This window comes from Haemaphysalis longicornis, unplaced genomic scaffold (assembly GCF_048455015.1).
Source record: "Haemaphysalis longicornis isolate Haplotype H1 unplaced genomic scaffold, Haemaphysalis longicornis Haplotype H1 scaffold_10, whole genome shotgun sequence".
Classification (NCBI taxonomy): domain Eukaryota; kingdom Metazoa; phylum Arthropoda; class Arachnida; order Ixodida; family Ixodidae; genus Haemaphysalis; species Haemaphysalis longicornis.
Genome location: NW_027526204.1, coordinates 41,081,980 through 41,226,158, shown reverse-complemented (window position 1 = coordinate 41,226,158; position 144,179 = coordinate 41,081,980). Strand labels below are relative to the sequence as shown.

Here is a 144,179-nt window from a genome sequence, read left to right as displayed (position 1 = left end):
GTACGGACGGTGAGAGAGGTAACAGGAGGGCTATCCGGGCTGTTGATGGCCGCTAGGGCATAGCCATCGTGGTGGCGGTATTCTGCCGCGCCAATATACATGGTGTCTGGGCGGATGGGCAATTTCTTCGCTAGTGCTCTGGTAATTAGTGTACATGTTGTCATAGTTATCGATGTACGGCCTATCCTCACGCAATGCCTTCCGACCTTCAGTATTGATTAAATGAAATGAAATGAAATTATTTTGCGCAAAGGTAACCTCTAACGATTTTGAGACAAAACGTAAGTACATAACAGGGAATACCCGTATTCTTTCAGTTAAGAACAGCTTTGGAATGGTTTTTACGACAGGGAGGGGAAAAAAACAACGCGTAAAAAATGGCGCAGAATGGCTCCACCTCAAGCGAGATAATATCTTTTTAAATAGCTTCATTTCATTTCATTTACCAACTCTAAAGCTCCGGAGGCACTGCATATGGTGAAGCGTGCGTCGATGTTAGTAAGCTTCATAACGACGTAACAATAAGAAAGCGAACACTGATTACCAGAAACAAATAAAAGAAAGAAAAAAAGGAGACATGCATTAATTACGTCCACAGTTTTAGTAGTTTGGGACGGTTTTGCCTATCATTAAAAGCGAGCACAAAAGACAGACCTACAGCTTGTCGTGTTCATGCAGAAAAGAAACAAAGGACAGAGAAAAATGGTTGCGGCTTGGCTCACGTAACCTTGGATATGCAAAGAAAAAGCTTGATTTAGTCTGGTTGAGTCTTGGTTTCGCTTGGTTAACCTTTGATTTAGCTTTATTACCGACCACTTCTCGAAGCCGTTCGGTTCCGCGCAACGCTCACAGAAGGAGGCCGGCCGAACGCGGCGTTTGCCGGGCCGAACGCACCGTTCCCTTTCTCCGGGCGCGAGACGAGTCACGTTGCCCGAGACGACCCAGCGCCGCATGCATGGGAGGCTGCGGGGGTGGTCGGTTGCCTCGGCCCCAGCGGCGGCGGCGACCGCTCCCCGTTCTGCTCAGAACGACTGAAAACGTGGCCTTGTGCGCAGCGCCGACAGCGGGCCCAGCGAATCACGCGATGCGCTTCTTTAACACCCTCCTTTACCCTCACCCAATTTTCATAAATAAATGTTTGCTCTCTCTCTCTCCCTCTCTTCGAGGGGTGTGTCGCCCGGGGTTGGGGTGTCTCCGGTCAGAAGCTCACCTTGCGCATCCTCCGCACATCTTTTTAAAGCTTTCCTTTAAAAAGATGTGCGCTGTCCCAACCGATAGCACTACAGCAGTGCGCAGGTGTAGAAATTTAACTGCTTTGAACAAATCTTCATTTATGTTATCACAGGAGAACGAGAGGGTCGGGGAAGAGTGTGAGGAGAGGAAGCGGACAGTGGAGGACTTCAGTGGCACAGGTCAGAAGATTGCCGTCTTTCGACTACATTTGCCGTGAAGCAAGCAGCTATGCGGCGAATTTTGTCCTTGTTGCTACTGTCGCAGTAAATGCAGGCTGCGCATTGTTTGCATTTTTATGATCGAAAATTGACTGTCTACTGTATTGTGTACTAGGGGACTTTCCCGGAATTACCCTGCCAGCCTGTCTGTCCTCCTGCTTACCCATTACGTTAATACTTCTGCGCCTCACAAATGGCGACGTCGCCCCAAAACGCCCGGCAGGAAATCCAACCATGTCGGTGATCGTGGGTAAAACGAAAGGTGGTTCAAACGCGATGCTTTCTCTGGTCGAAAGCCAATAATTTCCAGGTCCAAAATCCAAATCGTCACACCCAAATTGCACTGCAAGAAAGCGAACTTACGCGTTAGGTTTCCACAAAGCCACATCGAGCCCCTAACGAAAAAATTACGCCCCTTCCCTCGCGGGAACTCTGGTGTGATGCGACGCTGAAGGGGGTTCCATTGTGCGTTTCCGTTGGGTCAATTACTCGAATTGCGTGAGCAATCGTTGGGTAATGAGAGAGAGAGAGAGAGAGAGAGAGAGCAAGCGTAGCGCGGACGGCCGTCGACTGAGAGACCGGCCGGAGCGCGGCACTCCGCGTATATGCGCAGCGCACCCGAAGGAGAGGAGATCGCGGGAGAGAGAGTACTGCGCATGCGCACAGCGCGCAGCGCCGCCCACCGGCGGAGTGAGAGTGCGCTGCGCCACGCGCCCGCAGATGTTGAGAGAGAGAGTGTTCGCTATCGGAGAGAGCAGAGGGGGTGAGCGGAGGAGAGACGCAGCTGTGCGGACGCGGACGCCGACGCACGCAGGACAGGGCCGCCGGCAAGAGATGCTCCTCTCAGCGTCGCATCTAAAAGGCGCTTGCCGCGGTCGGAACCGAACCTGGGAGCCTCGCGTTATGAAGCCAACGTCTATCCGATTGAGCCATTCCGACACGCTCGAAGCAGTTCGGACTTTCGACTTTCGGTCAGGTTGCGTGGGAGCAATCTTGGCGTTTTGACCATCGTTCTCTCAAGGAAATGACTTTGATTTTTACAGTGATTGGTTTGCCTGTCTGCGTACGCCTCGAGCGCTGCCTGTAGGGGAGCCACTGAAATCCCCCTAGCGGCCCGTTTCGAAAGCAGTCGCGGGGGTTTCCGGTCCGCTGTCACCGTTGCTTTTGCGGCACATTCGCGACTGATATTTTCTGTTTGTATGCGTTGTAAATATGTATTTATGTGGAGCAGGCACTTTTTCGCAAATTTTATGCATTTGCGAGAGTCTAAATGCTTCCGACGCGATGTCAGTCGGGTACATTCGGTCCGCAGCAGCGCCAGGTGTGTGTCAAAAGGCCGGCCTCGCGAAACCGGTATATGCATGGAGCTGATTGTAATTCCACGGCCCCGAAATCTGCTAACAGTATTTCCGTAAGCAGCATTCGTTCAGATACTCATGCTACGGCTATACATTACGATGTAGATCAGTTTCGTGTGCTTACATGATCTAGCGGAGCACAGCTGGCCAGTTACGCTTCATATCTCAGATATTGATTACTACCCTGAACAAGCCAATGTGCCATAAATTTCACGGAAATTCTACGAAGGAAGTGCAATGGATAATGCAAAATTATATGCGGGAATCAGCATACGACCAAAGAATTTACTGCTGGGTCGTCTTGTCGCGAGGTGAGCACTCGCAAACATTCATCGTCTGCTACATATATCCTCCGCTTATATATCTGCGTCCGCGACTAACCGCTTCCTCGAAACATCTTGATATGACATAGGCAGCCTGCAGAATCTAGCGAGAAAGTCAAATCATGCAGAGGGCCTTAACAGATACCACACTCTTCCAACTACACCTTATATCGCTTGTGACTACGTATACAGAGTGATAAAACTTAAGTCGACAGGTTTTTGTAAAAATAGGCGCTTAGATTTACGCGAAGACGACCTCTACGGTGAGGTAATGCGCCAGGAGTACGCATAAATAGAAGGTAATTATTGATTTCTGGAGCTCAATTAATTAACTTTTTACTGGCTACAGTAACCAGACATGTTTGTATTGGAAAGTTAGACGCTATCATGTTTCTACGCATTTTCAATTCACAGAATTCTTCTAGCGAATCCTTAGTCCGAGATATCAAACGGGGAAATCGACCAGATTTAGGGGAAATCCCCAAGGTGGAGTAAGTTTCTGTATGGCTGCATTTAGGTGGATGTCAAACTTTCCTTTACATCAAACGGGGAAGTTTAATTGCCGTTCGCATCATTGCGCATGCAAGAAAGTCTGCACCGTCGCAAAGCTCCTCCCTTCTGTGACGTGCCTGCTGTGTACGGTGTTTAGTTCGACAAAGGGTGGAGGCACAGGAAAAGTGATAACTAGCAGCCATTCATTCTTGGCTGGCGTTATCGCAGTCTGCAGTATTCGGAACCGCTATCGAAATACAGAACAAAAGGGAGGAGCTATGCGCCGGTCTCGACTTCTAGCATGCGTAATCATGCGAACGGCAATTAAACTTCGCCGTTTGATATCTCGTACTACGGATGCGCTAGAAGAATTTTGCCAATTGAAACTGCGTAAAAACACGATTGCGTCTAACTTTCCAATACAAACATGCCTGGTAACTGCAGCCAATAAAAAGTTAGTTATTCAATTTTAGTTAATTAGGCCTCCTACATCAATAAAAACCTCCTAAGTATGTGTCCACCTGGGCGCATAACCTCACTGTAGAGGTTGCCTTCGCGTAAATCTAAACGCCCATTTTTTTTAAAAAACCTGTCGACTTAATTTTGATCACCCTGTATACTTACTGTATGCATACTTCGAAAAATGCATCCGCCGAGGGAAAAGCTGTTCTTTGCAGTCGAAAAACTAAATAAAAGTAAACGCGCAGCATGTGTGTGTGTGATTACTAAAACGCCCATTCCTTGATTTCACTCCGCATTTGAACACAGCTATCATTAAGCGTCCCCCTCCCGCTACCTCCCCTCCCCCATGTCCTGCGAAATAGTAGTGCATTTCGCATCTAGGAGTCTGGTAAGTTCTACCTGGCTTGCATTTAGACGAACTTCTGTAGCGTTTCCGGAGCTACGCTGTTTTTTTAATTCCCGCATGAGCTATTTCGTTTCTCCTGGAGTTGCAGACCATTTGCTTTTCCGTGGTTTCATTAACGCACCGTGGTTATTGCTATAAGGCGTTAATGGGCACATATTTCACGACGTAGAGATTTGTAATATCCTTAACATTTTCGCATGGACCCTATTCCCATAAAAGGCACAAGTTATTGTCAGGTAATAGGTAATCACATCCCCGACCACATTTTTCTACGACGTATACATTCGAAACAAAGCCGCATTCGTTGTCCGTGCTGCCAAACGAAACCAACCTCTCACTGTGCCAGTACCAGGTCTAAACGAGGCGACAAAAGAATTCACTTCCGCCTGACGTATTAGGAGGTGACAGAGGTGATATGCTGCTGTCGTCGCCGATGCCCGCTAGAGCGGCGAAGAAGCGCGCACTACTGCGTCCCCGGGTAGCTCTTGGTGGCGTTCGTGCGCTCTATCAGGACGCATCTGTTTTTTGAAGTGCCCTAAACGTACTGTTTGCTTACAGACATCACCATAACAAGTTGTTTAGGGCGCCGAAAGGCAAAAGGAAGCGAAAGAGAACCAAAATACTGCATGAGCCGCTACCAGCTGCGCAGCGGCCATCCCGTAAGTGCTGTGGGAAGCGGCGGCAGGTGGCGCAGCGAGCGCGAAGCTCGAGGCGTATACTGTGTTGTTGCTGCATGTAGCCTGAACTGATATGCTAGCTAGCTGCTTTGGCAGGTGCTAACCTGCAGGATATACCGGCATAGATGAATAGCAGCTGCCTCGTCCCTCACTGTGCTAACCAGAAATCATGCCACGTGTTTTTTTTTTATAGTTTTTACGTTTACCGCTACAAGGTCTTTCTTTCTGTGTGACCAGGACGCTACTTAAGCTCGTGGTTGCCTTTAGCAGAACGGCTGCCTTGTTTCATGCTTTTAACAAATGGCCACACACCACTTGCTTCTGTGGTCATGTGCCCCCTTGGCAACGCGCATTGCTGCGAGTTGTCTGGCTGTCTTTATTCATTAGCGTGCACCAAACATTCTGCAATATTACCGTATTTTCGCGCGTGTAACCCGCCCCGAAAATGCGAAAATTTCAGTGGTAAGGTAGGGGACGGGTAATACGCGGGGTTTTTCCTTTAGTGCAGCTTCGCGGCAATGTGCGTTGGGCCGTGAAATTCCTACGGAGTAGCACTGACTAAACCTTTCAAGACGGCGTTTGCGCAGAGCATACTAGGACAAGGAAGAAAAAACAAAGAAGAGCGCACTCTAACAAGTGAATTTTATTAGTGGATTGTGACTTTCGCCTTGCAGTCACAGTATTCTACTTGCTAAATATACGCCTTTTCTGTCTATATAGTATGTGATGTGTTGCTCGAGCAGTGGCTTTGGTGCAACCTTTCCTGTATCAAAAGTGCGGGCAATATGCGCGGATTTTTCTCTTTCCCAGCGGGCTGAAAGTGGAAGTGCGGATTATAAGCAGGGGCGGGTTATACGCAGTGTTGCCATCGCTGGGCGTCAGGCATCCACTAAAAAGCAATGAGAAATCCGCCAGATTCCGCTAGATTCTAAAACATATCCGCTAAATTTCCCGCTAGGGCCTATTTTATTAGAAAAACAGTGCAATTTCGTATGATAAATACCTTTATCATTCTTAGAATCTCCAAAAAAATACGAGACCTGAAATAACACATAAGAGATTCTTCCAAGGAGTCTAACTAGAACACTTGAGGCTTCAGTGCGGCGGTGGTCGTCATTTGTCAACCTCATCACAGATGAGGCTAAAAGTTATAAACGTTCACACTGATGAAAAAAAAGAACTCACAGGTCACCAAAAACACATCGACATCTTCGTCGCCGCTGTCGTCGCCTGATACCATCTCTACAGGAACGCTGATACTTGTTCAGGGACCAGAAAGGTGACTTGGTTGCACATACGTTGCAGATGTCCCGATGGCACTAAGAACTGCGGCGGGAATTTCGTAATCAAAACAACGTTTCTGGTGTCGCTTCAGCCCCGCTCTTACTATGAGGATGGTGTTTGTAGTTTCAGGCTTCAGCTTGTTCCGCAGCTTAGATTTTAGTATGTTAAGCTGACTAAACGTCCTCTCTACTTCAGCATTTGAATACGGCAGCACGAGCATCGACATGGCAAATCTGGCCAGCTCGGCGAACAGGTTTTCGCCGCAGGCGTCCTTATAGGAGTGAACTTCACACCAGAACATAGCGTGGATGATATTTCCTTCCAGTTCAGGAGGGTGAATTTGCTCCACTGGTTTTGATTTTTTTCTATTGTCTCAGGGGGCACTGCCATTGCTTCCAGCAGAGGAATCAATGGCTCCTTCACGACGCACAAAGCGTTTTCGATCAATAAGAGTGATATTTCCTGGAGAACTGTTATGTTGTAGGGAAGTAGCTGTATGATTTGATCTACTAGCGTAGTAATAAACCTTATGCAGCTTTCTCGCATCACAGCTTCATCTGCGAGAAAGAACCCGTCGGTCTTCTGAGCTTTCACGTTGTTAACGTGCGTCTCAAACACGTAGCCCAGATATGGCTTGGGGTTCAAGTGGTCCTCAAGTCTGCACGTCAGAACGTCAATCTGCTCTGTCGGAATTACGATTTTTTTAACCAAGCTTGAAAGCAAAGTCATAAGGTCTTTCTTGCAGGGCGATTTTGAATCGGTGCACTACGTGAGGTATCCGCCGGAAATCCGCTATGCATAAAAATGGCCCGTCAATAAATCCACTAGCCGCTAGACTAATTTTTTCTCCGTCAGAACAAAATGAAATCCGCCAGATTTAGCGGAAAATCCGCTAAAATGGCATCACTGGTTATACGCGCGAAAATACGGTAATGTTTGTCTTGGCATTTTTAACTCGAAATATTCGGAGCTCTATTGTCAAATACTCATCCTACATCACGCAGATAAGGGCGGCTTATGCTAAATGAGGCTTCAAAGCTGCCTGGTTAAGGTTTGCGTATTCGGAACAGAAATCTGCGGCGTGCAAGACTAGTTTACGCCGCATTTACAGCAGCGCGGAAAAGGAAGCTTCTAGGAAGCCTAAAATGGCGGCATCACTAGAAGTGGCGTCACTGTTTTACTGCGTGAGTTGGCCGCAACAATTCATTTTGGAGGTGGCCGTGCGAGTGATATTGATGGTTCCCTAGCACCACCACCGTAAACGCGCGGCGTCATGCAGAATGTTTCCCGTGGTTATGAAACCGAGCGCCGGTGGGCTGCAAGCTTCATGCAGCGCTTTTGTGCTATGTGGTGAAGGCTCCACTACGTGCGCCTTTCGAGTACGCGGCCCCGTGTCTGTGACTGAACCGCCAAAGGATCCCAACATGCCGCAGCGCGCCTGGAAAAGCTGGATCACTGGCGCCTCGCTCTCGGCGTGATTCAAACTTCGGCTTTGGCAGTCGAGGGGTGTAAAGACACGTCTGAAGGACGCGGAGACCGTTGCGGAGACCTCCTCTCGCCTCTCTCGGACTCAGCGTGCGCCGCTATTACCGGCCGCTCACGACCTCTAGAAAGAGTGTTGTTAGTGTCTGTACTGTTCGCACCATGTGCAAACACTAGAGGGAACATTTGTTTTGACCGTTAGCGCTTTGGGTATAAATAAGACACCCCAAGCGCTGAAGTTCATTCCTGTTGGAGCAGTGAACCAATGCTGTCACTCTGCTCGAATCCCGTACTGTAACCTCGCCCGTCGGGGCATTGTTTTTGTCTTGCTGCGGCTCGTCTCTCGCCATGACGAAAACAAGTTTACCTTCAGCTTCTGGTCTTCTTCAAGGCAGCAACCTTTGCTTGCCGCTCGCTTGACCACGCTACCACTCGCACGCTGGAGGCGGCGGAGCTCGTCTCGGGAACGCCTGCCCGAATGCAACACCATGAAACATCTGGCGGCCTTGTCATTTTTTTTTCTTTTTTTCTTGAAATCTAGAAGTAGAATCGTTGGGCTTTCGTGACTCGGCTGGCATTCACAGCATACGCAAAGGGTGTCAAGGTTGCCAAGTGAATTGCACACATCGCACACTTTCCCATGTCTGTCATTCGCACAGCGGCCGGGCCTGGCCACCCAACTGTCCGCATGACCAGGGGACTTCGTAAACAGCCCGCTCACTACAAGTCACAAATTTTGGCGCATGTATAATACACTGCATGACTTCGCGTTTTAATCACCACTTACGGTAAGTGCATGCGAGGGAACTTTGTATACAGTAAAAGTTCGTTAATTCTAACTTCAATAATTCGAATTTATGGATGACTGGAACCCGAGTAGGTTCCGTCACGGGTAATTCGAACCCCACCGCGCCGCCGCAGAGGCGCCTGGCACACGGCTAAAGAAACACACCACAAGCCTGCGTAGAACGGAGACACATTCTTTGCGAACTACGTTGATGAGGATCCATTGGTGTGTGTGTGTGTGTGTGTGTGTGTGTGTGTGTGTGTGTGTGTGTGTGTGTGTGTGTGTGTGTGTGTGTGTGTGTGTGTGTGTGTGTGTGTGTGTGTGTGTGTGTGTGTGTGTGTGTGTGTGTGTGTGTGTGTGTGTGTGTGTGTGTGTGTGTGTGTGTGTGTGTGTGTGCGTGCGTGTGTGTGTGCGTGCGTGCGTGTGCGCGTGCGCGTGTGTGTGTGTGTGTGTGTGTGTGTGTGTGTGTGTGTGTGTGTGTGTGTGTGTGTGTGTGTGTGTGTGTGCGTGTGTGTGTGTGTGTGTGTTGTGCGCTGATAGATGAGGGCATCGTATCTCAGGTCAGAAGCGCAGAAACTGTCACTGCCAACGACGACAAAAAGTACGAGAACGCAGGGAATATGGGCGGCTGTCCGCTCAAAAATCATGGAATCAGAAACAGAAATCAGAATCAGAAACGGGTTGAATGCTGCCCGTCCCTTTTAAACAACGATGCTGTTTAAGCTGGTGGTTGGTCCGACGAACGTGCGCAAGGAAACCTCGCCGAGCGATGACGCGATTGCGTGCGCCGGAACCGCTTCACCGTAGCAGCATTGAAGGACTCTTACCGTACCTTTGTTTCGCCGCGCTCGGGCGGGACTCGTGTCGCCACCTGTCGGAGGCGCGATGCAACTGGTACAAGCACGGCTTTGGAAGCGTGTCGTGGGGTGGCTCGCATTATTGCTTGTTGCGATGAGTGGTGCAGTCTTGACGGCGCAAAGGGAATAATTAATTCCAAAATTAAAGAAGTCAAGAAACCGGGAAGCGATACAGTTATAAACTTCCAAATTAGCGCCCCACACGCAAGATCACACAAGCCGAACGGTGGTCACCGAACGGGTTCCAAAATTTTGAGCAAACGCTCATCCCACTGCGCCCTCCGCTACTCTTGGAACTTCACCGCAAAGCCGGGGGGCATGCGTGCATTGTACTTGTTTTAATGACCTTGTGTTCATTGCACGTAGTGGAGGTACCGACGTGTTCTCGCAGAAAACTTGACCGAGCCTCCAAGTATAACCAGGCATAAACTTAGCCGAACCAAGAGTAAGCTAGGCGGAGTCGCCAGCTCCGCTGTTTGCCCAGTCTTCGCGACATCAGTGCGAAGCTTCCCCCCGTTCCTTTTTTTGTTTTGTTTTAAGGAAAAGTCAAAGCTTCACGCTACATTCATTTGCTTAAGCGCAAGAGTACTGGGTGTCGCCTTTAGGGACGCAAGGTAAGCCGAGATCACGGGTTTTTTTCAATCATCAAAGTGTTTACGAGTCTTACTGCTTTTCCATTGCAGCGTACTGTTGTTATTGTTCACTTTCAGTAGCTCGAGGTTTCATTATTTCGAAGTGAGATGACGTCTCCTGGCGGTTAAAATTAACGAGCTTTTACTGTATTCCGAAAGCACATCATTCTTAGACGTATGACATGGTAAGTTAGGTTATGATGTGCTGGAGTCCGGGACGACGTGTCAGCCCCTCAGTTTGCGACTACTGGCGCTGCCTCGTGAAGGATGTGCACCGGAAGCGACCAGGGAAAGTGGCATCACCGTAACCTAACGCTAAAATTCCCGTGCCGCCAAACCGGGCAGCGGGTTCTGGCCGACACCCCCCTCGCAAGCTCTCACTCCTTGAAAGAAAAATGCCGGCCTCCTTGCACACAGCGATCCGCAGGTGGGGATGCATTTTTCCGACGTTGAAAACGCAGTCCGCCTGGCCGTGCAATCACTTTCTCGTTTTCCGAGATGTTTCAGGATCCCTTCGCGCAGGCAGGCCCCGGGTTCACTTACGGGGGTCTCGACGTTCGGCTAAAAGTGAGAGAGAGAAAGAGAGCGGCTTTTCGTTCGGCGATGCGGGCGGCGCCCCCTGGCGGCGGCAGCGGGGCGCGGGTGCTACTTTTCGCATTTCACGGACACGCGGACCCAGTAATGAGCCACCATCTATCTCCAACGCGCGCACGCACACCGGGTCCCGATCGCGGAGCAAGAACAGCGCCGCGCATTCCGCAGCGCGAACCGTGTCATTTTTTCCCGCGCCGGGGCCGCGCCCTCCGGGTGTATCTCCGAGGCCGGTAGCGGCGGCGGCGGCAGGCAGCTGTCGGCTGGGCGCGCTCCCCGGTTCCCTACGTACCGCATGACGAGGGCGGCTATCGAAAGGCAGCAGAGGACGGGATTATTAATCGCCGCTTCCCGAGGAGCCACCTTGAGTGCCGCTGCAGCATGGATGCCCCGCCGACCTGTTATCTTCGAGCGATACCACGGGGGAAGCGGCTAACTATAAATCCTGCCAGCTGTAATTCCCTTATCCGGGAGGTAAAAGAGAATGGCGAGTGGCCGGTATTGCGGGCATGAGAGCTTTTTTTGTTTTGTTTTTTGAATTCCGCGTGTTGTTTCACATTGGTGCGCGCTAAAGCAACTTCCAGGCTTTTTTTCAAACGGTACTGAAATCGTCAGATTTTTAGTGCCTACATCACAAGAAAGGTGATTCGCAAGTCCGTTCAAAATACACTTTAGTACGCACACCGTGTTTTTCCCATGGGCACTCGAAAAGAAAAATGCAATCACTCAGGTACTGGCTAAATTAGTGGCTGCGGATTACGCATATGCTACCGGCGAATGCATTCCTCCACGCCTTCCAGATTAATTGTAACTGCCCTGTTAGATTTATATCTAGGTGGATATCATGTATATCTGCTTCTGGGCTGGTCGTCACTGTATGTAGATGCAATTTTTCTATTTTGAGGGGAGAAAAATTGTTTCTGTAAGTAGTTTTGCATCGAAGCAAGTAGTTCTCCCTTGATCGGAATCCTTGGGGCTCATCGCCAGAGTAGATTTAAAAAATTGAGGAACCATCCTGCCAGATGGCCAGCGAAGCTGTCGGGAATAGCGCCATTTAGTAATGATGCACTTTGAACCCTTCCAGATTAGCTCGGGTTACAAACGTCCTTCAAAGTAGAACAAGAGAGAGAGAAAGAGAAGAGCGAGAGAGTGAACTTTATGTGGGATTGATTATGGGGGTTTAACGCACCGACGCCACGCAGACGATGAGACGCGCCGTAGTGGAAGGCTCCGAATTAATTTTTACCACCTGGGGATCTTTAACGAGCACCGAAATCCCGCAACACAGGGGTGTTTTTGGTTTTCGCTTCCACCAGAACAGCGGCCGCCGCGGCCGGGAGTCGAACCCGCGTCATTGGGCTCAGCTGCACCACGCCTTAGCCAGTGAGCCACCGCGGCGGGTAAGACAAACTTACTTGATGAGTCTGGTTAAGTGCGTTGGGTGACCGGCAGCCGCAGCTTGCCGGTGACCACGGCAGCTCGATCCGCGAGGCTCTCCTGCGTCTGGCAAGTCCGAGCTGCCCCGCGCCTCCTTCCAGAGCTCGACTGAGGGGATCGAAGGAAAGCGGCCTTCAGCGCATGCCCATATGAGATGCGCGACTGTGTCCTTCGCACCACATGTAGAGCAGTGAGGTGACGGATATAAAGTCAGGTGACGTGGCAGTATGTTCATCCGTACGCCACGGACGTTCTTCGACGTTAATATTGTCGCAGACCTTGGCCAGCATCGCAAGGAGCGGACGCTAATCACATGTGCATATCCAGCTACGTCCAATCTCTCTTTATCTGGGTATACGGTGTTGAAACCGACGGAAGGAAGAGAAGAGAGACGAAGTTGGAGTTTCGGCTGGACTGGGTTTGCGCCATCAACCCGCCTCTGTGCCGGTGACTACGGTGTCTTTTGTAAATACACCTTCTTCCTGACAACCTATCTCTGGGTTGTCACGTGACATCTTTGGTGGAGGTGCGGGGTATGATCCGGACGTGCGGGCGGATACATTCGGTGGGAGAAGCGGTAATGTGCTATGATTTCTGTATAGCGTAATAACGGTCCTGATAGGGCCCATGCAATCAGGCCCGATCGCAGCCTGATCGGGTTCCATGTAAGGGGATGAGGCTTGGTCCTTCTCGGGTCGGAAGTCGCGACAAGATTACTTGCGGCGGGACGAGCTGCTCGTTCCATGCCTTCCGTCTCCCGTTCGGGCTGCACCTGCTACCACGTTGCGGACCGGTCGCGTTCACGTGATAGGCGGCTGGCTGCACACGTGTTCACGGGTAGTCTTGTTGGAGCCCTTGCGTTTCAGACGTTCACGTGGACTTCTTCCGGTAGTCCAATGGCAAGGCATCGTATTGGACCTAGAGCATCGCGTGAGCGGTTGCGTCGTGTTTATTCTCTTTGGGCTTATTTCTTGTTCTTACATTGCTCTCCAGGGCCACGTGAGTGCCTGTGTCACTTTCATTCTCTTCGCTTCCACCTCTTTTCAACTGTATTTCCTTTCTGCACGTGGACACCAAAAATCCCTACCAACTAGAGGCTACCAGCTTCGCTGTAAAAAAACAGACCTTTGAGAAGAGTTTACCTTTCTCAACACTTCTCGAGTACTTAAAAGAACACTGAAGACAATGCCGAAGTTGGTCTAAACAGACAGATTGGCATCCGCAGAAGACAAATACACCAGTCTCTGGGTCAGTACTTTGAAAATAATCGCGTAAGTAATCAAAAAGCAAAGCTACCAGCCGCCCAGCAGAGTACGAGGTCAACGGTGACTGCGCGGATGTGCCAAGCGTCACATGACGAACAACAGAACGAGAACCGCGCCCCCAAGCTCTCAAAGAAACAATTATTTGCACATCCATAAGTCATCATCATCATCGTCGTCATCACTAGCTTATCTACGCCCACTGCAGGGCGAAGGCCTCTTCCATGAATATCCAATTATCCCGGTCCTGTGCTACCTGCGACGAATTTATTCCCGCAAACTTCTTGATCTCATCTGCCCATTTAACTTTCTGCCGCCCCCGGCCACGTTTGCCTTCTCTAGGGATCCACTTTGTAACCCTTAATGACCAACGGTTATCTTGTCTTCGCATTACATGCCCTGCCCACGTCCATTTCTTCTTCTTAATTTCTACTAATATGTCATTAACACCAGTTTGCTCCCTGACCCACTCCGCTCTCTTCTTGTCCCTTAATGTTACACGTATCATCTTCCGTTCCATTGCTCGCTGAGTCGTTCTCAATTTAAGTTGAACCCTCTTAGTGAGCCTCCAAGTTTCTAACCCGTAGATGAGTACCGGTAATATGCAGCTGTCATAGACGTTCTGTCATAAGTCATAAACAACTACAAACGTACCGGTATAATTCAGCTGCCAAATCGCGGCGCCGGGGGCGGTTGCGATGGTTATTGAAGGTTCGGCGTAGTCCCATGCCTTTCATCTTCTTGTTTACATCATGGCGGCAAGTAGCGCGTCGGCCTTTCAGCGTTCCGCACTTCGGCGGACAGTAACTTGCGTCTGATCGAACGAGTGTTTCTCTCCCTCACGTAGCACTGTCTGCCCGAACGAAGTTTTGCACCCAGGCCGGTTGCTGAAGCTGGGTGGGTGCAGTGGTCGCGTTCGCTTTGCGATGAATCCGACGGCGAGCTTCTGCGGGTGGAACTGTCCTTACTATGTTGGAATTATCACTAGCTACGATTCAACCCTGCACCGGGTATGTGGAGTGTGCGTGAGTTTTAAAGCAAAGCTTTCTACCTCTACCAGCCAATGGTTGTTTCGTGGCGTGCGGGACAATAAACTCCCAACGAGGCGGAGGCGGCGGTGGCGGGGGAGGGGGGGGGGGGTTACTCATGAAGCACACTGTAAATGGCGCGGCGAATTTACCCAGCGTCCACCGCGCGCAGGTGGCAGCTCACGCTGCCGGGGGCGTCGTCGGCACGGCTTTGTGGTCTGCTTTAGCGACGGTTGTTTTGGCCCTGTTTTGGCGTAGCTTCGCGTCCATTGCGCGCTTCCTTCGCACGACGGCTTGATTAACTTATTCGACAGCACCTCCTGATTAACCCGTACCCGACGGAATTAAGTGGTCGTACGGCTAAGATACGTTAACGATTGATTTGCAGGGCGGGAAAACAAAATGTAGAGACCACATACAGACATCTGGCCGCTAGAGAAACGCTACCTTTCCGAACTGCTTACCACGAATGGAACCGCGCTTTCTAAATTGATGAATACCAATCCGGTTGTGTTTTAAGATACAAAAGACGTAAGGGCCAACTGGTCCTGATAAATAGAGGCTATAAAAGTTCCCTCAGCTTTCTCAAAATTATCAAATTTACTAAACTAACTAGATTAAATTGGTATAAAGGGCAATAATTAAGCTCACATGCCGCATTGTTTCGGTGTCTACATTTGTGTCGCGCAGTGGTGTAGCCCCGAGCTAGCACATCAGGATGTCTGGGTTCCACTGTCTACTCTCTACTCTTGCTACTCTCCCTTTTCTTTCTGGCGACGCACGTCCGGGCTACGGCGGCGGCGTGCACCGCTCTAGCCCGGCCGTGGCCGACGCTTTTTCGTTCGGGACGCCGCCCCGCGAATTCCAAGTACCGGCTGGCAGAATCTCTCGTTTCCCTTTTTGTGGAGACACTTGTGTGAATTCAAGTGACGTCGCATGGGCAATCGTTTTGGTGTCATTTAAAGCTTTGCTTTCCAACAACCTTCACAGCGTGGATTGGAGCCAATTTTTTTTTCCCCTTTTCGTCTTGCGCCGGAGTGAAGTGACTTGTCCGCCCCCGTTACCCTTACGACGAACAGGAAGCAATCGATCTCCTGTTAAAGGGGCACTGACACAAAATTTTGAAGGCGAGATAACGTCGGAGATAGATTGGTGGGAACAAATATACATCATCTGCAAAATATCAGCGGCGAATACAACCTAGAACATATTTAAAACCAATTTTGAAGTGTGCGAAACGCAACCGAGCAGCCAGCAGAGGACCACGCGCAATTGTAAATAAACAACATCCAAACACGTCACGAGTTTGTGTTTGCCGCTTCCGCACTACCCGCGTTTTACGCGGGCTCGCCCAGCTCGCCGCTCCAATCGGAGGGCCGGAGGGCGGAGCTTCTGCTCTCGAGAACGAACGACCCGATCGTTGGCGGCGGAGGCGCCGTGATTTCGTCAGCTAATCGGGCAGCTGGCCGCGACCAAAGTTCTACAGCGATTCCAGGCACTCTGTTTCTATTACTGTTTATTACCATTGGATGCGAAAACGCGCCGGAGGCACGAAAAGCCCTCTGAGCTAGCCGCACGGTCGCTGTGCAGGCGGCGGCCACGGCCGCGAAGTGGCCCAGGCCGGCGCAGGTAGCTCGAGTGATAGCTTGTTACCGCTGCACGAAATTGTCCCCAAGTCCCGACCATAGTGGCTGAAATGAGAAAGGAGTTAATGATGCGATGGCGGGTTGCATTAAAAATTGTCATCTGCACCGCTTACGAGAGCGGCACTCGAATATCCGCCGCAGTGCTGAGCCGAACACATCTGTAGGCGGACCTGTAGGCAGACCGGCCGGCTGCTCCCAGCGCGCGTCTTGCCACCCACCGTCTCGAGCGTCGCGCGTCGTTCTTTAGCCGCGGTAGCATTTGCACTCGCAGCGCCTGCGTCACATCCACGGTCGCTTTTTAATTAAGCGCCTCACGAGATCAGTACGTGGGGGCATTCGCAGAAACTGCCGTCGATGCGGATTCGACAGTGCTACGGCGGCTCTGCTCTGTGATATCCCTCCGACGGTCACGTGGTCAGCTTTGTTCACACAAAATCCACAAAATCCATCGTTTCGCGGCACTCGCTGAAACCGAAACTGCGACTGGCCGCATTTAAAATCCCTCTAATTAAACAACCGTCGCACGCTGAAGCAAATGAGGTTTCTACAGGTTATAAGTAGGTCACTAGCTACTTATCGCAACGAAAAAAACAAGATGCTAAATTTTTGTGTCAGTGCCCCTTTAAGTTCGCGCTTCGGCCTCGAAGTGCATGCCGTGACGATGTGTTTGTTCGAAACCATGTCTTGATTTTCTCGAAGTTGAATAAAACGGGTGCGTGCTCCTCAGGACCTTCAGAAAGGTTCATTGTCTGTCTGTCTGTCTGTCTGTCTGTCTGTCTGTCTGTCTGTCTGTCTGTCTGTGAAACCTGTCTTTTTATTCCGGCGTTGTGTGCTGCTATGATTACACTACGGTGCGTACTTAGGTAAAATGATGTTTGTATTATGTTAAGCACGTTCTTCATTCCATACTGGCGCCAAGGAGTTTGTTAGTAGTGGTTTGGGCGCTCGTGAAAGCTGTGGCACACTTCTGGCAGATGGGTTACTGGGCAAGTTGCTTCGCAAAACATTCAACAGACTGCGCAATAAGCGTTACCATATCGTGGCGGAAAAAAATTAGCGTTGCACACTGTTACAAGTTAAACTAAAAGATGGCGCCACGTTGTTAAAGGTGCCATGAGGGCAAAATTCAAGTTTGGTTCATTAAAAAGATTGCCTCGCTAGAATCCTGCTTACACCACTTTTAACGTGAACTTCGCTCAAATAAGCTATATAATTAGGAAAAAAGGGAATGGTCATGCGACACACGGCTTCATTTCCCGCCACAGAACCTATGATGTCATAACCGCCAGCTCTGCGATTGGCGGAGGCCGGCAACAGCAAACGCAAATTAGGCCGAGCTTGTAAGCTTGCCGAACGATCCATTTGCGCTTAAATTTAGGGCACATTCTTTTCTATATCAGTAAGAATGGTGGTACAAACAGTGGAAGTTACGAAAGCCCACGTAAACATAGAAGTGCCGATGCGTACTGTTGTTGGTACTGCGCGCATCTGGTTTAAGTGCACATGCAGCACTGCGGGGCTTGGAGGTTGTCTCACACGACACTAGCCCATTGACGCAAGCGACGGTGTCTTGCGGGACCATATTTGTCGAGCGAGGACTATGTTTCACGAAACGAATATTTTCTCAATCTACAAAAACAAGCCAGGTTTTAAATAGGGTCCCAAACAAATCAAAGGCAGAAAACGCTTGCCGTGGTGTGGTGGCGCCATCTAGGTTGACAAACAGTAAACAAGTCTCAGCGCCACACCAAGTTTAGCCGAAAAACCTGTTCTTATGATGTCATTACAAACGTCGTTCAAACACACGTTTTGGCGCGAGAATCAAAAGTTGAGTTCAAATTGATCCATTTCGCAGGGAATAAAGCATTGTTTGCTACCGGACAAGCGCGGGGTGCACTATAGAACGCGAAATCTTTAGAATAAACCAAACTTTCATTTTGTCTTCATGGCCTCTTTAAGCCGAGTGCATCGAAGCGACTAAAACCCGACAATCCGTAACTAGAGTGCAAATGAAGCGAGCGCCCCTGTTGTCGTTCTCGCTGCGGCTGCGCTGTCCGCTAGACGTTTTGTATGCGAAGTAAAAGGCCGCGCGGCACATTCACATTGTTTGGCCACCATGCCACGCCCCGTTTGCACCAAGAGTGACGCACAGAGGGTGGTAGGTAACGGTAGTATGAGAAGGGCAAGTTGTATTGTCGTATGGGCTTAGTGGCTCCTGCGGCCGCGATGCTTCTCTCTGTAGGTTTTACTTTTCCTGTTAGACCATACCGCTGTCTCACTCGCTTCCTGCGGCACGACCATCATCGCCCCTTTGGTGCCTCTCGAAGCCAGAAGTGCACCTAACCATCCCGGGAATAACCAAGAAATCGGACGTTCCACCACAAGGTCTCCAACAGCTCTCTATGCACCTTTTACATGAAGCCTACAGAGACCGGATTCATATATACACCGATGGCTCGGTAACGAACTCCAGTTCTGCGGGAGCTGTAATTGTGCCGGCCAGATCGGTAGACATTCAATTCAAGCTGTCCAATTTAACTACCTCAACTGCATCCGAACTCACAGCTATACGCGGGGCTCTTCTGTACCTAAAGCAAGAATTACCACAAAATTGGGCTCTGCTTTGCGACTCCAGGCCAGCTCTCCAGAGTCTGCACTCTGCTCTTCGCCGCGGCCCGTACGAACAGCTGGTGGCCGAGATTCGTCAGGCGTATGACTTCCTAACAAGGCATGGGCACAATATTATTTTTCAATGGCTCCCTAGCCACTGCGGCATTTATGGGAATGAATGTGCAGATAAAGCGGCTCATCATGCCCATGAAAGTGCCCAATTGACCGACATCCGTTGTCGCGCCATGATGCAGCAAGGTCACTGCGCTCCATCGCCCGCGAAATCACGCTGACCGTTTGGAATACGCCGCAGTTTTCAAACCCCCACCTGTACTTGCTCGACCCTGACCTGCAGCGCCACTTACCCACTAACATGCCACGTTCAGATGCCACCCTACTGTGCCGACTGTGGATTGGAGTTGCTTTCACTAAAGCTTACTCATTCACTATCGGCATGACTGACAGCCCTGCACGTCACGTGTGCGCCACGGACGAGACAATAGAACACCTCTTGTGTCACTGTGTCCGGTTTGCAACGCAGAGACTGCCCCTGTCAACCGCTTTCCGGAAACTCGACAACCAGCCATTAACTGCGCAAACTGTTCTGTGTCACAGACGTAGTCCATCACAGTCCGAAAAGGCCACAAAAGCGCTACTTCGGTTCTTAAAGGACACAGGCTTGTCTGAACGATTATAGAGACACTGTGCACCATTGTTTATTTGTTATTTGGTTAGTTTGCCGTTTCAGTTTAGGCTTTATTAGCTCCTATTGTTTTGTTTTTGTAGTTATCTTTAATTTTTCTTTTCTTGCTTATCAAGCTCTATTTCCTGTCTTTTCAATACTCTTTCTTTCTCTTTAAATCCCTCCTTCCCCACTTCCCATGTGTAGGGTAGCCAACCGGACTGTAACCTGATTAACCTCCCTGCCTTTCACGCACTGTATTATCCTTCCTTCCTTCCGGCAACCATTGACGCAACGCGAAATGTCATTAAATGGCACGACGAATGAAATGCGTTTTTCAATTGCTAATTTCTCGGCAATTAAAGCACCTTTCGCCGCCGAATAAACGCTGAGAGGGCTTCGGGGCAGTTGAACTTTCGCGTGAGCTCAACTTGCTGTTGGCCTTCAGGGCCCCTTTAAGTCTGCTTACGTGATTTGAAGTCGAAAGCCAGTGATTAACGGACTTCTCCAGTGCTGCATACTGTCTGTGCCAATCTCCTCACTTTTGTTTCCCCGTCTCTTGAGGCGAATTGTCCCGACGGGCAGGCTGGCAGATATTGGTGCGGAAGCTGCCCCACAGTCACAGTCTCATCCGTGTGCGCCTGTTGTGCGCTCTGTTACGAATCGTCTGCGTGTGCGCGTGAGTACTCGGTGCGCAAGCTTCGACAACGCACAGAACGACGCGTGCGGAGATGCTTTTCCACAAAACATCGGTGCTGGGAGGAGAGGACCACTTGCGTAGATCATGGGACACTGAAAAGGCGGCTTGGGTAAAACTCGTGGGTAAAACCCTTCCATCGGCCGTAGTCGATCGGCAGGGGCGGCGGCTGACTCATCGCCACTTGGGTGTTTTCTCGAGTGGATGGTACAGGCGTGCCCTGTCAACATCTTTAGTTTTGTCAAATTTTTATGTATATATACTCCTTGTGCACAGGGAAAGGCATATCTAAAGTTAGTTTGTGGGAGAAAATTTTTCCATTCCTCAAAAAGATCCCCGAAGACGACTCGGGTCCCTGCGCATTTAGGGGCTCGGGGAAAACTTGAAGCTTCTACCACTGCAAAACAAAAAACTACTCAAGCTATCACCATAGTTCTCTTCATGTGAAGACTGCATACTCTCAGATGATTTAACGTATTCGTGTTTGACCTGCAGAGCGAATTTCTTAAAATAAAAATTCCCGAATGGGAAAATATTTGAAAATTGCCCAAATGCGGGGCCGTTTTCTTTTGAATCTAAACAAGTTAGGTAGTTCAAAAATTTTAAGGTTATTTCTCTATTCTTGTTCAACCTTCGTGCCTAGTTTAGTTTATGTGGTAAATATGGTTCAATTTCAAAAATGCACTAATCGTGGTGCCCGTCGCAACGATTAGTCGCATGCCAATCGCATGCTGTAGTCCATGTGTCTCGCGCTTTAAGGCTAACCTTAACAGAGGTAAGGACAAAACCCGATGGGGCGCCCTTGCCTCCCTTCACAGCTGTAGTGGGATGTAGCTCTTGCAGTAAGCTTAAAATATCAACAGACGGGTAGGTACTTCTTGCGACTGTGACAAAGTATTTTTTCAAAGAAACCGTTACTAACAACTCAAATCAACACGAGGATTGCAGTTGAAACGCAGAGCCACAAGCACAACCCATGGTAGACAGACCCTCACGTGCTTCTGCAGTGTTTTCGAAACGGCGACGCATCGCCACGCGAGCACTAGAGAGTTTTAGCGTAGTGCGTACCATGCGCTACGCTAGTGGCGGCGGGACCACGACTGCGCATGCGCGCATTTATTCCGGGGACGTTCGCCTGTACCAAAATTAATGCGAATGCGCATGCGCGCATTCGTTCTAGGAATCAGCGGCCCCCCGCGCCATGCTCCCACGCGTGTATGCGCAGTCAGGTACCGGTACCCACTGCCGCTAGCGTATCGTACGCTACACGCTACGCTAAAACTCTCTGATTTACAAGCGGGCCACACGTTGAGCGGGTATTTTAGCAGCTTTGATTGATTGTAGGGTTTAACGCGCCGACGCAACGCAAGCGATGAGGCGCGCTGTAGTGGAGGGCTCAGGGTTAAGTTTGACCACCTGGGGATCTTTAACGTGCGCCAAAATCTTGTACGCACGGGTGTTTTTCGCTTTTCGCCTCCATCAGAAAAGTGGCCGCCGCGGCGGCCGGGAATCGAACACGCGTCCTCGTGCTCAGCTGCGCAACGCCTTAGCCTCTGAGCCACCGCGGCGGGTGGGTATTTCAGCAGCAGGCGCCTCCGTGTTATGTGTATCTCGAAATGTCGCGGGCCTGCTGGTACCGGCAGCCATTCTACCACACACGTCCAAAGATCAGGCGCGCTACATTCGTTCAGCCCGCCTCCTCCAAGACGCACCGGAAGGCAACTGCCACACCTTCCACATCATTTGGACTTTAGGGAGTGAGGGTTTGGCAGGAAATGAGCGGACACGTACACACGCTCGCCCGAGCAACTATTTGCAGCACGCTGATCAGCTCCCTCCAACCTTAAGTGATGCCACTTTTCAGCTCGCGGGCATGCCTCGAGCCTTTTCGCGCGCAGCGCAAGGTACTGCCATGTACTAACGAAATGCGAACACGGAAATATAAAGCAAAACACGCAAAGTTCTAAAATACTGTTCGTAGAGGTCCAATTATGGCGCCCCATTAGTATATTTGTAAAGCCACATTTACCAACTTTGTCATAGTAATTGAGCCACGAGTCAATATGTCGTGCATGGACAGATATCACGCTATTTGTGCGCTATAATTGATATTTTCGTGGTCACGTTTCGTTGGTGCATGACTGCCTCCTTCACCACAACGCACAATGACAAGGCCATAGTCGGTCTCACCAAGGCCAAATACAGGCTGACACATAACCCACCGAACATCTCCCGCATCGCTTCCGAAGTTTACCGGGCACCCCACTTGCTCGTTCGGCAGAGATTACCCCAACACATTCCACGCATTGTGGGTGTGCGATCGGCATCCAACGTTGACCCCCACCCCCAACCCCGCTCTGTCAGCCTGAAAGGTGAGGTTGGCTGTCTGTCCCCAGCGGAGCTACTCAGCTCCAGCTGACGTCCAGATCGGAGGAAGCCTTCGCTCTGCCTTCCAAGGATGGCACCCTTGACCAAGGGGGGCTTGGAAAAATATTGTTTATTTCCTTCCTTCTCGTTAAAACGGCTTGTCTCGGCAGCTGAAGCACCTTGCATCCGCGCTTGCGGCTGTTCTGCTAAACAAAGGTAAAGCGCATGCGTGCACAGCGAAAGAGCACGATTAGAACTTCTTTCCTCTCTGTTCCGGCGAGCGCACGCACGGCAACTGGATCACTACTGCCGTAAAATATCCGAACTCTCTACTTACCAGAGGAGCAGGATGACACATACCTGCCGCTTTGCAGGGGGCGGGATGGCACACAAGGCACAAAGACCTTGTAAAATCTGCGCCACAGAATCACACTGTATGGTCAATCATGATTCTTTCTTCCCTTTCGTGTTTGCAATTCACCCTTGCAGTTCTCCAAGGACCCTTCTTGTGATTGTGCTTCCTCTGGACCTCGGCGGAAAGCGCCCCCATATATACGTGGCTGTGTGCGCGGACACAGACGTTGCGGACAGAGAGATAGAGAGAGGGGGGAGAGAGAGGGGAGAGGGAGGGGAGAGGAGAGAGAGAGAAGAGAGAGGATAGCGAGAGTGCAGAGTGAAGAGTGACAGAGAGAGAGGGAAGAGAGAGATAGAGAGAGAAGAGAGAGCGGGAAGAGTGCAGAGAGAGTGCACAGAGAGATAGAGAGAAAGGGAGAGAGAGGGGGGAGAGAGGAGAGAAAGCGAGAGAGATAGAGAGGGGGGACAGAGAAACGCAGTACGGGGGAGAAGAGACTATGGCAGATTCGGGTTTGCCGCATTTTGAAAAAACTCGGCAGCCGAAATGCGGCTTGGGCTGGCTTCTGGACTCGCTGAGGACAGAGCGGAAACCGCACAACGAGGAAAGACGGTGGACCATTTTGTCTGGCCTGTCAGTCCGCCGCATTTAATGGTGACAGCTACAGAATTGATGGAAACACTTGTCTGCCGGCCTGACACACCGAACGGGACGTTTGGTCGTCGCTTGTTTCGTGGTGTCTCCCGCTATTCCTACCGGTGCTTTCCCGCAGTAAGACACTGCTTGCGGGGGTGCAGCCTTTTCAGGTGGCCAGAGTGCGCTTAGCGGCCCGTCTGTCGTCGTACGTCAGCAAAACATTTTCTTACGTACTCCACCAGCACTTCTCAGCTACATTGGCGGCTGTCGATAACCCCCCCCCCCCTCTCTATATATAAAGCAGTAAATAACGCAGTTTCTTTACAGCCGCCCAATGGCACTACAAGAATTTCAATAAAGTGCCTGTTTTTACTTGCGCAACGTTGAGCTGGTGTTACTTCGACTGCACTTTGCTCACGTTACTCAAAAAACATAAGGCCTTCTGTCGAGCATAATCTGTCTAGCATAATGTCGAGCATAATGCCTTCTGAAAACATAATCGGTGCTGTCAAGCACCTTGAACGCCAAATGTCTACAAAAGTCAGGTGCTGGTTTATTGGAACACGGCATGTAGGAAGAAGCATGTGGGTGGATGTGCGACATTCATAATTGAGATTTATATCTTCGCAGAGTATAATTGCATTCCGACATCGCCTTAGTAGTGGTAGAGTCCAACTGAGAATTCGTTGTGCCAGCTCGTTGATGAGATATCCGTAACCCCCGGAAAACGTGCCATACGCCCGTGTGTTGCAGGGAACGTCCTATGTTGTAGGCTACGTGTCACAAAATGGTTGACTTGTTCAGACTGGAGTTTTCTGCAAAAAAATAAAAAAAATAAAAATGCTCGCCATCCCGCCCTCTGAAAGTGTATGTCCCGCGAATAAGTTGTTAAGCCAGTACAAGGGCTGATGGGGGAGGGTATGAAATGTTCCTGGTTGTATCGGCGGGCCTGTCGCTTGTGCTCGGCTTCTCTGGCGGAAAATCCTGCGTCCTGCCTAGCCTGACCTGGCATGCGCTCGGCGTCTTGGGCAAGAACTGCTCTATTTAGTGACACTAGTTCGGCCTAGCCTTCCAACATTATCTGCAAACATAATCTTTGCCAGAAACACATGGTTTGGGGGATCCAATTAATTGTTCACAGGCGCTTTATCCATTGTGCGGTTTCGATGCTTATTTGGTGGTTCTACGCTGTATGCTGTATGCCTGATTAGCCTGGCTTATGAGCTCGGCGTCTTAGGCGAGGACTCCCAAGTCCTGCTGGGTTTTTCGTTTACGCCTGAAAGTTTCCGCCCAACTAGAGGCTAACAGCTTCGCTGTAAAATGTTATTTCACAAATGGCCTTGTAAGCACAGCCCTAGTTCGGCACTAATTTTTGGCAGTCTTCGGCGTGCGCAGGGTTCAGAAATTTGGAATTGGATTTAGCGCGTAGCGTTATAAGGTCATGAAGACAGAATATAATATGGTTCAATTTGAAAGAACTAGCGTTTGGTAAATAACCCACTGAGCTCCATGTCAACCTCAAATTACGTTTTTTTTTTTTTTTTTACTGACGAAACACAGGAAACATTGGAAAACTCAAATGTCGCCCGGAAGTGATGTTCTATGGGCGGCAGTGATGCAATAGAGGTGAGCGGTAAATGCAGTTTAATAGCGTTGTAAACGCACGTTAGCATTCAAGTGTTACGATCACGCCGAAACAGATGCGTCGCTATAGCAGTCCATTCATGTTTATCGGGAAATTTGGCTGCCAACCACACGAACAAGGTTCTGTGATATCCTAGAGAAAGTGGTTGAAGTGTCATCACCGATTCATAGGTTTTCCTTACTTTTATTAACGTTACGATAAAATTGCGTCATCGTTATCGGGAAAAAGCGGTGTTTCTTATTTTATCTCCATGGCCCCTTTAAGTACACCGTGTCGCAGAAAAGCCTGCGTTCCAGGTGGCGCTGTCCAACAGCGAAAAATCGGCGTGAAAGAAAACTCCCGTAGCGCCACCTTGCGGCGTCCACTGAGGCCCTGGGCGTAGAGTTTCTTACAATATACACTAGAGAGGAATCTGGCGCTGGCGTCTATGGGGCTCATATCAAGGCCGTTTGTGTCGTCATGGGCCACCATTTTATCATGCGCTCGCCTTAGTTGTGTCATTGGTCTGGATTGAAGCGTTTTAGTGGCCGTATATTTGAAGACAGTGCTACAAAAACGCAACAAAATGGTGTGTTATTATATAAGCGAGAAAAAAAACAGGCTGGTTTTACAGCTAAAGAAAAAGTAAGTAAAGATTATTTTAAGGAACGGTTCTTCCTACTATTCTGCAGGACGAACTGGTAGGTAATAACAGTGTTAATATTTTGGCGGAACTCATCAGAGACTCTTACTTTATTAATTTTACCATTATTTCAAATAAGTTTTTTGAAGAGCTTGAAAATGTTTTTGAGCGTGCCTATGCAGACGTCGCCTTCGCGGTGAACCGGTGCCGCGGCCGTCAGCTACACTTTAGCAAAATTTGTTGCTGAGCGAGTTGGTTTATAATTGAAGAAAAAAAACGCGGCGTTAAACAGTCGTGGACGAAGACAAGACAGGACGGATACAAGTGCCCGTGTCAGCCCTACCTTGTCTTCGTCGAAGTACGTTTGGTTTCTATTTTTTGGTTAGCTACTACAACTTTTGCGGCAGTATATTACCCGCTCAGTCATACGATCCTTCAGTTCGTCATGACCAACGTAAGGCGCGATTACGCACATGGTCCGCTCCTGGCACAGTGGCGCAACAGCCGCAGTTATATACTCGCAGCGTAAAACTAGAAAGAGCACTCGGCGGGCTTCAGTTGGTTCTTTCAGTTGGTTCTCAGTTGGTTCAGTTGGAACTCCTAACAGGGGATCAGGCACCCTCGGATTTTTTAGATGCGACGCATCTCTTGCTCTCGGGTATGTCCCTCCAGCGTCGCCGCGGCGTCCGCACACCACCTGCGCATGCGCAAACTCTCCTCCGTTCTTCTCGCCAACAGCTGTGTGCAACGCGCTATCTCTGTCTCATTATCATAACAGCTGCGCGCGCTTCGCTGACGCTTCTCTCGCATTTGCTCTCGCTGCGCATGCGCAACTCTCCTCCGTTCGTCTCCTCTCCTTCAAGTGCTGAATATAAAGCGGTGAGCGCGCTGCGCCGGTTCAGTCAAGTGCGTTCGCTTGACTGCGCTTGACTTTGCTTGTGCTTCGCTTGACGACGACGACTCCGTTGCTTCTTCCGATGTAGTGCGATGGAAGCAACAGTCCCGACAGCGAGTGGTTTGACACAATCGAGTACCAGCGTCAATCCAAACGCTGATGGCAACTCTCTCATGTCGCGTATGCAGGTAGGCATGAAAAGTAAAGCCCCAACCACATGGAGCGATTTTGCAAGTGACTTGGGGAGCGACGCGACTAGCGACGAACTACTTTTTCGCCGCGCACCAAGTCGCTCATCGAATCGCTCGGTTCTGGGTCGCCAGAAACAGTCGCTCGCCTCCCGGAAGTGGCCTCTGCGACTAGCCAATAGGAGAGCCCCTACGTAAGTACGCAACCTCCGGTTTTGGAAGAGAACGGGGGGGAAGATTTTGCAAATCCACGCAGACGGCGTTTGCGGTGCAGCGGCAAAGAAAGCTTTGCGTGGCAAAGCTTGTGTACACGCTGAAGCAGAAGCAAGAAGGCTCCTGCACACACTGGGTGAGACCCGTGTGGGGAAAACGACATCAATAAACGGCGTTCATGTTGGAGCCGAGAGACGAGGCGCAGAAGGAAAAGCGTGCGCTATCGCTAACCCAAACCAGTTTTAGAGATGCAATGAAGTGCAAAAAGCAAGGTAGAAAGGCGTAATACTTTTTAGTCGTGCTTTTTATCACAAATGAACAAAAAAAAATGTTTGCAAACAACCAGCGTACCAAGCGCGTTACTATGCGCAGTGCGGCACCATTGAAATCGCCATCCTCAGTCGCTCGAGCCGTCGCTGTCATGTGGTTGCCTCGGCGAGCGACTTCGGTTCGGCGACTGCGGATCCTAGTCGCGTCGCTCGTCGCGTCGCTGGAAAAATCGCTCCATGTGGTTAGCGCTTAAAATTATGCCCATCTTCCCGCGTATGAGAACACCCGCATGTGATGGAATGCATCATACGCGTTCACAACACGTTTCACGCGATTTAGAGAATCAACCCAAAGGAAGCGCCAACTGAACCCCCCCCCCCCCCCCCCCCCCCCCGATGCGTCGCATCACATCAGGGTTCCCTCGCGGGAAGATGGGCGTAATTTTTTATCTTTCGTCCTTAGGCCTTGAAACAGGCTGAAAAACTCAATCATAAAAGCAGCCACGATAACGTGTTACCAGTCCTTGAGATTGCAGCGTTAGAAGCGAAAGCGCCTTGATTCGGTGCAAATAACTTTGTCAAGGGAGAATGCATTTAAGGTATTTTAGACGTTCGTTTCATTACGCATGCGCAGTGATTCAGGTGACGGGCAGACGGCGACGCCCTAACTGGAACGGACACGTGGGCATGCATGCACAACGACAGACCGGTGTTGAGGAAAAGTGCCCACCGAATAAAAATATTTACAATTGTTGCCATGAGACAAATTCAGCCATATTTGTTTCAGTCAAATTAGTTGACTTCGAAGCGCGATTAAGCACCTGTTCGTCCCTGAGCATACACTTGCAAAGCAGTGAAAGCACCCTTTCAGTCAAAACATAGACACCGAAAGCGCCTTGAGTAATCTTCAAACGTGCAGAGGGTTTGTACGAAAACTTTTCGTTGCATCTACTTACCCAATTTTTCATAGACTGGATCTGAAAACCATGAAGTCAAAGAAATTGTATTGCTTTACTGGGCCCACTTTTATTGGCTGGTTAATTTACCTTCCAAACCAGTCTGGGGTATGTGTGTAGTTCGGAATTGTTATAAAAAACACAGAAATGCCGCCATAGAAATTGGCGTAAAAGGACAAAACAATGAAATGACGTGTCTGCGCGCCTTATTAGAGCATTAAAATTTCATATCTTTGCAGTTTTATACAAAACTTGTTTTTAATGGCTTTGCTGCAACTCTTCGAAACAAACTGAAGTTTAATTGTGCTGCGCAACATTTAAAAAGCGGGGAAATGTGGAAGCGATTTGTTAACACAATTAATTATCATGACATTTTCTATACTCGAACCGTGCACCGACGTTAGAGCTTTTCCGTTAGGCATATATGACAATTCCTGGGTACTTGCAACAAATAGCATTGCAGAATTTTATTTGCTAAAAACGCGCACGCGCACATGTACGCATACGCACACACATACACACGCGCACTCACAGGCATGCTAGTTAATATATAAGGCGTAAAAAGCAACAGCATCAAGTATAATAAAAATAGGCTGCTGCGGGAAGGACACTGCCACAAAAGCTTCTGTGCGTCAGCCACAAAGAACTGTGTGAAGGTTACATAGACACACGATTATCATTTATTAAAACTGTATACTGTAGAACCCCCGCTTATACGTTCCTCAGTGCTGCGTTTTGCCGTCTGCTACGTTGTTTTTTTCTTGTCCCGGCGCAGCTCACATAGAGACCCATGTATTAAAATCCTCACTGCTACATCGTGGCTCAGAGTATGTTCCCGTGTCATTAGTCGCAATTGGTCACTCCGAGCCCGACCGCGCAACATGCGTGGACCGCCATTTTCACGTTTGACGAGGCTTGACGAGGCTTGGCTACGGAACTGACTCCATGAAGCCGCACGCGGGTGCGGTTCGTCACCACTAGGTGGCCCTATGTTACTCTATGCTATCACCACAATCATTAAGCTTAAAACGGAAGTTTTACTTCGGAATGCCGGAAGCGCGTGTTTGCCATGAAGCACCACTGCAAGAATCGCACGCGCGCTCTCGTCGTCATCGTGCGCTTCAAGCATTGAGAACACCGTTGTACTTGCAACAGCGAGCTTTTTCGTGCCTTGATGGCGTCGGGAAGACGGGAGGCGCTTTCCCTTCAGGAATAGCTTGAAGTACTAAGCGCACGAGACGAGCAGCCAGCGCGGAAGACAGTCGCCATTGCTACGGAACCTTGCATTGCCACGCGTGGTGTTTTCCAGCGATCGCAAAAAGCAGCAATCCTACATTCTCCAGTATTTTAAGGCTCAAAAACCAATATACATGGTTGCAATGTCAAAGCTACACTGTTTTAATTCATTTTCGAAGGGTTCCTCACTGCTGCGTTTTCCTGGTTGTTACGTTTTGCTTTCCCGGCGCGGCGAGAAACGTATGAACGGGGTTCCACTGTATGTACTTTTGAACTGTGTTTCAAAGCGGTAACTTCCATAAAGGATACTTTATAAAACTTCCAACTTTCATAAAGTTGGATGATTTACAACCACGTTTCTTTCCTTTTCAGCCCTTTTAACTTCCAGTGTTAGTCAACGCTTTCCAAAAAAAAAAATTACACCATCTTCCCGCAGGGGAACCCTGAGTAGTAAGCAGCCATGGGGTCGACTGAAGTTCCCATTACTTTTCAGTTCGTCGTTTCCGTTGACGTTCTGCTTCGCATGCCTTCGTTGTATCAGTAGCTTCTTGACGTAGTTTCAATGGGTGAAGGACATAAGGCGCGTTCGTAGCGCATGCTCCCGTCTCGGTTTGTAGCGCAGTGGGAAGAGCGCCACGTACCTCCCGTTGCGGCCAGAGAGTCGTGAAATCAAAACCGGGCGCCGCCTAACTATTTCTCTTTATGATGGACTGCGCTGACGTCTGCCCAAACGCTGGCGGGGCTGAGGAGACGCGCATGCGGAGTAGAGTGCGGACGGCGGACAGCGTCAACGAGGGAGGAAGGGACACAGCCCCGAGCATAAGATGCTTCGCATCTAAAAAACACTGAATAAGAAGCGATCTGAACTGCTTTACAGTCGCGAGGTTTGGGTATCGTCTAATGTGTACCCTCTTCATGTTCGTGCACTGTGATCTGGAATTCCCACAAATGTGCTCTCAACCCGAAATTAAGCGCCTCTACAGGAAAAAAACTATTTTAAAAATCAACGAAATAAACCAGCTGGCAGACAGCGAATACTTGGGCAGCGTCAGCGGTTCTGGGCGGGTCAAGAGGGATTCATGTCGACCTGCCCCAAAACAATGCGGTAAGATTCCCAGCACAACGGTGGCTTTTACGGCGGTTTGACAAAACAGCCAAGTTCGGAACCACGTGACAGCCAAATGATAAGGGAGCATGTCCGGTTACCCGATTCCCTACTAACTCCTCCCTCTCGCCTGCTCTTATAACCCTGTCTTCCTCTCTTTACCAGGAGGGTGCTCGGATATATGCGCTCGGTTACGGACGCGTGACGTTTTTCAGCTTCCGCGTTAATTGGCTTGGCCCTCCTACAACCAAATGGGGCGACGGTTGCCTTTTAACACGAAAGTGTTTTATTCCTGGGTACACAAACATTTGCGTGACGTCATATCCTTCACGGAAGTGACGCCAATACACCGAAGTAAGCGGCCTGTGAAGGTTGCACCCCTGCCCATAGGGTCATCTTGAGGAGAAGCAACCTTTAGTGCTAAAGAATACGTTATACTTAGGGCTGTTCGTTTTCTGGTGTTATATTTTAACACGAAAGGGTTTTATGCTGCAATACACCAAGATTTCGCTGACGTCATATCCTTCACGGAAATGACGCCAGTACACCCTTGCCGAAGCGACCCGTTAGCAGGACGTCGCTCGCCAAGTACACCAACAATAAGACAGCCGCCGACCCGCAAATCATGCTCAGCTGCAGATTTCGCTGCACATTTTACTTTCGTGTTTTACCGATTCCTATGATAGAGGCTTGTTCTGTCTGCGCCCACATAGCGAACGAAAGTGATCCTGAGTCGAGACAACCAATCACCGGCTCAGCTGAAGCGGCCAATGCGAATCACATAGCGTGATCACCTCAACATTTTCTACTTTTGTCAAGAAAGAAAAGCTTTCAGGTCCACTGACCGGTGCTTACCGAGCTTGAGCAGCACGGAAAGCGAGTAGACGATGAGGACGAGGGTGCCTACGAGAGGGATGGCCACCAGCAGGCAACCAAGCGACCGCCTTACCAGGCCTGCCTCGTTCAGCTGCAGGGGCGCCCTGGGTAGCGTAGATACGTGCACGCACGCATACATGCACATGCATACACACGCGCATAAATACACGTACACTTACATACATCCATACGTACACGCATACGTACGTACGTGCATACATACATAAGTACAGGTGCCGTTAGCAGTAGGTGGAACATGGTCTCGTAAACTTGCAGGAATTTCATCTTCCGGAAACTGCCAGGCTGCATTGGTGTGCGTTTAAAGCAGTCCTCGCTAATAGAAAAACCTTCCGGTAAACCTGTAATGGCTGTCACAAAGCCAGTAAGACAAATATGTCGTGATATTCACAGATCCTTCCTTCAATTACTTATGACGGCACCTGTACAGACACACATGCATACATACATACATATACGCATGCGTACATACATACATACATACATACATACTTACATACATGCATGCATGCATACATACATGCGTACATACATACATACATATATACATACATACATACATACGTACATACATACATGCATACATACATACATACATACATGCGTACATACATATATACACGCATACATACATACATACATGCATACATACATACATACATACATACATACATACATACATACGTGCATACATACATACATACATACATACATACATACATACATACATACATACATACATACATACATACATACATACATACATACATACATACATACATACATACGTACGTACGTACGTACGTACGTACATACATACATACATACATACATACATACATACATACATACATACATACATACAAACATACATACATACATACATACATACATACATACATACATACATACATACATACATACATACATACATACATACGTGCATACATTTGAATTTGAATTTATTTCATTTTGTGTTACAACAAGAATGTATACAATAGAAGATTTCAGAAGGAGGTCCCAGAGTCAGAGACTGAGGAGGGGACCTCCTGTTGTTCATTAAACAGGCGGAAACACACTTTATAAGCACGAATATATCAATAAACTAAACACAAAATAATATCAGCAAGATCAATTACGGTATATATACAAGAACATAATAAGCAAGAAACGTATTAGAAAGGCATGGAAAAAAGAAAAAAACTATCACCAAGATAAAAAACGGTACATATGAAAGAACGTAATTAGCAAGAAACGTAGTAGCAATGCATGAAAAAAAAGAAACAAAACTAATGTCAGCACCAGTGTATAGGCAAGAACATCATGAGCACAAAGCATATTAGTGATGCCCGGAATAAAGAAACAAAACTAAATTGGTACAAGCAAGTTACATTATTCAGGTTGGGATAAGAACGCCCGCAAATTGTTTTTAAATGTATATACATGGTACGGCATGTTTTAATAGAGAGCGGCAGCGTATTCTAAAAGTGTATAGGTAGCCGAAAAATTAGTTGAAAACTTTCCGTAGTTCGTTGTTACTTTTGGTAATAAATAGTTCATATTTAAAGAAAATCGAGTGGAGTTACCACGAGGAAATTGGTCAGTACTAATTAACTGAAGGGGGAGGTTTCCATTAATGAAATTATAAACTAATAGGCCATGGGAATATTTAACAAGTTCTGAAACCGACAAGATATGAGCACGAAGCAAGGAAACGGCGTTCGATTGGAAGTGGCTAAAGGTTATAATTCGAATAGCTTGATTTTGAATATGTTGCAGTGGAGATAAATGAGTTTTGTATGTATTTCCCCAAGATGATATGCCATATGCTATGTGACTGTGTAAGAATGCGTAGTAAAGTGAGATAAGGATGCGTTCACGAAAAAAGGAACGAACTTTATAGAGCACTCTAATACCGTAAGCTGTTTTTCTCGCTATTGATGCGATATGGTTGTTGAATTTCAAGTTCTTGTCAATTTCTACGCCAAGAAATGTCACACTGTCACATGGAAAGAGTAGACCAGAATCAAGGTTAATGCAAGGACGTCCAGGAACGGTCCTTTGATGTGACGTGAAGATCATGAAGTTTGATTTGGCAGCATTAATGCTCAACAAGTTATTTTTACACCATGTCACTAAATTAGATGCACCTGTATTAAGTTTATCTACTAATGAACCAAGGCACTTATCTGATGTAAAAAAATTCCCCGCATTTCCCCGAGGGGAAGAATGTGAAAGTGCGAATGCACGAGTTGAATTTGCGCGGTTCGGTAATGTTCGCGAAAGAGAGATCACACACACACACACACACACACACACACACACACAACTACAAAGAAAGAAAGATGCATTTATTCACAGACACCTATTTGTGTTGTCGTTGTACTTGATTGCTAGAGCGGATCTCAGCTTTGAAATTTCGTGTCAGTACTCCTTTAAGCGGGTGCATTAGCCCTTCTCACGCCCGATTCCTGGCCAATCCCCCACGTGGGTATGTGCCATGTCAGCGGCCAGGCAGCGCGCGCCCATCTCCCCCCGTTGTCAAGGAAGACGAGGAGATTCCTGGCCAATCCCCCACGTGGGTATGTGATGCGGACATCGCCGGTGGACGCAGGTTCAGGGTCGCTTAAGAAGTGCATTGCACTTAAAATTGTTGTGTCATCACCGTAAAGTATGCTGTTAGAATAATTGAGACAACGAGGAAGATCATTAATGTAAATTAGAAACAATAAAGGGCCAAGAATTGACCCCTGTGGGACACCAATATTTGTTATCTTAGTCCGAGAGTAACAAGTTGACACACATACGACTTGTTCTCTATTAAGCAGGTAACTTTGAATTAAATTGAGGGTAGGGCCGGTTATACCAATCGAGTTCAGTTTGCTAAACAATATCGTATGGTTAATAGAATCAAACGCCTTTGAAAAATCAATAAACAATGCACCAAAAAATTCCCCCGTATCTACTGCCGCTTTGATTTTATCGGTTAAGGAAATTAGGGCGAGGTCCGTTGAGTAACCAGCCCTGAAACCAAACTGATACGGCGACAGGATATCAAATTTTTTAAGTACTTCATTATTCGTTCAACTAAAAGCTTTTCTATTATACGTTCATGTATACATACATACATGCATTCATGCATGGATACATACATACATACATACATACATACATACATACATACATACATACATACATACATACATACATACATACATACATACATACATACATACATACATATGTGCATACATACGTGCATACATACATACATACATACACACACATGTATTCATGCATGTATACATACATACGTACATGCATACATACATGCATGCATACATACATGCATGCATACATACATTTCATTTCATTTCATTTCATTTATTGCATCCTTAAAGGCCCGAGGGCATTACATAAGGGGGGCAACAAATACGCTGTGAGGCTGTACAATTCAATATGAACAAATTATTATAAACAATACAGTTCTAAATACGCATATGGTAGTTTGGTCATGAATGACAACAAAAATGAATCAAACAACAAACAAAAGAAACGCTTTGACTGGGAATTAGAGTACAAACAACTTGAAAAAAAAATTATACATACAGTACGCTGGTAGGATATGTTTACAGCCACGGGTTAATGGGTGGAATCAAAGTGGGATTCCAATTTTGCGCGGAATGATGTGCGGTGAGGTGTGGCAACAATGGTGTCGGGGAGGTGATTCCAAAGTGTAATTGCTTGGGGGAAAAAGGAGTCGTTCATTGCGGATGTACGGCCGTTGATTCGTGCAATAGGGTTAGAATGGTTAATGCGAGAAGTAGTTCTGTTAGGAGGCTGTAAAAGTTCGTGTCTTGATTTCGGGCGGAAAAAGAAACTGTGCAGGAGGCATAGGCGTGAGATGAGGCGGCGTGACGCGAGAGATGGCAGTTCGATTGATTGTTTTAGGGCGGTGACGCTGATTTCTCTGGAGAACTGTGAGGTTATAAAGCGGGCTGCGCGGTTTTGGACTGATTCTAGTTCGTTAGCGAGATATGCCTGGGATGGATTCCAAATGGACGATGCGTATTCGAGCTTTGGGCGTACGTATGTTAAGTATGCTAGTTTTTTAACGTCAGGAGATGCAGATTTTAGATTACGGCGCAGAAAACCAAGCGTGCGCAGAGCGTCTGAGCAGATGGACTGCACGTGCGGCGCAAATGAAAGAGATGGGTACATGTGCACACCGAGATACTTGTATGAGGAAGCCGAATCGAGAGGAAGCGAATTGATAAAGTAGGTATGATGAACAGTGGCGCGCTTACGGGAAAATGACATCGATTTGCATTTGGTTAGGTTTAACGGCATGGATGAGTCTTGGCACCATAGCGCAACTGTGTCGAGGTCTTGTAGTTTAGTACTGTTTTCAATGTTGTGAATGGGGGAGTATATGACACAGTCGTCTGCAAATAGTCGTAGTTTTGTTTGAATATTTGTTGGCAGATCGTTTATAAATATTAAAAATAGAAGAGGTGATAAGCCTGCGCCCTGAGGGACGCCTGATGATACGTTAGTTAAAGAGGAGTTATGATTATTGGCAGAGGTGAATTGTTTACGGTTAGAGAGGAAGTGTTCAACCCAGGAGACAATATTCGGTGCAATGCCAAGTGAATGAATTTTGCTAAGTAATAGATTATGTGGTACGCGATCAAAAGCTTTGGAAAAATCAAGGAATATGGCATCAATCTGAAGGTTATCATCCATGCTTTTTAGTAGGTCGTGGGTAAACTCGGCCAATTGGGTCTCGCATGAGAAGTTCTTTCGGAAACCGTGCTGGTTTCCGAATACATACATACATACATACATACATACATACATACATACATACATACATACATACATACATACATACATACATACATACATACATACATAAATACATACACATACATACATACCTACGTACATCCATACATACATACATATATACATACATACGTATATACATACATACATATATACACATACATATATACATGCATACATACGTGCATACATACATACGTACATACATACATACATACATACATACATACATACATACATACATACATACATACATGCATACATACGTGCATACATGCATACATACATACATACATACATACGTGCATTCATGCATGCATACATACATACATACATACATGCATACATACATACATACATACATACATACATACATACATACATACATACATACATACATACATACATACATACATACATACATACATATATGCATACATACCCGATGCGGTGGCTCAGTGGCTAAGGCGTTGCGCTGCTGAGCACGAGGTCGCGGGTTCGATTCCCGGCCGCGGCGGCCCCTTTTCTGATGGAGGCGAAAAGCAAAAACGCCCGTGTGTACGAGATTTCGGCGCACGTTAAAGATCCCCAGGTGGTCAAAATTAATCCGGAGCCCTCCACTACGGCGCGCCTTATCGCCTGCGTTGCGTCGGCGTGTTAAACCCCACAATCAATCAATCAATCAAGCATACATACGTGCATACATACATACATACATACATACATACATACATACATACATACATACATACATACATACATACATACATACCTACGTACATCCATCCATACATACATACATATATACATACATTTATACATACATATATACATACCTACATACATACATATATACATGCATACATACGTGCATACATACATACATGCATGCATACATACATGCATACATACATACATACGTACGTACATACATACATACATACATACATACATACATACATACATACATACATACATACATACATACATACATACATACATACATACATACATACATACATACATACATACATACATACGAACGTACGTACATGCGTACAAATGTCTGCTTTTAAAACGAAAGTTGCACTGTCAATGCAAACCCCCGGTAAGACGTACGGCTCAGAAACGGCGGGGCTGACTGGGTAGCTTGAAAGACAACTTAGGCCCAGCGAGCCATGACCCACAAAAAATTCACTACCCTTCCACTCTGTGAAAAAGGATGACTAGCAAAACTGTGGTAGCGAGCCTCAACGTGAGCGACAATATGCTTTGACCGGGTCGTAGTTCAAGGGAGTGCTTGAAGTAAAATACGTTTGTTTGCGATTTGCGAATCAGCATAATTCCTGGGTTATTAGCTAAATGAAAGTTTGACAAAGTACTGTTTTATTCCAGTTGTCAGACATGGGGCTGTGCGTTTCTTTTCCCGCTGAAGCCCATGTACGGACAGCAGACGAGAATTCCACAACATTTACAACTTACTGTGAACTACGTAATAATGATAAATTAATGAAACTCAGTGTAATGCTAGAGTCATCTAGCGGCTAATTGTCTTTTAATTTGTTTCGGGATAGTTTTATTAAAACAAAAGTTAGGGCCATTTTCTGTAAGGATACTTCCTCCAACGATGGACGTGCTTCGCAGTGCAACCCTCGATGTGGGAAAGCCATCTTACAAAAACCAAGCTCACAACGATCACAACGATCACAGCCAAGCTCACAACGATCCGTCGGCCTCCGAGCCCAGCTCGGAGGCCGACCCACGCTGCCGCCGCCTCTGGGGCATCTTCAACACCGTCCTGAAGCCCCAGAGAAACCGCAACCCCCTGGCTGCCATGGCCATCCGCAAGCAGGCCAGCTTTGCGGAGTTGGCCAACCTCTTCGCTGCACACTTCCTGCCGCCACACCAGGCGGAACCAGGGCCCGCTGCTGCTCTTGCTGAGACGGGGGAGGTACTTCACCCGCTCAACAACGCCCCTATCACGGAGACTGAGCTCCGCAGTGCCCTCTGCAGCTGCAAGCGTAAGTCGGCGCCAGGGGCGGACGGCCTCACCTACCAGATGATGCGCAATCTGGATGAGGTGGGGTTCGGCCGGCTCCTGGCCGCCTACAACGTCATTTGGGACACGGGCCGGCTGCCACCAGAGTGGCTGCTAGCCATCTTGCGGCCCATCCCAAAGCCAGGCAAGGGCCTTGTGGCAGTCACGGCGTACCGGCCTGTGGCCCTCACATCCTGTGGCTGCAAGCTGCTCGAACGGGTGGCACTGCGGAGGATGGAGGCCATCGCAGCGGAGGAAGAGGCCATCCCCGAGCAGCTAACGGGCTTCCGGAGGCACCGGGCAGCCACCGACTCCATCGCCGACGTCGTGGCGGCCCTTGAACACGCCATGGCCTCCAAGCAGGTGGCGGCCTTGGTGCTGCTGGACGTGAAGGGCGCCTTCGACAACCTGCAGCGTCGTGCTATCTCCCTGGCCATGGAGGAGGCTGGCATTGGGGGCAAGCTGCGGGGCTTTGTCGAGGCGTTCCTGACGGGCCGCACGGCGCAGGTGCAGGTGGGAGACGCCCTGTCGGCCCCCCAGCCGGTGGACGTGGGCACCCCACAGGGCTCCGTCATCAGCCCCTTCCTCTTCAACCTGGTGATGGCCGCCCTGCCAGGCTGCCTGCCTAGAGGAGGGGGCCACCGAGTGTACATTTCGGTGTACGCCGACGACATCGCCCTGTGGGTGCTGGGGCCCAAGGGTCAGGGCCGAGCCATTGTGCGGCAGCTGCAGGCGGCCATGGATGCAGTCCGGGCCAAGCTGGCGGGCGTCGGCCTACAGCTGTCGGCGTCAAAGACAGACGCCATGCTGGTGCATCCAGACGCCGCCGCCCGTGCACGGACCCGGCGCCTGACCATCGATGGTGAGGAGCTCCAGTGGAAGACCAGGGTGCGGTACCTGGGACTCACCCTGGACCACCGGCTGAACTTCCGGCAGGCAGCCAAGGAGCTCCGAGCCAGGGCGCAGCTGGCCACCACGGCGGTGCACAAGATGGTGGCCCGGGACATGGGTTGCTCACAGCGGACGGCTCTCCGGCTGTACAACGCCTCCGCTGTGGGTCTCCTCATGTATGCGCTGCCGCTGGTGAGCCTGCGGAAACCGACCTGGCGGCAGCTGGAAAGGGATCACCGCAAGGGGGTCCGCGCTTGCCTCGGCCTGCCCCAGAGCTCGTCGTGCGAGAAGACGCTGGCTGAGGCGGGGGCGTGGACCCTCGAGATGACGGCTGACCGGCGGGCGCTTGGCCAAATTGATCGGCTGCGGCGCGCCTGCGGAAACCGACCTGGCGGCAGCTGGAAAGGGATCACCGCAAGGGGGTCCGCGCTTGCCTCGGCCTGCCCCAGAGCTCGTCGTGCGAGAAGACGCTGGCCGAGGCGGGGGCGTGGACCCTCGAGATGACGGCTGACCGGCGGGCGCTTGGCCAAATTGATCGGCTGCGGCGCGCCGAGGGGGGTGGCCCGCTGCTGCAGCGACTGAGGGGCCACCACCTCTCGCGCATGGGGCGCATGCTCGCGCTCTACGAAGAGGTGGTGGCCCCCGTGGATGCGCAACCTGGTGGCCCGGCTCCTGCTCTGACAGCTGAAGTGAGGCTGGACATCCCAGGTCTGCGCAGCAAGCGGCGGACGCCCCCATGCGGACAACTGCAGCTGACACGGGGCGTCGTCTGGGGCGACCTCGAAAGCCACACCCTTGTCTACACGGACGGCTCGGTGCGGCAGCAGCAGGGGTCGGCCGCAGCGGCCGCCGTGCTGGGAGAGGCCACCCGGCAGGCGCGGCTGCCCTATGCCTCATCTTCGGCCACAGCCGAGCTGGTGGGTGTCGGACTGGGCCTGGACCTGCTGCTGGAGGTGGAGCCCTTGCCCGAGCGCTGTGCCCTGCTGTGCGACTCCCGGGTGGCCCTGGCGCGTCTACGGGACGGCGACTCGCACTCCCTGTTGGTGCGGGGCATCCGGGAGAAAGCGGCGCAGCTGGCGGACCGGGGCACTCGGCTGTGCCTTCAGTGGGTCCCCGCCCACATCGGCCTGGACGGAAACGAGCGGGCAGACGAGCTGGCCGCCGGGGCTCACGCGCTGCCTCCCTCAGACATGTTGGCCCAGGCGGCAGCGGACGACACCCGCCTGCTCACCCAGCGACACCTCCGCACCGGTCATCCAGACCCGCGGCTGCGTGTCGGAGGGGGTCTGCCGCCTGTGCGGGCATCACGCCTGCCTCGTCGACTGCGCTCGGCCGTCCTGCGCCTCCGCGTGGGGGCCACGTGGACGTCAGAGCGGAAGCACCGACTGGGGCGGGTGGCCAGTCCCGCCTGCACTCACTGCCGAGCGCCCGTGCAGTCCCTGCCGCATGTACTGTACGAGTGCCCCAAGTTTGCGGCAGGGCGGGCGGAGCTTCTGGCCGTGCTCCGAGGGGTGCGGCCGCTCGAGGAACTGCTTTGGCCCCCAGGAAATGCCAGGGAGCGGGACAAAGTGCTCGAGGCCCTGGGAACATGCCTGGGGGCCTCGGGGCTCCACAATGCACTAAGCTACAACTCTACGTAACTGCCCGGGTCGCAGTGGAGTGTAGCTGTTAGGGTAGAATTCCTGTGTGTGTGTGTGTGTGTGGGTGTGTGTGTGTGTGTGTGGGTTTAAGTGTGCAGGTGGCCTACTCCTTCTGTCCTGTATGTTGATATTTATTTAGTTGTCTAGTGTTTCGTTTTTTTTGTGTATAGGTTATTCTTGCCCATGTTTTATATATTTATGTTAGCCCCTATCCCCCTATTCCTATGTACTCTTTCCTCCCTATCCCACCTCCCCTACACCAGCAGGCGTTCCGGTGTCCGCCCCTAGGCGAGACAATTTACGCCTGTTGGTGGACCTTCCTTTCTTGTTTTTGTGCAATAAATACATCCGATTTAGGTCTGCTTCACTTCCAAACACAGATGTATTGCTCAGAAGACATTTTTGTGGGAAATATAAGCCGTTATATTAAATGTGAAAGCCCTCAGAATTTCTTTTAATTCTCTATGCGGTTTTTAATACGCTGAAGGTGTGGCGCAAATTTTTACGGCGCAAGTGATTTGAGTGGGCGCCGCAACGGGGCGCTACGCTCGCGTGTGATTCTTGTCTACATCGCTCTGGTCCACGCTCGCTCTGTTGCTGAAGATGATCTGCTGAATCTTAGCCATAGGCAGCATTGCTGTGAAAAGAGTGGTAAAATCAACGCTTAAACGAGCGCCTCAGATTAGGAAGCATACTGGGAAATGGGGGGGGGGGGCGTAGCCATCGAGAAATTAGAAGAAAAGTGCAGTTGGGCTGGAGATGTAATGGTGAAAAGTTAAAACCGCTGGACCAACAGGGTTACTGAATGGCTGCCGAAAGACGGGACTGGAAGAGCAGTAATCGGATGGAAAAACGAAAGGAAAAAATTGTGCATAGAATGGATTCAGGCAGCGCAGGACAGCAGCAAGTGGAAGGGAGAGAGATTTTCACCCTACGGTGGATAGGCTGATAATATATATCCAGTGCTCAATAAAAGTGTCGAAACGAAAGCGCCCGGCCGCCTCCCTAATAACCAAATCCTCAAACGCGCTCTCTAACATAAGCAGTATCCTGCGGAAATACTACCCAGTTTTAGTTAGTAATGACAAGCTTAAATAGACGTTCCCACAACCACAAAGGGACACTTACCAAGGAAATAAGAACCTAACGGATATTTTATTGCATGCCGAAATTGCTCCTTTCCAGCAACCACTCATAAAGCATGCAAGACTTGCAAGTATCTGCAGACCGACTGCATTCGCAATGTCATAACTGGCGGCGTTGTTTGTTGCAATGTACTTCACTGCGCTAAAGAGATTGAAGTTTAACAGGTTAAGTTTCTAACGCCGAATAAAAGATGGTTTCCGTCGGTACATTTTGGTTCACGTCCATATTTCGCATTTCTTCGCTGTACAGAAGCACGTCACTCAAACGAACACATCGCAACTGCGGCCTGCCAGCGCTTTCACGGCATGCACTGGCTAGAAACAGCGACATCGACATCGTCACTGTCTACACCAATGTCTAGTCCCCACACCTTCTGTTCCGGAGTTTCATAGGTGTGATACGGGAATTTTAAGAGCGAAAGTGCGATTACTCTTGGCACAAATTCCGAAACCGCCTGTTCCCTCAACCTGGCCTTCACGCTCAGACAACGTCAAGCCAGCGCCTCGTGTGGCTGCGGAGTGAAAGCGTCGAATCGCTAGTTCGTTCCAAAAAAAGTGAGAAGGGGGTTGAGAAGAGCAAGGTCACCTGCCATCAGAAAATGATACCGGAAGGCACTGGCTACACCAAAGTTCACTGCGCATGCGCGCCTCGACCAACGACAGCGCCGAACAGTGTCTGTATTTTGTCTTGCCGTGCAACTGTGCCCGCCTTCTCTGCTCGCTCTCGGCGGGAAAGCCAAGCTATAGGTCGACAAACTTACTATGTTCAAACAAGCGCATTTTTCTCAGTGTCTGCCCTCCCTCGGCTGCGGGATCCATTATGTTACACGCGCCCATTGTTGCTTCCCGGCACTTCATGACAGCAATGACGTCAGCGAAAATGATGACGTGACCACAACGACTACGCAAAGAGTGATGACGAAAACACCAATAAAAACTGTTTTGAAACAGAGCCTCTGCGGATATTTGAAGGGGAAGAGTACGACGTGTAGCTTTCTTCTTTACTCCGAGGTAACGATACACACACGCCGACCTCTTACGAGCGTTTGCACTCTGAACAGCTAGGCCACGGTCTGGCTAAACACGGAGCCATGGATCATTGGTGATGACGTCATGAGACGTGACGTCACCCCAAATGAAATTGCTTTAATCGAAATGGCCTTTATCGTTTCACGTCGATCCGATTTCATGGAATTATTTCTTTTTGGTTTTCTGCTTCACGTCGCGCCGTTCGCATTGTTCAAAGAAAAAAGAGAAAAAACCATCTCCTCACAGATTTTTTTGCGAACTCGTCCAGCTTAGATTCTCACCGCGGCCGTTTAAACATTTACGGTATTAACTAAGGCTTTTCCAGTTCAATACTTACCCGTCCACGCCTAAAAAGGAAGGCAAACCGGTCAGCCTTTAGGTACTTAACCATCGAAGCCATGCGAAAATGACTGGTCAATGCGATCAGGAATTATTCGCTTTTTCCTTCTTAAACCACCCGGCATTACATAGTTTATTGCTGCGCAACATTGACTGTTACCAACTGTTGCATTACAAACTGCTTTCAGATGGCCGCTGGCGCAAAGCCATTGTTGTGACAAAGTCATAGTTCTGAACCCTGTGAAAGCAACTGAATTTCTACTAACCCCCTAACCTAACCGATAATTAAAACACCTAATCTCAACTTAAAAGGACGGAAAACGATTTCTCTTTGTTAGTATAGACTACATTCCAAGATTTTCCAGGGGGAATAGCAGACCGTCGCACAAATGTGGAACTGGCATCCTACACACTGGACATTCAGCAAATGTGGTGCTCTCGTTAGTTTTCGCTTTATAATTACCCGTTTTTTTTGTTTCATTTTGTTTCTCCGCCAAACGTTCAGCTTATCTGTATGCCGTTGTTCGAAGCATATTGGCACCTCTGCCCCCGACAAAAATGGAACTGTACTCACTATAATACTGATTTACTTTTGTTGATTGATTGTAGGGTTTAACGCGCCGACGCAACGCAGGCGATGAGGCGCACCGTAGTGGAAGGCTCCGGATTAATTTTGACCACCTGCGGATCTTCATCGTGCGCCGAAATCTCGTACACATGGGCGTTTTTGCTTTTCGCCCCCATCAGAAAAGCGGCCGCCGCGGCCGGGAATCGAACCCGCGACCTCGTGGTTGACGCGTTGTTAGCTGTTTGTCTATGCTTTAGGAGACGAAAGTAACATCTACCACCAGCAAGTATTAGCGAGCTATTCAAGCTCTATGAAACGCCAATGTTTTACGCTCATCATGCTGAGCGTTCTAGATGTCCCCATACAGTTAACAAAGGCTTGTGTACGGGCTAGTTGCAACGGTATAGTCTAGAATTCAATAGAATTTGCGCACCATCGTTTGGGTTTGTCTTTTTCACTGTTCCTGTCCCTCATCCGAAAATGCCGCGCACGTTAATATTGAATTCCCCATACGGGCTACACAAGTGTCGCACGCTTGTGCCGCGCTAGTTGCCGAAGTATAACAGAACATGCTTTGCTACAGTGTTGCGAGGATATGTGAGTGCGAGATTCGGCCCAACTCTGCTTCTCAAGCGGTAGAGCGTCGTCTACCTCTTCAGTCTCAAGGAACTGTACTCAAATTACCGCATCGACAGCGGCAAAAACATTCCGATGAAAGCATGGAAGTGGAAAAAGCATACTACGCATTTCGAGAGAAACGAGGCGTAACACATTTCTCTGGATATGCATTGGCTGTCTGGAACGCCGCGGCTAGACCACGGGCGAGCGGTGACAGCAGTGCAGGGACAGTCGCCAAGAGATAAAAATTATTCGCCTGAATATGGGTTGAGGGGAATAATTTCAACGGCAAAATTACGATATAACCTCTTTTTATTGTCACTTGTGTTCATATCACACGGCTGCTACTACTACGTACCGGAAGGAGACCGTTTTTAACTTACAGGAGACAAACACAGAGAAGATTCAACGTACAGGACGTATGAAGCGCGACTGAACGAGTCTCACGTGTCATTTATTATGTATGCAAAAGTTTACGGACCACAAAAGGGCAACTTTAGGTTATTTCGCTTCCGGTAGCAGCCCACAGACTGTAATAGGCACGTGAGATGTCCTATAATTACTAAGCTATTGCGAAAATACCGCACGTAATACCCCGGGCCGCCTTGCGGCAGAGAAATAGCCAAAACTTGTTTTCGAGGCCCGTAAACTTTTGGTGTTAACGATACGTTGAATCTTCTCTGTGTTTGAACCTCGTAATCAAAAGTGCTGTCCGTCGAGTATGTACCGATAAGCGGGATTCACACGACGGAGAAACCCTCTCACGGAGGCGGACGGATATGTGACGTCAACACCACGTGACCGGATTTTCCGTCTTGGTGGCGCATCCACACGTGCGGAGCTGCGCGGAATGACTAGCAGACGACAGCGCGGAGGAAGCGAGGGCGAGGCTCGCTTCCTCCGCGCGAGCCTCGCCCTATCTGCCAAAAACTGGTTCCATTCACTACGGAGGGCCGCCGCCGCCGAGCGAAAACATGCGGTGGCATTTTCTTTCCCGGAGCATCCGCAGGCAATCCCCACCGAGGGGCGGAGCCTAAAACCGGTCACGTGAGCGGCTCCCGCGGGCCAAAAAGAGAGGGGTTCTCCGTCGTGTGAATCCCGCTATACCAGCCAGCCCAACATCAAGCCTAACTGGAGGTTAGCGCTATCACCGAGACCGCACAACCACTCTAAACCATTGCTTTTTTTTTTTTTTGCAATACACTGTTTGCCTGCTTCTTTTCCAGCCAACCTCGCCGTTACCATTAACTCTAGAGTGTGATTGATTGGTTGTGGGGTTTAACTCGCTGACGCAACGCAGGCGATGAGGCGCGCCGTAGTGGAGGGCTCCGAATTAATTTTGACCACCTGGGGATCTTTAACGTGCGCCGAAATCTCGTACACACGGGCGTTTTTGCTTTTCGCCTCCATCAGAAAAGCGGCCGCCGCGGCCGGGAATCGAACCCGCGACCTCGTGCTCAGCAGCGTAACGCCTTAGCCACTGAGCCACCGCGGCAGGTCTAACGAGGGTCGTTGATGGCTTCATGACCGTGAGTTGAACATTTCGCACCCTTTTGACCAGGAGTAGAAAAAAAAGTAATTGGCAATCTTACCTGAAGTCTGAGCTGCAAAGTAAATTAAAAAAAAAACAGTTCTGTTACAAAAAAACTTAAGCATGTGAGGCGTAGCTTTTAAGAAAGTGCGCTGTACTATACAGGCAGCGGAAGTTATAGCAACAACTGAAGTTGTGCACAAAACCAGTCTTGACACCTGCTTAGAAGGCAACGAAAGTGTACAACAGCACAGTCTGAGAGAGTTGAATAGAGAGACCGTATTCACTCGTATTTAATCGACGTCCCCAACTTTTGGGGTTTGCGGAAAATAAAACAATTCTGCCACAATTATAAATAGTTGGTCTCTTTTTTTTGCCTGCTCAAAGCAGCTCTGAGCAGTTCCGAGCAGCCCAAAACAGCTCCCGCCATAGATGTTCTATGGGCAAATAAAATACGGAGCTGCTTGGAGCTCCTCAGAGCTGCTTTGAGCAGGCAAAAAAAAAGAGACCAAATGTCAACTTACCTACATGGACGTACCAAAGGTGTCGGGCTTGGGGGGGGGGGGGAGGCGTCTTTTATTCCCTCAACCTTTTTCGCACACATTCCTAAAACCTGCCGCATAAATATTGGACTTGATGGCCATTCGGTGGTCAACACTGGACACCGGTCCAGCACCCCTACGACTGCGATCGCTAAACTTCCAAACTCCGTTGAAATCCAATCCAATTGGAGGACAGGTGTTCAGAGAATTGGGTCTGCACATTCGCCGGTCTGCGCATTCCAGAGGAGTGACGTCATAGCTGCGACAGACGCACTGGCGCCGGCGCGTGCCCAGCTGTGCGCCTCCGTTGCGGAGTAGCCAGGTCTGACGCTGCGCCGGAGCCGCTTGATATCCGTTTCGCGTGGCTCCTGGAGAGCCGTGCTGCGCATGCGCGAGGAGCAGTAACCGGACTGAACTGGACCGGGCTGGACTGTATTGGACTGGACTGGACTAGACTGGAGGGAACTGGATTGGATTGGATTAGATTGGAAATCGTTTTAGCAGCAGCAAGCATGATAATGAAGCTAATCCTAGACCACCAGGACAGCTAAGAATAACCAGCTGAACCTTAGCTCACGCTACGTATATCCTGGCATAGCCGAGCTAAGCCGCTGCTAATTTTTTGGCACAGTTTCGTCGGCTTCCTAAGCTCGTCTACGATGCTGTTCGGGGACTTATAGGCGCCCTTAGGTTGCAGATAACTTGTATGGGCACTGCCGCCAGCTTTTGCTCGGAAAAAAAGGTGAGAACCTTGCTTTGCCTCGCATGGATGAAGATGTCTACCGCTAGTGAGTAACAGTAGAGAGTTTTAGCATAGCGGGTACCGTCCGCTAACGGTACGGCGGCGGGTAGCAGGGCCCGACTGGGAAAGTGAAAATTCGTTAAGGCGGGGGGATTAGTTCCGCGCGCCGTCCTTCGCCATGCTCGCGCATTCTCTCCACTGTGGGGCAACCTCCTCTCCCTCCCCGCGCGCGCATGCGCGGTCGGGTACCCGTAACCCGCTACCGTAGTGTGAGCCTCCGCTAGCCGCTATGCTAAAACTCTCTAGTGACTCATAACACGACTGGGTAAACAAGAAAACTGGCGCAGATTGCACTAATGTTCTAAGGCTGGTGATACAGCGTAGCTTTTGTTCGAACTAGCTTTTTTCCGGTATTACTAAGTTTTGTTAGGTTTTGCGATGTTCTAGCTCGCCTATAAGGCCAAGTGTTGAGGGGTGGGGCCACGTTTAGCCGGATTTTGCGAGTCCGTTCCGGTCGGTCCACCCACACTGACAGCGGATCAGAAAGGGGAACAAGCTCCACTGTTTCTCCAGTCATGCGCCACTAATGGAAGCTGCGCTAATTTTTTGCGTTTTAATAGCCAAGAAAGACTATTACCTTTAAAATGGTATAGTAAAGAGTGCGCATGCGCATATGCCCCTTGCGCTCACACGCGAGCAGCCTCGAAAGCCGGCTTCCCTGTTTTACTACCCTATCTGCGGAGGGGCACTCTCTACAGGCGGCGCAGTTTTTGCTTGGTATTTTTTTTTTTGCTAACGCCACCGGACCAAGCTCCAGCTTAAACATTTTCGTGACCGCGGAAAAATCGGTTGTTTTTGGGGCGTTCCAGAAAATTTTTTTTCTTGCCACAGAAAATGACTGATGCTGAAGTGTAAGATACGAAATGATACTGAAAGAATAGAGCTTCTTAACAGTAATAATTTCAAGGTACAGATTTATTACAAACTTTGTAAAAAATTATCAAAAACTAAAAGTAACAAAAAGAAAAAAATGAACAAATTCACGCCACTTTGCACAGGGGGCACATAAAAAAGATTTGAAGTATACAATTTGAACATAAGGCCCTTATAAAGTTTACTGCAAAAATGAACTCTGTGAGTGCAAAATATATTTACATACATACGATTATATAAACCTACAGGTTGTTTTTGGATAGTCCAGGAAGTATTTTTTTCTTGCCACAGAAAATGATGTACGCTCAAGTGTAAGTTATGAAATGATAGATGAAGAATTGTACTCCACAACAGTAATAATTTTAAATTACAGATACATCAAGAATTTTATAAAAATTGTGACAACTAACAAAAGTGACAAAAAGAAACAAAAATCGCGCCAATCCACCCTGTGAATGTGGTTGGAAAGCAAAGCTGTAACCGGCACCCAAAACGATTGCCCATGCGACTTTACTTAAATTCACTCACGTTGCTCTACATTACGGAAACCAGAGAGAAGTGAAATGCACTTAACCACACCCTTTATTCTTCAAAGAGATATTCTTGCTAAGGTTAAATCAATGCATGATGCATGAACGGTGGTTTGTTGAGTTGTATTGCTGAAGGGCATGAGTGGAAATTTTTTTATGAAATAAAAGGAAGCTCAAACCAGGCGTTAGAAGATCTCACTTCTCCGTCGCTGCCGCCGGGGACGGAGGCGATGAGATCGGCTGCAGATACGAAGGAGGTGGAGGAGGAGGACGAGGAGGAGGAGGAGAAAATACTTCTATTCGGATTTCTGAATGGCCTAGAGCGCTGCCCAGGAGAGTGGTTCCTTCTTCACTGGAGCCCATATGCAGTTCGCGCCGCCTGTGCTCTGTCCACCAGCTGATGCTGGGTAGGCAGAGAGGGGCTGGACAGCAGCATCTGCCATTGCTCTTGTTGGGCAGTTCAGGGAAAGAGCGGAGGGTTCTGACGGCTAAAGTGGCACACCCCGATTATGTAGCGGAGTGTTCTACTTCAAAGCACAATTTACATTCAGCGTTGTAGTCATTCGGGTGCATTAGTGAAGACGCGTCTGGTATGGGAAGGAGCTGGATTGTATGAGCCGTAGGGTAGTTTGTTGTTCTCTGCAAAGGTCATGGTAAGGTGAAGGAGGTTAGTTCTGGAGTTCGCCACGACGATGCCGTACCGCTGCCCTCGATGTTATGAGGCGTCTGTGTAGATAACTGCATGATCCCCACCGAGGGTGGTGTTGAGCGCTTGAGCCCGTGTTTGTCGGCGACCCTCGTCGTGTGAGGGGTTCGTATTTCTAAGCATCTATACATCTACATCAAGCGGAGTGACATTCTGTGCTGCCCGGCCAATCTAGTTAAGGATGCGGTGACCAGTTATGCTCAGTCGTAACTTCTGGTTAGAAAGATGGCCCTCTACCAGCTGTTCCACTATATTGTGGAGCCCCCGTGCTAAGCAGCCTCTCTGTGGACGCACTCATGGGAAGACGAAGGACCTGCTCAATCGCCTTTCTAATCATTATATAAATCATCCTTATGTCCTCCTCGCCGAGACGAGAATAATACAGGGGTTGACGTAAGTGATTCTCGAGAGGACAAAAGCTTGAATTTAATCGAAACGTGTCGGATTCCTTGAGGCCCCGCTTCTTGGTGGCAACTCGCTTGATCATGTGCATGATTTGATTGATGCTGTGTTTGAGGCGCTGCAAGGATACGCCACGCTTGGTGTTTGCCTGGAGATGTAGGCCCAGGATCTTGATACTGGGGCTTGGAGTGATGGCATGGCCATCTAAGGGTATTCTAATGTGTTCCTTGGTGTGTCGTTTGGCGCGAGGACGGATGACAAGGAGCTTTGATATTTTACGTGAACAGTGGGGGCCACAGGCTTTAGCACATTGGCGTACTAGAAGAGAGATTCTGTCCACCCGCTGAAGCTGGGTAGGTATAGAGGGCCTGGACAGCAGCATCTCCCATTGCTCTTGTTGGGTAGTTGACGGAAAGAGAGGAGGGTGCTCAGGGCTAAAGTCGCACACCCCAATTACGGGGCGGAGTATTCCTACTTCTGAGAGAAAAATTTACATTCGGCGTCGTAGCGATTCGGATGCATTACGTGAAGACGCGTAGGCAGTGGGAAGGAGCCCGGATTGTATGAGCCGTAGGGTAGTTTGTTGTTCTCTGGAAAGGTCAGGGTAAGGCGAAGGTACGGTCTGTCTCAGAAGGCGATAATGCTGGATTAACTCCATGGACGTGACAAGCGGGTGACTGTCCTCGTGCAGCTCCATAGCACGGGAGGTAAAAGCGCAGGCTTGTTGGTTGGGCGTATTAGTTGCCCCTCCATTGAAGCGTGAGGCGGTGTCCAGATGAGCTGAATGGAACCGTTTGAGGAGTGGTTTTTTAGCACGCACAGTGCAGGTCAGGACACCCAACCCGACTGGTAATTCCAGTAAGCTTGCTGGGAATCGGTGACTACCCTCCGAATCCCTGGTTGAGTGAGAGCCAATGTGATGGCTGCCTCTTCTGCAGCCGTCATTTGGTGGGTCCTAAGCGAGGTACACGCAAGGAGGTTGGTTCTGGAGGTAGCCACGATGATGGCGTGTTGCTGCCCTCGATGTTTGAAGAAGTCTGTGTAGATAACTGCATGAGCCCTACCGAGGGTGGTGTTTAGCGCTTGAGCCCGTGCCTTTAGTTGACCCTCGTCATGTGAGGGGTTCATATTTCTAGGCAAAGGGAGCATCTTTAGTTTTAGTCGCCAAGAGTCTGGGAGTACGTCAACCGGAGTGACATTCTGGGCTGCCCAGCCATACTGGTGAAGCATGCGGTTACCCACCGCAGTTCTGAGTCGGACCTTCTGGTTAGAAAGATAGCCTTCTATCAGCTCTTCCACCGTGTTGTGGAGCCCGTGCTAAGCAGCCTCATTGTGGACGCACTCATGAGAAGACCAATGGCCTGCTCAACCACCTTTCTAATCATTATATAAAGCATGTCTATGTCTTCCTCGTCGAGAAGATAGGGGTTTGTCGTAAGTAACTCTCGAGAGGACAAAATCTTCAATTAATCGAAAGGTACCGGATTCTTTCAGGCCTCGCTTCTTGATGGCAACTCGCCTGATCATGTGTATGATTAGATTAATGCTGTTTTTGAGGCGCTGCAAGGAGACGTCACTGTTGGTGTTGGCCTAGAAATGTAGGCCCACGATCTTGATGCTGGGGTTTTGAGTGATGGCCTGGTCATCAAGGAGTATTTGAATGTATTCCTTGATTTGGCGTGAGGGCGGACGACAAGAAGCTGGGATTTTTTACGTGAACACTGGAGGCCACAGGCTTTAGCACATTGGCGTACTAAAAGTGAAATTCCATGGATTGGTGTGAGCTTCCTTTAATTTTTGTAACTCTTAGCACATGAGCAAGGTGCGCACAGGGCCGCTAGGCGGGCGTGAGTGGTCGTGTGACGCTTTCACGTGGCATTCAGCGAGAAGGCAGGGGGTAAAACCGTAGATGTTCTTTGTGAGTACACCATTTGTCTTCCCGTGTTCGCGTGGGCTCGTAGCTAAATCGGTAAGACAACGGGCTCTCGCTTTGTTAGTCTGTTAGTTCCAGGTTCGATTCCCAGTGGTGCCAGTAAATTCTTTTAAAGCAAAGCTTTCTACCTCTACCCCCCCAAGGGTTCTTTCGCGACCGTTGGTGTCACCAGAAAACTCCAGCGAACAAATAAAAGAATTTACAGGCACCGCCGGTAATCGAACCTGGAAGTAACAGACTAACAAAGCGACAGCCCGTTGTCTTACCGATTTAGCTACGAGGCCACACGAACACGGGAAGACAAATGGTGTACTGACCAAGCACATCTACCGGTTTACCACCTGCCTTCTCGCTGAATGCCACGTGAAAGTGTCACATGACCACTCACGCCCGTCTAGCGGCCCTGTGCGCACCTTGCTCATGTGCTAAGAGTTTAAAAATTAAAGGAAGCTCACACCAATCCATGGAATCTCACTTTTAGTACGCCAATGTGCTAAAGCCTGTGGCCTCCAGTGCTCACGTAAAAAATCACAGCTCCTTGTCGTCCGCCCTCACGCCAAATCAAGGAATACATTCAAATACTCCTTGATGACCAGGCCATCACTCGAAACCCCAGCATCAAGATCCTGGGCCTACATTTCCAGGCCAACACCAAGAGTGACGTCTCCTTGCAGCGCCTAAAAAACAGCATTAATCTAATCATACACATGATCAGGCGAGTTGCCAGCAAGAAGCGAGGCCTAAAAGAATCTGGTACCTTTCGATTAATTGAAGATTTTGTCCTCTCGAGAGTTACTTACGACAAACCCCTATCTTCTCGACGAGGAAGACATAGACATGCTTTATATAATGATTAGAAAGGTGGTTGAGCAGGCCATTGGTCTTCTCATGAGTGCGTCCACAATGAGGCTGCTTAGCACGGGCTCCACAACACGGTGGAAGAGCTGATAGAAGGCTATCTTTCTAACCAGAAGGTCCGACTCAGAACTGCGGTGGGTAACCGCATGCTTCACCAGTATGGCTGGGCAGCCCAGAATGTCACTCCGGTTGACGTACTCCCAGACTCTTGGCGACTAAAACTAAAGATGCTCCCTTTGCCTAGAAATATGAACCCCTCACATGACGAGGGTCAACTAAAGGCACGGGCTCAAGCGCTAAACACCACCCTCGGTAGGGCTCATGCAGTTATCTACACAGACTTCTTCAAACATCGAGGGCAGCAACACGCCATCATCGTGGCTACCTCCAGAACCAACCTCCTTGCGTGTACCTCGCTTAGGACCCACCAAATGACGGCTGCAGAAGAGGCAGCCATCACATTGGCTCTCACTCAACCAGGGATTCGGAGGGTAGTCACCGATTCCCAGCAAGCTTACTGGAATTACCAGTCGGGTTGGGTGTCCTGACCTGCACTGTGCGTGCTAAAAAACCACTCCCCAAACGGTTCCATTCAGCTCATCTGGACACCGCCTCACGCTTCAATGGAGGGGCAACTAATACGCCCAACCAACAAGCCTGCGCTTTTACCTCCCGTGCTATGGAGCTGCACGAGGACAGTCACCCGCTTGTCACGTCCATGGAGTTAATCCAGCATTATCGCCTTCTGAGACAGACCGTACCTTCGCCTTACCCTGACCTTTCCAGAGAACAACAAACTACCCTACGGCTCATACAATCCGGGCTCCTTCCCACTGCCTACGCGTCTTCACGTAATGCATCCGAATCGCTACGACGCCGAATGTAAATTTTTCTCTCAGAAGTAGGAATACTCCGCCCCGTAATTGGGGTGTGCGACTTTAGCCCTGAGCACCCTCCTCTCTTTCCGTCAACTACCCAACAAGAGCAATGGGAGATGCTGCTGTCCAGGCCCTCTATACCTACCCAGCTTCAGCGGGTGGACAGAATCTCTCTTCTAGTACGCCAATGTGCTAAAGCCTGTGGCCCCCACTGTTCACGTAAAATATCAAAGCTCCTTGTCATCCGTCCTCGCGCCAAACGACACACCAAGGAACACATTAGAATACCCTTAGATGGCCATGCCATCACTCCAAGCCCCAGTATCAAGATCCTGGGCCTACATCTCCAGGCAAACACCAAGCGTGGCGTATCCTTGCAGCGCCTCAAACACAGCATCAATCAAATCATGCACATGATCAAGCGAGTTGCCACCAAGAAGCGGGGCCTCAAGGAATCCGACACGTTTCGATTAAATTCAAGCTTTTGTCCTCTCGAGAATCACTTACGTCAACCCCTGTATTATTCTCGTCTCGGCGAGGAGGACATAAGGATGATTTATATAATGATTAGAAAGGCGATTGAGCAGGTCCTTCGTCTTCCCATGAGTGCGTCCACAGAGAGGCTGCTTAGCACTGGGCTCCACAATATAGTGGAACAGCTGGTAGAGGGCCATCTTTCTAACCAGAAGTTACGACTGAGCATAACTGGTCACCGCATCTTTAACTAGATTGGCCGGGCAGCACAGAATGTCACTCCGCTTGATGTAGATCTATAGATGCTTAGAAATACGAACCCCTCACACGACGAGGGTCGCCGACAAACACGGGCTCAAGCGCTCAACACCACCCTCGGTGGGGATCATGCAGTTATCTACACAGACGCCTCATAACATCGAGGGCAGCGGTACGGCATCGTCGTGGCGAACTCCAGAACTAACCTCCTTCACCTTACCATGACCTTTGCAGAGAACAACAAACTACCCTACGGCTCATACAATCCAGCTCCTTCCCACACCAGACGCGTCTTCACTAATGCACCCGAATGACTACAACGCTGAATGTAAATTGTGCTTTGAAGTAGAACACTCCGCTACATAATCGGGGTGTGCCACTTTAGCCGTCAGAACCCTCCGCTCTTTCCCTAAACTGCCCAACAAGAGCAATGGCAGATGCTGCTGTCCAGCCCCTCTCTGCCTACCCAGCATCAGCTGGTGGACAGAGCACAGGCGGCGCGAACTGCATATGGGCTCCAGTGAAGAAGGAACCACTCTCCTGGGCAGCGCTCTAGGCCATTCAGAAATCCGAATAGAAGTATTTTCTCCTCCTCCTCCTCGTCCTCCTCCTCCACCTCCTTCGTATCTGCAGCCGATCTCATCGCCTCCGTCCCCGGCGGCAGCGACGGAGAAGTGAGATCTTCTAACGCCTGGTTTGAGCTTCCTTTTATTTCATAAAAAAATTTCCACTCATGCCCTTCACCAATACAACTCAACAAACCACCGTTCATGCATCATGCATTGATTTAACCTTACCAAGAATATAATATCTCTTTGAAGAATAAAGGGTGTGGTTAAGTGCATTTCACTTCTCTCTGGTTTCCGTAATGTGGAGCGACGTGAGTGAATTTAAGTAAAGTCGCATGGGCAATCGTTTTGGGTGCCGGTTACAGCTTTGCTTTCCAACCACATTCACAGGGTGGATTGGCGCGATTTTTTTATTTGTTCGCTGGAGTTTTCTGGTGACACCAACGGTCGCGAAAGAACCCTTGGTGGGTAGAGGTAGAAAGCTTTGCTTTAAAATATAAACATAAACACGAACAGCCACGCGCTGCTCCGGCGCGCTACACCAAGGTCAACTCCGGGCCGTGTTCGTGGAGAAACCTCCACTCTCTGAGCATCCAGCGGCAAATGATCTCGCCCGAGCGAAGTCCACACCCTGCAGATAAAAGCTGTGGCCATTAGAACAGGGTCGAGTCTGTTTACGACAACGCGCGCCCGCGATAGAGCGACTGGAGAAGAAAGCGCGGCGCACGCCTGGGGATGGTCCAGAACGACTTGACGCACATTCGCTGTCCGTACCAAAGTCTGAAGAATCAGAGTCGTCTTCCCTGCCTGTGCTGCTACCATGATGCACAGATTCAAGCTCAGATACATCGGAATCCACCGAAATTCGCTGTTCGCGCGAAGCATCGACGAGCGGCGGTGACGCCATAACTGAAACCACATGAGCTTGTCTCCTCGCCGGTGAAGAACATTTACAAATCCCCCCTCCCACAGCGGGGGAAAAACGAAACTCGAAAGCAAAACGATAAAATACTTCCTCCTTTACAATTTGGATAGCATTATCGGTCAAGAAGCGCTCGGAAAGCTCCAAAATTTGAATTTGTATTTATCGATAGCATACTATCGATGGAAATAGGCGTGGTCAGGAAACTTTGAACTCGAAAGCAAAACTGACAAAATACTTCCTCCTTTACAATTTGGATGGCGTTAGCGGTCCAGATGCGTTCGGATAAATGCAAAATTTGAATTTGTATTTATCGATAGCATACTATCGATGGAAATAGGCGTGGTCACGAAACTCCGATGTTAAAAATAAGGCAAACTTATATGCGTCGTCCCCGAAGGCTGAACTTACGTGAGATGCGAGGAGTCCTTCCTGGTTGTACCACTGTGACGCAGAGAGAAAGGATTCGTCAAGTGGATCAAACATAATTAACCGCCCTACAAACGCCCTACGCAGTCATGTTTTTGGTGGTGGCTTTGGTCAGCGGCTGGTAATCGCACAAACACGATTCTCTGACGTCATCGAGACTTCGCCAAGAAAGTAGCTGGGAGTGGCCACTTCCTAGTTTGCTTTCATTAACACCTAGATTGTTTGTTGGAAGTTTGCGATAAACTCGGTATCGTTATCGCCGGGACAAAAAGGCAGTCTTTTTAATCAACCAAACTTGCATTTTCTCTTCGTGGTCCTTTCAATAACGCCAATACTAAGCGAACTGAAAAGTGTCGGGTGTTGCCCCCGTCCCCCTTCCGCAATGCAGTGGCACACTTACCATAGCGCCTCGACCCGACGACGCTAGATTGCGCAACAACTGGAAGAGAAGTAGAGAGCGTCAAACTTGAGCGAAACTTGAGCAAAGGTTGAACGAAAATTGAGCGAAACTTGAGCAATGATTCAACGAAACTTGAGCGAAACTTGAGCGCGGTTGCAATTGATCAGCTCTGAGTGACTGAAATGTCGGGTCACTTTGGTAAAAAAAAGCTCACCAACACTCGCAATATTCGGCCACGATTGAAGCAGAATTGTAGTTTGGGAAATGTCATTTGCTGCCCGAGCCAGTGTATGTGAAGATTAAAAAGACAGCCAACCGGTTTTTTCGTATTATATGCTCTCTATCCCAAATGAAAGGCCATAAAAGACCTTCAAGCGAAATTGACTTCGCGATAGCGCCACTGGCGTACGCAGGGTGGGAGGCGAGGGGGCCGCGGCCTCTCCCCAAGTGTTTGGGAAGGGGGTGATTTTCAAGGCTGATTCAGCCACGAGCCATTTTTTTTGTTTTTTTTTTGTTTCTTTGTTTTCGTTGTTTTTGTTATTATTTGTTAGTTTTGTTTGCTTGTTTGTTTGTTTGTTATTAATATTATTTGATAATTTTTGTTGGTAATATTTTCTCCATTTCTTGTGTGCCCCCTCCCCCACCCTTCCCCCCTAAAGCAAATCCCTGCGTACGCAACTGGTCATAGTGCCCTAGAACGTTCGAAAGCGGGATTTTTTCGAGGTGTATCAGGCTTGAAAATGCCGCCAAAAGGAATGCTGACAGTAATAACAGGGAGCCACGCGGTAACATACTTTTAGCAACTGTAGCGAGACAAAAAGAGATAAAAAATTAAAGACAACAACAATGAAATGCAGCCTCTCGTATTCCTTTATGCCGTTTTTGAATCACGCATTGAAACTGACGGAGCTGTTTGTAGCGTCTCATTTAGACACTAGATGGGGCCACCTTTCAGATTTCAGGACGTTTAGTTCCAAACGAATTATTTTCGCCAGTGTATTTCGAAATTTATTGTGGTTACGCCGCTATACGTAAAACTCTAGATATTGTATCAGCTAGAGGACACGGACTCCACAAAAAGAGGTTGGCTAACCCTGACGACCATGAAATAAAATAAGACGACTTGTCTTTCGTCAACGACGGAACGAGAATCAAGACCAAGCTGCTTTACTCAAAGAGTGACAGGTGTTGCCGTACATCTTTCCGTTTCTAATTAAAGCTGCTTTAAGGCGGGCCAAGCGTCAAGAAATCCACGAAGTCCTTCTCGGCATCGGAGAGTTTTTGACCTCCAGCCCACTGGCTACGGCACACTCCGTCGCCTGCATGACTTTCCCGCGTACCGAATCGCAGGCGACTATGATTTGGCCTCTCCACTTAAAGGCTTCCGACAACACAAATATGCGCTTCTCGGCCACATCTCTTTTTGAGTGGTCACCAAGGCTGCTCTGCTATACACAGACTCTCTTTAAAGTCGGCTTCACCGCTACACAGTCGCGCACTGCTGGGAAGACGTTTCTCATGCGCCATATAACCGGCCTCTTGTCAAATTCGGTAGGATCTAGGACTTCTTATGATGTACCTCCATGAGACCCCGTGTTTCCCTGTAAAGCGCTGCGTGCACAGGACCGGCCACGGTGGATCAGTGGCTAAAGCCCGTTCTACATGGGGCGAATTTCGCTTGCGAATTCGCAGCTGCGGCGCCGCTCGTGAACCAAGACGATCTATTCTCGTTGCTGTGGTGAATTTCCAAATGTTTGGAAGAGTCGACCTTCTCTTGTGAACGCCGCTTAGCATTTGACAATATGTCGCAGCAGTGAAAATAAGAAAATAAATTGTTTTGCCGCACGGGCGGCGCCGCAACTGCGAATTCGCAGGCGAAATTCGCCACATGGCGTTGTGCGGCTGAGATCAAGGACGCGGCCCGGTGGCGGTGGCCGCTTTTTAAGATTGAGGCGAAACGTGAAAACGCCCGTGTGTCGATATATCGGCGCACGTTTAAGATCTCCAGGTGGTCTGTATTAATTCGGATCCTTCCACCACGGCGTGCCTCAAAGCCTCGGTGCAGTTTCGGCGCGTTAAACCTCATTTAAAAGCTCATTGCGTTAAACCGCATGGCGTTAAACCCCATGGCGTGTTAAGACCTGTGTTGTATACTTCCTTTCGTTGTTTCCGCTTTTGCTGTTTCTATTATTGTATTATTGATATTGTAACCACCTTATGCCCCTCCTGATTGGGCCTCCATGGCCTGCAGTATGTTGTTAAGTAAATATCATCAACAGTCTACTCAGTTCCACTGCAAAACGAAGGCCTCTCACATTGACTTCCAACCGCTCCTGTCCTGCGCTGTTCGTCCCCTCTTTGCCCCGAGATTTCCTTATTTCATCCCTCCATTGGCCTTCCCCTTCTTTTAGATCCGTCTCTCTCGGTATCCACTCTGTTACCCTGGTGGTCCGCCGATTGTCATTTAGTCTTGCTACATGGCCAGTGCACGTCCATTTTTTTGTTCTTTACTTGAACTAGGATGTCATCTACTCGAGTTTGCTTCCTGATCCAGGAAGCTCGTTTCCTGGCCCTAGGTGTTACTGCGATCATTATTTGTTTCCATTATCTGGCAGAAAATGATGCGTCGACGCAGGCGCAAATGAATGCAACATGTCCCTGATACAGCAGATGGTATGCTTTGAGCATTAAGAGCAAACGGTCAGCCAACCTCCATCCCGTTTGCCAAACTTCAGAAAACGGACAGTTACTGTTGACCTTCAATTACTAAGCATAAAAGGCGCGCTATCAGTAGGAAGCGCTAACCTGAGCCGGTATCCTGCGAGATCTGCGAGGCCGTCGGCATGCTTGCTGTTGTACGAAGAGACATTGCTTTCGCCTTCCTTGTTCTTCCTCGTGTTCTTCTTCTTCTCCTTCGTGTAGGACGCACCACGGGACACACAACATAACACACAGTTACACAATGGGGTCGACAACAAACCCGGTTCCGCAGCCAAAATTACACGCTCACGTTCTGCGCGTTCCCGGTGTTTGGACGAGACGGGTGCAAGACGCAAGTATTTATGGGAGGTTTATACGGCAGGCAAAAATTACCGCACATTTTTAGCGGCTGGTATGCAGACATTCTCAGAACGTGAATCACCGTAGTAGAACTACAAAAAAATAGAGCGTGAGGTTGCTCACGGCTGTCTGTCCTTGTGGGGTTTTCTACAGATTTTATTACGTCTTTGCATAGTTTATAGCCACAGCAGCAAAATTCTAGGACTCCTGAGCACTCCTTATGATGTAGTTAACGCGAAAGCATGTATCAGTAGTGTCCAGTAACACCTAAAGAATATTCCGGGACTTCTCGCGCTGCCATGTTCTCTCTCTCTCTCTTTCTCTCTCTCTCTCTCTCTCTCTCTCTCTCTCTCTCTCTCTCTCTCTCTCTCTCTCTCTCAGCTTGTCGCTGTCTCAGCTCCGAGGTGCTTGCTGCCTTCGCGCCCGCTGCGGCCGACGCCAATGGGGCCCCGTACTAGGGACGTCCACCTAGTGTTTGTAAGAAGGAGAGAGAGAAACTTTAGTCACAGTTGAAGTGAGCATATTTGTGGTCGGGGTCTTCAGTACAAGACTCCGTTGGTACGGCCTGCTGTCTTCGCCCTTTCCGCTAGCAAATGATGCGTTTCAGGGCAGGAGCTGGCCAGCGTACTCTCCCACTGCTCGCGTGAGGGGTTGGGGATGGAGGGAAGACCTGGGTTTAGTTGGCATTCCCAGACAATATGGTAGAGTACCTGCGGCTTGGCAATAAGTACATAGATAATCATGGAGAGTAGGATGCATGGCGTGTGGTCTTGTTGTGGGTACATATTAGTTTGCAGTTGTCTCAGGATGACTTTCTGTTCTTTCGTGGCCTGATCGGTGACGGGCGGATAGAGTTGTCTCGCTAGTCGGTAATGTTGGGTGATGTCGGCGTATGTGAGGAGCAGTTGCCAGGTTCGCTCCGACTCTTTTTGCGGTGCCCGGTGGGCGAGTTCTCGGGCCAGGACGTGTGCCGTCTGGTTGCCGCGAAGAGCAGAGTGGGCCGGGGTCCAAATGAATGTGGCCTGCTTCTGTGGTGGTCGTTGAAGGAGAACCTGAAGCGCTTTTCTTGAAATCCTACATGCTTGGTATGCTCGGCAGGCGGCTTGAATGACCGTAATAATTACTTTGGCCTTTGTCTGGGAGGGGGCAAGGGCGATAGCCGTCTCTTCAGCCTGCTGGGCGTTAGACGACCGGAGCATCAGACTGGAAAGGAGGTCGGTTGTGGAAGTAACGGCCGCCGATCTTACCCTGTACCTCGCGTATTCCGCCACGTCTGTATAGACGACGTGGTCTTGTCCTCCGTGCTATTTTTCAGGCGCAGTAGCTCTTGCTATGTGTCTTCCATCATGATGTTGCGGGGACGTGTTCCGGGGTAGTGAACGGACAAGAATTTTGGTCTTACATTCAGGCGGGATGCCCACTGCGTTTTCAGTGATGTGCGGCGGCGTGTAAACAAGCTTACCTAGCGTTTCCCTACCCGTTGGGCTTGCTCCGAGCCTTACTTTCTGCGCCGTTAGGTGGGCCTCTATGAGCTCTCCGATGATGTTGTGTAGTCCCAAAGCCGTGATTCGTATCGTAGAAGTGCTCGCAGGAAGTGCCAGGGCTTGTTTGTACGCCTTTCTAAGAAGGACGTCTAGCTTTTCGCGCTCCGATTCCCCCAAAACCGCATAAGGAGCCACGTAAACGATTCTGGAGACGACGAAGACCTGCAGAAGACGGACCATGTCGTTTTCTTTTAGTCCATGGCTCCTGTTCGCTATCCTACGCAGCATCCGGACAATTTGAGCCATGGTTTCTTGAAGCCTGTTGAGAAGCATGGTGTTTTTGCAGTTTTTCTGGTACGTCATTCCTAATACCTTGATTGGGGATGTCGGTTCCGAAAACTACCTCTACTGTTGGAACATTGACGGAATGCCGACGTCTGTCACCCTTGGCTCTCGGCACGCAGGAGCTTCTCCGCGTGCGACTGCGTATTGTGGCCAGGCAATGTGACCACCCTTTAGCGCCAAGTTCGGTCCCTGAAGTGTGCGACTTCCTGCCGCAGCATTACCAGCCGCCATCACTTCATCTCCACCCGCCCTGGATGTCCCCGCCCATGAAAATATCGACCACGGTGCCCGGAATTACACGCAAAGAGCATATTCCTCCTGCCGCTCTACCGTTTTTTGCTCTTGAATATTTGTACAACACATACGGAGGTCATACACATCTGTACACTGACGTATCGGTGTCATCCACATCATCCACTGTCGCAGTGTGGATACCTTCGTCCCGCACCACCCTCAGTGCCATGCTCAGCCACAAAACATCATCTACGGCTGCCCAACTTTCAGCTCTGCGGATGGCCTTGGCTCACATTATCGAGCAGCTGGCACGCGCGTGGGCCATCTTCACGGACTCTCGGGCTGCACTGCAATGTCTGGCGTCTTTCCCCAAAGATCAGCTTGTGCTTGATGTACAAGGTTTACATCTTCAAGCTCTGCAAGCGCACCATCAAATAGCACTTCAGTGGCTCCCTGCCCATTGCGGGATAACTGGAAATGTGAAGGCGGACGTTGCAGCATCCACAGCGCACGACCAACGCGGATCAAAAATACCGGTGCCATTTTCTCGCAAAGATGCTTCAGCCCTTGCATCCAGTGTGGCATGGAGCACGCATCCCGCCATTACGCGCCCCTCTACTCTATCGACCCGCATTGTAATTTTAAGATGCCACCTGGACTATCCAAGCATGATGATTCATTACTGCACCGCATGCGGTTGAACGTCACCTACACGCGATACTACTGCTACAAAATCAACCAGTCCTCCTCGCCTCTGTGCCCGCAGTGTGGTGTGCGTGAAGACCTCCAACACCTCACCTAATATGTGACTGTGTCCGCTTTACTACACAAAAAGTGTCTCTCGCAGTGTCCCTGGGCCGGCTGCTGTCCGCAAAACTAGAACTGAGGGACGTATTAGGTCCTTGGAACTCTTCCAAACGTGTCGCTCGTGCAACGAAAGCCTTATTGGCATACCTAAAAGACACAAGTCTTGATCAGACTTTGTAATTAGTTAAAATCAAATCTATTCCTCTTCATCATTATAATCATCATCGTCATCGCATTCATCTGGCGTAGCAAGCCAGGCATCTTAGCTGGGCTGACATCGCCAGTTTTCATTAAAGATTGTCCTCTCTCTCTCTCTCTCTCTCTCTCTCTCTCTCTCTCTCTCTCTCTCTCTCTCTCTCTCTCTCTCTCTCTCTCTCTCTCTCTCGGTTTCATGAGTATGCCATCGAGCCAAATTTTGATGCTGTCTGAAGGGTCACAACGGCATTTTTGTACTATCACGAGTTCTTACTTCTGGGGTACAAGTTAAACTACATCGGCTGGCGTAAGTGCGGACGACGTCCGCTGCCGTTTGTAGGCTGTCTTGCATAACGCCGGGATAACCTTTGGCAATCCAGGTCGTCATAGCGTCCCCATACAGGGCATGCTTAATGTTGGGGATTTATCTCTAACTGTCGGGGAAAGCCTATCATGGCTATGTTGAAAAGTAGAGGCGATAGCACTGCCCCTTGTGGTGTACCATGACTGCCACACTGTATGGAGGAAGACTGGATGTCGCCAAGTTTAATGGTCGCAGTTCTATCGGATAGAAAATTCTTGATAAAGGAGTACGTCTTTTCCCCGCAACCCAAGTTGCCAAGATTTGGGAGCAATGCTTTACATCGTCAAACGCACCCTTAAAGTCTAAAGCCAGGATCGCTTTGGGTGTGTTGCGACTGGCTGCCTTAAATATGTCCTTCTTCAGCTGCAGTAGTACGTCCTGAGCTGAGAGGTGCGGGCGGAACGCGAACATCGTGTGAGGCATTTGGTCCGTCGTTTCAAGAAACCTTTGTACACGGTTAATAACGACGTGTTCCATAAGCTTTCCGATGCACGAAGTGAGGGAGATGGGGCGAAGGTTATCCGTGCAAGGTGTTTTGCCTGGTTTTGGAAGGAGTCGAATCTCTGCTTCTTTACAGGCCGGTGGCACCGCCCCCTTTTCCCAACACTCGTTCATGTAGTTGGTCGAAGCCCCCACAGAGCCGTCGTCCACGTTTGTTAGCGCCTTGTTCGACACGTGGTCCATGCCAGGGGACGTGTTCCGGTGAATCTTAAGCAAAGCCGCCCTCACTTCGGCTGATGTTATTGGGCTATCGAGATCTGCATTGGGACGTACGTCTCCCGCACTCTGGAAACTGCACCCTGGGTGTAGGCGGAAAATATCTTGCCTGTAGCTCCCGTATGAGGTCTTCTTGCGCGCCAGGAAATTGGTGGTGAACGTTTATTGGAGCAACAGGGGAAGGGGAAGGGGTGTCCAGGAAATTGGTAAATGATGGCTTGTTTCGTCTTACTTGTTTCACTCCGACTTTTAGTAGGGTCGATTAGGTAGCGGAGGATATCCCATATCTTGGATGTACTAGTCTTCCGTGAAGAGCATCGCACATCTGAAGCCAGTTCTGCCTACAGAGCTCGGCCGCGTACGCTGACGCCTCTTTGTGGAACAAAGCTATTCGTTTTCGGAGTCTCTTTCTGTGCCTTTGCACCTTCCATCTGCGAAGAAGGCTGCGCCTTGCCTCCCATAAATGAAGGACGTGTGAGTCGACTGCTGGAAAGGAGACATCAATCACTGTGCGATGACATTCCAGCGGTAGTATTTGTAAAAGCCGTCCGTTTAAGGATCGACCCCTGCATACCTCCTATGTATTCACATTAAGATGCCCAATAAATGTTTTACCATCACCACATACACACAGCTTTCTCGGCGGCGAGGGATCTCACGTCTTTTGGCGCTGCGTTGGCCTTTCGTTGGGTTCTCCACGTGGGAAATGAGAAGGACGGACTTAAAGACAAAGAAAAGGTGTATAAAAGGCGGGGAGTCGCTGACGGGATGCAGGCCATTTGGGCACTTTCATGGGTGCGGTCAGCCGCTTCGTCTGCACGTTAATTCCCAGAAATGCCACAATATATTCTAGGCACAATAGCAGTAGCTTGGCATTGGCTCGCAGTGGCTCGCCAATGGCTTGGGAGCCATTTAAACAATATTATGTGCATGCCTGTGCATAAATCGATTACGGGCCGAATTTTTGGCAAATTCCTATTTTGTTCCTTGCGCACCTATCCCACCATTTAGGTATATATGGGCATGATGTAGAAGTCAAGAAAAGCCTTTCTTGTGTTTTTATGGTGCCTATAGAAGCCTATTTTGGTGTTTGTGCCTAAATGCCTATCTGTTTTCCAATACCAGCGCTTATATGGACACTATTCAGCCTCGGGTTTTGCTTCTGAGTGCTGTTTGAGATCGTTATTCATGTTACCAAGCAACATTGGTGTTCTGAACTATATGGCGTTTAACCTAGTCGTCTTGTTCAACTTAGTCCATAGTTCTACCAACTCCCGAATACAACATCCAGCAGCAGTGAAATATGGGGCGATTATTCTCAGTGACAAGACGCACACGCATGCACTTCTTAATACAAACCTGGAGATGGGGTAGTTTGCTATCGCTTCCACGATCTTCGCAGTGATTCTTAAATTTAATACTGCCAACGTGCTCTAAAATATGCTTTTCCATCAAAAATCTCTTTGGCTGCTAAAAAAGTGTCAAAAAGTGTCTTCAAATGTGTGTAAGTTTGTTTGTCAGTGTTGGGGCGTCTAGGTTGTATAATTCGGATAATATCCATGAGAAAATTGCCATAGTTATGCCTAGTCTTCATCTGAGAAAATTTTAATTTAAAAAAAATCGGTGTTTTTTTTGCATTATTATGTCTGTCTGTTTTGTCGTGCCGTAATTTAATCGCGTCAGGCGGGCACAAATTTAGTGGCGCTTTTTAAAGTATTTCCAGCTCTGAAGTATTTATATTTATTTTGTCATGCCTGCCGCTTGTTGAATTAAGCCAATTGATCGCCATAGGTCAAGCAGTCATATGGGACAATTGAATGGCTATGTAAAACTGCTGGGGCATTTGTGCCATCATAAACAATGACATTTTTGGTTTTCCTGTCATAGATACAGGCGGCGCACGTCTTTGTTTGAAATTATTCGCATTCATGTAAAAATGTGTCGTGTCTATTTTCGCGACATTGGGGGCCTAAAACGTTACTTTGCCTACCTATTTAGGCACCTAAAACGTGATTTTTTATTGCCTAAAAATTCGTTCTCTAATCATGATCCGGACGGATCTCGGCCATAAGCTGTTCGTCTGGGCCGCGGCGAAGAGCAGACTGCAGGCACTGAAGATCTGGCCTATAGAGTCACAGAGGACAGCCCATTTTTGCGGTGATTCTTGCTTTGTGTACAGATGTGGTTCACGTCGTTCAGTTGGCAAATTTGAAATGAATGTCTACAGCTCTGGCTGGCACGATTACAGCTCTGACAGAACTGGTGGTCGTTACTGAGCCATCAGTGTAGACATGAATCCGGTCTCTGTAGGCTTCATGTAAAAATAGCAGATAGAGCTGTTGAAGAACTTGCGGTGGCATATCCACTTTCTTGGTATAGTCCCGGGATGGTTAGGTACACTTGGGGGCGGCGAGAGGGTGGTGATGGTCGTTCCGCAGGGGTGTCGAACCGTAGGTGACTACCTTAGAAAAGGATGCCCGTGGTCTCGTCGATGGCAGGGACGCAAGGTGGTGATGATGCAGCCGAGCGAGATGTCTAATATGAGCCCGGAGTGCGTCCACTGCCACATATAGGTGGTATTCACTGAAAAGTTTAGCTGTCAATTTATTCGCTTGGCAACACTGGAAACAGCCACAGACATGGCCGAAGCGCCACGGACATGCGCGGCTTGTGCCACTGCGCCAGCACGCCGAAAAAATAAAAACACCGGCGTGCGTCGTCTGCTCCGTTTCGACCCGATTCTCAACGGTGGTGTCAACAGACATGTTAGTAATCGCATTCACATTGTAGGGGAGGCATTACTTTGCGTTCGGTAGGGGGGGGGGGGGGGGGAGTTTGGAACGTCCGACACACATAATGTGCTTAGCACCGACAAGTATCGCCATCCCCCGGAGCCCGACGTAATCAGTGGCGGCGCACTTAATGGTTGCCTGCATGCGTGCCTCGCCCGTGAATACAACCTACACGTTGTTATCGCACGATCTCTTGCGATGCAAATGGTTGCCGCGGTTGAGGCGCACGCGGTAGACCTAGACACGTCCGCAACCACGGGCTTGTATCCCCTGAATTGTGCGTAGGTTGGTTTTTCACTTAATGAACCGGACGGGCAGGCCGTATACGAACACCGCGAAATAGCCCGTTGTAATGGTGTTGCATGGAGCGAATAGAAACGCCCGCGTCTTTACGGCCATAAACGTGAAAAGCTGGAACACTCCAGCGAGCCATTTTTTAGGGGTGCCATTTGTGCTGCCCTCGATAAGTACCGATCGATGATAAATCTAATAAAGCGGGGACTCTCTGCGTAATAAACGGAGGAGGAGGAGGAGGAACAAGTTTATTTAGTCAACAATCATTGAGTTTGATTAATGATGGTCTTCTTCTTGACTCCGTGAGGGGGCCAGAAGACCTAGCTTCATGGCGACTTCCAAAGCACTGTCCACGGCCTGAATTTGGGTATCAGGCTCGGAGCTGGTCACCGGAAAAGTCTGTTTAAAGAGATATGTCATATTCCGACATTGTTTTGCGAGTAAATGCCAAAACAGTTCAAAGAGCCAGTCACGCGTATACAATACAGCGCACTCATTTTATGGACAATCAGAGAGAGAGAGAGAGGAAACTTGTTGAAGAAAAAAAGTGTGGGAAGGGTTGATAAAGAGCAAGATAGAGAGGAAGGGTCCGTTATCGGGAGCCTCCGATTCGACAGCCCCCCTCTACGCCTGGTACACCAATGGTGGGGCCTTGGAGGGCAGACCGAACCTACAACTACTTAGCAAATGCATTTCCGAACCCGCACCTATACTTCGCAAATGGCGTCACGAGGTGTATAAAGCCCTTAGTGTAAGCACTTTTATAGCATGGCGGACTTAGTCCACATGGTGTGGACATGTCCTAGCTTTAACGAGTCAAAAGTGTCGCGAACTGGGCCAGTTGGTACAGATTCATAGTGGGGAAACAGCGCGCAAAAAAAAAAAAACCAGGACAGAAGGAAGAGGACAACAACACGAGCGCTGACTAACAACTGAAGTGTTTATTACACAAGGGAAAAATATATAAGAACGTGTGTGACCAAAACAATCTTGACATTATCTTACAAGTGCACAGATCAAGCAGTCATGCCACATCTGTCCAGAAAGTCTACTTCGCAGTCCAGTAGCGATATGGACGGGCAACTATAACACAATCTTTTGAATTCTTTTTTATATAAAAGGCTTCCGCTATCTCCCTTGTTCTCCTATCTTTGTGACACATCAAGACTGTAGTTTTATTAAGCAAAGGATAGCAGCCGCAACTTTTGCAGTGAGATGACAAATCTGACGTAGGCGTGCCCTTGAGGGTGTTTCGATGTTCGCGCAAGCGCTCATTGAGGCATCGCCCCGTTTGCCCGATGTACTTCCTTTTGCATTTCAAAGAAATGCAGTACACGACATTGGATCGGCATTCAACAAACTGAGCCTTGTGCTTAACACCACACCCCTTCCTTTGGGAAACACCTTTCCTGGATAGCTTATTGTCGATTCTGGATATAAGCCTCTCCAATTTATTTTTCGCCGAGAATACCACGTCAACATCGAACCGGCCTGCTATTTTTTTCATTCTATGCGAAATTGCATGAAGATAGGGTATAACAGCACACCACTTCCGCGATTCTTTTTCAATAGCATATCTTCCGTGCTGCCTTAACTTTGTTAACACCTTTTTTGCAGCAAACACAAGGGTATGATCTGAGAAGCCAGCGTTTTTCAATCTATCTATCTGATGCGCAAAACTAGTAGCCATGGTGTGGACGCAGGACTTCGGACGCAGGTCCGAAGTTCTGCATGGAGTCAGCCCTGAAGCCGGTGGAAAAGCTTGCCATGGCCAGGTCTGTCACACAAAGGGTACTACCAGATCAGAGCTCTCTTTGTCTTAAAGAGTGTGTCGCGGCGGTGTCCAGGGATAAGTCGAGGTTTGTAAATGGGCGCCCGTTGAACTCCTTGGTTGATTACTTTGTCGCTAATGACTTAAGGTTGTTAACGGCAGACAAAGAAGGGTTCTTTGTTGTCCTTCCTGGCGATACTTTTGGTGTTAAGGCGCTTGCGGCTATTAATAAGAACTTCAAACAGTCCCCACTAAAATCGTCCAGTGTGAAGAAACAATGCATTGCGCTGCTAAATGAATTGAATTTGGATACCCTCAGCACTTGTGTTAGCGGGGCAAAGAAAGACACTCTGGATGCTTTCTTTTCGGCCAAGACCCGTAAACAAGATGTTCCCTTCAGGGTGATAATTACGAAGCGGGGTATACTTGGCAGGGCGCTGTTTCTACCTTCCTTCAAAAGCAACTGCGTGGTTTGGCGATTGAAGATCCTTTTCTTGTGACTGGCTCTGAGCAGGTAGTGGAATATTTGTCTGCCCAAAAACTTAGCGAATGCTCTGCTTTTAGTATTGATGTGGTAGACCTGTTTTACTCTATTCCTCATGGCAGTTTGCTCACTTGTGTTAAACAGTGTATTACGGACAACAATGACGAACAGAAGTTTATTGAAAGTTGTGGTATGTCTCTTGGAAGCTTTCTGGAACTGTTGAACTTTTATTTGAAATCCACCTTAGTTTCTTGGGGAGAGAAGGTTTACACTCAAAAGTCTGGTGTGTGTATTGGGTCGCGTGTGGCTCCGGTACTTAGCAATATTTTTTTGAGCAGCCTGGACTCTGTCTTGGAGAAGCATCTGGAGGGCCTAGTTTTCAAGGCTTTCAGATATGTAGATGACTATCTCTTGCTCCTACAGACGTGCAGTTTTCAGCAACATGTCAATAAGGTCTTGAAGGTTTTTGAGGATAACAGTCATGGTATGGCGTTTACAAGTGAGGTTCCCCAAGATGGCGTCATCCAGTTTTTGGACTTGAAGCTCACCTTCCAGGATAAGCGCGTATGCTGGATGTATGAACCAAGGTCTAATAAGCCCCTGTTGAGTTATTCGTCTTGCCACTCAAAAGTGGTAAAAACAGGGATTGCTGTCAACAGCCTGAACTCGTCTCTCACTAAGTCCTGCGTCCACACCATGGCTACTAGTTTTGCGCATCAGATAGATAGATTGAAAAACGCTGGCTTCTCAGATCATACCCTTGTGTTTGCTGCAAAAAAGGTGTTAACAAAGTTAAGGCAGCACGGAAGATATGCTATTGAAAAAGAATCGCGGAAGTGGTGTGCTGTTATACCCTATCTTCATGCAATTTCGCATAGAATGAAAAAAATAGCAGGCCGGTTCGATGTTGACGTGGTATTCTCGGCGAAAAATAAATTGGAGAGGCTTATACCCAGAATGGACAATAACCCAGCAAACCATAAAACATCTTGTGGATGTCCATTCAATGTAACTTCCCTGATATCCAATGTGCAGAGGATATTCGTGAACGCCCACGTTATGTCCACAGGATATTCAGGCGATGTCCCTATTGCCTCGGAATAGACATCCACAAATACTTTCGTCTGGATATCCACAGGATGTCCTTAAAATTCATGGAAACTTTCTGCGGACATTTCACAGATGTCCGGACGACATCATATAATGTCCATTTGATGCCATGTTGAGGCATTCTCAGGACCTTATACTATTATTATATAACTATTTATATATTATTATTAGTGACATGGAACCATCCCCAATTTTTATTGCAAAGAAAAATGGTATTTATTTCAAAATCATTTCAATATCCACCAGAGGAACCTTGCTGGAAGTCCAAGACCTAGAAAACATTAAAAAAAATAAAAGAGCACCAGTTAGACGCTTGTTAAATAGCTATTATTGAAACAGCTGCTTACACCATTCTGCCTATTGAAAGAGTGACAGGTTAAAAGAAAATTGCAATCAACCGGGCGGGTCAAATACTTTACATACAAATTCACCATCAATAGGCGTGCATATATGAATCGTTTCTCAACTGTGCAGCTAAAATGAGACAAGATAAAAAACACAGCAAAGATTTCGGCTTTTGAATAAAAACAGTGCCAAATAAACAATGTGATTCAACTTGAAGCCGTGAAAACTTAAGCAAAGAATAAATTTTAAATGTAATAAACCCACAAAAGATTTTAAATAAAAGTCATCATGAAGTTAAACAGAACACCAGAGAAAATAGGAGCTGCCAGAATACCTAAGAAACAGCCCGGAAAAGCAAAGGCAAATTTAGTCTACTATATTGCATGCTAAAATATTACGCAAAAGAGGGCACGTGCTTGGATTCACGTTCACGTGTTCTGTAAATTTGCTTCTGAGAGGTTGGGCCACCAGTTGAAATCTTGTGTTTGATCCAGAAAGCTTGTTTTTTCAGCAGAAAGAACGGCAGCAAACTTCGCAGCAGCGGCGGCAGAATATACATTTGAAGAAAGGGAAAAGGAACGAAATGCTAGGTACCCTTCTTGGAATTGCAGAATCTGGAGAAAACGCTAGTTGTCCTGCAAGAAAGTGTCTTATATATCTTGGTTAGCTTCAGCTTATTGCTGATATTATGATAGTTTCTTACCTGCTACTTGAGACGTTGATCAAGGGGCTGGGATGAAGTTTTTGTGATGTATTCACTGGCAGTCTCAGAAGGAAAACTGGAAGAAAATACCAAGCAGTAATTTGGAGTCGCGAGTAGCATCACAATCGCAACAGAAGAAATACCTTGAACAGAGATTGAAGTATATGGCCGGGTCCTTGAAGTGAAGCCGATCGGTGATCTGAGAACCGTGTGGTGCAGCCGAAGACAGGAACCGAACACCAACCGTCGATTTCCCGTCTCTTGAGACGCGAAGTCCTTCGAGCAGTTCAGTACGAGACAATTGTGGTCACAACAGCCGAGCAAAGAGTGAGTGAGCAACCGAAAAGCGCGGGAACCACGGGAACCCAGCGCTCCCCGTCGGAGAGGGCGAGGATGGTTTCCTCCGGTCCTCCTCCTCCGCCGCCGCCGCCGCTTTTGTCAGACGATACGCCAAGCAAGTACGGAGAAGTTGCGCTCAGAAGGGGGGGGCGAATGCACGGCACATGCTTCGCGCCCTCTCCGAGACCCCGGCATACAAACACCCCCTCCTCGCCCACTCCGTAGCAAGTGGAAAAAACGCGGCAGTGCAAACCCTGCCGCAGCCCAAAACGAAGAATCTGATGCCCCGCGCGCGCCGGCTCCCTTCTTCCCCCCGAGCACGGCTTTTGAAGCTCCTTTCATGGCGGCCGAGCTCGTGTGGGCCATTCAAAATGCAAAAAGGAAAAGTGCGCCCGGAGCTGACGGTATCACATACCAGGCTATCAGAAACGTAGCGGAGAGGCAGCGCTCGCGCCATCTTGACTTAGCAACTTCCACTGGTCTTCCGGCACCCTCCCTGCTCAATTTGGCCTCCAACTTGTCTCTCCCATCCTAAAAAAGAACAAATCTCCCAAACTTTTCTCCTCTTATCGTCCTATTTCACTCACGAGCGTGCCTCCAAAATTCTCGAATCCATGGCGCTCGCACACCTCGAATTACCAGTATGCGCGAATCTGCAACTTGAACCCTGAGCAGCAGACGGGTTTTTGCCGCCAGCGCAGTGCCATGGATTCAATTGCTGACCTTGTCTCTGCAGTAGAAAACGCGAAGGCTACCAAAAACCGTGGCCTTTGTCGTCCTTTTGGACATTCGCAAAGCCTTCGACTGCTTACCCCACGAGGCTATTCACGATGCAGTAAAACGCTGCAAAATTACGCGGCCGTAACCCTCATCTCCCCCGACGTTACAAGACTGGACGAGGCCCGCCACTCCATCGCGCAAGAACTAAACAAACAACACCCAGACGCGTGGGTTGCATCATGCAATGCACCTGCTCGCATCCAAAGCATCAAACTTGGGTGACGAGAGTCCTGCCTACTCAGCGGGCTCCATACTGGTTCCGTACTGCAGGCTGCGTACCAGTGCTCGGAGAAAATGAGAAATGAGAAAATCAGCAGTCCCGCTTGTTCTTCATGGATCCACATAAATCAAGCAGCCTAAAATATAGAATTCAATTCCCGAATCAAACAGAAAGGCAACCAGATTTCGCTCGAATTCGAAATCAAATAACTACCCGCTCTTCATTTAAAATATTTAGTTAGAAACAGGCCAGAAAATATTTCAAAGCTTAAGGAAAGACGGGGATGAGGGGTAATTTAAACTAAGACACACTTTGTGTGGCTGGGGCCCCATATGTACACCGCGTTATGAATGCGAATTCTCAGTGTAAGGAAAAATGTAAATTTGTGGACATCCTAGCAATATCGCGTAATGATGTTATACTAACACACCTGCAGTGATATCGCATGGATGTCCGCAAGCAGATGATCTTGGGTGAAACATTGTATGGACATCACATGAATGTCCTGAAATGACATTGGATATTGTGACCATTTGTGGATATCCTATGGACTTGCGTGGTTTGCTGGGAAGCTATCCAGGAAAGGTGTTTCCCAAAGGAAGGGGTGTGGTGTTAAGCACAAGGCTCAGTTTGTTGAATGCCGATCCAATGTCGTGTACTGCATTTCTTTGAAATGCAAAAGGAAGTACATCGGGCAAACGGGGCGATGCCTCAATGAGCGCTTGCGCGAACATCGAAACACCCTCAAGGGCACGCCTACGTCACATTTGTCATCTCACTGCAAAAGTTGCGGCTGCTATCCTTTGCTTAATAAAACTACAGTCTTGATGTGTCACAAAGATAGGAGAACAAGGGAGATAGCGGAAGCCTTTTATATAAAAAAGAATTCAAAAGATTGTGTTATAGTTGCCCGTCCATATCGCTACTGGACTGCGAAGTAGACTTTCTGGACAGATGTGGCATGACTGCTTGATCTGTGCACTTGTAAGATAATGTCAAGATTGTTTTGGTCACACACGTTCTTATATATTTTTCCCTTGTGTAATAAACACTTCAGTTGTTAGTCAGCGCTCGTGTTGTTGTCCTCTTCCTTCTGTCCTGGTTTTTTTCGCGCCCTGTTTCACCACTATTAACGAGTCAGATACATGCGTATAGAATCGTGGGACTCCTTGCTACTCAACCAGAAAGAAGGGCTCAACGTCAAGTCATCGGTCTCTCCCTGTCCGTCGCGACATCCTAAGGGACCCCGACCGACTGTTAGGGAGAATGATTGGGGGTCCTCTCTCTCTCTCTCTCTGGAGGGACAGGTCAAGGGTGCATGCATGCTTCAGTATGGGGAGTTGTATTCGTGGTGTCCATATTACAGTTTTTTTTTAGGCAGTGCCATACCCATGCTCATTTCATACACATTTTAGCCGTAACCTGACATTGAAGGACGTGCACCTAACAGAATCTTGGCGCTCTTTGGTCGCAGATACCCTTGTGTCATTAAACACAAACATACTACTACTATTCGTGGTGTCGTCCAATGCTCAGATAGCCGTGCACTCCCTCGTTGTGTGCAGGAAGGGAGTGTTGCCCGCAGCGATTACAGTGTTCACTCGTCTTGTGCGGGAACAATTAGTGCAAAGGGCGGCCTATGCAGGAACATATTCCATCGTCCGAAATGACGTTGTTCAGCTCCCTGTAAGGGAGGATGAAGGGTCGACGGCGGAGTCTGCAATAGGCGAGGTGTATTAACGGTATATCGGAGGGGAAGCGTAAGAATTTTCAGATAGGGCGCGCGGTGTAAATTTTCGCGCAACCTGTCCATCTGCTCGCTTCCTATTGTCCCCTCGTGTCCCGGGCACGAAGTGTTGTGGGTTTCGTGAACCTGGCTGGGAGGATGTGACGTTATAAGCACCTCTAAATCCGTCCGTCTATGTTCTCAAAAGCTCGCATTGAATACGCTACGCTCCGTCCGGACCACTCCCTCAGTCGCAAAGCAAGCAGGAGGGCGCCAGTTTCAGCCTCCGCGATACTAAGGCACACCATCATTATATTCTCTTGGTTGTCCGCAACAACGTCGGTGATATGTCAGAGAAGTCTTCGCCGGTAGTGTAGGCGCAAACGGTGCTTAGGTGGTGGCGGAACTTTCCCGAAGATATTGGATTCGTGCTTGGTGCCGATCATGATACGGATGCATGCGTTGTTCGAATCTAAATGTGGATGCAATGGTAGAATCCTGGTGACAATCGACCATGGCGTCTGAGCGCTTTCCCTCGAGGAGGCTTTCGACTCTCCAGAGGAGGGACCGGCCCGTCTTGGTGTAAGGGGCTGGGGAGTAGGGGTAATCTCAGGTGTGTTGGCAAATGCCCATACTATGTGGCATAGCGAGCCAGGCTGGGAACATCGAGCACATAGAGAAAGCTGTTGGGTAGGGAAAATGAAGTTGTGTTGACTAGTGGACCGTAGAGGCGTGTGGATGGGAGTAGGCCATGTTTGTCTGAAGTCTCCGCTAAGAGCCTGTTTTCTAATAATGCGCCAGTGTGGGGTGTGGGAGGCTGCAGCGAGTGTTCAAATAATGCGCAAGCATATTTGCATATTCATTAAGTGGGTGGCGTTGATCCTTACGAGGGAGCAAAAATCATCCGCACGCTGCGAGCACATGGCCGACCTCGGGCGGGAATACAACCCAGGCCGTGGATAAACAATGTATCCGGGTGGCTAAATCACTGTATGTGGTGAATGGAGCCTAAACGAGAGGTCGAGGTGTGACTGATTGCTTGATAACATGCCAATGAAATGAGAAAGGCGACGTTTTATCTCTCCTCGCTCAACTAAGTCAAAGACCCAGTTTTTTAGGTTATGCATTCGTTATAGTATCGTGAAGTAACACCGAAACAACGGCTAAATTCTCGAATTGCTGGTGACGTCAAAAACGGTTATCGAATTCCACCAACTTCGACGGTATTTCGGACTAGTCAGTCGGCAACACTGCACTTGTGTCGCAGGGAAGCACACACGCCGAAACGCAGGGTGCCATGTCGTCTCGGTGAATCGTGCAAATTTTGATCTGCCGTGTTCTCTTCCAACGGTTGTGCAGCACGGGAACATCGCGATCGCATACGAGGGAAATGATGGCCTCATTTTCGAGCTTTGACGGCAAGAGCAAAGTTCCGGGTCCTCCGTGAGCGGAGCAGCGCTTTCCACTGCGGTCTGCTGCCCGCAGGCGGCTCTCTCGTGCGTATCGTCTGCCAGCTGCTTATCTCAGGTGCGTCTGTGCCTTCGTTTAGCCTGTCAGCAGACGATGTCACGATGTAGTTCAGGCGAGGAAAGGGATGCAAATTGCGAGCTTTCTGCGAGATGTTCGTGGCCCGTGCTACATCACTACGGAGGCGTATGGGAGTGATCGGCCGGCGGCATCCTTTGCGAAATCAGTCAACTTTGCGATCGGAACGCTCACACATGGCCACTTAAAAGTGAAGCTAATTGCTTTTTAGCAACTTTTCAAATAGCTGTTTCTGCAAATAGCAGTTTTTGATCCGGCGTTCTTAAAGATCGAATATTCGGCGGTTCGGGTCATTTGGCAGTGCACAGTTGAACGAGGGAGTCGGAACGTTCTGATCAAGCCGAATGTTAACGCTCTGTGCAAGCCACGAAACTGTGTGCGTCATCAGATTTGTGGGAGGAGATATAAACAACCGAAAACAGAAACTTACTGGTTATGAAGGTTTCAAACGAATTTTATTCATTATTAAACGTGTTGTTTTCGGACCTAGATCACAGTACATTTTGACACGCGAATGAAAAGAAATACCCAAGTCACAAAGCTAAGATCTGAGTCGTACCCTGCTAAGAATGTGGAAGTTTTCTTGCGATTGAGCTACGAGTTTGTAGTTTTTTGCTGGGCTTCGCCAGTAATTATTTGTCAAGCCGCAGCCGTGTGACTTGAAAGCACCAGAGATTTGGAATAATATTGCGTTAATGAGACAATTCCGCAGACTCAACTCGTGACAACTGTAGATAAGGGGGCTAGTTACTGCACGCGAAGAAGTGGGTTAGGAAGTGACAAGCAGAAATACGAAGCAGAGAACACGAGGAAGAATGTTATTGGGAGAGGGAAATATTATTAGCATGCGCGAGAAAACTTTTGACATGGGCAGAGGACAGTGCCGTAGCACCTGTGAAAAGTCTTGATGTGCCACTGTATTCTAGGCAGTGCTTTCAGCCTGGTTGTTTTGCTGTCTCACGGGGCATTAAACAAATTTCTCCACCTTGAGCTTATCGTGAACCTAGAAGCTGTTCAGAGTTGACCAAGGATGCCGTCATAATTTGTGATTGCCCTGGAGAACCCAATCAAGAATTATTCTCCGTTATTGACGTCATTGAAAGGTATAAAAACACAGTAATTAGGTATTTAACTTCATGCTAGCATTAAAACAGTGCAAGCAAACTACTTTGGGTTGGCGGCAGTTTTAGGCGATGGCCACCAGTCAGACCAGTTTCTGCGATTTCGATGGGGTGGTGCGAGAAAATGGCTAGTGAGTCACTACTCATTTGTTTGACTTCTGTATTACCTTGCGTAATTGTGGTGAAGTTTGATTTAAAATCAACATGAGCGTTATTCTGGCGGGTTTCGAAGCTTGAGTAAAAGTGGGCACAATTGTTACTCCGATGGGACGACTTTTCAAATACCCAAACTTCTATTTCTTCTTTGTGGTAGCCTCAACTGGGAAAAGCCTCGAGTTTCACAAGGAGAGCGTAAGAAATGCAAACTGTTGCATGATATTGACTTGGCATGTTTGAAGCATTATGAGCATTGCGTACTTTACAAGTACTGAAAAGAGTTGGACCTTCGCTTGGAACTAGTGTGCACTTCATAAGGAAATATAAAAATGCCCTTGTATCGAGATTTCAGCGGGCATCAAAGATCCCCAAATGGTCAAAATTAAGCTGGAGCCCTCCACTGCAGCGCTCCTTGCAGTGTACGTGTAGCTTTGGCGCAATAAACTCTCAAATTGTGAAAAAGAAAAGAAGAAATTTTGAGGGTAAAAAGTGTCTGTGTTTAACTTAATGCTTTGAGCATGCTATACCAGAATGTTTGGCATTTCCATTAAACTCAATGCTTTGGACATAGCATGCTTAGGGGTTGAAGATTTGAGAGATCTGGAAAGGGACTACACTGCTGCTTATGCCATTGTGGCACTGTTAAGGAAGCTGCTGCTGGCTTGAGCGGTTGCTACAGCATAGGGAGCAGGTCTTTGGGAGACCGGTGAATGCGATCTGGTGTGCAGGGGGCGGGCGGCCATGGTGGTGGGCCCCCTGGTGTCGGAGGTGTGCTTCACCTTCGTGCTGGCCGCGGTGCTGCTGCACCGGTACGGCAACTTCAGCCAGCACCCGCTGCTGGTCACCGTGAGCGTTTTCGTGGCCTGGTACTTCTCCTTCACCATCATCTTCATCCTCCCCCTGGACGTCTCCACGGTGCGAGCCTCTCCCTCCTTTGTAGTGCAAAGACTTTACGTGGTGACTCTGTGGGTCGAAATTGCGACGTCCCTGGCACAGTGGCAATGTCGCAATTACAGTGCTTTCAGTAATGGAATAGAAGTGTAGTTAGCCTTTGTTTTTTAGGTGCGGAGTACCTTAGGACAGCACAATGTCTGTCCGTGTCCGTGCGCATAGTATTTACAATCGCAAAAAAACACCCAGGCACCGGCAGGATTCGAGCCTGTGTCTGGTAGACCAGACAGAGTTAGTGTCAGTTGTTGTACCCATTGGGCTACGACCGTGAGTTAGTACCCGAGAGTCAAACGGCTTACTCCCTCACCTGTAATGGTGCGGAGTACCTTAGGACCTCCCAATGTCCGTCCGCGTCCATCTGTGCACACACCACCACCAAGCGAAAATCAAGCAAAATTCGATTTGAGCCGTGAGTTGCAGTTTCATTTAGGGAATAATCAAGGTGCAACTGACAGCTTAAATCGAATGATGGTCGGGGCGCAAATCGGATGTCACTTGGGGCGCAACTTGGATGTCATTTCGAGTCCCCGTACTCCGCACCCTCGCCATCATCCACGGAGTGGAGATGCTGCCATTTCTTTTTCAGATCAAGCCATTTTTTATTTCCAGTTTTGAAATGACACTGAAGGGAACACAGACAAAAAGTGACTAAGGCTTGACAAGGACTGTGCCCCTTTAACTACTACATATTGTGCTAGAATACATGTATAAAATGCATTCGGCTAGAACACACATATTTACGGACGGATCGTCATCCCCGCAAAGCTCTTCATCTGGAATGTACGTGCCACTTACGGGTGAAATGTTTTCATTTCGTCTGGAGCGACCAACATCATCTACAGCGGCTGAGCTATATGCCCTTAAAGAAGCGATTGTTTACGTCTTACGCCACCAGCCGCGTCAGTGGAGTATCTTTACAGACTCCAAGGCAGCTCTGCAAATTCTGTCAAGGAGGAGCAGGTCTTCCCCTCACCATACCGCAGCCGCCGATATCTCCTACCTTCACCACCTCGCTTGCATTGCTGGACACACTATAAAATGGCAATGGATACCTGGCCACAATGGTATTACTGGAAACCAAAAACCGATGAAGCGGCCCGTATGGGCCTTAACCACCGCAAATACCGCAAAGTGTACTTTACAAAAACAGACGCTTCCACCATGGCCCATCGCTTTGCAATAAGTGAAAGAAACCGGCTATGGCGCAGCAACGAACCCAATAATGAAGTATTTTTGCACGCGATTGACCCTGATTTGACATCAAAACTTCCAAGAGAGCTTCCTCGTAGGCTGGAGACATTATATCGTCTACGACTGAACTCGGCCTACACCAACAGTTACCTCTTTCGCCTCGGACTGACGACCAACCCGTACTGCGATAACTGTTCTTCCATAGAAACCGTCGAACATATCTTATTAGAATGTGTGGCCTACTTGGCACCAAGATCCCGTTTTTTTGAAGATATTGAACGCCTAGATCAAGGGCCGGTAACTTTGAAGACCATCTTAGGACCATGGACTAGCCCATCGAAGCAGCGTCAGGCCCTAAAAAGTTTGTTTTCATATTTGGAGGACATTGGCCACATTTCAAAATTGTAAATTCTGTAACACAATCTAAAAAATTGTCCGCCACGCCCGCCAAACCACGCCAGTGTTTTTTTTTTTTTTTTGCTTCTTCGTTTTTTTTCCTCTCTCTTTTTTTTTTTCTTTTCTGCCCACCTCTCTCTAGGGCCTGTTCTCCCTACATCCCCGACCCCTAGCAGAGAAGCATGTAGGTGATCACAAACACCGGCAAAACTCTCTGCTTTTTCAATAAAGAGCCTTCTCTCTCTCTCCTTTAACAATAACATACAGTCAGTATATTTGGACATATAGCAGCACGTGCTAAAAGACAAATCGATTGTACAGGTAAAAATTGCTTACAGTCTTCAAGTTTCATTTGTGCACCAAAAACAAACTAGCAAAAGAAAAAAAAAACACATCCAGGAAGTCACCATTTCACCAAAGCAAAATGCGATAATGCTATAGCATGAAAAAAAACCCAGAGCCCCTCAAAAACGAGCTCTTTCTCAAAAGAAGAATATGTTGCAGTGAAATACAGAGAAATGCAAAAATAAAACAACCCCGCAAGCGCAAGCGTGCAACAAATCACTTGGGCACCAAGAAAAATTTCAGAGTGACACTGCAGGCAGTAAATTCATGTGCCATATTATTTGAACACTAACAAATCAAGGCGGTGTTAGTGCTCAACAAATCGAGGCGGTAACAAAACAGGCAATTGATAAGACACCATCTGGCGACCATAGTTCATCTGTGCTCGTGGAATTTTCCACAGCTCATTAAGACGTAAGTCACGCACGTTTTCTCTTAATGTAAGTTGGGAGAACTAACTGGGTCAAAAAGCCATCATTGTATTTTACGCCGTTCTGATATCGTTTCAGAAGGACGATGTTGTGAAATTCGTGTACAGGATGCAGGTGTAAATGCCGGAAGTTAGGCTCTGTGTGAGCGTCATAGGAAACATTTGCTGTCGTGCGTACTGCTTTCTTTTGAATCATGTGTAACTTTGTTTTGTTAGTTTTTGCCATTGTTCCCAACACCAAGAACCAATAGCTAAGTTTCGATAAAAAAAGAGATGTATGAATTATACTCTTTATGTTTTGTGGGACAAAGAATCGTAGCCTAGATAAAATACCGACTATTCTGGCAAGCTTATTTAGGACAGTTTCTACATGATTTTTCCAGGACATGGGTCCATCAAAGTGTACACCGAGGCTTCTAATAACAGGCACAACTTCTATAGCTTTTGATCCGAGTTTTAGATTAACCTCATCCCGAAAGCTTTTCTGTCGCGGTCGAAACAAAACTGCCTTCGGTTTAGTTGTGTTTATTGTTAGAGAGTTTACCGCGCTCCAGGTATTAAGTTCATTTAGCAGGTAAGGTTGGCTCTGTTTATTAATTTTGGAATGTTTTTGTCAGTAAAAAAAATGCTGGTGTCATCTGCGTAAATTATAAACTTGGTGTCATTATCAATATTTAGGACGTCGTTAATGTACAGATTGAATAGCAATGGCCCGAGGATACTGCCTTGTGGTACTGCAGCGTTTGTAGACTTCATTTCAGATGTGAATTTTGTAATTTTTACTTGTTGACGACGAAATTGTAAATAAGATTTGAGGAGAGTCGGAAAAGTTCCTTGAGAGCCATACCGCTCAAGCTTTGTCATATTTTACAGACGAAGCACATCCAATCGCCACTATCGTTCATTATCGTTCTCTTCTACCCACATCTGCGCTCACTTCATTGTCCTCACAATAATAAAGTTTCAACAAGTGGCACACAATATGGCCAACAGCTGAAAGTGTAATAAGCAAGCCAATCGGCTTTGAAAGAAAGTGGGATAAATTTAATTACCAGTGGAATTAAGGGCGGGCACTGGTCTTAAAACAACTTCATTTATTTTCAAGTAAACTTTGTGAAACTTGTCAGCCTTGCTGCTTTCTTCCCATGGATTTCGAATATGACATTATTTTTTCAGCTGGTCAATTAGTTCCCATGATAATTAGAGATGATTAGCCGTTTCTGGTCAAATAATAGACAAGACTGCAGTGCTGGCCGTAAAACTCTAATCTCTATATTTTCCAATGCTATGAACCCTGGTGAGTGCAATAATCGAAGCAGTTTTTTGATGCATTGCTTGGAACTAATTTTACAGCTCATTAAACTTTGGTGGCACCAGTGGCAAGGAACCATTCTGAGTCCCCATTTCAAACAGCAAAGTTTAATGAGCTGTAAAGTTAGTTCCAAGCAATGCATCAAAAAATTGCTTTGATTATTGCACTCACCAGGGTTCATAGCATTGGAAAATATAGAGATTACTGTTTTACGACCAGCACTGTCCTGTCTATTGTATTGTTTGACCAGAAATGGCCAATCATCTCTAATTATCATGCGAACTAATTGACCAGCTGCAAAAATAATGGCACATCCGAAATCAGTGGGAAAAAAGCAGCAAACCTGACAAGTTTCACAAAGTTTACTTGAAAATTAAAAGAGGGTGTTTTTAAGACCAGTGTCCCCCCTTAAAACCAAAGGTCTCTGGTATGCGAGCCGACTTTGCGTCCTTAAAGGAGCCATGAAGAGAAAATACAACTTCGTTTAATTTGAAAGAACCAGGATTCAGTATCTCATTCAGCTCCATTAGAGCCACGAAAGATGTTTTTTTAACGAAAAAAAGCAAGAAGTATTTAAAAACTTTCAAATTTTGCGCCACAGTGACGTGTTATGAGCAAGAACAACGTCATACGGGCCAACAATATAACATAATTTTCAGTGCGTTAACTGCACGTTAGCATTCAAGTGATGCGGTCAAATGGAACTAGAGGCCCCATTACAGACGTCCAGTCATGTGTCGTCGCGACAGGACAGTTAGGGGGCCGCCAATCACACAAACAAGGTTCCGTGTCGTCATAGAAAAGTTGCGGGAAATTGGCTAGGGGGTCGCGACTGCTTCACACGTTTTCTTCAATATCTCCGTTATTTGTTCGAAGATTGCGATGATATTGGTGTCATTGTTATCGGGACTAAGCAGTCTTTCTAATAAACCAAACTTGTATTTTGTCTTCATGGCCCCTTTAACACCTCCTCCGCTCGTCGAGTTCTGCTGAGTAAAGGGCTCAGTTAAAGTGCGATTTAACAACAGACTTGAAACGCATCTTTGAGGTGTTCACTGAAGCATACGGTACTCGAGTAATTTGAGCATGCTGGAAATATAGCAATCACGCAAGCAGCAAAAAATGCACCCTGTAAATGTCTTGTTTGCTCAGCAATGTGTACGTGAATATGTGGCGAGTTGTAGTAATTGAGAGAAGAACGAAACAAAGGGGAAAGAAAATGATGATGATAATAAGAGGGAACTTTTGGCTATTAGACGCTAATGCTTTCTCAACCACTACATCATAGCGATTCGCAATGTAGATGATGTAATGATTTGCAACCACTACATTGTTACCAGGATACTTAGGGTGAATATTTGAACAATTTTCGGCATGTAGCTCCTTTTTAAGCTGATCGAATCAACGCGGTGCAGTTGTAAGCTACAAAGATCCTACTGTTGGGCAGGCCTGTTAAGCAGCTAACTTGTGAAGCTGCATTGGCTAGCCAATGCTTTCACACAATCGCCGACTTATTGGGTGTTGCTGTGGTTGATCTCATTGCGATGCAGACGGCCTACCGGCAGTGCTTGTACGATGAACAGCCCATTGACGATTGGTCGGCTTCCGAGGCCAATGGGACCTCGGGCGGTAACGACACCAACGTCACCACTACCACAACCACTACAGCAGCACCAGTGCACTGTGAGTTGCGTTGCAAAGTGTGTTGCACTAAGTGTTCGGGGGCCAGTGCGCACGGGAACTGGCGTTCCTTATCTGCAGAACGCTGAAGTTGGGCGCAATGTTCCGTTACAAGGTAGGTACGAGCCTGGCACTTCCGGCGCGATACAGAACGTCAATTAAACACTTTGAAATGCTGCACTCTGCCTTTAAGGGGGGACACCCCTCTTAAAACTATTTCTTTTAATTTTTAAGTAAACTCTGTGAAACTTATCAGTCTTGCTGCTTTTCCCCCACTGATTCTAAATATGGCATTATTTTTTTTGTTGGTCAATTAGGTCCCGAGATAATTAGAGGTAATTAACCATTTTTGGAGGAACAATAGACAAAACTGTGTTGGTCAGAAAACTGTAATCTTTACATTTTCCAACTCTATGAACCCTGGTGAGTGCAATAAGACTATCAGTTTTTTTATGCGTCGCTTGGAACTAATTTTACAGCTCATTAAACTTCAGTGTTTGAAGTTGGCACTCAAAATGGCTCCTTGCCAGTGTTGCCACCAAGGTTTAATGAGCTGTAAAATTAGTTCCAAGCGACGCATAAAAGAACTGATTGTCTTATTGCACTCACCAGTGTTCATGGTGTTGGAAAATGTAAAGATTAAAGTTTTCTTACCAACACAGTTTTGTCTATTGTTCCTCCAAAAATGGTTAATTACCTGTAATTATCTCGGGACCTAATTGACCAACAAAAAAAATAATGCCATATTTAGAATCAGTGGGGGAAAAGCAGCAAGTCTGACAAGTTTCACAGAGTTTACTCAAAAATTAAAAAAGTTTTTTTAAGAGCAGTGTCTCCCCTTAAACCAACCCAAGAGATACCAAACCATTCTTATCCATGAAAAGAGTGCATAGAATTAAGGTAAGAGAATATTTTACACTCAAGCAAAAAAAAATCACGGGGGTTAAATAAGAAGTAAAATGCAGCATAGCTGGTGTTCGTTTTAAAAGCCATGATTCTACCCCTATGATCTCTATGAACAGCGGATCTCTTTTAGTGTTTGGATAAAAGAACAGGAGGATTGTTACAGCCGAAGCAGTAGAGGGCGCTGGGCGTGCACAGGAAATGCCGGGCTTGTACCCACAAGAAAATGGAACATTGCAAAGGGGGCAGGGTTGGGGATTCTATGCGGCAGTGTTGTTGTACTAATACAGTTGAACCTCAGCGAACACTGATATAGCGAATTGTCAGATATAGCAAACTAAATATGAAGTTTGTTTGGTCACACTTCATTTCGATGGCACCTATTCTTTTTATTATAACGAAACCGAAACTTAAAGAGCCGCGCTATATTGGCTATAACGAAGAAATATTTGGTTCCCGCGAGGCTCAAAACTTGACAGTTAGCGTATTAAAAGCGGAATTTAAGAAAAGGCAAGGCAAAACAACCATTTTTCAGTAGCTTGAAAAGCTGCAGGGCCCTTTATTGTGTTGTGGACATTGTGAAAAACTTCATTCCCCCTCAGACTGTGAAAAGCCACCTGGCGAAGGAAGGCCACATCCTCCGTCAAGTAAATAAGAACGCAGGCCTGTTTTGCTGAACGAACTTTGTTCCGTTGCAATTTCACGTCCTCACGTTCTGGTCTGTTTAGTTTGAAGTGCCACAAGGAGACCGATAAGGATCACCTCATTTATATTGGGTTCGAAGCCTAGAACAATGCGTTTTTTATCTAGGATTGTTGCGCGAGCCAGATTGCCGATTTATTGGAGCTGATTTTTACCTTTACGCTTACAACGAACATCGGATATAGTGAAGTAATTCACTGCCCCGATACTACTGTGTTATATTGAGGTTCGACTGTAGTGTAGCGGCTCGTGTTGTGCAGTAAAGCCTTGATGACGGGGGGAACTCGCTTTTAGGATAAGGTGTGGAACGTTCGGAGACAAACAGTGGCGTGTGACCACATGAGACAGTGGCGACTGGAAGTCTACGGTAGAAGCCTTCGTTCTGCAGTGGATGCTATCAGTCTAATGATGATTGGGTTGGCAGATCCACCCCAGCTGTGACTTCCAGCAATGGGGGAAGTTCAGGCGGCATTCTCATACGGTTGAACCTCGTTATAAGAGGCATGGATGTAAGAGACGATTGGTTATAAGAGACACTATTCACCCACATGGATGGCTGCCCCATTTTTCCCATTAAATTGACCTCTTTTATAACTGGCATCGGATGTGGAAGATAGTTGGTTATGAAGGACAAGTTATCCTTGAAATTTGGCCTTCAATCTCGCTTGTAACCGACATTTTAACTTCCGATGCAGTGCCACCAGCTACTAACTGCAGTTACGTTTGTTGTGGAAGCAAAGGGTACGGCAGACACTCGCAGCTGCTATTTGTTATAACTTTAACAAACACACAGTGGTTCAGTCTGCTATGAAACGACGACGACAAGCCACGCCAGTGGAAATGTAACATACAGAAGCTTACCACCATGCGTACGAGCGCGACCATGCATGGTGGCTTCCGTGCAGGCCAAGAATGCCGGGAGTGTAGAGTGCGTTCTCCCAATCATGTAGCTCCCAGTCAAGAAGCATCGCAGGTCTCGAGTCATGCAAGCATGATGAATAGCCAGGGAACACAGCGGAAGAAGCTGTGTGCTCTGGCTATTCATCAGGCTTGTGAACTCGACATGATCTATGGTTCATCTTCTGCAGACACTGAAAAAGAAGAGAAAGCTTGTAGACGCTGCTGTAAAAAACAAGTGTATATACAGTCATGAAGCAAACAAAGATTCAGAGCTGTTTCATTAATTCTCGCTGTGAAACAATAAATTAGAATAAGCCTTGTGGAACGCGCTGTAGCCTTCCCTTGTGCTTATTTCAGTCGTACGGTGCCCACATTGAACTACGGGTTGATCAGTTAGTAAAAACATGGCACCCTGCTTACGAGAGACCTCTCATGCAAGAGGCAGAAGCTGCTGCCTGGTATGTGTCTCTTATAAAGGGGTTCAACTGTACTGTACATAGCTGTCTTGTGCAGTCAGGAGGGGAGAACAGTGCCTTGGGACGACACCTGACAAGATGAATGTCATCACTCTGAATGGTGATGAGGATGATGGTGATGACCATGACATTCCTGCGACAGCTATGGCTGCACGTGACGGGGGAAGTACTGCAAAGTATCCCAAAGCTCTGCATGGTAGTCTTGTGCACTCAGTGAAGCGAAGTAGAGGGGGACTGGGGAACATCGGGGGGGGGGGGGGATTGCAAGGGGGTGCCCGTGTACCGTGCTATACCGTAGCGACCCCCTGCGTGCAGAATAGAGTTTGGAGGAGTCTTCATCTTCATCTCATCCTCTGCTCCCCTGTGTGTTGTGTGCGATGCAGCCGTGTGCGTGCGTCCCTGGAGCTTTGTGCCCGAGGGGGTGCTGCAGAGCCTCTGGAGGGTCGTCTACTGGACGTCACAGGCCCTCACTTGGTGAGTGCGGTGGTGGGCATCTTATTGTTTAAGAGGGGACACGGCTCTTAAAACAATGTCTTTTAATTTTTAAGTGAACTATGGGAAACTTGTCAGTATTGTTGCTTTTCCCCCACTGATTTCAAGTAGGACATTATTTTTTGAGTCAGTCAGTTCCCAAGATAATTAGAGATAATTAGCCATCTTTGGAGGAACAGAAGTTAGTCATAAAACTGTAATCATTATATTTCCAATACTGTATATAAACCATGGTGAATGCAATAAGAGAAGCAGTTTTTTGAGGCACCGCTCGGAAGTAATTTTACAGCTCATTAATTAAACTTTGGTGGCAGCAGTGGCAAGGAGCCATTTTGACTGCTCATTTCAAACACCGTAGTTTAATGAGCTGTAAAATTACTTCCAAGCGGTGCCTCGAAAAACCGCTTCTCTTATTGCACTCACCATGGTTTATATACAGTATTGGAAATATAATGATTACAGTTTTATAACTAACACTGTTTTGTCTATTGTTCTTCAAAAGATGGCTAATTATCTCTCATAATCTTGGGAACTATTTGACTGACTCAAAAATTAATGTCCTACTTGAAATCAGTGGGGGACAGGCAACAAGACTGACAAGTTTCCCAGAGTTTACTTAGACATTAAAGGGACACTGAAGTGATATGTAAACATTGCGGGATTACTTGCGCAAATTGTAGTCCGGAGTCCCCAGGCCATGTTTCGACCACCCTGGGCGTGTTTACGCGATTTTATTTAGTAGAAAAATTAATTCGAAAATGCTGTCCTCCTCTCTTTACGCTCGCCCATTTTCTGCGGCGTTTTCGTGTGGCGTCGAGAGGAGCCAAGCTCGCAATTGGCTGCACTACTGCACGGCTCCCCTACCTTCAGACAGTCAGTCGGCCCAGCGTTTCGTCCGCCGGCCGCCGACGGGTCGTCGCAATTCGTTCGCTCAGTTGAAACGAAGCCAGGACACGTTTGTGAATGGTAGAATCTGCCTTTCTTTACTTGGTTAGTTTGTACACTGTATCTAGCTCCAAGTCAAGGTGGCTTCACACAAGCGCTGCACAAGCGCACATGCGACGCTTCGCTGACTGGTACGCCAGTAGGAAAATATAAGGCCTCTTGAAGGTGGGAGAAGAGTCAGCGAAGTCAATATAGGTACTAAGGAAATAAAATCAACTGACATTTTTACCGTACAGCGTAAAACTAGGGTGCGGGAAGCACTTTTTTGCGCTGGGCGAACAAGCACAGCGGTCAGCAGCACGACTACGCATCTGCGAACGCTTTTCCGTCTACGAAATGCAATTGCAAGACGTGAGCTATTGTGGAAACTCAGGCGACGCTTACTGCACGAGCGCAATACAACAAATAGTCACCTAAGCTGCTTGAAATGCCAAAACTAAATAAAAGTGTAAACTGGTTGTACAATATATACCCTATATTACCAAGGCCAGTGGAGCCCGCTCCGTGGCCGAGTGGTTTGGGGCGCTAGATATGCCACCGCAAGTATTTTGCAAGTCAGGAGTTCGAATCCCCGCGGGTACGTGCTTTTTTTTTTCTGTAAGTTAACTTTTTCGTTTTCCGCCGATGTTTTCTATATTGAGTTCACCTTTTTTTGGGGCCGCAACGTTCATGGCTCCACGAACTAGTTCACAAAACGCGCACAGGCTGGCACTGGCGCGCTAGTGAGTTCTCGTTGGCGTGCTGTTGCCATAAGCACCGACTGCTTGCGGGCAGTGGGCACAGGCCAGAATCAACAGACCCTTGGCCTGGTGCGAACACGCTTTTTACGATACAGGCATGAGGGAGGCAAGCCCCAAATATGGGGGAAAAGTGCATGACATTTGGGCGTCTGCGGGTACGCGGAGGGCGTTCATGCACTGCGTAGGTTTCGGCTAGTGAATGCTACGATTCCAAGCCGTCCTAGGAGGCTTATCTTTATGCATTTTTACAGCTGACAACATGGCAGAAGCGCGGCACGATGATTACTGAGTTATTGAGAATGCCCATCCAACAACGCCACCGGTTGTGTTTTACAGAACCGAAACCGAAACCGAAACTTGTTTGGTTGCTCACCTTGGGCATCGTCCAATCACGGTGCCCGCTCCTCCTAACGTCACAGCTTTAGTTGGCGCGGCTGCCGCAAACCGCGCATGGTAGTTTTTCTTCTTTCGCGCTTTGTAAAATAATTACCGATTTGTCAATCGTAAAAACGATGAAAAGTGTGCTAATTTGAGCCAGTTTACGCAGTGCAAGCAAAAACGGGAGCTTGACAAATTCATTTCAGTGTCCCTTTAAAAGAATCTGTTTTAAGAGCCGTGTCTCCACTTAAAATTCATTATGGGGCGCAATGCGCCGAAGCTACACTTGGGCTATGAGGCGCGCCGTAGTGGAGGGCTCCGGATTAATTTCTACTACCACCTGGGGATGTTGAACCTGAGCAGGAATCTCAACAGGAAGGTGTTTTTGCCCTTCGCTTCCATCTGAAAAGCAGGCACCGTGGCCAGGATCGTACCCACAATGTCCTTGGGCTCAGCAGCCCCACTCCTTAGCCTCTGAGCCCCTCCCACAGTGACTTAATTAACGTCTTGTAGGGGCAGTCGATTCAAGGGGTGCCTGTGCGTGCTGAGGTGACAGTCTTTACTGTAGCTGCTAGTGTGAAAAAAGACTTGCGAGCAGAGGGAAGCTTGGGCGAGGCATTGTGGGAGAGAAAAGAAAGACTCGCACAAAGAAAAAAAATGTTCGTGTAAATGCAGGCAGGTGGCTATCGAGAAAACCCATGGTGTTAGTATAAACACTCTACACACTTTAGTGCCGTAGCAGCATTGGGCCATCAGATAGTCAATATAATTGATTGATTGTAGGGTTTAATGCACCCACTAACGCAGGCGATGAGGCGCTCCGTAGTGGAGGGCTCCGGGTTAATTTTGACCACCTGAGGATCTTTAACGTGCGCCGAAATCTCGTACACACGGGCGTTTTTGCTTTTCGCCTCCATCAGAAAAGCGGCCGCCGCGGCAGATAGTCAATATAGTGAATATAGGACATCTATGGATTGAGGTAGGTATGAAGAACAGTAAACCATTTGCAGTGGCTGCTTAGCGAGGCATCATGCTTAATGCTCAACATAGAGGGGCTTTTGCAAAGTAGCATTCAGTGTGTACACAACTGCACATATTGCACAATCATGTCTGTTCACTGCCAATTTGCAGTTTTGAGGCAACTGCGAAATGAAACTGTACTGATGATGAGGGTGCGTTGTTCGAGGGATTGACCAAAGGTCTGTTACATCCTGGGAGAGTGCCCACTTGTGAAGGTGCTGTAAAACCAAACAAGTGTAAGCTGTCTTGGTTTCCGCTCCATGTACTATAATAAATACAGGAGCAGATCAGTTGGAACCCGCGCATGCTTCGTTTCATGAGCTTTATGCAGTGCTTGGAAATGTGAAGAAGCCCCCATCAACCAGTAGGGAGGGTGGATGCAGCAGTGAAGGCCGAGGCTGCATGGGCACAAATACCGTATTTTCGCGCGTATAACCCACACCAAAAATGCAAAAATTTCAGTGGCAAAGTAGGGGTGCTGGTAATACGCAGGTGTTTTATCTTTTAGTGCAGCTTCACGGCAATGCACGTTGTGCTGTGAAGCTCCTACGCAGTAACAATAAGCCTTCCATGGCAGCGATTGCGCAAAACATACAAGGACAAGGATGAAAAAACAAGGACAAGCGCACTCTAACAACTGAATTTTGCGCCTTTTCTGTCTACATAGTATGTGATGTGTTGCTTGAGCAGTAGCTTTGGTGCAGTCCAACCTGTATCAAATGTGCGGGCAATACGCGAGGATTTTTTTTTTTCTTTTCCGACAGGCTTAAAGTGGGGGCATAGGTTATGAGCAGGGGCGGGTTATACGCGCGAAAATACGGCAATCTTGCCTTGCAGCAAGGGGGGAGCTGTTCCAAGCGCAACAGGGCAGCAGGTCCCAGGAGATGGCACGAGAGCCGTGCAAACACAATGACATTGAATTGAATCGAGCAGACCTCTTTTGCATTCATTGGCGGGGGAACCAGATAGGTTACGTGGTAGGCGCTGCAGAACACTGTCTCGTCTTTTGACGGTGTTTGCAGCGAAGTGAGCCGGGACGCAGCCAGTTGGCTTTGTTGTCGCGAGTGCTCCTTCGCAGCCTCGCAGTCCTCTCTTCTCCTCCTTCTCCTGAGGAGGAGGGCCGTGCGTGTGCAGGCTGATCCTGCCGCTGATGCAGTCGTACTCGACGGCGGGCGAGTTCACGGTGGCGGGCAAGCTTCGGCGGGCGCTCATTGAGAACGCCATCTACTACGGCACCTACCTGCTCATCTTCGGCGTGCTGCTCGTCTACCTGGCCCTGCAGCCGGGCATGAACCTGGACGCGTGAGTAGGGCACTGGGGGCGACCCGCTTCTCCACTGTGTCCTTTCCTTGAACACGCTGTGTCGGGGGGGGGGAGGTGGGGATCGAGTCACCCTAACCGTTTGATGCCCAGTGTTGCTGAGGAGCAACAACTCAAACAATATTTTTTTTCTCATGAACTTTCTGTTTTTTTTCCATATTTAACATCACCTATCGACAGACAAAGAATCTTGGACCTTCAAAAATTAAAGAAGAAAGGGCAGCACATACTTCCGTTTGCTAAAAAAAATATTGTTTACACGTGTCAACTCGCATCGAGTCCGGGTGGGTCAATGGGCTAGTGACAGGTAACCGAAATTGTGCAATTTCGTTGCCATTAGAAATGGTAGCAATACAAATTTACGTATTGTCTTCACTTGAACTATAAACCATGCTGATCAATGTAGCTCGCTTGTTCAAGTGATATATGGGCAGCCGCTGCCCAGTGTTTCCCAGTGTCCAGTGTGTCCTAGTGTCTGTCCTAATGAACCAAATTTTTTTCTGACTTCATATTTATGATGTCGGAAGTCCTTTTGCATCATACATGACTTCTCACATGCTTAATTAAGCAAAATAATAAAGTTTTGGGCATCAAAGGGCTAATGGGTTGCCCCATAATGGGGATCGGGTCACCCTGGTGCTTTCTTTGCACTATCTAGCTTCACACTAACATGTAAAGTAGTGCCTCGTTAACTCGAAGTGGTAAAATCTGCTAAAAATTGCGAGATATGTGGAGTTTCGGGTTCAGTAAAATGCTGAAAATTCGCGACCTGGCCACTGAAATGAGAGCTGATGATGCAAATGACAAAAACTCCACTGCACGGGGGAGCTTTTATTGTTCCAAGAGCTACTTGACGCGTTGGCTAGGAGACCCCCGCAGCGACAGGAATTTCAAATTTGCCGTCCACGACCGTGTGAGCTAAGCGTTTACACACAGTTACCCACTCCCGAAGCTCCTAAGTGAAGTCCACCACTTTGTTCTCAAACTCGGGGTGCTTTACGCGACGTCCACGGAATGAGCTGTTCAGAGGGTCACACGTTGACAACTTTCTTTCTGGCTTTGACAGTATTGCACACTGTTCTCTGAGGCACTGGGCCGCCATACTCTTGTCCTCGTTAGTGAACTCTGTCGCTTTCACTTTAAATGCAGCGGTGAACGGGTGTCCTGCCACTCATCTCAGAGCAGGCACGTACACAAACATGGCCACCCACACACACACATGACAAGAGTAAAAACCGAAAGTTTGAGAAAAGCGAAAAGCAAAATACAAAAGGCCTGGTAGAGAGAAAGCAGTCTGTAGAAACAGGGCTATGGCAGCATACTACGCCGCCCATAGAAAAGAGGAAAGCTTGGGAGAAGTCCCGGTGACCACTGGTGTATTAGGAGGAGTGTGGACGAAGTCGGGTGGTTTTTTTCATGCTCATCGGATGGCACAGGCAACCACGTCCTAGCAACAGCGCCGAAGGCCGGCCCACCGAGGCCCTACATCACTGTGCGGCCCACCTGGTAGCCAATTCAGGGGAGTGAGTGAAGGCGGAGAAAGTTGATGATGATGATGATGATTGCAGGGTTTAACGCACCGACGCAACACAGGCGATGAGGCACGCCGTAGTGGAGGGCTCTGGATTAATTTTGACCACCTGGGGATCTTTAACGTGCGCCGAAATCTTGTACACATGGACGTTCTTGCTTTCAGCCTCCATCAGAAAAGCGGCCGCCGCGGCCGGGAATCGAACCCGCGACCTCGTGCTCAGGGCGCAGAAAGTGGCGTGGGAGGTTGCATCTGCGCACGAAACATGTGCAAAAAAGGGTGATCTCCGGAAATGGTGTTTCTCGCTTCATTAGAGGTGACGTTAGGGCCACCCCTGAGCTTTTCTTCCCTCTATGATGCCGACTACCGTATAATGCGGAATATAGGCTGAGCCGGAATCTAGGTCGACCCCCTCACCTCGTAGCCAAAGAATAAAAAAAAATAATTAGGTACATAAGGTACATAACATTGTTTTACCGAGGCTATAACTTGTTTTGTCTCAGATTACTCGTTAGGGCTGTTTGAAATGTCGGCAGACGACTGCTTCTGGCTGGCTGTCGCCCGCACAGCAAGTCGTGCTCGGTGCAGTCCATGCTTATGCAGCACTCCTTCAACACTCACAAGACCATGTCATCGTGAAGCGAGCGCAAAGCATGGGACACTCGTGTGCAGTCTGTGCAGGCGGCCAGCAAGTGTCTCGGGGTATCCATTTGTAGAGACGTCACGCAATGCTCCTGGACAGAAAATTGCCACATTGTAATTAAATCCCAGGTGCACAGAGCAGCACCCACGAAACGAGGGCTTCCGAGTGTTGCGTACCGAGTGCTGCCTTTTCAGCTTACGCCAGTAGCTCGAACTCTTTTTATGGTGACGTCGAACTGGCACGAGGCGGACATGTTGCGTTGCCTTTGGCATAGTAGTCCCTAACTTTTCTTTTAAATTTATTTATTTATTTATTTATTCAGCTTACTACATTCGCCCAGAGGGCATTGTTGTAGGAGATACATAAGAAAAAAATTCAGTGGACAAATGTAATCATGAATCTCGTGATATACAGGAATAAAAATCAACAGAGGCATTCTACAACAAGAGCATTGTACAAGAGCATTGTACAAGATTATTTTCCATTGTACAAGAGCAAATCAACAAGAGCATTGTACAACATCAAACGGCAACACGTGCGTGAAAAAAAAAAAGAACAGGAAAACAAGACGAAAGACGACGTAAAAAATCGACATTATCTAAAAATAAATACTAATACAAAAAAAAACCAATACAAATAACTGACAGGAACACCATCGCGGCAATTCAAGAAACGCTCTTTTCACTTTCACCACGCACATAATCCCTTAGAGCTGTGTCAAATGTAACGGCAGATGCGGAAACAATGTTTTCTGGAAGCTTATTCCAATCGCCAATTGTGCGTGGAAAAAAAGATGATTTAAAAAGGGAGGTGCGGCAATGAATTTCTCTAATCTTTTTGCTGTTGTCTCTCCTTTTTGATACGTAATCGGGCGGTTTCAGATAAGTCTGGCGGTTAATACCTGTTTTTCCGTTAGTTATCTGGTTGAGGAATAGCAGGCGGCATACTGTGCGGCGAGTTTGCAAACAGTCCCAAGACAGTGCCTTTTTTATTGCGGAAACACTGGTATTTTTACCGAAGGAACCAGTGACAAAGCGGGCAGCACGGTTTTGAATAGCTTCTAGTTTGTGGGGAATAGCTTCAATGCTGTGGGGAACTGGCACCAAGTGCCTAAACTTATTTTGAGCAAGAAGAAAATCGCCCACACATGTTCACTGATAGCGAGACAGGTTGGAGAGAAGCAACAAAACAAAGATGGCGGTGTGTCTGGTTGATGTCGGTGGCATGATGCCTTTGTGATTTGGATGGGCTCAATGGGCTGCCCCTTTGCCAGATGACAACTAGAGTTATACCAGTGAACACTATATAGGTTGAGGGGTGACTTTTTGGCGAATTTCTCTGTAAAAAATCTCGACCTATATTCTGCATTATACGGTAAATGCTTGCACTTTGTTGCCAGACTGCACCTGCACCTTCTTGCCAAACAACAGTTTACATTCTGCCAGTGACCACTATATACGACGAGGGGTGACTTTTGTGCGGATTTTTTTGGAAAAGCTCGGCCAATATACCAGTTTATACGGTATGTTTTACTTGTTGCAGTCTTTTCAGGCAATAAAGAGAGGGGTGCGTGCTTGGTGTGCTTGTTAGTGGCTGGCGTTATCTGTTAGTTGATCGCAAGTCTTCCTTCTACTACTATTGGGAAGGGTCTCCATTGGGGTTAACAAATTCCGTGCCTCAACAATGTTACATTTCCGCTAAAAAGCACCATGAGTGACATGCACTCATTTCATGCAAAGCTAACTTTTGTTAGGCTTTTCATGCATAGCTTCTGCATTGTGCAGGAAAGCCAACTTTAATTTCTTTGTTATTTCCAGTTTTGAGACACACTCTGAATAGTCCCTCTATGTTTGCTTTGCCAGAGTGCTCCAAAACAACAATTAAATGTAATCCAGTGCGAAAATTCGGCAAATTACCTGGCTCAGCATATGATTTGACTGAAAGATGAGATCTGCACGAGAACATTGAACATCATCCAAGTCTTGCGTGACAATTTGTATTGTGCCATGTATTTTGATAAAAAAATTGAATACTTCAAATGGTATGGGCCGGCTGTGAATAAAATGGAAAAGCAAACACTATTTGTGAAGTATTTAGACTTTTGAATATTCGTGCAGCTCTACCACGCAAGGGTAAGCCTTTCCAAATGTAGAAATGTAGGGAAGCCAGGCCAGTGTGCATTTTCAGACTGATACCATCGGAAAAATGGAGTGCAGCAGTTGTTAGCTGCCTAACGCGCCTTTATCTTGAGAGGTAGGCAGCAACTCTCTCATGATTATGCCCTGCAAGGTTTCCGGAAGCACACTTAGCAGATGCCCTGCTCCCTGTTCTGAGCAAATGATGGGCACCACAAAACGCCGTCAGTGCCCAAAATTTCCAGACTAATGTAAATGCATTGTGGCATACTCAGTGGCATAAGAGACAAACCTGATGGCCCGGTGTGCCCCAAGGTGTGGAACTGCCACCTTTGCTCTTCTTTCTTGTGGCAGGGTCGAGCTGAAGGTAAACCTCGAACTCAAACTACATCACGCCTTGATATGAACACAAAATGGACATTTTTAGAGTAGCCACAACTGATAAACCTGGCCCTGGTGGGGCACAGTGGTGTCCCAGTGAGCCCTGAGGTGAGGCACTGCCACTGCCACTCCCTTGCGGCAGGGCCAAGCTGAAGGTAAATTCAAACTGCATGACCTTACGTCTGATAATTTAATGAGCACAACTGCTAAAATCCGCCCCTGGTGTGCCCCAAGGTGTGGAACTGTTGCCTCCGCTGTTCATTACCTTAGGGCCAAGCTGAAGGTGGTGTGTGTGAGCGCGAGCAACACGTGGGGGCTCTTCCTGCTGGTGCTGCTGCTGGGCCACGGGCTGGTGGAGGTGCCCCGGGGCTTGTGGCAGCGTGCCCAGCGGGGCCACGCCCTGCGCCGGGCCTACTTCCGGGCCGCCAAGCTCAGCCTCGAGCGCGCTGAGGCACAGGAGAGGCTCGACGAGCTCCTACAGGTGAGGGATAAGGGACACCCGCCTTACTCAATGCACTTACGCACCCCACCCTGCTGGGAGCTCACCTCGGTCAAAAACCAATGCTTCGACAGGTCCCTTGGTTTGTATGTTCGTTGAGAAACATGGGTGGGGAGCGTGGTGTAGCCAAGACAGGTGCACAACATTTTGTACCTGTCCTGTCTTCCTGTCTACTTTGTGTTCCGCTGTCTGTGTTTTTTGTTTTACATCATACCACGGTAACTACTCACCAACTAGCCGAGCAGGAAGTTTTAATATGTTTTGGCGGGCAGAGCCGAGTGGAAGATTTTGAGTTTGTACAATGGTATCGAGTGAATCGTTTTGAATCAAAAAGTTTGGATGTTTTGCTTCTGTTGTATAGATACTATGTACAGTGAAAGCATCCGTGTGGGCTAGCTGGTTACGGTCGTGACACATAAGGCTTCTTATATTTACCAGTTTTAGATAGTTAGCTTGCAGTCCAAGGCTTACCTTCGGACTAATGTACCAGCTTTGAGCGGGATGTCTTCAGCTGGTGTAATACGTATGAGTGACTGCACAAGCGCTGCTTGTTTCTGAACCATGCGCGCTTGTTTTTTGTGTGTGCTTTTTTTTATAGCGGGCTCTCAGATGTAGCGTAAGTATTTTGCCCTTGCCTTTCTTATCGTAGCATTGAACAAGAGAATAAAGACATGCGTGAACATTTGAAACTGTCCACTTCCACTTTCATGACTGAAAAGCAGTATGTCTGCAAGTGTCGCGGTCAGTGTCACTAAAGGGGCCATAAAAACAAAACACAACTTTGGTTCATTAAAACGACTGCTTTGGCCCTGTAACAGTGAGGCCAACTTTATCGCAGTATTTTAAAAAGTAATGGAAGTGAACAGACTAAGAAGTGGCGACCCCCCCAGTCAGTTTCCGGCGACATTTCTATGACTTCACAGAATCTTGTTTGTGTGATTGGCGGCTCCTAGCCTAAGCCACCGCCAAGAAAAATGACTGGGCAGTTGTGTGGGGGGGGCCTAAAATTCCATTTGATCGTACAGTCGAATCTCGTTATAACGAAGTAGTGCTGGGATAGCAAATTAGTTCGTTCATCCGATATTTGTTATATGTAACAGTAGAGGTAAAAATCAGCTGTAACAAATCGACAATCTGGCTCGTGCAAAAATACTTGATACAAAAATGCATTTTTTAGGCTTCTATCCCACTGTAAACAAGGTTACCCTTACCTTTCTCCTTGTTGCATTTGAAGCTGAATGAGTCGGAACAGGAGTATGTGAAATTACAACAAAATACGGTTCACTTGACAAAACAGGCCTGCGTCTCTTTGTTTATTTGATGAAGGATGTGATCTGCATCTGGTGGCTACTTGCTCATAGCACTGAGAAGGACGGAGTTTTGCTCAGTGTCCACGAACAAAAGGGCCTTTATACTTCTGCAGTTTCTTATGCCAGAGGGTTTTTCCAGGTGGCTTCTAAGCCTCGTGGTCAAATATTTCTTCGTTATATCCGATATCGCGCGTGGCTCTCACATTTTGAGTTTCGTTATAAAAGAATAAGTGCCATTGAAATAAGGCATGACCAACCAAAGATCGTGTTTAGTTCACTATAGCCGATAATTCGCTATACCAGTGTTCATTATAACGAGGTTCAATTGTATCACTTGAATGCTAATGTGCGGTTAACTCACTGATAACATGTTTTTAGAGCTTTGCCGTAATACGGCACAGCTGTCCATATTGCGTCACTGTAGCGCAAAATTTGAAATTTTCATAGTAACTTCTTGTGTTTGTTCAGTTAAAAAAACATCGTTCATGACTGGAATGAAGCTGATGAAGTTACCAAGGGTTATGTTCTTTTAACTGAACGAAGTGGTAGTATTTTGTCGTCACGGCCCCTTTAACGATAGCAAAAACCCTCAGCAGCTTCAGGAAACCAAACAAGATGGCCGGCCCCTGTGCTGAGCCAAGCTGATGGGGTCATTCTGTTGTGATTGCAGGAAATCCAGCAGGTGTCTGGTAGCATCAGCTCAAGCCATCATCCACTCCGACGGCATCTGGACGTCATTCTGGCCAAGGTCCGTCTGCTCCTGTCATCTGCGCGTTTATGCCGTCTGTATGTTTGTTCATGGCGCATATTGTCACGTGGGCCCAATTATTAATGAGAAAAATGGAAGGGGATGAAATTACTACTTGAAGAGCAGAAAGTAAAAAAAAACAGTGAAAAAATAAGGAAAGAAATGGACTACGGATAAAAAGTGCAGTGAGTAGAAGGAATACTGTTTCGGAAATTAATCTCTTTCGGTACTTTGTGTTTTTATTTTTTCCAGCTTTTGAAAACATGCATTGCTAGGTGCAGTTATGTTAAAAACATTGTTAGGGCAAAAGCACTTTGACACAATGGTGTGCATGTTGGAGACACTAAAAAAACAATCAAAAAGAATTTTTTGAAAAAGGATAAACACTGAGAAAACAGCTGCGTCTAGTTTCTTTAAACTAGACACAATCTGTATGACATGCAATGCAAAAGGAAAAAGGGAAGCGAAACTTGTTTCTTACAACCGGGCTTATTTTTACAGCTTTTGTAATTTTGTAATTACAGTGGGCTCTACTGTGCTTTCGTGACTAACGATTCTGCGACATTAGGAATTTGTTCTTCTGCGCTTGAACGAAGGTTCCTTTCAACCATCTTACATCCTAAAGTATCCAGAGAAATAGTCGCTTACTTGCTGTTAGAAATGAGCCTGCCTTTTTTGTTTTGTTTTGTTTTGTCACAGGTATACTTAAAGCATTGTTAAATGATAGTTGATGGATCCAGTTCAGGCTCAAACAGAGCAGCCGCATAGTTAGGTGAGCCGTCGGTAAGTGGAAGTGCCGATGAATGGGACAGATTTCTCTGCCTTTTTCTTCTATTCAAGACTGGTCAAAGAAATCTCACTGTCCACATACCCCCCTATCATGTCAATAACTCCAGGTTTACACTGAGGATATTTTTTTGTCTACACTTGTTGAACTAGTGCAGCCAGTGTAAGATCGCATGCACTGGTCGTTGCATACCAAACCTGCACTGAGTGTAACGTTTCTGACTTGCAACGGTAGAGGTTTCCTTTCTCTCTCTCTCTCTCTCGCTCTCTGTCTGTCTTGCATTCTTGGGAGTGAATGCGTGTGCTCATGTCTGCCCCTCCATCTTTCTGCTGTTTCTGTCCAGCATTTGCATCTGCAGTGCCTATCTTTCATCTCTCACCTGAAAGAGGCTAGACTGGCATTGTTGCTGCCTGATTTCTTACTAAGTTGTATTGCGCATATTTGCGTTCCTTCCCACCTGCAATGTTCCCATGTATGTGTCACTTCAAGTGACTTTTTTTGCACATTCTCTTCTTTTTCTCTTTAGTGACATATATCCTGTTATTTGCTGTTCCGTTCTTTCAAAGTTCATTCAAAGTTTGATGTTCCCTCACAGTTCTGTCGCGACACTCACCCTTTGTTACCCCCCTTACACAATGCCCTGCAACAAGGGCCTGTAAGGTATTTTTAAATAAATAAATAAATGGGCTCGTTTCGTGCCGAATCTGGTGGGGTAACTCTTGCTTCTGCTCCCTTCTTCCGCACAGCTTCCAGAGGGCGTGAAAGCAAGCCACGGTCGGCAGCGCATCAACGCGGAGGTCGACGTCCTCTCCGGATCGGCCATCACCGAGCGAAGCTTAGTGAGGCTACACAAGCAGGTACGGCTAAAAACAACACGTGCCATTGGGCTAGTTGGTGCAATACGGCTAAAAAAAAGTCAGTGGGATAGGAAATCGGGCTAGTTGCATTGTAGTGGACTCAGCTTTGGGTTGCACGGTACACACAATTAGAGAAGAAACACGAACAAAGCTGGCAGCATGAGTGCTAAGTAGCAACTTATTTGTGACAGAGTGGTGAGCTGGGCAAGTTGGTGTGGCATCATTCTGGACAAGAGCGTGAAAAAAGACGTGGACAAAGGGAACAGACAGGACAGCGCTTGTCCTGGGGCGGTATTCTCGAGTTTTGTCCCTTTTGCGTCCCTTTCAAGGGTGTCCCTTTTGGCGAGCCCTGATTGGCTAAAAGCAAACAACCGGAAGTGACGTAACGCAAGCGCGGCAAACCTACTGCCAATTCCCATTGTTTAACCGGAAGTACGTCACGATGAAAGGGACTCAAAAGGGACGTTTTCAAAAGGGACAGTTACGAGAATACCGCCCCTGTCCGTTCCCTTTGTCCACGTCTTTTTTCGCGGTGTTGTCCAGAATTATTTATTACAATCACAACGTTTGCTTGGTGATCAAAACCACCAGCTTACGACGTTTTGCTGCCTGTATCAGTGAAAAGCTTTTGCACTTTCCCCCACTTTCCAGTTGTACAGTCAAACCTCGAGGTAACGAAGTCAGTAAAATTTGGAATCTACTTCTTTACATTGAAATTTCGCTACATTGAAATTTGTGGTTAAAATGAAGTAGTAACCGTGTGAAGCGGTTCCTGCAAATGAAAACGTTGCACGCATACACAACTGGTGCACTGTTTCTGTTTCTGTCAGAGCTTCGTCTGCGCAGGCATCAGTGTTATTTATTTATTGAATACTGCCAGCCTAAGAGCCAGGCTTTGGGCAGGGTGGGATTACGTTTACATTCACAAGGATGCAATAGTTAACTCGGTACATATTAATGCAAAACAGAAAAAAATAACATATCACTCATTGACAACATTTGTCAAAGAACAAAAGAAAACAAAAGAAAACACAACAGAGAAAGCGCATACCTGCACAGAAATGTTACGCGCATGACACTTAACGAGCCACTCCAGAAGAGTGAGCCGATAACAACTATTTCCAATTAGAAAAACATGGCACGATGACAAAAATTGCTATACAAGGAATAACTTAAGAAAAGGAAAATGTACTCGGAGAAAAACGTACTCGGAGAACCACATGGAGCGTTTTCTGCATGCAAAAATGTGCGTCGCAAGCCACAGGTGCGCTGACACAGCCGCGGAGACCACCTGCGCGATGTGGGTCGCTCCAGCGACTGCTTCTAACCGCTCGCTGAAACGCAACACGAGGGGGCAAATGAGGTTGTTCATGCGGGAAAGAAGCTGACAGTGTAGGCTAAATTTGAACTGTAGAAAAGTCATACGTGCCGCTTAGGAAAGCACTTATCAATTATCCTCCGTGGTGGTAAGCCTAATGGTTTTTGGCGCGGCCAGTAGGCATCCCCGAGCGCTTCGAAGCTCCCGCCATCGGGTGCGCGCCTCCTCATTGGCGCAAGTCGTCAGGCTCTTCCTACTGCCGCACGTGGTGGGAGTTCATCTTGAAGGTGGAAGTGCTCACAAAACAGGGACGAAAGTAGAAAGAACGTAGACGAGACGGCGCTATGTTTTTTCTACTTTTGTCCCTGTTTTGTGAGCGCTTCCACCGTCAAGATGAACAGCTACCAACTAGCCCAATTGTCCGTTCTACTGCTGTGGGAGTTGCTTTCTGGCCGAGGCAGAAGGTGGAGGTGGCACCCAATTACGGACGCATGTGTGAAAAAGATGTGCGGACAGAGCTTATAAAGACTCACAAATGCTTTTCCCCGCACTTACTGGAACAATAGAACCCAACAAGCATGAGTGAAGCCGAACGAAGGGCAAAGTGGCGCGGCATGCGGCAGCGGCGGCGGCGCCATACGCAGTTTGTAGGCAAGGAGCTTGTAGGCAGGGATCTCGCTAATGGACCCCGTGGCTCACTGCAACCGTGGCATTGGGTGGCCCGTGTCACCATTAGTTCAACGCTTGTGTCTCCCAAAATCTACTTCTACAACCAAAATTTCGTGCCTAGTTGTCCATGACACTTCGTTACGCTGAAATTTCGGCAAATGGGACTTTTTTACACAGATGGTGTGCATACACTTGAGGTTAAGGGAAATTCCGTGGTTCGTTACATCAGGGGTTTCGTTGCATTAAAGTTTGTTAACCGAGGTTTGACTGCATATTGTAACCCCTTCAACATGTTTTGATCCCCATGCAAACATTGTGCTTGTAATGAATTGTAATGAATGAGTTATTACTTTGTGCTCATGCTGTCAACTTTGTTCGTGCGTCCTCTGTAGTTGTGCCTACCGTGCAACCCAAAGGGCAGTCTACTATAAGGCTACAAGAAAAGTACTCTTTTTTTTCAGAGGTACTGCTTTTAAAATTTGTTTCGTTCGGCACGTTCTTTGAAAGTGTGTTTTTAGTACGGCTATCTGGTATGGGCGGCCAGCTAATCAACACTTGTGTCTCACTGTTTGCAAGAACTGAGCTCATTGACGTGGGTTTGATTCTGGCTGTAGTGGTCGTTTTTGGGATAGATATCTTTAAACATTCCTTTCTTGTCGAAGCTATTGTGGACTGGAATAACTTTGACCAGGGAGTGTTTGTGGATCTTAATACCACTGATAGCTTTGTGAAAAACTCAGAAAGGTTTCTGAACTAGTATACTCAAGAACAAGTTAACAATGGCAATAGTAGCTCATGTACTGTATCAGTCTGCCTAAGTGACAGACCCGGATGTCCACGGGCGCGCGCATTTTGAGAGGAGATTGCGATGAATGCGTGACATCGTCTGCCTTTCCTCACGTAGTTTGTCGTCACTGCAGTAATTTTTAGGCATATTAAGTCAGAAAAATCACGAAAATGGCTCCTGCCATGTTCAATCAAAATATTCCCAGTAACTCACTACTTGTGGTGCGCGAAGTAACATCTGGCTGCGGTGATGAGGCAACAGTGACTTCTGTTTCCGTTCTTAACTTGCACCCGAGTATAGCAAAAGTTACTTTTTTGTTCTTGTTCCTTGCACTGTGACTCACGTGCCCTTTTGTGCGTATGAGTGTCATTTATAGGGCACTTTCCCACTCGTGTAACAGCCCGTAAGGGCTAACAGTATCTGAAAATAAAAGTGATGCCGGCATTTCAAGATTTCGGCGCACGATAAGGAAAATGAGGTGGTCTAAATTTATCTGGGAAATAACCTGTGCTTCCTGGCTTTCATGTAAGATGTCTCTGGCATGCGTCTTCTCAGCTGTCACCCTTGCCACTCATTGATGGCCGCATCAAGAACTGGTGGTGCGGTCGACCACATGTTCACCAGGGGAATTGAGAGTGGGAGCAACATTGCGTGCTGCACCTAGCATTTCTTGACGCACTTGCCGCTTCTTCAGAAAGTTCAAGTTGGTTTGTTCGATTCGTCATTTTTATTTACTGCGCATTGAACTCGACCGTCCAGCTTCAACCCGCTTTTCGTTTCGAAGACGGTAGTCTTTTTCGAGCTACCTGAATGCAACAAACTTCATTCTGTCTGTCTGTACCTTGATTTTATTTTATTGACCAAACCTCCATTGCATTCATCATTTAGAAGTTTGAGATGGCAGGGGAAGAGCAAGGGAGGTGGGCAGATGAGACGGAAGAGGCAGCTTTTTCAACGAAGCGGGCAGATATGTGGACAACCTTTTGCATTTCTTCCTCCCCACTCGCCGAGGTTGCTTAGTGGCTAAGGTTTTTTTGCTGCTGGGGTCAAGGGCACGGGTTTGATTCCAGCCATGGTGGCTAGTTCTTCGATGGAGGTGAAAAGTGAAAATGCCCGTGTGTTGAGATTTCGGCGCGTGCTAAGCTTCCCGGCATATGATCAGAGTTAATCTGGAGCTGCCCTTCTCCACTACGGCAGGCCTAATAGCCCAGGGGTAGCTTCGGCGCGTTAAAACCCCACAAACAATCAATCAATCAATCAATCAATCAATCAATCAACCAACCAACCAACCAACCAACCAACCAACCAACCAACCAACCAACCAATTAATGAGTAAATCGGTGCTAATGTTCACGAAAGATGATAAGCATTCTGAAGCCCCTGCCACTACACAGCCTTCTCTCTGCCTCTCTCCCACCCCTCGAGATCTGCCCGACCCCTCTCACTGCTCCCACAATGAATGCAATAGAGGTTCGCTCAATTGAAATCAATTTTCCCCGCGTCTGCATTCCTCCCTCGACTTTTGTTGGGTTCTTTCGTTTTTGTTTGTAGTTGTTCAAATAGCTCGATGCGGCATCTTTTGTTTGTTCTGGGCTTGCTTTTGCTGTTACACCTCTGGGCCCTGTTTTTAATACCGTATTTACTCGCGTAATCCTCGCACTCACGTAATCCTCGCACCCCTAATGTGAGCCACCAAAACTTGGATTTTTTGGTTCCTCGCATAATCCTCGCACCCACAACTTTGCAGCAGCGAAAGTTGCCTGCTCGCGAAACCCGCATGGTGCACGGGCTCTCCAACGCGCGCCCTCCCCCACCGCCTCTCGGTTCGGCGGAGAGCGCTGTGTATCCAAGGCCATCCAGGCGCCCTAACAACCTCCATGGCTACTCCCTAACAGGCGCCCTAACACGCTACTCACACACACGGAATAAAAAATTACGCATTGGAAAGAATGTTTTGACACTGTCCTTGAGCCGGTTTCACGTGCGCGCAACTAGACGATGTTCGCGCAGCCCGCTGTCGTGTAGTCGTGTCGCCGTCGTGGTCCCGTCGTTGAGCGGCAGCAGTCAGTGAGTCACTCGCGTCAGTGGTGGATAGCTCGCTGCCATTTTGAGAACTTTTTGATCTCTGTTTTGTGCTTGGTGCCGCTTCGCCATGGGGAAGAACGCCAGCTACACTGCCGCTTTCAAATTGAAAGCAGTAGAGTACGCGATCGAACACGGCAACCGCGCCGCAGGCAGGCACTTCGGCATCACCGACTTCAACGTGCCTTACTGTCGAGCTTCACAAGTAGGGCACGCACATGACGACGACGAGATAGGGCGCGCGCCAGAAAGCAAAGGCGGCAATTTCATGATCGCTGATCGACGGGATACTGTTTACGTTGTAAATTATAAAATAAAAAGAAATAGCTGCTGTTGGCAACACTGAGCTTACATATACAAAAAACGACCGCTACATTTAGCGGGATTGGCAGAAGGCAAATTGGCAACACTGTGCACCACATTTTTTTTCCCCGCATAATTCTCACACTTCTCACACCCCTAACTTCGCATTGACTTTTCCGAAAAAAAAAGTGCGAGGATTATGCGAGTAAATACGGTATGTCGTTTTTTTTTAATCTGCTGCTGCAAACACCAGTCCAATGAAACGTACGCTCTTACTATGGGGTGTGTGCGTAGGTATATTGATCTGAGGTTTCCTTTGCATTGAACATTGTGGATAGGTATGTGCCAATATGGCAGCCGTTTGAGTAGTAGTTTCGAACGATCTTTGTCTGTGTGTACAGTCTTTGTCAAAATTTTCTAGGCCATGCGCTGGCTGCTGCTCCAACTCTAATAATTCGCTGTAGAACATTTACCGTATTTGCACGATTATAACGTGCCACCGATTCTACCGCGCGGGTAGGTTCGCGCAGGAAAATCTGAAAAAATAATTGGACGTTGGCTTTACCGCACAGATGTAAAATATATGACACTACTTACCTACAAGAAGATATTATTTTGTGCGTGCAACAGTGGCAGTCAAAAATGAATTGTGCTTCGTAAACTTGCTTATCCAGCTCCTGCAGGGAATAAAACTATAGTTGGAAACATTGAAGCTGTTTGCGATTTCAAGTGTCTTGACCTTCATGATTCTACGTGTGAACGGCTAACTACAATAGTAGAAAAAATTCAGGAATGAGAGCACCGAAATTCACTCACGTGATGTTGACGGATTTTTTTATTGGATTGAGTTGGAGTTTGGGAGGACCTCGTGCCTATGGCAATGTTGCTGGCCGATTTAAAATCTGTTTTGGTTTTGAGCACGATTGTAACACGCACACAAATTTTAAGGCTAGCTTGTAGCAAAAGAAGGTGCGCGCTAGAATCGTAAAAATATGGTAATATTGAGTCGCAATGAAATACCCTACGCAAGAAAGCTGATAAGTTAATAATTTCTGTGGGGCAGAGCAAATTTGGGGAATTTTGAGCGGACCGAAAACAGGTTCTCTGGAAATTTGGCAGCCTCGGTGGCCCAAACAGTTTCGACAGAGACTCCTTTCCCCCTCCCCTGTGGGCAGGTGATCCACGCCCTGCAGCAGGAGGGGCGCACGAGCTGCCAGTGGCGCCTGCTGGTGGACGAGGCCCTGCACCTGGAGGATGTGGCCCGCAACGAGGACAGCGGCGACCACCGCTTCCGCTGCAGCTCGGCCGCCACCAGCCGGCCCACCCTGGCCGCCTGGTGCGGCCCCACCGTGGGTGAGCACCCCTCCACCGTGACCTGCCGCGGTGGCTCAGTGGCTAATACCCCTGTCAAATGTGCCTATTTAAGTGCACTTCCTCTGAGTGCATTCGGGTTTCCCAAGTGACTCTTAGGCTGCGCGCTGCTAAACGACGAAATAAAGTGCTCTTGGCCGTGATGCCAGTGGCGATAGCCGGCGTAAATATTACGCAAAAATTACTTGAAATTCCCCCTCTTTATCACGCGAGGAGTAGTGTAAACATTTCGTTGTGTTTGCATTGTTTAAAATCGCAATCGGCGCCTCGCACGAGACCACAAAAACAAGAGTCGGGACGGCGACGAAACACCGGAGCTGATATCTTCACTGTTATTCACTGCGCAGTGAGTGACAGCAGTATTATTGTTTGGGGGAAATCATCTGAAAGTGTCGAACACAACGGAAATAGGCTGAAGCAGGAACACAATCACAGGGCCACAAGAAACCACGAGAACGCCGCAGAGAACGGCTGCCATGGAGCAATACACCCAGCAGGCGGCGCTGGCACGTTGTTGAGAGAGAGGTTATTTTCTTATTTTTCGTCGCTGCTTCAATTTTTGTAGAAGTAAATAAGCAATATATCTATAATTAACTTTTAACGTTACTTATTATCATCCAAACGCTCGCGGTTTTAGGTTAATTTTTCCGATTTTTGGGACTTCTGTTCACGAGATTACTCACTCGGCGGGCTGGCCCCGGTAAAGTGTGTTTGGGGACCACACTCAGCTTAAAGTGCGTTCCTTCTGAAGTGTCATTCGCGTTTGCCGTTTAGCTGCTCCCGAATGACATTTTACCCGAGTGCACTCCGTGTAAGTGCACTTAAATGGGCACGTTTGACAGGGTTCGTGCGCTGCTGAGCACGAGGTCGCGGGTTCGATTCCCGGCCGCGGCGGCCGCTTTTCTGATGGAAGCGAAAAGCAAAAACGCCTGTGTGTACGAGATTTTAGCGCACCTTAAGGATCCCCAGGTGGTCAAAATCAATCCGGAGCCCTCCACTACGGCGCGCCTCGTCGCCTGCATTGCGTCGGCGCGTTCAAGTCAAGCAATCAATCAAATCAAACCCCTCCACCGTGTGGTGTGGGCCACCGTGAAAGCAAAACGCGAGTTAGCTTCATTGCGAAGACGACTGCTCTGTCGTGGTAATTTAAGGGAGGACACTGGTCTTGACACAAAAAACTTTATTTTTGCAGTTATGATAATGATGAAAATTGCGGGGCGCATGTTGTTTCTCATTGTGATTGTAGATACACAATTTATCTCTGTGTAAAACGACTGGATTCAAATTTATTTGGGCTGTTATGTTTGTTTTGTGACAGCCGTAGTGAAAAAACTGCTGGAGGGACGCAGGTGAGCAAGGTACCGGTGAACTGCGGACAAATCAAGGAGTGCAATAAGACTAACATTATCATTCTATCTGGTCTGCAGCAGAAGTTGCAACAGTTTGAAGATTGGGCCTGAAAGGTGCAAACCAGGAAAACCGTTTTTGCCTTTCAGGCCCAATCTTCAAACTGTCGCAACTTCTGCTGCAGACCAGATAGAATGATAATGTTAGTCTTATTGCACTCCTTGATTTGTCCGCAGTTCACCGGTACCTTGCTCACCTGCGTCTCTCCAGCAGTTTTTTCACTACGGCTGTCACAAAACAAACATAACAGCCCAAATAAATTTGAATCCAGTCGTTTTACACAGAGATAAATTGTGTATCTACAATCACAATGAGAAACAACATGCGCCCCGCAATTTTCATCATTATCATAACTGCAAAAATAAAGTTTTTTGTGTCAAGACCAGTGTTCCCCATGGCTCTTAAAACAGCTTCCTTTAATTTTTGAGTACACTCTGTGAAACTTGTCTGTCTTGGTGCTTTCTTCCCACTGATTTCAGATGTGACAATATTTTTTGAGTCAGTCAATTAGTAGCTCCCAAGATAATTAGAGAGATTTAGCCATTTTTAGAGGAGCAATGGGCAAAACAGTGTCAGTCATAAAACTGTAATCTTTATGTTTTCCAGTACTATGAACCATGGTGAGTGCAATAAGAGATTCGGTTTTTTGATCCACCGCTTGGAACTAATTTTACAGATGGTACGAGTGGTACCAGGTGGTACCAGTGGCAAGGAACCATTTTGAATGCCCATTTCAAACACTGACGTTTAATGAGCTGTAAAATCAGTTCCAAGTGGTGCACCAAAAAACTGCTGCTCTTATTGCATTCACTAGGGTTCATAGTAGTGGAAAATGTAAAGATTATGGTTTTATGACCGACACTGTTTTGTCTATTGTTCCTCCAAAAATGGCTAATTCTCTCTAACTATCTTGGGAAGTAAGTGACTGAGGCAAAAATTGATGGCATATTTGAAATCAGTGGGGGAAAAGCAGCAAGGCTGACAGGTTTCACAAGGTTTACTTAAAAATTAAAAAAAAAAAATCAAGAACCATGTTAAGCTTCGAGTTGACGTGCTCTCAAGCCGGCTCCTCTCAGGCCTGCAGCATTTTTTTCAAAGCCAGAGGGGAATCGTGTCGGGGCTAACGGGGGGTCTGTTTGTGTGCTGCTGTACCCCTCCCTGGTGGTCCCGCAGAGTGGTATTGGCTGTGTCGCGTGCGTGGCTGGTGCCTGCGGCTGCTGTCGGTGGTGCTGGGCGCGTGGAGCGTGGCGGTGGTGTGGAGTGAGATGACCTTCTTCATCCGCTCACCCATGGTCTCCCTCTTCGGACTCTTCCACCGGGCCGCCGAGGCCCGCCACGACTACCTCGCCATCGAGGTACGGAGCGCCCTCTCCTCCTCCGCCTCCTCCCCTTCCTCCCCTTCTCGATATCTGGGAGGAGACCGTAACCAGAGTTGCCGCATTTGCACAATTCTATTGCGAACCCTTTTTGTTTTGCTAAAACTAGCCTGGAAATTCATATGCACGTTGCGATCGGGCTTGAAACTGAAGGCAGAACAAAAATTATGAAGGTCAAGGCACTTAAAGGGGCAGACTGGTCTTAGAGCTATTTAGAGCTATTTTTTTAGGTGCGGAGTTCCTTAGGACCGCACAGTGTCCGTCCGTGTCCGTGCGCATAGCATTTACAATTGCAAAAAATCACACAGGCACCAGCGGGATTCAGGCCTGTGTCTGGTAGACCAGACAGAGCTAGTGTCAGTAGTCTTACCCATTGGGCTACGAGTGTGAGTTAGTACCTGAGAGTCAAATGGCTTACTCCCTCGCCTGTAACGGTGCGGGGTACCTTAGGACCTCCTAATGTCCGTCCGCGTCCATTTATGCGCACACCATCATCAAGCGAAAATCAAGCGAAATTCGATTTGAGCCGTGAGTGGCAGTTTCATTTGGGGAATAATCAAGGTGCAACTCACGGCTCAAATCGAATGACGGTCGGGGCGCAAATCGGATGTCACTCGGGGCGCAACTTGGATGTCATTTCGAGTCCCCGTACGCCGCACCCTCGCCATCATCCACGGAGTGCAGATGCTGCCATTTTTTTTTATTTACTAACCAATCTTAATAAAACTGCACAATATTATGGAGTTTCTTGAGCTGATTTCAAATGTGCAGTTAGATTTCTTGCAAGTTGATTATAATTTTAGACAATTGATGATTAATTGCCATTCTGTTGGGTCAAGATTGCAAAATAACCCCACCATACAGAATAGTGATTGCCCCATGGCTAGGCAGACAAATGACCATAAAATGCAACGTTGGAAGAACTTCTTTGATTTAGCTATTTTTGGTCATTTTACAACATGCTGAACTTCACTCCTCCCGCACTGTGCCAGAAATGGCTCACAGGTGGTGTCGACTGAACGCAACATTATTTCCCAAAGCCTCCATTTGAAAAATTTGTTTTGAACATTGTATTCTCCACACATTTAGGCATCAAAAGCAAAAAAAAAAAATTGTAGTTGTACCGGCTCCGGGTGCCAAGATATCCGAGGGCAAAATGCTAGCTTCGCATTGCAAGAGATGGGCCGTTTCACCATTGAATTCTGCACAAACTGAGCTGTAGAGTGCACTCTGAAATGCTATTTACATTAAGATATGGTGACCTTTGGTGAGGAAATTTGCAGACTGATAGAAAAATGGCCGTGGATGCCGAAAATGCCATTTTTCATAAAACTATTTTTTGACCGTTTTTCAGTACCGAAGACCCATCTTCCCCCTTAAAACTGCAGACGCTTTCAGTGTTCCCCGCTCCAGTTTTTAATGCCAGCACGAGTTGGATAGGCAAGTTTATAAAGCTCAAAAAGATTTTAACTGCCACAGCTGTGTGCATCGAATGAAATGTCTTCTGCCAGGTACGTGGTGTTGTGTCTTACATCTGCGGGGTAGAACCGGCGTCAAATTACTTTTTTTCAAATTTTCCTATGTAAACTTACGTCTGCATTACAAACAGGGCCGTGTTAGAGTAGTTCAAGTATGGTACTCAGCGTGCACCAGTTGCGATACTCTCTATCGGCCCCATGCTTCGAAAACCGGACGGCAGTTGGCCTCCCCTAACTTTGCTGGGTGCAAACAGGGGCAAGTACAGGGCAAGCTGACTATAGCTAGGGTTGGTTGTTTTGTTTTCGGGTTTTAAATTTTTTTAAAATCGGGGGTTGAATATCGGGTGCCATTTTTCTAACTGGTAATCAGGGAGAAATCGGGTCTTTTTTTGCAAAACCATTCCAATGTTCTGTTTTTGTTTCGGGTTAAATCTACAGAAGTACTGAGTAATACACACAGTTTGTCTTAGACATTATCACGATCTTCTTAACTCTGATGCATTAAAATTGGTGTTTATTTCAAGCTGGCAATCAATCAGGCGGACGTTGGGGTTTTCTAGAAAAGGTTCTCAAAAATTTGGCATTTGTGTGGAAATGAGTCATTAACGATGACAATAAAGAAAATTGATTACTTCTAAGAAAAGAAACATTTTATTCCCGAAAAGCTCGTCGTAATTTTTCTATCATTCTTGTTTGCAAACCTCATCATCTGCTTGTTGCGCAACATCTCGGTCTTCCTTTGAGACCTGTCTGATCACTGAACGTATCTCCACTGGGAAGAAGTTCCCTAGACAACAACACAGCTTCCATTATTAGCTAGGCACAACAATGTCAGCGCAGCATTCACCTGCCTGAGGTAGCGAGTTCAATCAATCAATCAATCCTTTATTCGAAGAAACCAAAATACGTAGTGTGCTACAGGGACAGAGACTAAAGGCTAAATCGCCTGACGAGGGACTCTGTCCCTCTGCAGTTCAACAGCGTTGCGTGTACATTTTATGCAAAAGATATAGACAGTTTGAGTATCTGTACAGTGCAAAGTTTGCCAAAAAAAAAGAATCTAAAGTAACTTGTCTAGTAAAGGAACGTCAAGACAATAACTAAACCCAAAATATATACGAGCAAGTTCACAACATAATATAAAGCAGCTGATACAACCGATACCAAAAAATAAAAAGTAAAATAAAATAATAATAATAATAAAAAAACGCTTACAACTGATCAAATTGTTACACCAATAGTACGCGCATTTCTCATGACACAGTGTGTAACTATACACATGTGTATAAGATTTCGCTCAGCACGGTAACGCCATTCACAAAAATAAGGAATAAAGTTGTAGAGTCACGCCAATTTAATGAGTTCAACAGCTGTGTTTTCGATAGCTGAGTTCGACAGCTCTGTCTGCTGTTCGCAAGTACTGGTTGAGAACGGCGGACTGCCAGCCTATGATTGCGCAAATCGCTGGTTTGAGAAGGTTCATTCGGGAAAGCATCAACCTGATTCTCCTGAAACATGGTCGGGGTGTAAGAATCAGATAAAATCGGGTTTCACCCAAGAACGAACAACCGTAACTATAGCCTGCCATCTGGCACTAGAAAGTTGAAGTACAGGGGAATCCCGCTGATATGTTGTCCTCCCCCGGTCTTACGACGACCCGCTTCTTGTGTAGACCGCGTATAACGTATGCGGCGGGACTCGCAAAAATCTGCACTATCTTAAGCAGTACTGCGCTATAAACAAAACAAGCGCGAATCTAACCACATCGCAACCTACCTCTGAAGTCATTCTTTGTTTATCATCACTCAAACGAACGGCACTTCAAAACGGAGGCGCGGGCGTTGTTTCGTCTTCTTTTCTTTTCTTTTTTTTTTTTTTCGATTCAGCTGCTGCTGATTTGCTGATTGTACTAACTGTGCACCCGACCTAAAAAATGCACGCATGTTGTGGCATGGGATGTCACAGAAGCCTTTTGCGTCCAACCAAATCAAGGGCAGATAACCCTTGTTTTGACAAGTGTACTGGTGTTGAAAGAGTGCAAAGGAGCCTCCTTGCGGGATACCGGATGTCCTGATGTCCAAACTTTGGTCGTCTTTTTTTGCTGCTATGTGCTCTAAAATCAGTGTTTACCGTATAAATCTGAGTTTTCCGAAATTTCGCCGGCGAGGGTTTTTGGAATTTTTTTCGGATGAATCTGAAAACCCGGAGCCCTACCTGTAACTTACACGCTTACACCCTCGCAAAGAAAACAAAGAAGAACGCCTTCTAAGTCAATTATAACATCCTTGCACCCTAACCAAAACACAGGAATACACCCATTTTAAGCACATTTCATGGTTAATTCCAGCCTTTCGAGGGTTTTTTTTTTTTTGTTCTTTGATAGGGAGTAAGGGTGCTACACTGCAAATGGATTTATCCCCTTTTTGTCTATAACTTACACCTATAAAAAAAACAAAGAAAAGCACTCTTTCAAAGGGTGTAATTAATGATAAAATGTCCTCTAAAAGGGTGTATTCTTGTGTTTTTGGTACAGAACACCCTTGAGAGTGTAAATAATTTACAGTGTAGTGCTGACCCCTTGCGGTCCCCCCCCCCCCCTTTGCTGTGCAGCTGATGAGCATCGTGACGCTGGGCTACCTGTGCGCGTGCGCCTACTACACGGTGTTCCGCCTGCGGGTGCTCAACTACTACTACCTGGCGGCCCACCAGCAGACGGACGCCTACAGCCTGGTCTTTGCGGGCATGCTGCTCTGCCGCCTGGTGCCCCCGCTCTGCCTCAACTTCCTCGGCCTGCTGCACCTGGACACGCACGTCTCCTCCGAGTCGCACCGCCTCGAGACCGCCTACACCGAGGTGCCCCTCCTCCCCCTCCTCCTCCTCCTCCTCCTCCTCTGGAGGGGGGGGGGGTCAGATAAAGAGAGAGTGATATAAAGACAGAGACATAGGAAGGGAGAGATGGAAGATCAGCAGAAAACGAAAAAACACAGCACAAAACAACAACGCGGGCAGGACAGTGCTGTCCTGTCCGTCTCTTTTTCTTTTGTGCCATGTTTTTCTTTTTCTGCTGATCTTGAAAGTTGCCCTAAACAGGGTTCCAAAGGTTGCGATTTTACGTGCGCTATCACTGGAGATAAGAAACGTCCTGCCGCAAAAATTGTTTAGAAGCGTTGAGTAGTAGCTGAGTTATCGTTCATTAAAAGGGGCCCGTAATAAGGGCCGGAGCATTTACTCTCTCACCACGCCTCTGAAGCACTGGGGAAGCTGTGATGTCACCGACTAGGCGCAAGACCACCTAGAGAAACGGCTGGTTTGAGATGGCCGCAACCATTGGTTCGGCTCGGCAGTACATCTCTCTTTTTTTTTAGCAGCTGTCACGCAGGCTCCTCCTACAACTGCCGAGTGAGGCCAGTCGGCATGCTTGAACTGCCCGGTGACCGCACTGCTCGTGTCAGCTGTACTCACATCGGCACATCAGTTTTAGAATAGGGGAAACAAGCGTTTCAATGCCGGATAGGGGGGTCGTAAACACAGCATGTTTGCTCACGACAGTAATTGAAGATTTACACCGACGACTAGTGACATGCTAGCATTTCCGCATATGGCGAACAGGTCCCTCCGAGGCCCAGACGCTCGTAGAAGGCTTAGCATTGCCGCAGTTATACAGTCGCCGCTTTATGAAGCTGTGCTGATGACGATCACCAGAGCAATCTTTCACTGCACTGTCATCCCCTCTCACGCATTTATAAACTGATTTTCAGCAATAGTCCCGCTCTGGCGGGCGGTGACAAGCTTTAGCTGCTGCGGTGTATGCCGTATTGTGCATGTACCGCACAGTGAGCTCCTTGTCGTCTCTGCATGCAAATGCTTGCTGCGGTCGCGCGTGTAGCGGCGTTTCAGTCTGCGGAGGCTCTCCAATTTTTTTCAGCGTTATTCATGCCTTGTAAATGATGCGCTATATCTACAAACTCAGCTAAGCTCGTGTGACGGATAGCGACGGTCGACATTTGTCTCTACAAAATATGCCGTGCCACCGGTGTCGGAGCGCTGCACGCCAGAACTGCACCCGCGTTTCCCCCAGATCCGGGAATGCTGATTGGCTACAGCATTTAAAGGGGTCCACCAATAGCAGCGCCGTCCTTCCTGTTCAGTGCTTTGCACGTAATGACATTCTGCTGCACGTCATAGTGCGGCAGTGTGGCGGCGAGGAAGCGGTAGGTAAGCAAGGAAAAAAAGAAGGGATCTTTGCGTGTTTGTGCGACCCCTGCTTTATGCAGAGGTGTAATATTTGTTATACATTGTCGTGAAGGGGCACTCCAGCGATTGCGCGATTGAAATGGCGACCTTTGGAAGCCTGTTTAGGGCCGCTTTCGCAATGAACTTTCACGAACTCGCCCAACTCTGTCCCGCAGACAGAGAACGATCAGTAGAGAGGGAGCTAGAAAATCATACACCCCCTTCCATCTAACGCCGACGATGGTTGAACGCGAAGCTTATTAGTGAGGGATTCTTTGGTTGTCGTCCGAGTTTCGATTTTGACCCAGAGACAGTTTGGACTTTGACTCATTGAGCTTTGACTTTGACGCGCACGCAGTTTGGAATTTCGGTTGCAGCAGGCTTTCATTTTGACCCTTTGCCATTTGATTTCGTACAAAGAAAAGCTTTGCATTCAACCACCGTTGTTGTTAGATGGAGGGATGCATGGTATTTCTGTCGAATTTTGTATGTCCAAGCACCCGTCTCCACATCCAGACTGCTTCGATCGTGCTCGAACGATGCAGTCAGAATGATGCGGCTTCATAATAGGAGGGACCCAAGTTCCAATTTGACCATGGCAAGTGTTTTAGTTTTTATTCACTTCACCCATGATTACCATCATCGTTTGAGAAAGTTGGCTTTCCCGCAGCACGTTTTGGGTGGACCACAGGCGACATCAGTGAGAGGCTGAAAGGTTCGCTTTAATCCCTTAAGGGCTTATGACGACGTAGGCTTGTGTCGCAACATTTTTTGCCTGTGACAACGTGTGGTCGTCATGGGTCTTTTGCAAAGTTCCAAGGGGCTTTTGACGAGCTCAGCTTGTCAAGTGGTGCTTTTCTTTGCGAAGCATAGATGGCAGCACAGGTTTCGTCATTGGCGCTTTTATTCGATGAGAGTTGGCACACGAGAAGCCGGAATGCGTGCTTTGTGTTTCCCGCGTGTTATAAAGAAACATGACCCTATTGATGCTGGGTTCTCGTGCGGGATTCATGTGCAAGCAGGAGTGATGAGAATGTCGGTGTCGTGTTTGATTCAGGTGAAGAAGATTGTGCTGAGGGTTTAATGGAGAGTGACTCTCAATTTGTTGCTAAATACACCTCAAATGCCTTAGGTATGGGGTATTACACATGGTGTGAGGAATGACCACTGAAAGAATATTATGTGCCGTAAACCTTTTTCGCAAGGATTGTTGTTTTTAAGATGTTACTGAAGCATTTTACGTCGTAAGAAAATTTGACAATATTGGTACATAATTGTGTTTCTTAAAGGAGCCATGAAGACAAAATACAAAGTTGGGTTTATTAGAAAGACTGCTTAGTCCTGATGACAATGATACCAATATCATCGCAATCTTCGAACAAATAACGGAGATATGAAAGAAAACGTGTGAAGCCGCGGCGACCCCCTAGCCAATTTCCCGCAAGTTTTCTATGACTTCACAGAACCTTGTTTGTGTGATTGGCGCCCGCCCAACTGACCTGTCGCAACGACACATGGCTGGACGTCTGTAATAGGGCCTCTGGTTCCATTTGACCGCGTCAGTTCAATGCTAACGTGCAGTTAACGCACTGAAAATTATGTTTTATTGTTGGTCCGTATGACGTCATTCTTGCTCATAACACGTCACTGTGGTGCAAAATTTGAAAGTTTTTAAGTATACTTGCTTTTTTTCGTTAAAAAACATCTTTTATGGCTGTAATGGAGCTGAGTGAGATACTGAATCCTAGTTCTTTCAAATTACACGAAATTGTATTTTCTCTTCATGGCTCCTTTAATGAGCCCTTACAGGGTTAAAAGATGCAGAGAGAGAGAGAGCGTCGCTGCCCGCTCCTCCTCCTCGGTGCAGGTGATGGGCCACCTGGACCTGATCCCGATCGTGGCGCGGGGCTTCAACTTCTACTTCCCCACCCTGATCTGCGTGCTGTGCCTGGCCACCTGGTGGCACCTGGGCTCCCGGCTGCTGCACTGCCTCGGCTTCGAGCAGTTCCTCACCGACGACGAGCTCACGGGGGACCTGGTCGCCGAGGGCAGGGACCTCATCAAGCGCGGTACGGGGCCTTATTGAAGAGGGCGAGGCTAGCAGAGAACGGAATCATGCGGAACAGGTTGTCTCAGTCGTGCAAGAGGTGTAAGCGCAAAAGTGCAGTGAGCCTTTTGCAACGAGTGCATTGGCACATCCCCCACGCTGCAGTTCGTAACATCTTCAGACTACGGCTATTTGGTCGTCCATTGCTAGTGGCGGGCTCAATCACGGTGGCTGTTTTTCCAGTGGAAGTGAAAAACAAGAACACCGGTGCGTCGAGGTGTAGGTACAGGTTAAAGATCCTCACGGGGTTAGAGTTAATCCGGAGTCCTCTGCTACAGCATGCCTCGTAGCCTGGTTGTGCCATCGGCACGTTAAACCTTTAAAATTTTAATTCGAAATTTGTAGGGGTGTTCTGAGTGCATGATTGTAGTTTCCCCGCTGCATTAGAATGGCCTGACCTAGAAAGTCACCCTACTAAGAGACGCACTCCCCAGGGGGTCAAAATTAATCCGGGGCCTTCCAGTATGGCACACCATAGCCCAGGTGTTGAACCCCTGGAATTTGGAGTGGTGGGCTGAGTTCGTGAGTGTTTGTGGTTTCCCATTGCGTTAGAGTGACCCGACCTAGCGGGTGACCATACCGAGAGGCGCATTTCCATATAAGCGTGTCTTTCAGTTCAATGACCTCTCTTTAAGGGAGGACGCAACTTTCAACTTCGGAAAAATGACCAAAATGTTTTTTTGAAAGCCACATATTCGGCTTCTATGTTTTCCATTCTGTGCGTTTGCTAAGTTTTTCTGCCGAAAACTGTCGCAAAGTAGCATAAAAACATACTTCTGCCAGTCGCGGTGACAAAATATCAGCGCAAGAAAGTGAAAAAAAACGGCAATTTTCAGAGTGCTGTATCTCCGCGATGACGCACAATAGTACTTCGGCACACAGATGCCGAAATGCTATTGGCCCTCCGGTCGAGGTGCACTAAAACGACCCTCCTGATTGGGTGTCATTGTGGCAACGCAAGATGGCAGCTGCCTGAACTGTGTAGTGCGCATCTCAGAGTTCATTTTCGCTGCTTCACTTGGCCAAATTTCTGTTCAATCATTTTATCTGCTGTGGTATTCAATACAGATGTTATCGCGATGCATGCTGCCATGTACCATGGAGATGTGTTCCATCGTACTTGTCATGGCTGGCCAACAAGCCCAGAATTTACCTGTGGCTGCAAAAAAACGCAGTATTATTGTTGAAAGACCGTTTAAAGTTGTTTTAGCAAGAAAAAAAGTGCAGCTCCAAAATGTTTATTCGTGGGGGATTTTTGGGAAATTTCATGCGGGACGAACTAAAGAAGAGATGTTACCCTTGTTTACGGATTTTGGCTTCAGGAAGGAAAAGAAGGCATGCGCCTAGCCAAGCCAAGTAGGCGAGGAACGTTACTACTGAGGCGGTGCCGACGGCCGCATGCGATTGCAGCGGTCGGCATTCCTGAAGCATTTATTTTTATGAAACTGTATGGTCTGTCCCACTCAGGCTTATACCGGCTTTCCTTTGCAGAGCGGGGACGACAGCAGCGGGCAGCGGACGCACGTCGCAGGGCGCCGCCAGCTTCACGGCAAGCCCACTCCGACGAATCCGGAGGCGGCGGCGGATTTGGTGAGTGCCGTCGTCTCCTTCTCGAAGAGGAATGCCATGGTTGGGTTTTATCAGTGGTCATGTGAGGTAGCTACTAGCATTTCTGTCTGCACACTAAAGTGATGAGATATATAATTCGGTTGCCCAACTAATTGTGTCCCGAGTGCATTGTGTCGATTAGAAGGTTGTAGACAACACCTTACAGCGTCCATTTTGGCTGCCACTTCCTCTGTGACTCCTCTTTAGCATAGTTTTAAAAGGGCCAAAGAACGGCACAACATGCCGTGCTCTCAGGATGCACTTGTGCCCTCTGTGTGGGGTACATTTGCTATCATGTGGCTCCGCTGCTCATGGTACGGCAATGTCCTCGCACTTGCCAACTCACTCGAGCTCATGGTTGTCCTTCTGTCAGCACATGAAACTTTTAGCATTTGCGCTTTGAATGTTCTGGCAAGCACAAGAATCCTAAATTTGGCCTTTGCTCTGGACCTTTGACGCCTAGCATAAACATATACAGTGGATCCTTGTTAAACCGTACCCGCATAAAGCGTAGTTGCATTTATTCGTATTTAAGGGGGGACAAGACTCTTAAGAAAATTTCTTTTAATTTGTAAGTAAGCTCTGTGGAATGTGCCAATTTTGGTATTTTTTTCCCACTGATTTCAGATATATTATTATTTTTCCAGTCAGTCAATTAGTTTCCAAGATAATTGGAGATAATTAGCCATATTTGGAGGAACAATGGACAAAACTGTGTTAGTCATAAAACTGTAATGTTTATATTTTCCAATATTGTGAAGCCTGGTGAGTGCAATAAGAGAATGGGTTTTTGGCGCACTGTTTGGAACTAATTTTACAGCTCATTAAAATTTGGTGTTTGTAATGGGAATTTGAATTGGTTCGTTGCCACTGGTGCCACCAAGGTTTTATGGGCTGTAAAATTAGTTCCAAGTGGTGCATCAAAAAACCGATTCTCTTATTGCATTCACCAGGGTTCATAGGATTGGAAAATATAATTGCCCATTACATTATTCTACACTGAGTCGTTCCAAACCAAATATAGAGAGCGCTACAGACGCATACCGTTCATGACGATCGCTGTGCGACAAAGGAGCACTTGGAAATAACGAACACATGGCGACAAGCAAATTCTAGGTAAATTTTGCCGGAAGTGAATCACGGCTAACAAACTAGAAAATTTGTCAGTGTTATCTGTTCCAGTACGGACGACTTATGACTAACACTGTTCCTTATGACTATTCCTCCAAATATGGCTAATTCTCTAATTATGCCGGGAACTTATTGACTGACTCAAAAAATAATGATATATGTGAAATCAGTGCGAAAAGAAAAACACCAGGACTGGCACGTTTCACAGAGTTTACTTAAAAATTAAAAAGACCTGTTTTAAGAGCCCCTTAAGCCAACTGCACTCGAAATTTTGACCGCGCGAAATCACTGTTCCTGCATAGTATGAATAAAAAGACCGCGATGTACGAAGTATGATGCCTAAAATGTGCGTATTTACACCGCAAGCGACCAGCAAAAATCGACGATTTTGAAACCGAAACTGGGCAAAACGCGGCCATTATGGGCAGGCGGAAGTGACGTATCAGCTGTCGGCGCGAGCAGCCTGACGGCCTGGCCTGGCCTGGTCTGAAGGAGCGAGCTATAGCTGTGCGCCTCAGCCAGCCAGGAGGAGAGCGTGAGCGCACGCGTGCGGGGGTGTGGGAGGCGCGCGGAGAAGCGAGCGCTTGTCCCGCAAGCCTGACACTATTCGTGCGCTCCGACCAAGCCTCAAGCTGTGCATTCGAAAAAGCATACAAAGCGTGGCCTACGACCTGTTACCATAAGGCAGTCGTCGATTCACGCCACGAATTTCCAACCGTTGGCTGTTCGTATAATCTTTGAGCGCCGCACTTGCGAAATAACGTCGACAAAAGAACCTCAGACATGTTCTACGGACGAGACACAGTTCAATGCAAAAAGATGGAAGTTTGGCTATGGAAATATGGTTCGTGCAAAATGTGCAATATAAGGGTCCGCATTTTCTGCCTTTTCATGGTGCATTTATTTCAAGAAGCCTTCTCCCAATCCACGGAGTCATGAGCATCGCGGTTTTAAGTAGCAGTGGTAGTATCACCTGCAGGTTAAAAAAACAAACAAAACATATCAGTCAGTTCGTCGTAAACAGCTGTAGGAGTTTGGTTACGTAAACTCGCGACACGCCTTTGGGTACTTGCCTACGTCCACTTGAACCCCGTGTACTGAAAGGACGGGAAGATCTTTTGGATTTTGGCCACCACACAGCTGGGCAGAAAAACGCGGTTGCCGGACCCGAGCTCGCCGAAAGCCCACCACACGAACTGCCTGTAAGCCGTGTATCTGTATCGCCTGGAAGAAATTTGTATGTGAAGCAGGACCACAACTTTCCACAACTAGTAGACTAAAAAAAACTTTTCTTACGCGCTCACGTCGTCGATGTCCTTGAACCTTCATCGAGGATGAAACGCGTCAGGCAATACACGGTGAACTGTGGGTTCTCTGTGACAAAGCTGTGCCCGTTATGACGCAAAATTTTCGCGTCCACTGCTGCCTTTCCGTGGCAGCACATGCACTCCACATCGGAGCCCATAATTGTGCAATGGGCACACGTGCACCAGAAACGATAATCTACGTATTGTCTTCATGTTTTTCAAGTAGTTGGGGCAAATACTCACCACTCCGTGCTGAGTAGTCTCTCCGGCCGGGGGAAGAACGGCGGCAACGGCTTTACCTCGACATCCGAATTGAATCCTCACTCGGCGATGGGCTCTTAATCGTACGGACGGACCCCGAAAGCAATACCTTCGGAGTAGTCTTCCTCCTCTGACGATATATCAAAGCAATCAACACTCGATGTGTCTGACATGAGGCCCTACTTGCTACTCGCGACGACACTCGAAAAGGAGAGAAGCGTACGATTAACGAAGCCTCTTCGGAGCCATGAAGGCGAGGCGTACCGGTGCGAAATGCAAGTTTCTTTGGATTGTCCCACTGGGAGGCAGGCCGATCGGCCTGGGCGGCTGGCATGTCACTTCCGCTAAATGGCTGTTTGCGCGACACGCCGGCAGGTGCTTTGTCGTCTGCAAGGGCGTTATTTTGAGTGCCTGAAACTGAATAACCACGCATTGCACAGAGCTACCGGTCGCGTCGCAGTAGTTCTCATGGTACCTGCTACACATTTCGAAGGCATTTAGCCAGGGTGAAATTTGAGTGCAGTTGGCCTTTAATTCAAATTTAGAGGCCAACTGCACTGAAATTTCGCCTCGACCAAATTTATTTTCAATGCATAGTAAGTACCCCCAAATCAGCTGGGACACAAGTGGTAGCCCCGTGAAACGCCTCGTTAATCAATTAGAAGCATCTAAAAAAGCTCCGCCGCAGACCACGCTGCACCTGCCGGCAGATCGTGTAAACAGCCATGACGCACTTGTGACGTTCCAGCCGACGGGGGCTTCTTCCTCTGGCCAGCCACGCAGCTGGAGAACCGGTCGAGCTCTGCTGCGCACGCTTCACCCACGTGCTGGCACGTACACACGTAGAGCTTGCGCGCAGACTTTCTCCCAAGCGACTGACCGTCCGGCCGCTCACTGGATGGCTGCAACGTCACTGCAATGGCCGCGCTCTCTCAGTGGTTTCGGTTTCAAAATCGCCAATTTTTGCTGACCGCTTGCGGCGTCCACGCGCGTATTTCAGCTGTTGCATTTTGCATGTTGCTTTCTTTTTATGCAGACCATACGGATATAGGGTTTTCAAGAGGTTGAAATTTTGAGTGCAGTTGGCCTTTAAGCCGAATCCTCGACTCGGTGCCCCTTTGACCGAATGCATTCGGATAAACCGTAGTGCCGGCTAGCATGTACTTTCTTCGCGTCCCCGTCGGGTGCAGTTTAACGAGGTTTCTTTGTATAAAAATACTAGAGAGCACAACTGGTGCTAGTGTGCGGTTATACACCTGCACCGTTTGCAAACTGCGCCAGTGCAGCGGTGTCCACGCCTTCTTCTCAAGGATGTTTTATTTCAAATGTCTAGGGATACAGAGCTAGACAAGTTGGTCTTTCTTACGCATTATGCAGAAAAATATGATGGTTGCAAAATTTAAAAACAAACATCAACTCTGCACATTTCATTTGATAAAAAAAACCTGAGACTATGGTGAAAGGCAGCTGTAAGACTTTCGTATTAGTATGCAAAAAGACAACCGGGAGGAGGAGGTTTTCTCAATGCCAAGGAATTGAGGCGCTTTTTAAGAGCACTTTCCTCCTGCCATTTAGCCACATCTCGTTGGTGCTTTGCGGGAGAAAGCGTGTCACTGCTGGCGAAGGAAGTCTGTGCATGTTTGCAGCAGTTGATTGTGAGCGTCGAAAAGTCCGATACATCTGGTGCACTAGTTGAAAAGAATACCGTATAAACCAGAATATAGGTCGACCCCCTACCTTGAGGTGGGAAAAGTTGACAAAAAATTTTCACAGAAGTGCATACACAATGTCTATATTCATTTTCGACACCCGTCCATCATTGCCACTCACTATGCCTGCCGAAGTCACTCGTCTGAACTCTCAGAGTCGTCCGAGCATGACTGCTTCTCGCTGCCATCTTCAGTGCCGTCAGGCGCGTTGCTGATGGAGCACTTCCTAAACGCTCGTGCAACCATGTCGTCGGACAGTGGCTGCCAAGAGAAGGACACCCAGCTTGACACGGTCGCGAGGGATGGTCTTTGCAGCCATGATAAAAGTAACCTGCAGAAAGCGATGGAAATCGGGCCACATCACGTGCGTTCAGTGTTCCGTACACTTGCGCCGGTACTGGTGCAAACAGAAAGAGAAAATTTTCGCAAGGTGACACGGAAAGGGTTCAGCGGACCAAAGAGGGGGTGATATCCCCAAATAGAAGACCCGCTGGCGGAGTACGTGCAGCAGCAGCAACAGCGCTGCCCCAGACCATCGTCGTGGTGACTGTCTTGCCAGCAATAACCGGCACATTTCCCTTCGTGCCACCTTTGGAATAAACCTTGCTTGTTCCAAGTGAGAAAAAGGTGCATTTTTGTATTAAATAGTGAAAGTCTAGTGTGAGTTACAATCGAGGACATAGCGTTTTTTTTTCTTCTTCGGGCAGTGAAAAATGGGTGCGCGTTACAATCGAGGGCGTTAGATTCGAGTAAATACGGTAAGCCCTTATTTAGTGACACTAGCGTTAGCCATCACAGGTACATTTCGGAAGAAAGCCCGTAAAGCGTGAAGGACAAAAACACAACAAACGAACGTCAAAAAAGCATGTCGGCGGGTGGGCCAGGACCATTTTTTTCAGGTGATTGGTGTTGACTGCTTCCCCGACACAGCCTACACCGCGCGGTAGCACGGTTGTGCAGTCACATAGGGAGAGTGAGGGGAAGGAGGGGAAAGAGCCTCCCGCTGCCCATGAGTGGCCGGGCTAAACCACTTTTAGGGGTGTGCCGGCGGAATTCTATCTCTTCCACGAGGAAAAGCCAACTTGGAGGAGCACTTCTGTGGCATTTGGCGTTTGATATTGCCGCGAACCATGTACGGGTTTGTTTATTTATTGTTTGTTTTTACTCTTCGGCCGCGCCAGGCTCTGTTCCATTCTTTATTTTTATGCCGCACGAGCTATCTCATTCAGATAAGGAGACTGTTCCGCCCTAACGTCACTAGTGTAGAATAATCTTCCTTGCTCTACAATGTTCTGGATGTGAATCAACGGTTTGAGAACCACGCGCGCCGAAAGATAAAAAGCCTGCAGAGCAGACGCTGGTGGTATTAGACTCACCGATGCTCACGTCACTTTGTTGACTGCTGCTTCGCCGCCTGTGTATTCTTTGAGTTGTTAGGGGAGCACAAGTTCGCTCCAATAAACTTATTTTCCTTGAGGAGAACTGCGTCGTCTTTGGCTTGGTGACAATATATTGTGAGGCGCTGGTATTTTTGCTCCATATAGGTGTAATTTTTGGTATATATTCTCATTGTAATTATAGCGTGTCCAAAAATTGTGTGGTGTAAAGGATACTTCAATGTAAATGGGTTAGATAGTAGTCGGGTTCGGCTGTACCAAGTAAATGTTTAGCAAAGTTCGCTTTCTGACCTCCCCCAGGTGCCACACCAATGCACTTGCCCCCGAACTTTCAACACAACACGGGGGCTTGCATGTCACAGATTTTAAGGGGGGACGCTGGTCTTGACATTTTTGTCATTTTTTCACCTATGTGGTTGATGTTTACACATGAAGTGTATTTTAACATCGTGAGCGCAAATATGCAGTCAGTTGTCATCTATGTGGTGCAAAATCAAAGTTGTGCAACATGTTATGCCTATCTATTTCTGGCAATTTTTCCATTATTTACCTAAGAAATACTCAAGTACTTTTTTTATTCCTTCATGCTCTAAAAGGACTAGGGGGTGCAACTATACCACAGAAGTAATTTTAGCATTGTTTTTGCAAACACTAAATTTTGTTAACAGGTTATGAATTAACGATGTTTGCACAATGGACGGAATAAAATCTTGCGCTAGCAAACAGAAATTCTATATTTGTGTGGTTTTATTGTACTGTTCCATTCATAAGCTTTCGAATGCAACAAAAATGATGCAGATTTGACCAACATTTGACAAAATCCCAAGATTTTGTACTCGAAAGTTGACCTCATCGGAAAGAAATTGGTCCCGGGAAAGCAAGACACGAAGTTTGGAAACATAGGTGAAATTGGTCATTTAGGTGACTTCAAAGGGGGGCAGTGTTGTAAATATTTATGGTGCAACTATAATATTTTGCAGGTACAGTCTTTGGTACCTGTAGACTGCGAATAAAATTAACACTGAAACTTGCTCTTTTGGCAAATTTTTGGTCAACCAGTGTCCCCCCTTAAAGTGGAGTTTTGCAGTTGGTGTATATCGAAGAACTCTGGGCTGGTGGCGGTGGTGGTGTTGATGATGATATTAAGATGCTGCTGATGATGATGGTGGTGTGGGTGCTGTCACAACAGGCACAGGAGATGGAGGCGCAAGCACTCTTGCGCATGCGCTCTCACCTGCAGGCTCGGGCAACCTGACCCGGTCGGGGTCGGAGGAGAGCGCCCGCACGGAGCTTCTGCGCGGCGTCGAGCCGCTGGCGGGGTACACGGCGCCGCGCACAGACGAGCACGCCTGGAGGCACCGGCAGGGGGCGTCGCCACCGAGGGGCCTCTTCGACGACGTCTGAGCGAGCACCAGGTTTGTGCGCTTGCCTTCCGGCTTTCTCGTTCGGAAAGCTTTGCTTACGGGTCATGTGCAGCTTAGCTCTTCCGGTAGGGGATCTCAAAAGAGAGCAAACACCTGAAATGTCGAACGAATACCGTATGTACTCGCATAATCCTTGCACTTTTTTTCCGGTAAAATCGGCGTGAAGTTAGGGGGTGCGATAATTATGCGAGGATGAAAATTTCGGGGAGTAAAATCTAGCTTAAATGAGATTTGAATAGGTATTATACGTAACCAAGACGTTTCCAAGCAGAACTTACCTTTGAAATAAAAGTACAAGGTTGACATAGGCACGAAGTACAAAACTTTATTTATTGCGGCCAGCCGCCGCCCAACTTCACCATCCCGCATTTGGTAGTGGGGTATTCAAGTTGGAACACTCCCAGTCCGATTCAGTGCTGCTAGCATCGCTGGTCGCTGCCTCGTCGCCCTCAGAGGCCTCATCTCCCTCCCACACCATGTGGTCTTCAGTGGCGTCCAGGGCATTCGATATGCCCGTCTTCTTGAAGCTCTTGATGACGACGGCGGCGGCGCCGATCATTCGCCCACTTCCGATATCCGGCTGCACAGTAGCTCCGCCAACAGTCTCCTGATCTTGCCAGCTGGTGTCAAGGCGTGCTGGCCTTCGGCTGTCTGCTCTGCGGACAGCCTTCGAACATTATTCTCAAACAGCTTGTTCAAAGACATGTCCAAAGACTGCAGCATAGATGTTAGGCCACCTGAAATGACAGCCAGGTCTGTGCGAGGTTCCTTCAACTTTGCACCTCATGTTGGTCACCTTCAGTTCCTCGTGTTGCTGTCTCCAGCAGCTCACGCTGAACTCGCTGAACTCACGGGCCTGCTTGCAGCGCGGTTGCCATGCTCTGTGGCATATTCGATAGCTTTCAGCTTGAAAGTGGCTGTATAACTGGCGTACTGCCCTATGGCGAAGCGGTACCAAAACCAGTTCACAACAAAGTGATGGAAAACTTCTCTAAATGGTGGAAAGTGAGCTCTGATTAGACTGGTTAGACTGGTTTGACTGACTGCTGCTCCTTCAACCAAGGGACGACCACGGGCTGTGCGAACGCCGCCTAGTAGCACGCACATGGAACCGACACACCAACAGTGTGAATAGCATTTGAGAGATGACACTAGGCTGCCATGCGCCTGACATGCCTGGATACACGGCACTGTCCACTTAATGGAGTGGTGGTGAGCGTATGCATTATGTGGGTTTTGTGAGCAGGCGACTTTCGCCGTTGCAGTTTTGAAGGTGCAATAATTATGCGAGGAAACACAAAGTGCAAGTTTTAGCGGCTCACTTTAAGGGTGCGTGCATTACGCGAGTGTGAGCATTATGCGAGTAAACACGGTACTATGAACAGGGCATTCCTGTTTGATTCGTAAACCAGGTCCTGCTTAATAAATTAATCTATGAATGATCCATTTAACTGTAGAATTGCTTACGATTGATTGGGATTGAGTGAGCTGGTTTGAATTGACTGGAAATTTCAGCTTGAACGTAAAAACTTAGAGGCGAAAGAAAAGAAAACACGAACATGGATGCACACAGACTTACAGACAGCCTTGTGGCCATGTTTTTCTGCCAACTGTAGTTTCTTACGTTCAAGCTCAAATTTCCAATCCATGCGCAACTTCTTCATCCGGGCATACCATAGAGGAGCACAACACAAATTAGCAATTGTTTTGCACATGTAAGAACCTTAAAAACTGTCTTTCATCACACAGTAACGGCCATGTTTTACAGCTTTCACCGGGGGCTCTGGAAGGGGGGAAAGGCTCATTTCGAGAAGAGATTGCTCAGCTCCCTTCTGGTCTTGGTATGATTAGATAAATCGGGGCTCTGAAAAAGTAAAAACTGGCTGGAATGGCACAAAGCGTGAGGCTCAATACCACAAAGTCATTTTGCTAGGACGTACAACCTGCCTGCAAAGTCTCATCGCTATTTAACTCCTGATTCGCCTTCTTTGCTTCTTGTAACTCGTTACTGACACATTACTATCGTGGAACCCCTATGAGACGTCCCCAAGTATTATGACGACCCACTTTTAAGGGCCCTGCAGCTTTTACCATCGACTACTTGGAATGCATTCTGGGGTAAAGTCTGTTGTCCCAGAAATGTCCTCCCGCAAGAATTATGAAAATCGCGCATAATTGTTCCCTCTCAACTCGACCACCGACAGCGCAACGAAAGTATGTGCGCTGTCTCCCGGAGAGGGGGGCGGCTTGCGGCGTTCTCTCCGGCGGCCTTCGATATATCACAGGCCGGGGAGCTTTCTCCTTTTCTCCGCAACTTGGAGGCGTTTATTTCTGGTCTGGGGCCACAAAAAAGCAGGCATGGGTGCTTGCTCGCAAGTGCGCGCTCAGGCTGGTAGGACGTTTTTGAAGCAATAACCGTTTGTTGTCGAGTGGTCTCATTGAAAAGGGAGTATTGAGTTCGTCACTGAAACTCCGTGCGCACTCAGAACACAAAAGAAACACCAAAACTGTGCGAACATGTTCAGGTACAGAAGAGGTTGGTACACAGCGCCGATGACAGCAGATCGTCACAGGAAATAAGTTGACCAGCGACAGTCAATAGGACAGCCATGGCCTCAATGATGTCATTTAGGCCATGCCAGGGGTGCATAATGAGGAAAACTGAAGAGAGCGCGGTTTGTTTTTCCACGCCTTTCACAGCGATTTGTGCGCTCCCCGCTTCACGTGCACGTGTAATATTTGGCTGGGGTGTTCCTAGCAGTGTAATCTAAATGTCGCGCAGGTTTACTTGCACTGCAGGTTTACTTGCACTGTTGCAGGGTCCCTTTTAAGGAGCCATGAAGACAAAATACAAGTTTGTGTTATTCGAAAGATTTGGTGTTTTATAGTGCCCCCAGCACTTGTCCGAACGCAAACGATGCTTTATTCACTGAGAGATTAATTCACTTAAGTTGAAGTTTTGATTTTCCCGCTAAATCGTGCGTTTTCGTGGTTTGCAATGACATAACAGGAACCGACCGCTCTGCAGCCGTTTCAAAAGCCTTGTTTACTGTTAGTGAGCCTAAATGGCACCACCATACCGTAGCAAGCCGTTTCCTGCCTTTGGTTTGTTTTTGACTGTAATTGAACCTGGCTTGTGTTTGTTCAGGGAGGAAATAATCGTTTTGTGAAACATAATGCTCGCTCGACAAATATGGTCACGTAAGACACCGTTTCCTGTCTCAATCGGCCAGTGTCGTCTGAGAGAATCCCAAAGCCCCACAGTCCTGTGCAGCTAAACCAAGCATAGTGCTCACAGTACCAACAGCAGTACGCATCGGTTCTGCTGTTGCGGTACTGCAGTAGTACTTTGACTTATATGTTTACGTGTGCTTTCGTAACTTCCACTGTTTGTCCCACCATTCTTACGGCTTTGAAAAGAAAGTGCCCTAAATTTAAGTGCAAATCGCTCATTCGGCAAGCTTATAAGCTCTGCCTAATTTGCGTTTGCTTTTGCCGGCCTCCGCCAATCGCAGATCGGGCTGGTATGACATCATAGGTTCTGTTGCGGGAAATGAGCTGGTGGGTCGCATGGCTATTCCTTTTTTTCCTAATTATGTAGCTTATTTGAGCGAAGTTTGCGTTAAAAGCGGTGTCAGTATGATTCTAACGAGGCAATCTTTTGAATGAACCAAACTTGTGTTTTCTCTTCATGGCTCCTTTTAGATGGATCACCAAAGGTCCCGGCAAACTCGCCATAGAAACAATGCATTAAACACCCCGATGATAGAACGCTCGAGCGCATGCTTCATACGACGGACACTGGCAGGGATGAAACATAATTTTTCCCACCTTTTACGCTGCTTCGTCCCGACCTTTATCTCCTAACCGCCGTTTGATGGCGCATGATGTAATACAAAGGAAAACAGTCCGCTGCGGGCCTGGCCACTTGCTGGCGGGTACTGGCGGGCGGGAGCGAGCCTTTGACGAAGAGCCCAAACGCGGCAACCCTGAGAAGTCAAAGTCCAGGTCACCGGCAGACTGCAATTTGATGCTCCCATCGAGGCGACGAACGTGAAAACACGTACGCAATACCCCACACCGATGACCGAACTCCTGCTTTCCTTGCCCGCTTGCCCTCCCCTGTATCACTTGCCTGCGGCCCTGGCCACACTCTCGCCTTTTGTGCTGCCATGTCAACCTTCCCAGCTTATCTTACGTGTGCTATGCGCGGGGCCCGGTCGTGGGGGGTCGAGTGCAGACGCTGCAAGCGGGAGGTGGGGGCATGGAATAGTCGTTTTTTAACACGAAGTGGTCCCTGCAGTGCATTCAAGACACCAAATTGATGTAATCTACTTTGATTTGTCAAAGGCATTCGACACTGTGTCACACTCCTTGCTGTTACAGAAACTGGACAACTATGGAATATGTAAGATGTACTTGATGCTTTTTGAAAGTTACTTGTCTAACCGTACAAACGTTGTGCGAGTTTCGGGCTGTTTCTCTGGTGAATTTCGCTCAACTTCTGGAGTGCCTCAGGGAAGCAACCTGGGCCCCTTGTTGTTCTTGATTTTTATCAATGACTTGGCTGAGCGCATGCAACACTCTGAAATGCTCCTCTTTGCTGATGACATTAAGATCTTTCGGCTAGCGAGTGCTCTCTTCTACAAGATGACATCAACACCGTGTCAGCATGGTGTTCAGCAAACATGCTTCGCATCAACCCATCAAAGACCAATGTGATATCATACCATCGTCGACAGGTGCCGATTCAATTTTTGTATAAGCTGCATGGGGGTTCCATTACTCGAGCGTCAACAGTGCGGGACTTGGGTGTGCACATTGACTCATCACTAAGTTTTAAACACCACATTGAAAAAACAGCCAGCGATGCAATGAAATCCCTTGGACTTGTAACACGTGTCACGAAAGAGTTCACTGATCCTACCTGCTATTTTTCCCTGTTTCGGGCTATTGTACGTTCCCGGCTAGAGTACTGCTCGGTTGTATGGAACTCTGTTCCTCAATACTTGTCACTGTCTCTGGAACGAGTCCAGATGAGATTTGTTAGAATCTATTATGATCGTTACCTTTTCAGGAAAATATATTACACGTATGACAGAATACTCGACCACACTGGATTAAGCAGAATGAGTGACAGAAGAACACTCCTCGATATGTGCTTTCTTCACAAGCTCATTCATGGAGCTGTTGACTCTGCCGATTTGCTAACTTCCATCAATTTTCATGTCCCCACACGATGCCGTTCCTCGCCGCTATTTTATCCTGACGTCAATCATAAAAGTCCTGTCCAGAGAATGCAACTCCTTTACAACTCACTTGAAGTGCCTGATCTGAGTATCTTTGATCGTTACAGCACTTTTGTGCAAGCTGTTAAAAATTCATCTAAAGCCTGAGTGTGTACTTATGTGTTGTAAAATCAGGCGAGTCAGCCATGTAATGCTTGTTCCATTGAGGTTATTTTCATTTCTCATGCTCTTTTTTCGCTATGGTACACATCTTCTGAGTGTGTTCTGTGTGTCTTCTTTTGCGTTGTAGAATCGTGTGAGTCAGCCTCATAATGTTTGATCCATTGATGTTATTTTTACTATACTCTTTTTTCCCCATTGTACACATCTCCCTTTTCTATCCTTTCCCTTGTTTCTTCTGTGCACCACGCTGAAGGCGTCATGCTGTTTGTGGGCACTTATCTAAATAAATAATAAAAAAAAAATAATAAAATTTCCGGATACACAAAGATTTCACTGACGTCATATCCGTCACGGAAATGATGCTAGTACAACGAAGCAAGCGGCCTGTATAGGGTGCACCCCTGCACACAGGGTCTTCTTGCGGGGAAGCAACCTTTAGAACTACAGAGTACGTTATAATTAGGGGGTTTCGTTTTCGGGTTTTATATTTTAACATGAAAGTGTTTTATGCCGGGTACACCAAGATTTCCCTGATGTCATATCCGTCACGGAAATGATGCCAGTACACCCTTGCTGAAGCGACCCGCCAGCAGGATGTCGCTCGCCAAGCACACCCACAAGAAGACAGCCGCCGACCCGCAAATTATGCTCAGCTGCAGATTTCGCTGCACATTTCCCTTTCGTGTTTTACCAATTCCTGTGACATAGAAATCAACCACAGTTTTTTTTTAGGAACTTGGGATTTCAGTTGTAGGTGTGCAAATTACACTGGAACACACTAAATACAGTAATTTAAATAAGTCCTTAGCCCACGTGTTGCGTGAGACCGCCTACTAGGGCGGCATTGGCCCGTGCACCAATCATACGACACTCCGGTCATACAAAGCTTTCGCTTGGTCCGTTGAAAGTTGTGTTATCGGGGTTCCACTGTATTACTAGAGTTTTGGTGCCCCTTCTAGGAGGAGTAAACAATTTTCTTTGAGTAATTTTACTCACGATGACATTTATTTTGCACGTCAAGCCGAATTGCAGGTGCAGTTCAAGTACTATGCAGAGAACATGATAGCTCTTCTCTAACCAAACAACACCTTTAATTATCAGATTATGTAGAATGTCTGAAGGGGATAAAGAGCTGTTACTTTAAATAAATGGTGCTTGATTCAAGAATAAATTTGAGAACCCAGGGCTGATGTATGTGAGGAAAAAAAACTACCCATTTCAGGCATCGAAAAAAACAAACTCTGGTTTCCAGAACTAAAAACTTATCATCATCATCATAGTTGTCGTCATTCTCGATTGTCTTGAGCCCCCCTCCGCCTTCGAAACACTTCCAATGCCCCTGGCCTTCACTTACCATGTTTATGCCATTGCCTAATTGGTATTGGCTGTATGCCTTCTGTTTGAGTTTATATTAGTCCTGAGCATCTATGCAGTTGTTATATGCCATTTAATATTTTCTCAACATTTGTGGCCACTCGTCAGAATCCCCGAGTGGTGTTGCAGTATCAGTTAATAGGTAAACAACTCTTCAGTGTGTTTGGCAGACTTGAGAATGAGTGAACATTCATGAATGTATTCACAAGGGCTGCTGCCTATTTCTGGTGAACGTGGACACTGTAAGTGACAGTTCCGCAGTGCATGCAGTAATAAAAACAGTAGCTAAAAAATTGTTTGTGAGAAGCGGAAGTGGGGTCATCTAGTCTGGGCTCCTGGGGTTGCATATATTCAAGTATGTCCTCTCTCACCCAGTGCCTTTGCACTGCTTTACGATCACAGGGGGGCACTGCCAATGGCAGCATGACCGGGAGAATTTAGAGGAAAATGTGCGATGCCGATTCATGGAAAGAAGCCGAATTTAGTGTCAGGTCTTTGAAAAATGCTCATTCCGGTTTGGGTGGCACTGTTCCAAATTGTTAATGGTGTACAAGATGGCCACCAACTCTCCTGTAGGGAAAAATTGTGTATATTTATGTTTTTTAATAGGAAAGTAAGCGCAGTTGCCATTTTTGGGGTTAAACAAAATTAACTACAAAATGCTACTTTCGGGTAAAGTTTGACCATGAAAGGAAAGGTGGTTTGCCCTGGAAAAATTTTTCAGGATGCTCACTTATTTGTCATAACAGCTTGAATAACACGAGAAGCAACTTTCAGGCACAATTTTTTGTTTTTGTTTTCTTAAACTTGACTGATATTCTTGTTTACTTGGTACGCAATACAGTTGAACCCCTTTATAAGAGACATGTACCGGGGAGCAGTTTCTGTTTATTATACGAGATGTCTCTTATAAGCGGGGAACCATGTTTTCACTAACTGATCAACCCCTAGTTCAACGTGAGCATCCCAAAACTAAAATAGGCTCAAAAGAACACTACACCATGTTGCAAAAGATTCATTATAATTTATGCGTGGCCTCCAGAATTTATGCAATATATTTGAATCTTTGTTTGCTTGTTGACTATATTTACACTGTTTTTTACCACAGATTCTACAACCTTTCTCTCCTTTCACTTTTTGCAGAAGATGAATCATAGATGTCGAGTTCACAAGCCTGATGAATAGCCAGAGTGCGCAGCTTCTTCTGCTGCATGCCCTGGCTATTCATTACGCTTGCAGGACTCCACATCTGCGATGCTTCTTGACTGGGAGCTATGCGAGTGGGAAAGCCCGCTTCACACTCTTGATGTTCTTGGCTTGCGCAGGAGACCGTACGTGCGGTCGCGCTTGTGCGCAAGGCAGTAAGCTTTAACCACTTCTGTGCGTTGCGTTCCCACTGGCAGGGCTTGTCGTCGTCATTTCATAGCTGACTGAACCACTGTGAGTTTGCTGAAGTTATAATAAATAGCGACTGCGAGTGTCTGTTGTCCCCTTTGATTTTACAACAGACACAACTGCAGTTAGTGACTGGTGGCACCAAATCTAACGTTAAAATGTCTGTTACAAGTGGGATTGTAGGCCAAAATTCAAGGATAACTTGTCCTTTATAACCATCTATCTTCTACATCCGATGTCTGTTACAAAAGAGGTCAATTTAATGGGAAAGATAGGGCGGCCAGCGATGTGGGTGAATAGTGTCTCTTATACCAGATTGTCTGTTACATCCATTAAAACAAGGTTCAACTGTAATGCACTCCTTGCATTTCTTCTCCGCAGACATCCCTGCCGACTCGAAGGCCACCGCTGTCTGGGCATTCTCGCACTGGAACTACTCTCGTCATTTTTCCGACACTGCATTCAGCATGTCTAGTAGTGTACATAGCGTTAGTGGGTACCCTAAGCATATGCCTGTATCACTAGGCCGGTGTCGCATATCTGCTGTGTACCGTATTCGCCAGGCCAGGCCTGCTATCTGCCTCGCCTGGTGGCCTGTATATGTGCCATGTTGCATATTTTTATTATGTTTATCGACTCAGCAGTGTACTTTATTATGCACATTCCTGGTTTTATGCCCCCTTGTTGCTTCGTAAGTGTGGACTCGTTTTAAGGGAATGTGCAGTGCATTGTACCACACTCGGTGCGTTTAGTTCTTTTACCACTGTTCCTGTTATTGTGAGAGCACCTCGAATGAATGGCACTGTGTATGTAAATTGTGAGTCAAGAGCTGCAATATATATATATGATTATTTATTGATGCTTTTAGTCTCTTTGTGAATTCGTCGAATAAATAAATGCACCAAGTGTGAAAATCCGGAAGTCTCCGTGTGTGCTTGGTTTTGTCGATTGTTAGTTCTTGCTTTATTTACGTGTCTGAAGACCATCTGCTTGAGTTGGCTTTTCGAGATAATTTTTTTTCTTTTTCTCTTGTGATGCTTGATATGCCTTTCGTACATGTCGGGCTGGCTGGGCTAGTTGCGCTCACTGGGGATATGTTGCTGGGCTAGTTTCAGGGCTAGTTGCCATTGTGCTAGTTGGTATTGGGCTAATTGCACGGCTAGCTGCCACTGGGCTAGCTGGTTTTGGACTACTACTGGGCTACTTGGTATTGGGTTTATTGCAGGGATAGTTGGAGTTCGGCTAGTGCAAAACTAGCTGCCATTAAGCTAGTTGGTTTTGGATTGCTATTGGGCTAGTTGGTATTGGGTTAATTGCAGGGATAGTTGGTTTTGGGATAGTTGCAGGATTAGCATCCATTGGGCTAGTTGGTTTTGAACTAGTATTGGGCTAGTTGGTATTGGGTTAATTGTAGGGATACAGTAAAACCTTGTTACAAGAGACACTCAAGGGAACCAAAAACCGTGTCTCTTGTATGCAATGTTGCTAACATGGCAAACATAGGTAAACCAACCAAACCGTCTTCATTCAAATGTCTCTTATAACCAAGTTTCTCTTGTAACAGTGCCTCTTGTAACAAGCTTTTACTGTAGTACTGTAGTTGGTTTTGGGCTGGTAGCAGGGCGAGTTGGTATTGGGCTAGTTGCAGGGCTAATTGTCGCTGGCTTTTTTAAGTGCGAATGCACTTTATAAGCGACCCCGAACCTTCCGCCGTCCGCATAGCAACAGCTGCGGGTGCGCGCGCTTTTCGTCTTCCTTAGCAACGGGGGGAGATGGGCGCGCGCTGCCTGGCCGCTGACATGGCACACGTGGGAGATTGGCCAGGAATAAGTGCGAATGCACTTCTTAAGCGAGCCTGAATCGTCCGACGGGGAGGTGGGGGCAAGTGCGAATGCACTTTATAAGCGACCCCGAACCTTCCGCCGTCCGCATTGCTCCTCCTCCTCTCCCCTAGCAACGGCGCGAGGAGCGGGCTGCGGATCCCGAACTCCGCGCTCGGGAGGCCGAAGGGAGACGTAAGCGGCGCATCGCCTGCGGTGATGAAGGCCGGCAGCGAGACGCCGAACGAAAGCGTGCGAAGCGAGCCGAAGACCCCGAAGGCGTTCTGGCCCGGGAGCGCGCGGCGCGACCGGCGCGACCGCCGTGTGCGACCGGCTGTGGTTCGATAACAACCTAAGCTGCATTTCCGGCGTGAGGAACGAGACCAACAGGTTGAACGCGTTGCGGGTTCTCAAGGCGATGGCACAATTACTACGCCGTGTACTCTTGGCGCAAGAAATGCATTCGCACTTCCTCACGATTCCCTTCGGGGAGGTGGGGGCAATTTTTTTGTGCAAGAGCCACTAAAAGCCCCCTGCTGGGCACACAATGACTTTCATAAATTTACAAAAATGCAAAGCCTACTCGTTTCGGTTCAAAATGAAGGATCTCTGTACAATTAAAAAATGCTGCAGTAAATGTGAATAAACGAATTACTAAGACCAAATGTTCTGTACAGCAATAAACAATGATTGAAAAGCTCAAAATAAAAGGACCCAGCGTCATTAAAATAGGTTCTTTACTGCAGATATAACTGTGCAGAATTTTTGTGCAATGCAAGGTCTTGAATAATTCGTGTGATTTCCTGCCAGGCGTGAGGCTGTGAGCTGAAATGGTCATCACACCTACAAGAATGCGGTGTTTGTAAACAGAGGCACTGGCGATGGATGCAATGAAGGGTTGCAGCAGAAACGGCACCATTGCATTGAGGCATTAAAAATCAGTTTGTGGGCGTGCTGGGGAGAGGATACTACAGCGACAGCGTTGGATGACTTGGTAGGTCGGGAATCCAGCAGCGTTCCTGGCACAGAAAATGGCTGAAAGCACAAACAGCGATAAAAGTAAGGTAAATGAGTTGAACAGGAATTTGTGAACTTTTGGGTCGGGGAATCGAGCCCCAAATCTTCCATAATGCGAGGTGAGAACACATTATTGCGACCACTACGGCGCAGTGACTCAACTCACTAAGGGTGAACCTAATAAGTACGTTCTGGTCTTACACTTGAAAACACGTTAGCGAAGTGTACTGAGGCCTAGGGGAGCGACTTGACTGTGCTAATTACGGAAGTGGCAGTTGGGCACGCAGCAGAGTATGCTTCAGCAGAGTATGCTTCTGCGAAATGTACTCCTTGCTTGGCGATTGGAATGAAGTTAGGTAGTGCTGGCCTAATGTTAGGCCTAACGTCACGCTCTGAGCTCTTAATGTCAACCACTACCCGCAACTTGCTGTACGATGATTTTGATTTGACGGCACATCATGAGGCCCAATGTTGCAGCTACCTATTTACTGTTATGCTTACACGACACACCGTTTCCTAGTCATTTCAGGACGAGGGTCATCCTGTTAAACCTAGGACTGCCTACTATAGGTCTGAACACTGCTGCGCAGTCTTCTTGACCAAGTGCTAAGGCAAGTTTGCTGTTTGGCCTCTGTGGCCTGGCAGGTAGCATCGTGGCTTGTAATGCTTACATCCTGGGTTCAAGCCCTAACAATTGTACTTTGCTTATTTCTCGGATTTCGTTATTGACGAGATGCTGCCTTAGATCAGTTTTAGGCATTCTTTTCATAAATACGGGCGGTTTAATAGTACCTTTTAGGTCAGTTTAGGTGCGGAGGGAAGCCTTTCACCATGTTTAACCCTTTCGGCCCTGGCGTCGTCATTTGACGACACAACACATAATATCCTCTAGCGCCTTAACAACAAAACCAAAACTGCTAGTTTTTAGGCTGAGGGTTGTTCAAGGATGCCTCTTGCGATAGACACCAGCATTGTTGAGATTTCGCGAGGCTGGACGATATGACAAAGACGAAGCTTCAGTGGACATAGGATATGACGACCGCGCTGGTAAGGAAACGGAAATTCCGGTTCGTCAAAATGTCTATTAATCTGTAAATACTTGGATTACCAGCTTTATATTTTTCTGTAAGATCAGGGTATCATAGGCTTTCCGAAAAAAAGAAAAAAAATTTTTTACAAAAAAGAAAATTTTTAATTGCCTAATGACCTAATTAATTAACGTGCCTGTAAATTATTAATTACTTGCACTATTAGCGTAATTTTTCATTTCTGTGCTTCTGATGTCCAAAGCTGCACGAAAAAATGCATAAAAACAATTAGCGCTTGAAATAAAAAATCCAGGGCTGAAAGGGTTAAATAAGGTTGCCTTAGTGCCCGTCCTGTGCGCTTGCCCAAAAACGAAATGTTGCTAAGCCTACACATGGCAATTCTAGCCAACCCCTTCAGTCATAGTAACAGGGTGAAGAAGAAAAAAATCCGAAGAGAAAAGGATGATGAGTGCAAGAGAGGTCGCTGATTTTATCGCGTACGTGCCACATCGAGCTTCGCAATCACTACGTAAAAAATTGAAGTCCGAATCGCGTTTTGAACAGCGTGCGATTTTGGTGTTAACCGCGTGCTAATTCACACGAAAACCATGCATTTGTTTTCCAACGTATCGGCTATAGAACGCCAGTGATGTTCTGTACTTGGGAGAAAAATTCCCATAGGCTCAATTACTCTACGCAAATGTTCCCCGCAGGTTTCGCAAGAATTCGCTGCAAATTTCCCTGCTCTCTCTTTTTGCAACTGATAGATTTTTACGTGGTTTCCTGTTCGGTTTTGCCGTTAGCTAGTGCCGCCGATGTCTACTCTACGTAGCCTTCCGGACGCAGACGCCTTTCAGAGAATGATAGTTTCAGCGTGAACTAAATTCCGTGACTTAAAGGGATCCCGAAAAGCTTTGTGAAGGTGGCAATCAAATGCATTCAGGTGGTAGAACACATAACGGGGGATTTTTGAGCCAAGTGTGAGCCCCATACGTTGTACAGATAATTTGTAAACAATTTTTGAAGATCGCCTTTCTCAGCCGATGAGCGCGACACCGCAGCGAGCCGACCGCGGCTGACGCAACGACGACCGCGGGTGACGCAACGGCGATCGCTGCTGATGCAACGGCGAAGGCGCCCCCTGATTCGCCCAATCGCCGGCAAGGTCGGCCGCCAGCGGCGTGATTGATTGTAATGAAAACATAACTCTTCTTGGCCAATCCCCCTAAGTGGGTATGCGCCATTTTTCGGGCCACCACCACCACCACCAACTTCCAACTGAAAATTATTAAATTCCGTGACATCTGCCCCTCAGCAACATTTGACTATACATTTCACGTTTTGTACTACAGAGCATGCTTGCTTTGCATGGTTAAAGCTCGAAGTTAAAACTGCCCGTAGGAAAAAGAACAGGACATGGTTGGGTAGTTGCGGTAATTTTGGCTCAGCGCCTGGACTGCTGGCACCATATCTTGTTGACAGCACGCGTAGTAAGGCGCAGCCGAAATACTTTATTGTACTATGTTGCGCAGGAATACATGCAAACAGGCTTCAGCTCTTCAGCCGCCGCCGCTTCATGCTTTACTAGCTCTTTCTCATGCAGTATTCTTTCCTCTATGCCCCCTCTTGTTTTATGAACTGAATTAAAAACGGTCTTGGATGATCATTGCTTGCGCGAACATGATTGATGATATTTGAACATAAATCCGATGAAGTGTTAAGGAACTGTTTAAAAGAAAACAAAGTAGTAAAGGATGCGAGGTCCGGTTTACTGACAATAATTTTCCTTTTTACTCCACGACTCTCAAAATTCCCGGCATTTATTAACAATTCTCTTTTTCCCTTTTGGCTAAAATTACAGCCGAAAATTCCCCGAAAAAGGGAAAATTCCCCACACGGAACATCACTGTAGAACGCCCCGCGCATGAAGGATACGTAGAACCTCGGGAATTTTTGTTCTCGGATACGAATAATACATGGAACACTAGGCGTGTATGCTTTGCGTAACATGAACTATAGCAATTTTCTGGGACCACGTAGACGCCGATTTATTGAGGGCAGGCGGGAACTGCGTAACATTGACAGCCTCACTTCGAACTAGGAGAAAATGTAGCTAGTCCCAAATGGTTTATGGTTAAATTCCCAGCTGGGAATTTAACCATAAACCAGCTGGGACGAGCTGCCATTTCCTCGTTATATATATTACTATGACAGGTGAGGTCATATATTACTATGACAGGTGGAATGACCCGATATAATCGGGTCATTCCACGCCAAACGTTCCAGACAGTGCGCTCGACCATCTCCAACTACACTATAAAAATTAATGGTTGATCACTTCCCTACACCATTCGTTGCCGATTTTTGGTGAAATTCTTATTTATATCTCTTAATTAAAAGCCACGGTGGTGACGAGAACCTAGGTTGCGATAAAAAATCGCAAAAATAAAATAATATCCGGAGCTCAGAGAAATAATTTCAGGTGACAGAAAAAAGAATCACGCTTCCCTGCTACAATTCATTGACAGTTGCTGGTGTGTTGAAAAATGGGCGTTGTGGTGAAGCAAAACGGCGTTTCTGGGTGATTTTCACGTTTTTTTTACAGCTGCTGAAACCTCTCTCCTGAGACAATTAATGCACCGGAAGTATTTGTTTATAATATTCACGGTAAGTGCGGAAAAAAATATGGAAGCCGGGATGCGGTAGTTTCAGAGTTTCAGCGCGCTAATGACAAACTTTGAAAAATTTGCAAAATTGCTCATGTTCAGACGCTTATCGCGCTAGGTCGCGCTCCATGTAAAAATACAGGTTTAAGCTCATTTGAAAGGGTGAACAAAGGGAATGTATTTCAGAAAGTTTAATCAGTGTGCTTTGCTGGGAAAAAATGGCCGCATCTCTACTCCGTGGATGATGGCGAGGGTGCGGAGTACGGGGACTCGAAATGTACATCCAAGTTCTGCCCCGAGTGACATCCGATTTACGCCCCGATCGTCATTCGATTTGATTACTCCCTAAATGAATTATTCCCTAAATGAAACTGCAACTCACGGCTCAAATCGAATTTTGCTTGATTTTCGCTTGATGGTGGTGTGCGCACGGATGGACGCGGACGGACATTGAGAGGTCCTAAGGTACTCCGCACCGCTACAGGCGAGGGTGTAAGCCGTTTGACTCTCGGTCGTAGCCCAATGCGTAAGACGGCTGACACTAACTCTCTCTTGTCTACCAGACACAAGCTCAAATTAATCCTGCCGGTGCCTGTGTTATTTTTTTCGATTGTAAATGCTATGCGCACGGACGCGGACGGACATTGTGCGGTCGTAAGTAACTCCGCACCTAATAATTTTTATATTGACCGACCAGCACGCGCGTCCTCAGACGGCGGGCCGTAAGTCCGCTTCACTGGAACAAAAGTACCGGCGCGGAAGCGAAGAGGTGCGGCGGCAGCGCAGGTCGATATACCGCATTGGTTTCTATCGATGCTTACATCTTGCTGAAAGTCATTCCGCATGCATCTTCGGCCTTCCGCGGTGCCACAGATGAAGGGTATGTGTTGTTCATCTTTTGTAGTTATTTCTATTTGAACTACGAATGTATAGATAAGTTGCTCGGAGTATACTCTTTTTTTGCAAACCAGCTCCGACTTTGCGGCACGCCTCGGAGCGATAGGCGCGCAAGGCTATGCGGATTATTAGAAGCACGGACTTGGTTCTTGGCGCACCTCCAAGAAAAGTAGGGCGCCTCATTGGAGAAGAGGCGAAGTCTTCAACAAAAAGGTTTAATGAGGACGATTCCTTTTTGTACTGCCTGGTTGGAAGAAAACACGCAATACGCGGTCACCAAAAGTGATTGTTATAGGAATTCATCCACACCATGCACGGCGATGGTATCTGCCAACAGTGTGGATCACCGACAGCGAAGTCGCTGACCTCAACCATATCTGTTATGGAGCTTCCTTTCCTTGCAGGACCAGCGAACTCAGGGCCATGCTGTCATCGGGAGTGGTCCCATCCTGAAGGGTCTACAGAACACAGGAAGATGGTCCTCGACTCTTTTCTCTCATACTTTCGAGAAACTGCCATACATATAATCGGGATGCTCATTCCCCCACCCCCCATATTCTAACTCCCTTCCATCTCCCATCTCCCCCTCCGGCGATGACAAAGGTCAAGGCCCGGAGTGCAATTAACATACAACAACACATGTGATTGCTCTCGCTAAATCTGAGAAAACGGTTCGCGAGGAGTGGAAAAAATTCAGGGCAGCTTGCACTCACGCTCAAAACTTGAATGGCGACGCTGTTGTAGGTGACCATTGCCGGACGCATAGTTGAGTTTCAGTTCCTGTTTATTTGCACAGTTGCGCGGTGCTAGTATGGATGGATGGATAGAGCCATAACACAAATGGCACTTACCCACTCTGGGGGATTGGCCAAGTATGTCTGTGGTTTCATTGTTAAAGGAGCTCACGGATTAGTTTTAAAAAGAAGAATAGAGTGGAATAATAGGGGTGCAGTGATCGTCGTCATATGCATCGAAGAGGTCGTCGTCTTCTTCGCAGAGAGTGGTGGATTGAAACTCATCCTCAGCATTGTAGACATCCACCAGCTCGACTGGCGAAGCCTGCACTGAGTAGCGCAAGGCTTGAACCATAGCGGAGCTGCAGGATTTCTTTATACGTGAGCACTGAAGGACGCGTCGCCACGCATTTGTACAAGTTGGAAGTTGTTTATTTACATCTTCCGTCGTTGCTTGGCACTGTGCTAGTAGTATAGTCATCGTCATATTCATCAATATCGTCATGCTCCTCATATGCTAAGCGTTACATGCGCGGTAGCGCTTGACGACGGCGCTGGAATTTTTTTCAGTCCTCGGTGCTCCTACTGTGGCAGCAACAATACACCGAGCCTTTCCCACCCCAGGCATGTTCACTTTACTCAACTGACCGCGACCAGTTCCTTACAAGTTACAACACAAGTACGCCCGGCGACCTCCGAAGAACGCGCCCAACGTGTAAGAAACAACCCCCCAAATGTTACAGCGAATTGCAGAATTCGGTCTAAAAACAGGTCTATATATAAAGAAGTACGATGGCTGATCGTGCTAGTATTAACTCTATGGATCGTTCACCCTGCCTCTAGATAACCCCCCAAACACACCCTTTCTGGCTCCTAAACGGTTCTTTTTGGATACCCGCGGATGATCGTCGTATTAGAGCGTCCTCGCCACTACTTCAACTGTGCCATAACGTGCTAAGTGAATGTTCACTGTGCAGTGAAAAGATTCGTATGAACCATCTTCCTCTACCCTTTTCCCACGTCCCACAACAGGGCCTATTGGCCTCCTGCTAATAAAGTCATCCCTGCCATTCATTTTTGCTAAAGCTAACGCGCATGTCAGGAACGCTCGCGGTCGCCGCGACGCACGCACTCACAAGCATTTTGTTGGTATCAATTCTCCTGCAACACGGAACTTACGGCTTGTACAGCAGCTCCGCTGTTAAATACTGGTCCTGTAAAGTGACGGTCGTTCACAGCTCTGCGCCCACCACCACACCATGTTTTAGCCGGCAGAACCGACACAGTTTGCATGCGCATGGCGAACCCAAACTTTACACTCATGCTTCATGCCACAGGCTTCAGGCAAACTGCAGAAGAACTGATGTCAGCAATTTTGTGCAAGATTGACTATACTCGGTTACAACTCAAGAACGGCACCACCTCATGTAGTGTATCACT

The 144,179-nt window shown here is 47.6% G+C and overlaps 1 protein-coding gene across 2 annotated transcripts; it reads left to right on the top strand.

Moving 5' to 3' along the window:
* The first annotated feature begins 75,787 nt into the window (after positions 1-75,787).
* Positions 75,788-135,493, top strand: LOC144158402 (G-protein coupled receptor-associated protein LMBRD2B). Of its 2 annotated transcripts, none has more exons than XM_077689273.1 (15): positions 75,788-76,062; positions 78,086-78,272; positions 83,533-83,665; positions 87,027-87,117; positions 91,353-91,520; positions 96,499-96,709; positions 98,708-98,785; positions 100,319-100,429; positions 106,764-106,941; positions 109,540-109,721; positions 113,831-114,073; positions 117,321-117,522; positions 119,052-119,150; positions 126,214-126,388; positions 134,959-135,493. In XM_077689273.1, the coding sequence occupies exons 2-14, from the start codon at positions 78,099-78,101 to the stop codon at positions 126,375-126,377; spliced, it is 2,034 nt and encodes a 677-aa protein (XP_077545399.1). In that variant the 5' UTR covers positions 75,788-76,062; positions 78,086-78,098; the 3' UTR covers positions 126,378-126,388; positions 134,959-135,493. The 2 variants fall into 2 exon arrangements, with proteins under 2 accessions (XP_077545399.1, XP_077545398.1); XM_077689272.1 differs by having other exon boundaries at positions 126,163-126,388.
* The last annotated feature ends 8,686 nt before the right edge of the window (positions 135,494-144,179 follow it).

Bases quoted from the DNA above. Each gene is read 5' to 3' on its own strand.
- LOC144158402 (XM_077689272.1), top strand. From the start codon at position 78,099: ATGGTGGTGGGCCCCCTGGTGTCGGAGGTGTGCTTCACCTTCGTGCTG. The intron at 96,710-98,707 runs GTGAGGGATAAG...TTGTGATTGCAG, and splicing joins GGCTCGACGAGCTCCTACAG to GAAATCCAGCAGGTGTCTGG. The intron at 109,722-113,830 runs GTACGGAGCGCC...TTTGCTGTGCAG, and splicing joins ACGACTACCTCGCCATCGAG to CTGATGAGCATCGTGACGCT.